The sequence below is a fragment of the Neolamprologus multifasciatus genome, chromosome 3 (assembly GCF_963576455.1).
Source record: "Neolamprologus multifasciatus chromosome 3, fNeoMul1.2, whole genome shotgun sequence".
NCBI classification, from domain to species: domain Eukaryota; kingdom Metazoa; phylum Chordata; class Actinopteri; order Cichliformes; family Cichlidae; genus Neolamprologus; species Neolamprologus multifasciatus.
Window position 1 is genome coordinate 33,598,673 of NC_140441.1, and position 121,896 is coordinate 33,720,568.

Below are 121,896 nucleotides of genomic sequence, written 5' to 3' on the forward strand. Positions count from 1 at the left end.
ATACTGACAGGTAAAACAGTGTCACCCTAGAAAATAACACTCTATAAGAAGGCCAGAGGATTTCCTCCAACAAATATATTCAAATTGCAAACATCAGTCATAACAGTGTTTGTGAGCACTGCAGAACACCCACAATAAGAAAGTGAAAGCACATACTGTGTTTGAATTACAAGACCTAGAAAGAACTTAGAACTACAACAATCAGACTTTATCAGATATTTCAAGAAATGGTTTCCCTTAAATACACATACAAACACATACCTATATGTGGCTAACTCCACCCTGTTATGAGGATATCTTCCATGTCCCTTTCATAAATGTGCATTTGAAAATATTAAATCTGACCTCAGTTTTTAAAAAAACAAAACAAAACAAAACTTTTAAAAAGTGTGTTTTATTTCCCAACAGTGTTATTTTTTTTGTAATGATCGATAAGATGACTTTAAATGTAAATTATAGTTTTATTTTTATAATTAATGCACATCACATGGCGTAAATGTTTGAAATACTTCAACATCCTCTCCTGTAACTCTCTTCCTTCGTGGCATGACTAACCACAGCAATTATTTATTAAAATATGATTTTAAAAAAGTTATTTTATTTAATCACCAATTACAATTCTTCATTTTATTTTATTTTTTTTTAACTCCACTGAGTAATCTCTAAAAATTAACATGAGTTCCGATTTTAGATTTTTGGTTGAATTCTCTATATTATTATCATCAATAAAATGTTATTTCATCCTCAAATATTGGTAAATGAAATTTTGAGACCGGTTTTAGAGGACACTCACCTTGCCAGCAGTCCAACCTTCTCTTGCTGTGTTTAAGACTGTAGTAAACTGATATCAGGCTGAAATATACATCACTTTTATAGATTAGTTCATGTGTTTGTGTAGCAGGTTTAAGGAGCGCTGTGGGAGTTTTTGCATGTTGCACAACAAGTGCATATGTTATGAATGTTTTTCTTCACAGTTAATTTCTATAGGAAAATTTCTTATTACTCTCATATTTTCCAGGGAAACTAAAGCTCAGAACCTTTAATTTGTTTGACTATTGATAATGGCACGGTTTTCTTTTCAGTCAGGCTGGCCCAGTTGTTTTGGGTTAGGAAACCTTAGTTTCACCGGAGTGCAGCATATGACAGATAAATGCTATGCTTAGCTATTAGTAGTCGCTCATGAACGGGGTTAAGTTTTAGGTCCATTATTATTTTCTTTTTATATGCTTCCTTTAGCTGGTATTATTCAATCTTTTAGCGACCTGTCTTATCATTTTTATGCTGATGACATTCAGCTGCATATGTCCTCATCAGCTGGATAGGCTGTCCACCCTAGTCCAGTGTTTAACTCAGGTGTCTGATTGGCTTTCAAGCAACTACTTCATTCTAAACACGAACAATACCAAGACCATGATCATAGCTCCTCCTGAGCTACATTCTAAATTTAGTTAAGTTCTTGCCTCTTTCTGTCCTTCTGTCAAGTCAAATATTCAAAATCTTGGAGTAATATTTGACTCTTCTCTGGGCCTTGACTGTCATGCAAAATCTTTGTCTCGTTCCTGTTTCTTTCACTTAAGAAACATCTCTAAACTGTGATATATGGTTTTCTCAGCTGAACTGGAAAAACTCATTCATGTATTTGTGTCATCACATTTAGATTACTGTAATTCCCTGTTTACTAGTTTGGATAAATCATCTCTCTCTCGCCTCCAGGCACTACAAAACGCAGCAGCCAGTATACTAACTCATTATAGCAAGCATGCTCACATTACTCCCATCTTAAATTCTTTACATTGGCTCCCAATAGAGTTTAGAATTCACTTTATAATTCTTGTTTTAACATACAGAGCACTAAATGGCCAAGTCCCAGATTATTTATCCAAGCTTCTTATAAAATACACTGCTGCTTGTCGTCTCCACTCACAGACTCAGAGTCTGTTGGTTGTTCTCCGTGCACGACTGAAGACAAAAGGGGACAGAGATTTTCAGTCTGTTGCACCAAGGCTGTGGACCAGTTTACCACCACAATTACATATGGTTGACTCTGTGGATTCTTTTAAAAAGCAGCTAAAAACTTTTCTGTTCAAACAAGCCTTTTTTTGATCTACGTATTTTATATTCTTCACATTATTTAACTTACATTTAACCTTTTACATTGTGTATAATGTCTATTAATTGTACTGTTTTCTTTTTCAATCTTTGTGTACAGCACTTTGTGACTGCCTGTCTGTGAAAAGCGCTTAATAATAATAATACTTACTTACTTCTCCTACACTACCTCATGGCTTATGCTAGCATCAGCAACTTTGTCTGACTGTGAGAGCTTGTTACTAGCTGTTGCTGGTTCTACTGCTGACAATGTAGCTGCTAACAGCGGCCCTTCAAACCAACTGATAGCTTGTATAATTATATCAAAAACAAAAAAATAAGTTCCAAAAATGTTATTCTGTTCATCTGGATGTAGCATTTTCAGCGAGAGAAAAAAACACACAATATTGACCCAGTGCATCAGTCCACCACGCAAATTCCCAGTATGGCAGACTACCAGTCCAGCCTGTTACATTTTATATTCCTTTGTAAAATCAGTCTGCCAGTACACTTGCCAAATGCACTTCTCTCATGTTAATGTGCTTGAAGCTAAATTGTGAAAACCTGTGTTGACTTATTGACTTGATAATTCTTATTGTGTGGTATTCTGTCCGGATACCTGATGTTAGGTAATCAGAACGTGCTTTGTAGCACATTGTCCTTGATGTCACCTGAAACTAACATAGTAGGAAAGTGCACAGCACAGGGTGAACAGCATCACATCAGGTACTGAGGGAGAACATTACAATCTAGAAAAGATACACTCGCTTCGAATGTTATCAGAAATCTTTGTCTTCTGGCACGGTCTGTTGGATACTTGTTGATAGTTGATAGTTTTATGTTTGTGTAGGTAAATTAAGTTAAGCTACATTTTATAGCTTATTATAATTATAAGATCGTCTGAATTTGCTTTTCTATTTATTTTCTTTCCTTTTTCTTTTCTTTTCTCAGGCCAGGGTCTTTCTGTGTGGAGTTTGCATGTTCTCCCCGTGTTTGCATGGGTTCTCTCTGAGTATTTCAGCTTCTTCCCACAGGCCAAAGACATGACCTGTCCAGGGTGTACCCTGCCTCTCTCCCTGAGACATCTGGGACAGGCTCCAGCGCCCCCCGCGACCCTGAAAAGGATACGCAGAAGCAAATGATGGATGGATTTTCTTATGTATATGCAGGCTCAGAATTAAAAGAATAGATTTAAAGTATTTCATGTTTTTATTAGTTTATTATTGTTTAATACATGAAACCTGTGCTTTACATAGCAACTGATAATAATTGAAGAAATAATTTAAATTATTATATATTAGAAGGGCATACAGTGATAGAGAAATATCATATTTTCACACAACTCCTAAAGGTAAATAACAGTAAAGAGAAAAAAATATTTCAAGAAACAATAGTAAGACTTCAGATTTGGTCTTCTTCCTTTCTTTCTTTACTTTTTTCTTTCTCGGTATAAGGTAAAAATTGGAGTTTTGTATTACCATAATTATTATAGAGACTCAATGGGCCAAAAATAAATACTCCTAACGCATTACAATATGTATTCATGCACACACATAAAATTGCTGCAGCAGCTTAGCAGATAGATTAAGACATTAAGTCCACATTGATATAAAAAGGCCCCTTCGTCCGAGCATAAATTCACTTCATATGTCACTCTTAATGCCAAGATCTAAGTTATGTCTTACTTTTAAAAATGTCCTGTTTTTGCATCTGTCTGGTGACATTCAGGAAATGAAGCATAAAAAAATCAAAACTTATATAAGTGGTACGTAAGACACTTGTGGCAAGTGACTCTGAAACACACACACAAGACTCATGATATATATATTTTTTTATTCAAATTTAGACCCATTTTTACTAATTCTTGCTTATACAGCTCACACATTTACCATTTCTGTGTAGAAATAGCAGTGGTAACACCAGACTGCTCGGCAGATTAAACCAGACTTGACTTCCAATTGTAACACAATTAACATTTTCTCTTGAAATGCACTGTACAGCCCAAACCAGACCCCAAGAAAACCTTAATACCAGCAGCCCCAGTATGACTACAATGGTGTAAAACACCTTCTGCTTTGACTGGTCAAAGCCTCCACCATGTTTTCTTGGGCCTGAATGAATCAAACCACAAAGAACAGAAAGGCTGCAGAATGAGACAACCATCAGCAATAGTATCAAATGGCAAAAATCCAAAAAGAGAAAAGCATTATTATTCGTCACCCAGCCTATACCTATAAAGCAAAACAGCCAAATACAGCCAATGCTTATGTTTCGGATTCTGATCCCTCTTTGGTTTTTCAGGCTCACATAAGTTAAGGGGTGAACAACAGCCAGATAGTGCTCCACGCAGGTCAGAGTTTGAAAGTAATTCTCTCCGTACTCTGTCAAAGTAAAAAGAGTGTCCCCTACTTTTAACATGTTCAAATTTTTCTTGTAGATACCACAGCAGCTGAAGATATTCCCTGAGATGCCGACCAGCTCCATGATGACCAGGTGGTAGGTGAAGCTGTCAGAGTGGCTTATCTTAGAGGGGGAGCACTTCTTACGCCATTCTTGGAAGCCATGGTAGAGGATGAAGATGCAGAGAGGGAGGAGGAGGAACAAATTTGTGATGCTGAATGTGGTGAAGATGAGAGAGCCTGGTTCTGACATGAGGCATTCAAGGTCAACTGGAATGTGGGTGTTAATGGAGGAAAGGTTTGGGTGAAGAGTGGAGTCACTGGAAGAGGAAGAGTTTACTGACATCTAGAAGATAATCAGATGAATAAAGTGTTAATATTACATCAGCTGTACGTGTATTTGTCCTGAAAAATGCATTTTTTCTTTTAGTAAAGTAGAAGCAAAAATGATTTACTGATGTTTTCAGTAGAGTATGTCTTCATATGTTGCTAACATAAACTTGAAGTTATCCTTGCAAATACCTGTTATTATAAAGAAAACGTGATTTTCTCAGTTGCTAAGTTAAGTATTCAGTTAGTTCAAAGAAAAGAATCTGTAGCAATTAAAACATCTTGTATTTGTCTTTCATTGATGGGATCCTGAATTTTGCAATTTGGACAAAAAATAAATATCTGACATTTGAGCAATACCTACATAAATACAAAGAGAAAGCAGTGTGACAGTGTTAAAGGACACCCACCTTTTCAGTAGTATTTATTTCCTATGTTCCTTCTATGGTGTTAGAGTGTGTGGTAAACTGATATGTGATTCATACGTACAGCACTTTAAAGCCTTATTGAGTGTTCATGTCACAGGTGAAAGGAGGGAGGAGGAAGGAGGTTTTGCATGTTTCAAAGCAAGCTGTGATGTTTTGAACACTTTTTAATGATTTTTTTTAAGGTAAATGTTTACATTGCTCACTCCTCTTACATGCAGTAAGTAAAGTATGACCCAAGAACCCAAGATATATTATTGAAATTATTACTTCTAATACTACTACAAGCTACTCCTCCCAGCAATGTCATTCTTGGTAGTTCAATTTTTATTTTGGAGAAACTTCCATCAGTGTGGTGGTGCTCACTAACCAGAGTCCTCCAACTTTGCTTCATTCTTTACAAAATCCAAATCAGCTCGTGGTGACATAGATGGGGTTTGTTTTCACAGGGTTCAGAGAATGTGATGACAAATGGCCTGTGTAGAGCCTAATTTCCCCTCTCTGTATATTTTTCTCATGGTTCATTTCTGTAGGAAAATGTTCTCATTGTGCTCTCCACTTCCAGGGTGACCAGAGCATCAGCATTTTTCTCCATTGGCTCAGACATTATTATAATTATAAGAGATTACAACACTGTTTTTGAAAGCACTGTTTTATTTATGTTTGATATGTTATTGCACAACTTTGATTTCACAACTGAAACAAATCATTTCATGAACGTAAATCAGCATTAAAATCAGCTTGTCTTATCTCACACCTTAACACAAACCATGAAAAGGCATCTCGTTGTATCTGTCATGTCTACAATATTTTGAATGACTTCAGTCTAAACAACTAATGTGTGAGTGACCTGATTTTCTTAATTAAAAAAATAGCCTGTTCTTTCTTTCTATCAGAGAAGAGTGGAGGTGTTCTTTCTAAACACAAACATATCAGCATAAATTTTCAAGGGATATAGTTCATCAGAGAGGTAAGAGAAGTTAATGCAGGGTGTTTAGTCATGGCTAAATACAATACCACATAACTTAAACATTTATCACAATTGTTGAGTGAAGCAGAACATTGATATCAAAAAGCATTTAGAAATTCACACTAAAGATAATTTTTAGCAGAAGAATCTTTCTCTGCTCATTGTTACTTTCCAGTCTAGAGCTACAGGAGCACAACATAAGGGTTTACAGGTTAAGGTAGTTTTGGTGCTACCAAAATCTGAAAGCTTTAACTCCGGGGTGAACAAAGGCCAAAATAACAAACCAAACAAGCTATTGTAGAAAGGGAGGTGCTACCTAAACTCTGTGTGAAACATGTCTGTGAAGGTTCTCAGTCCAGGTCATCATAGTCTAAGGAGCCTGGAAAGAAAAGTGTCTGGATTTCTTTAAGTTCCTGGAAGTCCAGAAAAGCATCTGGACTTAAAGAAGTCCAGACGCTTTTCTTTGCAAGCTCCTTAGACTGTGTGAAACAAAAACCAAACAAAAGACAAGTGCTACCCCTAACTCCCTAATTGAATAAATAAATTTTTCATAGATGGTTAGGAGGCCAAGGATGGGTCTGCTGCTGCTGTCAGTTGCTGCCAGGAGGCAATTGCTGGAGAGGGTTTTTAAAACAGGCACTTGATGATGGAACCAATCAGCAGCTGCCAGTTCTCCAGTCAGGAAGTAACTGCAGAGATACTTAAAGGCACAGGTCACACACATTGAACAATATCCAGCCACCGTGATCCAAAATATGGCAAAGGCTGTAACGCTCATGTCTTTAGTTTTGCCTCATGTGTACTGATTTTTTAATACAATATCCACTTATTACACCATGTTGTTTAACCACCTTTTAAAATTAGCTTGTGAAAAATCTGTTGCATTGAGTGACCTGGAAAATGTTGCTGGTAATCTGTAGATTCTACACATCTGTGCAGAATAATGTCTTATCTAAAACCATCCACTACTATTTAAATAACAAACAAATAATGGAATGATATTTTGTAATGATTGTGAAGGCACATGTTTGAAATGTTTGAAATAAAAATGAACTGAACTGAACGGAAATAACCAGGTTAAACCTATATTATTTAACTGAACAGATCAAACCATACTATTGTTTTAGAGGCGCAATAATGCTTAGTGTATCTGATACTGTTTCATTGATGATGATGAACAAATGTTCAAGTTTTAAACACCAAATATGGCTGTGTTCCAACATTTTTGAGCTGTGTAGCTGCCATCAGTTTCAAAATGAGCGACTACATTTCATGAAATAGTAACATTTGATATGTTTTCTACGTTCTGTTGTACACAGCAACCCGTATTTTCTGTAATTTGGGTTGTATTATGTTTAAATCAACCTTTTAGATACCAAAACACTATATGATTCACCCGAAGACAGTTGATGCCATCAGAGTGACTCCACCTGCAGCCCTCACTCTGATGGCTTCAACTCAATGTCCCACACACTTTCACCAGCAACTCATTGGGGCTGTGGAAGACAACACTTGAGTCCAGCTTCTAGCCAGTTGCACAATTCACTGCACAATATACCAAAGTGACACACTGTCCTGATAGCTGTTTGCCCCAAAATCAGATGCCAAATTAAACTGGGTAAGATTGGCCAAATAGTTGCCAAGAAAGAAAACGGTGGAGTTGCTAAAATGCAGGATAATGGACATATAGGACAACTTCAAGTACCTGGGTATCCCACAGCCCAACAGGAACCACAATGAAGATGCAAGAAAGCCAACCACAGTCAAATATCTCCAGAACACATACCATCCGTCAGTTAACAGTGAAAAAATTAGCTGTTACAAGAGTTCCTCAGGAAACTAAAGGTATTGATGAGGAATAGCAGGAGGAACTATCATTGAAGAGTGAACCTCTCCACTATTTTTATCATTCCCCGCTGTGAGTATCACTGTCCAATGTCCAAATATACTAATATATATTTTGCATGTTGGAAACCAAATTCCCCCTTTTTACATGGTTGGTATCTTTAGGCAATTTTTTTCAATGCTTTCTCTTTTTCCCAGAAGAACAGAGAACAAACTGGAGACCAGAGTTCAGACTCCTGCTCAACTCCCATATGAATATAGAACATAGAGCCTAAAAATAGAATAGCATAAACAACATTTGGATGGATGGATAAGCTTTATTTGTCGGTTGCAGTTGCCTGCAACTGAGATGACAGACCTAGTCGACCATACATACAATGCATACAATATGCAAACTTACATTGGAGAGACAGGTCAGGCTAAGCAGCAAAAAATGATAGACAGTTAGATATAATAATAATAATACATTTTATTTAAAAATATTGCCTTTCAGAACACTCAAGAACACTGTACAGCAAATAAAACTGATATATATTAAAAACAGTGTTGGGAAGGTTACTTTTAAAATGTATTCCATTACAGAATACAGAATACATGCCCTAAAACGTATTCCGTTACGTTATTCAATGAGAGTAACGTATTCTGAATACTTTGGATTACTTACTTACTGGACTGGACTTACTGGATTACTGAAGGTCCGCGGCTCCGAACCGTAGTAAAGGGACCTCTGGCTAATACGGGTTCCGTGTCGGGCTTGTAGCCGAAAAATAGCTTTACTTTGTTGTCTGGGTCAACTCTGCTTGCAAGAGACAGAGAGAGGAATTGAAAGGCTGCTCCAACGGAACTTATTGTTTCGGAGGAAAACACGAACAAAGCGTACAGTCGAGTTTTAATAGCTTACTTACAACTGGGCTCGTCAGGCACTCTTCTTGGCTGCAGTGGTTATTATTATATTTACATGCTTCCAGCTCCCGTTTTTGCTCGATGACAGCTCATACTTTTCGACTCTCCTTTTTCTCCCACCTCACGCTCACAGACACATAACGAGTATGGCAGTCCATTCTCCCTGCAGCACGGACTACACTGCCCATGATGCTACATTCTGCATTCTGCCTATTAGCTTAGCACAACAACAACAACAAGGCGCTCTCTCGCAGAGCGAGAGCGTCACCCTGTAACCATGGCAACCGCAATGCTGCCGCCTGGAACTACAGAACGTAGCTGTCAAACAAAACCAGTTCTGACCCACCACAATATAAAACAGGAAAGTACCGCCGTGTAATCCATTTATTTCAACAAAGTAACTGTATTCTAAATACCACCTTTTGTCTCCATCGGGTGGGAGGTAAGCATGGGAGGAGACGTTGGATCCGGGGAAGGAAGGGTGGGGGTGCGTCTCAGTATCACTGTACATGTGTGCATGTGTGCGTGTGTATCCCGTTTTCAGCTGAGAGAAAGCATCACCACGAGAGGTTAAGTGAAGGTCAACAGTTTCCAGTGGACTCAGATGGCCTTGAAGGAGGTACAAAGAGTTCTGACAACAATCCTGTTATCATGGGAGAATTTTTGTTGTTCCAGTCAGCTTCGACCTTGGCAGGCCTTCAGCTGGCACCAGTGAGATGAGTGAAGATGGTGAATGTTTGGCTTTAGTGCGAACAACTGCATCCAATTTTTACAGTTGGTTTAATGTCCATCACTGGTCAACAATTCTCTCAATTCCCGTTCTTCTTCTCCAAGATGTTATTCATATTGCGTTCAATAAACACAGTGTGAGTACTCTCAGCCCTGCCCATCGTCTATCATGTCGGCCACCCTTGTGGGATTTTGAACAGCTGTAGCCGCTTCTTGTTCTTCAATAAGCCAGATCCGAGCCAGCTCCAATCAGCCAGAACTCTGTTACCATGGTTCCGAATTGATACATGTTGTTCAATGTCATCCATCGAGAGTGACGCTAGACACACGATGCAACCGACCATCGAGTATCCGGCAACAAATGTCTCCGCTGGACAATTGAGCTCTCCCAAGCCCAGCAGGGTGTCAATTCCGTTACAGGACCAGTTGATCAAATCCATAATTCGTAGGTTTAGAGAACAAGACTGAGAGAGTCTTTGAGGGTTAGAGTTAGATGAGACTAAACATAGACATAGAAAGCAGCAAGCAGGGAATATAATGGTAAATGGTAAATGGACTGGTTCTTATATAGCGCTTTTCTACTCTTTCTGAGCACTCAAAGCGCTGTACACAACTTGTACATTCACCCATTCACACCCATTCGCACAAGCACATTTCTTTAAGTGCTTTCTAAGTAACATTCACACACATTCATACTCCGATGGATGCATCGGAGAGCAATTTGGGGTTAGTATCTTGCCCAAGGATATTTGGCATGCAGACTAGGGAAGCCAGGGATCGAACCACCAACCTTCCGATCAGTAGATGACCTGCTCTACCACCTGAGCTACAGCCACCCCAATGGAGGGATAGGGTGAAAGATGGATCCGCCTCCTCCAAGAGCCAGGAAGGGATGAAGATTTCATATGAGCCACTTTGGGGGTGGGTGCCCTCAGCCTCTCGCCCTGGGGCTCGGTCACTCTGGCACAGCTGGCTGCCGGCGGAGCTCACGGGCACGTCACTGCAACCCCCCCTGGCTTCTGCTCCGCGGCTGCTGAGTGACCCCTCATCTGGGTCTCTCCTCAGCTCTTTCTGGGATAGTGACACGGCTGCCCCTCTATTGTTCTTCCTTGGTCTCTTGTGCTCTGGGGGCCTCTGGATGTCTGGAGTCTTGATCTCCTCCATACCTGCTTCATGCCCTGGAGGACGGGGCTGTGGCTCCCCACACCCTCTAGCAGATCATTACATGAAGGAACCTTTTAATACAAGCGCGTTCATGCTCACAGGTGTACACACGGGTGCTCACACACACAAACTACACCCTTTTTGGCTCCTACCTCAAAGCACACTGTGCGCTGTCGATCTTACGTGCTGCACAATAATGTTTAATATTTACTGTTATATTCCCATAGATCATCGTGATGTTGTTTATTATGTTGCTCTTTTTTTTCTTCTGCTTGTTTTCTCTTTTTTCTTTCTCAACAGGTGATCCAGGTGATTGATATATGTATTTTTTGTCTGCTTATTTTGTTGTTTTTTGTTTTTTGCCCTTTATCCCCATCCCTCTTCCCTGCTGTTTTTCTTTCCCTCTTTCTTCCTCCTCTTTCTTTTCCCCAGTCAAATCTGTCCCGTATTTAGCAAGTGAAAATAAAATAAAATAAACAATAAAAGGTGAATCAAATAGACCATTACGGCAAGGCTGGGATGGTCCATTTGGTAAAGTAAATCCGTTGGGCATCTTTCTTCGTCTTTAGACAATATTTCTGATGGCAAAAGAGCCAAACGGGACAGGCAAAAAAAAAGAAAAAAGAAAAAAAAAAAAAAAAAGATTTAATATGAACCTAAAAAAAATTGTTTAAAATAGGGATGCACCAATACCGTAAAATGTGTGTGTACTCATACTTGTAAAAGTTAACTGATACTATGAACCGATACCAACTTATTTCATGAATCAGAGGGTGGCTTGTGCTTTCTATTGTAATTTTTTAGATAAACAAAATGTCAGCAATGTGGATTTATTTCATAATATCTGAAGACGACAGAAGCAAGGCCGAGTGCAAACGGTGTACTGGTAAGGTGTCCAGGGTACGGAAGGAGAGTACATCGTTCAATACAAGCAATTTAATAAAACACCTGAGGACACATCATGCTCTGGAGTACACCAAGTTTGCTAAGGCTAATGCAAAACCAGAAAAGTCAACTTTAACTCAGGTTTTGGAAAACTGACAAAAAATGTCAAGAGAAAATCCACGGGCAGTTATAATAACAGAGGCTCTGACTCATTTTATCACCCTGGATGACCAGCCACTGTTGGTCGAGGAAAACATAGGATTTCGCCGTCTTGTCAGCATACTCAAGCTGCGATATGACATTCCCAGCTGCCTATAGGGCTTTGGAGCGTGATGTCACGGGGGTGGGCGTGGAAAGGATTTTGGCCTGATGTGCCATTTTCCGGGTCCAAACAAAGCGCAAGCGACAAAGGAGCGAAAGCACACACAACAGCCATGGTTCGTACTTGCTGTGTGGTCGGCTGCAATGTTCGATCGTACAACCGGCACAGGAATAAGCTTAAAAAGGGCTTGTCTTTTTATTCTTTCCCAACCTGAAGCAACATGAGGGAGCTCATATGGCGGACCTTACCAAACAAAGGCATCTAGCCTGAATAGCAGCCGTGAGACGAGCTGATATCCAGTTCGCTTCCATCTCCAGATATCACTTAACTTACCGGACATTTTCATTCCGGTAAGTTCTATATATGTTCATATCACTCTCTATAGCTTAATAATATTATCGTTGGTGGTCTCGGAAGTTATAGAAATTACTAACAAACATCGAATGGAGTGACTTTGCAGACATACGTGCTATGTAACAATTCGCTAATTCTTTCGCACAACTGTAGGGAAGCCTGCCTATGAAATGTATGTAATATCATGCCCGATTATCAATGTGGTAGTTTACATCAACTTTACAATTATGGGCATATAATATGACAACGAGATTTTAGCAGTTCATTGATAAATGTATAGCATCAACTGTGGTAGGGGGTGAACCATGGCTATTACACTCGATGCACTCCAGCTGACTTACCTTGGTTTGAATGATGACATACTCACAGTTTGGCGGCTTGAAAGTAGCCAAATCTTGCACCCAGCCATTTGTAAACTGGATGTGCGCCTCCAATGACTTGTAATTACGAAACTGGTTCGCAGTGTAAGCGCTTACTCCACAAACAAGATATGTGACAATATCGGGGTAGGGCAGTGGCGGTAAGTCGTCGGGGTCTTTACTCCACTGCCGTATTTCATATGGGTCCACATTTGCGATGCACTCTATTTTTTTCAAGTACCGCTGCTTCGCCTCTGGACGCAATCGGTCTCTATACCATCCATTTTCTTTTGAGCTGCTTTTAAGCATGTTTCTTGTCGTCGTCGTTCCAACACAGTGTGTTTGTTTTGATTTATGGACCCGGAAAATGGCGCCGTGCTCCCACAATACATTGCGGCATGACATCATTTCCAAAGCCCTATACATCACGGACATAATGGTGCCAAAACGTTTTGAAGAGGTAGAAAAACACGTGCATAACCTCATGCAGGAAGTTTCAGCCTTAAGTTTCATTACAGACATTTACACCGTGTCCAAATTCATGGGCTGCATTCTCCTGAGGCCGCATTTGTAGACCGATTACGTCACAGCGATGCGCCGAAGGCTGTCCAAATTTGTAGACTCCTCCGAATGCTCCGACAAATGCGTCCTCCTTTTCCCCGAATTTGAAGGATGGGTCGGGTGTGTCCTTCCTGGCCCACCATATCCCAGAATTCATAGCGCGGCCCAGCCAAACTCCAGTTTCCAACAATGGCGGCCGCTACTAAGTTTTAAAATTACTCTTACTAATCTTTCTGGGTCACAAAATAAACTTTTAACATATTTTCAGGCGAGAAAGTAGCTGTGTAAACATCAAGTATCTGCTCGGTTTATTAAGATATCGCATATTTGCAAAAGTGCTTCGACGTTTTCGGAGCATCTGCTACCCACCAGCTCGATAGCAAGTCGGGAGCTCGAGGGTCATTGAAGCCGCCTAGAACGGCACAACTCCCGGCACATCATTTTCAGATCACCGCGGAGTTTCGCTACTCAGGTTAAACGTAACATATAAGTCACTTAGACAACCTAAAAATGTTATTGTTGGGCTTTTTTCAGTGTTTTATTTGTTCGTGAGTAAATCGGTTTGGCTGAGATTAAAGTTATTAGATTAGATTAGATAAAATAAAACTTTATTAATCCCCCGGGTGGGTTCCTCCGGGATTTTCACACAGCTGAATAAACATCAAACAGAAAACTGATTAAACAGAAGTGTGAGACGGTCGAGAATTTACGCCAGTGTCCTGTTATATTTTAGATAGCAAGGAGCAGACGAGCCGAGTTTATTAAACTCCACCGAGACAGCGGTGACGCTAATCAGAAGGCTAGAACGTCCAATTTCCCCAGCCGTTTACTTCCGGCCTACCCGACCTTCTGAAGACCCTGCCCACGTAGACCGCGAAGGCCGGGTCCTCAGGAGGATGCAGCCCATGAATTTGGACACGACCTTGGACAAGCAGTGTGTGCCCGATGTCACTCCTCAGTTTAAAGGCACAGTGGATTGATGAGGAGTTTGTTCGTTATCAAGTCACACTACATGCAAAGTCATTCAGGGGCTCGCACACCAGCCCAACCATCACAGCTGCTTTCAATAGCATGCTTCAGACCTGGGATATACCGAAACGAAGACGTCTGTCCACATTGTGCTCTGGGATAATGCAAGAAATATGATAATGGCCATCAGTGATGCTGAGCTGCCGAGCCTACCTTGTACTGCTCACACTCTCCAGCTGGTTGTTCATGAGGGCCTTCTGTCACAGAGCAGTGTTGGTGATGCGATGGCAGTTGGCTGCAAAATAAATGGACATTTTAAACATTCTGCTCTGGCCAGCTCCCGTCTTGCGGACATTCAATTACAGATCAACCAGCCTGCGAATAGGCTCCAGCAAGATGTTCAGACCCCCTGGAACAGCACCTTTCATATGATACAGACATTGATCGAGCAGAAACGGGCTCTGGGAATATTCGTGTCTGAATATGGACTTCCTGATAGGCTCATGGCTCACCAGTGGACACTGCTGGAGAAGATTCAGCTCTTCAGATGCCATGGCTGCAGATGTCATTCCAGCAGTCACTGTGCTCCACAGATTTCTAACAAGGGAGACTGATGAGGACCGTGGGATCAAAGCAATGACGGGAACCTTGGCTGCAGCTGTCAGGACGCGGTTCACTGACGTGGAAGAAAACCCACTCTCTAGCAAGGCCACGCTACTCGATCTCAGGTGAGTGTATGCCTGTATGTGTAACTTTGGCTGTTTGACTGTGTGTGAATATGACTGTGTATGTAACTGTGTGTCTCTGTGACTGTATGTGTGAATATGATTGTGTATGTAACTGTGTGTGACTGCAAAAAAGAAGGTAAGCAAACCTATTGTCAGCTAACTTTTTTCTTTCTCTGTTTTAGATACAAAAATAGTTTTTTTTTTCTTCAGCACCACAACTGCTGCAAATGTCAAAGAGATGCTGAAACTAGCAGGAGGATCATGACCTGAATGAACCACCTTCAAGAAAAGCATGCAGTGACCAGCCCACTACTAGTCTGGACAGCATGTTTGATGAAATTGCAGATGAGCAGGCATCAGGTTCCAGTGTAGAGTTAGAAACATATTTTGGAAAGGCCACAATTTTACAACAAGACAAACCACTAAAATACTGGTTGGTTAATAAAGTGCGGTTCCCAGACCTGGCTAAACTGGCGGGCAGATACCTTTCAGCACCATGCACAAGTGTTCATAGTAAAAGGCTGTTCAGCTCAGTGTCACACATTGTGAATGAAAGCAGAAATAGGCTCATATATGATCATGCAGAGATGATTCTTTTCATCAAAAAGAACCTGCCTCTCACTTCCCCCAAAACAGCTTAGTTCAGAGGTCACACCATTGCTTGCTGACTGAAGAGGTAGAAAAACACATGCATAACTTCATTAATGTTATGTGAATCTGAAAGCTGTAGACAGTGCCAAATAGTTTACTGATATTTTGTTTGGATACAATATAGACATTCTGCAATAATTTAACAAAAGTGTTTATTTTATTTTGAAACCTAATTTGTATTTAATTTATTCTGAATAGAAGTGTTTATTTTTCAATCTGAAAGCTGGAGAGAGTCACAAATAGTTCACTATTATTATTTTTTTTACAATGTGGATACTCTGCAATAGGTTCATTAACGTTATGTTTCTCTGAAAGCTGGAGACAGTGGAAAATACTTTAGTTATTTTGTTTGTCTGGTTACAATGTAGACACTCTGCGACAATTTAAGTGTTTATTTTTCACTCGAAATGTTATTTTTGTGGTCATTTTTATTAATATTTTATTTTTTATTGACAGAGAATAAAATAAAACCTGTCCTCCAATTTGTTGCATTTTTTGTGTGTATGGTAGAAGTATCGGTTTTTGTACTGTTACGGATTCAAATATTGGGAATGGATACAGGAGGAAAACCAAAATAACCACACTGGTCCGGCCGGGTCAAGTCAAACGATGATTTAATGAACACACGCGTGGGAGATGGACACCATACACAGACAGCATCAGATCTCAAAATGGTGGAGCCTTGATCAAACTCTTATAGCCTCTAGTGGCCCCCACCTAATCATAAAAGCCTAAACATTCACATTCTTTCTCTCACACAGCGCCTAAGCTACAACCTTGGCTCCCTGTTTATCTGCTCCTGCTGATGGGGCAGAATGCTCTGTTCTCTTCTAATCAGACAAATGAGACGATGACTTTCTGTGAACAATATTTTCTTATAACTCAGCAGTATAATGCATCACAAAACAATATCATTCATTCACAATAAATCAACAGTCTAATATAATGCAAATCAGTTTACCAAATGTAATAGTTATCACCTTCTTCTAATTCAGGAGCATAATGCAAACTAAAACTACATAATAATTCACAATCTTTAATTAGGGGTCTAACATGGCATAAAATAATATCATAATCCCACAATTCCCCCTGATGAGCTCTTTAGACATAAAGAGCTCACTTACACCCTGCAATCCAGTGTTGCCGGGTTCATTTCTCCTTACTCCTTAGGCCCTTTGTCCCCCTGTTGGGTGAACCATATGTGAGATGACCTCTGTGTTTGCGCAGTTCAGATGCAAGAAAAACTTTTATTACAACAACAACAGTAGGTACAGATGATACTCCCATCACTCCCCAGTTCTCCCACAGCTTTATTTCAGTGCTACCTTATACCCTCCAAACGTACTCAGACTAGAACCTCTGTCCGAGGAGCTTTTAACCTTTATTTTATTGCTGTAGGCACCAGTGTCTTCTAGTCGGGTGATCCTCGGCTCTTGTTTCCTTCAACATCAGGGGTTAGACAACCCTTCAGTCGTTGCACAGATCAGGGGATTATTCTGCCCCGATTTCAAACAATGATCTGTGTATTCTGGGGTCACAGCTGTGTTCCCCAGGAAAAGGAACAGAAAGGTGTTCTCCTTATGACCAACAGCCTCTCGAACGTCGTTGGTGTGGTGTTCCTGGATTTCCGTCAACCCCTTCATGGTTATTGCTGTGTTTATTTGATCCATCCTTTTTAGGTGACTAACTGGAGCCCAAAATGCCATGACACTTGAACCCAGTTGATGTTTCCGCAGTCACCGTATCTGTCTCTGCTGCCAAGGATCCTCGTATATCTGTGACCTCGTCTGGTGTCTGTTCCTTTCTCTGTAAGAGACAGAAAACCAAAACACCTCTCTTCCTAGCTCTAACAATCTAATGTTGCTGTCTACTGATCTTTTGGTGATTCAGAATTTGTTTAGAATATTCAGAATGTCCCAAGGACTTATCCTAATTTAGTGTATGTGTGTGTAAGCGTGTTTGCATTTAGCCTGCTGCACTCAAGGCATTTCCTACACTTTATCAGTCCGGACTATCGCCGAACGAAGCTTATGACCTTCAAAAGACCGAGTGCCAACTCATTATAAGCACATTTGCAAGATATGTATAAAAATGATTAAAACCACTCATTCTAATAAAAGACATAAACAAATTAGCCATTTCTAAATCTAACATGTGTCCATTCAATGAAGCTAGAAAATTAAAAGAAAAGGTTAGTGAGCTCATATCTTAGAAAGTATCAGACTTTCTCCTGTCCAGTGTCGTTGCTCCAGTCTTGTTATTCTGTGTTAGGGAATGAAATCAATTTAATTGTCATGTTAGATCTGTTCAACACCTGGCTCCGCCCAGAGCCTGCGTCTTCACAATTGTCTACAAACAAAACCTGTATTATTATGAACTTCACTTCAACATAAACTTGTTGACTACTTTTGACACCTGTAGATAGAAGATTAACATGGGGTTATAACAATCACTGTAATACAAATGTTAATATGTCAATAACTTCAATAAATGTTCAATGCAATGCTTGTTATATGATTCTGATGTAACAATAATGCTGATGCTAAAATAACAGTAAAACACACCCTTTTTATCCCTTACTGACCACAGCAGGGGCCTCTATGTTTTAATTCAGCCATGAAGCTCACCTGATTCATCACTGAGCCCCACCGGCACTGGCATTTGACAGGGTGGTGCTGCATATTCTTCCTTTAATGTCACTATTTTCAATCTGTTAATTAGAGTGCTTAAACATGAAGTAGACTACGTCCACTACAAGTCAATACAACTGTGAATGTGGCCAATTATCAATCTATTTACCAATCAATAACAAAAAATAGCTTTTATTTTATACATGCTTTTAGTCAACCACTCACCCACAGGATCTCCAATCCCAGAAAATTCCTTCTCCTCATTTAATGAGTCTGTCCTCCTTCCATGCCCTGGTAACTGGTCCATCCAGAGCTGTATCATTATGAAATATACATACAACAAGCCAAACCACACCTTGGTCACACCAACCCTTTTCCGCCCTGAAGATGTCCAACGCCATCTTAGTCTGGACTGTCAAAGGTGACTTTAACGCTGATTGTTCCGACAATCCATTTATAACATTTCCTGGTCAGATTAGCCAATCCCTGCACTGGAATAAACATAATCAACATGATCAACATTTTTCCTGCGTGTTTTTCACCATCTTATTAATTCCAATGGTCCATCCTTATGTGGTTTGCTGCATTATGTTTATCTAGAACTCCACTCTGTCTCTAAATGTTTGAAGAATTTTTCATGTTTGGGGTCAAGTTTTAAGAATTTGACCATACGTGAAATTAATAATGTTATCACCCCCATCGGGGCTTACCTTTCCCCCTTCTGATGATATTCCTCCCTATTCTTTGCAAGTACCCCTTTTGGTGGCGAGAAACTGTTGGTGTGGTCAAGTGGGTGCTGTAAAAACAAAAGCTCAGGACAGAACAGTTATCAGTCATGTACTTCATACAAAATTAGCATATATTGAATTTCATATTGATCCTCTGAGTGTAATGGTACATTTTAATTTTAATTTATCAAAACTAAACAATAATTTTTCTTTATTTTGCTCTTGTTCTTGTGCAGCACCACATGCCCCTGTCGGTTCTATCTTACTTTTCTAAATTATTGACTATTTCAATGGAGAACCTAAATGACGTGGACCAAGGTTTGTCATTACATATCTCTATTTTGAATGTGACCGTCTATCATTCCCCTGTTATTCATAGACATCCATAGAGTTTTTTCTTGCTTTTTCTATCAAAATTGATTGACTTTTTACAGTGGCCTGCTATGGTTAATAATAACATGTTCAGTCTTGAGTGAAATCAAAGCTTCTCTTCACTTTAGCATTTAACATTCCCAACAATATAATGTGCTGCATTAATCGAAACACAGCTAATAAAACCCAATTTTCTTAATGGAAACATCAGTAGCTCAAAATTAGCAACCAAAGGGTTAAGTCTGCAGTTCACACTCATGTGAAGCTACAGCCTCCCCCTTTAGTCTCAGTCCTCCTTCTACTCCTGCAAAAACAAAACAAAGCAAGACAAAACATCCACCCTTCTTTTACAAGCTGGGTGAATTGTTTGTAGACATGTACTAATCCTAAAGTCGGTACCGTTTTTGTCTCAGTATCAAGTCAGTTAAAACTTTTAGTCGTCAGTCCATCACAGTCCAGTCACATGCATACATTCACACACATTCATACCAGATATTGCTGATAATGGAGTCTCACGCGGAACCTATTCGAGGCTCCATCACCAGCAAGATGACGTCATCATTTTAAAGGAAAAACAGTTCCTTGTTTTTTGGACTGGATTGACTCGCTGCAATCCTTTTAGGCTCAGGACTTCTCATGTGATCAATGTCCCATATAAGTGAATTTCTCCCAAGCCCATTATAATCATGGAGAAAAATACTTTGCAACTGTTTTCAGTAAGAATATTTTATAGCGCTTTAAAGTTCAATCTCTCAGGCCTGGATTAAAGAGCTGATTTGTTAAATCAGGAACTCACAAAATACCAAAATATCACCACCGGTGGATCACTCCTCTAAGATGTTCTTATTTCAGTGCACTGTAACAAAAGCAAAAACAACGTAACCAATAAAATACTCATATAATAACAAATACTGGGGCCCGTTGGAAACATGTCCAAGCATAAAACCATCTTTCTCTCTCTTAGAGAAAGAAAACAATCCAAACCTCACTGATAAAATCAACCTAGTGTTAAGCAAAACCCAAAATCAACCAAAACTTCACCAGAAAGTTTTTCTCTGTCCCGGGACAATATTGCGTAAGCATACAGGTACCGTAACTTCTTTTGCACTGACAAAAACATGTTGGACTTATTTGATTCAATAGTGGACACTAGTTGCACACAAATGTTTTGCTTTGGTAAAAACTTAAACAACTGAGTTAAATCAACACAACCTTTTCATATTCAGTAAACCTGTGCATTTTGAGTTCAGATTACACGATTAAGACATGTTCAGATGGAGTAAGTTGAGCTCCTGGAATATTTTAATCCTTCACAATTCTGTCATTTTATTTCAACACTATTCAATAACTTTTATCCAAATTCTACTTGGTCCCTTAAATACTACATGTTGTCTTCATATTGCCTACGGTTCAACAAAGTCTAAATTCTGGTTACCATAAAAATTGAATGGGTCTACAACAACTACCATCCTCCTATCTTTATCCTAATTGCACGAGGGCTGGGAAATAACTCTAAAGTGATAGGTTACGAGGCAGGGTGCACCCCGAACCGGTCACCAGTCTATCACCTAGAAACAAACAACCATTTACACTTACATTCACGGATAATTTAGAATCATCAATTAACCTAACTCTAATAGCTGCATGACTTTTCACTGTGGCAGGAAACCAGAATACCCAGAGAGAAACCACTGCAAACTAGCCAGACTGTGGACTTGCACCCAGGACCTTCTTACTGTGGAGCAACAGCACTCACCAGCATGCCAACAATGTAGGAAATACAGGGAAGCTATGATTTCCTGTTGAATTTTATACAAATCTTTAAAGCCTGAGGCAATTGTGTTAAATACCTGTGGGATGTTTACATAAATCCAAGGGCTGGCCCCCTTTTCTTCTTTTTATTTTATATTTTATTATTGTTATTATTTTTATTTTATTTTTTTTTTTCAGTGTGTTCCTCCTTCAATTAAATCTCAATCACAAAAATGTGGCGCTCCGAAGTAAGGCCCACACCATTAATTCACCATTTTCACTCTGTACCACTGCTCCTTATCAGGCTGTGTGAAGCACAGTAAACAATTCAGTCGAGGCCTTGAGCCATAAACAGACATCACTCACAGACATTGTTTTCATAACCAAACTGCTCTAGACCCTGTCCCCTAAATCTACACAAATGCCCTCTGGGTGACATGAAATGCATTAAACCAATTAACAATCAATGGCTTCTTGTTGTTGTAACAAATTCTGTATTTGGACGTTTGTGTGCAGCATTTTGCGTATCAGCATAGCATTTGTTAGTAAAGCATTCTTCATTGCATCAGCGTGTGTGTATCACTCTTCATTGCACAAACATGTATATGTATGTGTGTATGTGTGTGTGTGTGGATCACTTCTCAGTGAATTGAATCAGCATTTCGATTTGTGTGCGTGTGTGTGTGTCATTTCTCAGTCAATCAACGAATGCATATGTGTTCATATGTGTGTTTCTCTTGCGTCTGAGTCAGTGTATGTAGATGTGTGTGTGTGTTTGTGTTCATCACTTTCCTGTTCTGGTGTTCTGGGTAAACCATGGCCTGAAGCGTGCCCTGGGGTCCTGCCCTCCCCCTTTTCAGTCCGTTTGGGTCCATTGGTGCTGCTGCCCAAAGTTCTCTCCATACTAGTTCTGGCCCCAATTGAGGCAGTCCTTTTCTCCAGTTTCCTGCATCTTCTCCTTGTCCAGCTCCTCCTTAACTTGACCCTTTTTGCTTCTGTAGCTCCTTCAGGGTTTGCTCCTGCTGTTGGAGCTTCTCGTCAGGTTTGGCAACCTCCTGCTCCAGCAAGCTCCGGCCTGATTTTAAGTCCTGTATCTGGGACTCCAAGCCTGACTGATAGGTTCGATTAGCAGCCAGCTCCTCCTGAGGCATGCTCAGTTTCTGCTCTGATGTCTTGAGCTCTCACTGAGGGCAGAAACCTCAGAGTCTTTTCCGTACACGTCAGATTGAAGTTTATTGATGTTTTCCTTGCTTTGCTCCACGGCCTTCTGCAGCTCTGCTGTCCAGATCTTCTCAGAGGTCAACTCCTGGCTGAGTCCCGACGCCTGTGCCTTCAGCTTATGTTCTTCTGCTGCTTTTGTCCAATCTGAGATGCCTTCTGACCTCAGTTACTCCTCGTGTCTCTGGCACGCCCTTTTTGCTGCCCGATCATCCGTGTTGGTCCATCACTGTCCTGCACAGTTTTAATGCAGAGTTGTTAAGGTCAGCATTCTTTTGCTCGGCCTCACCTTTCATCCGGGCTTAATAGGCGTCTCGTCACAGCTCTGTCAGCTGAAGCTGTCTGGAAATCTCCCCCGTGTAGTGAAACGGGCCTTGGATTTAACGTTCTCCGTCTCCGCTGCATGAGATCGCTTTCCTGCAGCACTGTTGACATTCTCAGGCTGTTGTTGTGGGTCCAGCTGCTGTAGCATTTGGTCAGGGTCACATCAAAGATGGTAGAGGGGAGAGCAGGAGTCCAGGTCAGCCTCGGCTTTCCGGGCCGACAAAGCAGCCTGTAATTAAGCATAAAGAGAAAAAACAAAAACAAAACAAAAACAGACGAACAGGAAAATGATGTTGTTTTGGCTGTGTTATTCAGAGAGGGGCCAGGCCCTGTGTCAGCCTTCTCCCCCCCTTTTTTTGTTTTTTCTCACTATATAATCAACTCCTAACCCACCAAGTTGACAGGACAACACAGGTACACGTTAAAATTCTTAAGATCATGTTTGATAATTCAAAAAAGGAATTTTTATTTCATTCAGTAATCACTTGTATTAATCAATCAGAGGAAAACATGTCACAATTTGACTCTTTTAACCACTAAATTTGTTGTTTCATCACTGGTTTGTAATTTACCAGTGTCTGTCTTTTTGAAGTCAAGTTGTTGTCCTGCAACCCAGAGAGTTTAATTGTTAGTAGTGGATAAACTTTATCATTTAACATCAGGTGTATGTTAAGTTTCGCTGCTTTAACCTTGCTTGAAAATTTTCACGTGTTCATGAGTGTAAGCTGTTTCTTCATTGCGTGTATGTGCGTTTGTGGGTGGGTTATTTTAACTTTTTTTTTTTTTTTTTTTTTCTCAAGCAAGGCATTTCTCCAATTGTATGTGTTTTTAATTTTGTTTCCCAAATTTTGATTTCCCACCTTAAATAACAGCATTCCATGTCTTCAGCCAGGAATTAGAGCTTGCTTGTGAGATTCAGGGACACATGGTGCCAAAAACAATTCAGTGAAAAACTTGCCTGAAAATTTCCAGTGATGGTAACCGATAACTGGAGGAGAAGATGTCCTTTAAGCTTCTTTTTCGGGTGGGGACAAAGTGACAGGTCAAACTGTAAAATTTTGAGCCAGAGCTTGGCCTGTGTGCCGTCCCAATTTTATTAATCTATCCTTTTGCCGCTGTACTCAGGTCTCCTGGTTGAGAGAAATCCACCTGTATTAAGAGACTAAAACATTCATTTACTATTTTTCTTACAACATCCATTTAATTCATCCACCTAGATTTTACTCTCTCTCTTGGTGCATAGTTCACACAGTCAGGCAGTTGCCTTTTATGGGCATGCAAGTTTCCGGTCACTTACCCCCAGCAGCTGCGAAGCTGTCTCTCCCATATCAAAACCCAGCCAAACATTAAACATTCACCGTAGTGATTTAAAACTTTATTTGTAATATTGTAATCAGCAAAATCAGCGTTTTAATTACAGGCATGTATCATTGTTTGCAAATCATACTTATATAAAACTCAATAACACGCTAAACAGGAAGTCCTCTGTGGGCTTCACAGCAGCCACCTCATTTGCATGTTCACACACTATCTAAAAAATAGCTCGCAGCGCACTGTCGTCACACACAGCCTCGTTTCACACTCAACTCTATATTATATTACAAAGACGTCTTATATTTACAATCACTCTCAGGCCTGAAAGTTTTAGCGCCTACACAATTTTGACAAATTTAAGATAACGGGTCCAACCGAAGAAAGTCCAACTTTTTTGTAATCAATTAACCAGTATCAGACTCTAACTGTATCTGGCCTCATCTCTAAAATCCCTAAGTCAATTTACAGTGCCCAAAAAAGCGCAGATACCGTTCAACACGGTAAGGAGACTCTAACTCCTAGTTATTCTGGAGTGCCCCAAGCTCCACAGTGACCAACTGACTATCCCTCAAAGAGGACAAGGCCTAGGCGTCCCTGGCCTTGGCAAGCGTTACCTCTGAGCACTGCGCCTCCTAGTGGACTCTAACCACCGTTCTAACAAAATTTATAATACTTTTAAACCGCCGTCAACCCTCTAAAACAAGAGTATGACTGACGCAGATGCAACGTTATGGACAATGGAGCCTCTAACTCTCAACATGGCCAACACAGATGCAATCCTTTAAACCAATGGAGACTCTAACTCACAAAATGACCAATTCCCTATCAAACTACCTGAGACTTTAACTCAGTATTATTTTCCTTTACCTTGGGACTCTAACCCAGTATTATTACTTTTAAGCTTATTTCAAGTTTCAACACTCATGAGATTTTTCATCAAAATCAAAACAGGCCTTCACCAGTAATTTCAGTGAGTAGACTTTTAATTTATACAGTCCAATTTGGCACAGTTTGGATTTACATTCAACAGGTTGTGCCTCACCTTTAGATATGCCGGCTTGCCCACTCACGTCAGACCACTGGCTCGTGCCTGCCCGTTCAACCACCTCGGACCGTCCAAACCTCCAAAACTTCCATCCCAATACCACAGGACGAGCCCCCAAAACTGTTACGGATTCAAATATTGGGAATGGATACAGGAGGAAAACCAAAATAACCACACTGGTCCGGCCGGGTCAAGTCAAACGATGATTTAATGAACACACGCGTGGGAGATGGACACCATACACAGACAGCATCAGATCTCAAAATGGTGGAGCCTTGATCAAACTCTTATAGCCTCTAGTGGCCCCCACCTAATCATAAAAGCCTAAACATTCACATTCTTTCTCTCACACAGCGCCTAAGCTACAACCTTGGCTCCCTGTTTATCTGCTCCTGCTGATGGGGCAGAATGCTCTGTTCTCTTCTAATCAGACAAATGAGACGATGACTTTCTGTGAACAATATTTTCTTATAACTCAGCAGTATAATGCATCACAAAACAATATCATTCATTCACAATAAATCAACAGTCTAATATAATGCAAATCAGTTTACCAAATGTAATAGTTATCACCTTCTTCTAATTCAGGAGCATAATGCAAACTAAAACTACATAATAATTCACAATCTTTAATTAGGGGTCTAACATGGCATAAAATAATATCATAATCCCACAGTACTCAGTATCGGCAAGTACTCAGATCCAAGTATCGATATCGTATCAGTTTGAAATAATTAGTATCATTACATCACTACTTGAAAATTCTGAAGTGCATCGTGCTGATTTAGCTCAGTCGGGTGAGCAGGCAACCATATGCTGCATGGCTGAGGGTGGCCAGCCCTGGTTTGAGTCCACTCTGAGGCCTTCTGCTACATGTCTTTCCCTCTGCTTTCCTGTCAGTTGTCTCTGTATCTGTCTAATAAAGCTGGAAAAAGGCCAAAAATATATATTGGAGAAAAAAAAAGAGTCTGAAATGCTAAACTTGTCCCTTATCTCAAACAAACGATTTGTGGTGGAGAGAAGATCTCCTCTTGTGCCATCCATGCGTGTATTATGTTTTGTTAACTTACTGTATCCTTATAATTAATTAGCATTTGTTGCTTTCAGGGTCATGAGCATGTCACCAGTCTGTTTTGAGAAATAAAGTGAAATAAAGTAATGATGCTGTGAAAATATGCATGCATAAAAAAGATGCAATACATCTAGTGAACTACTTTTGATATGAATTAAGGAATAAAATATTAACAGAAAACTATTAAAATAATGAATTAGCTTTTCTTTTCTTACTAAGTTGACCTCTGTGAGTTGATGAACTCTGCATCATGTGTGCAAAATCCTGTACCTTAAGTCCAACAACCTAATTTAGGACACTGATGAGAAAGGACTGACTGACTGACTGACTGTAATGTTTATATGCAATCATAAAACTTGTGATGGTTAATTATGCTAAAATATGTTTGATTGATGTGGATCATTTGGATTTGTGTGAACAATGCAGTCCAGCCTCTTTTGGGTTCTGTAGGATTTTACAATCAAATAAGTACTGTTTCTGGACAGAACACCATCACAGCTTTTATTTCAGCATGTGCAGGGAAATATTGTTGTATGTTCTGATGCTGTAGTTCAATCTATGCTGCAAAATCACCAGTGTTAAATTGACACTGAGTGTTAAATTTAAACCTTTGAAAGTTTATATTTTCTAACAATGACCTTGTGTTATTTTAACACTGTACCAAATTATAGAGTAACTGACTAACACTGAGCAGTGTCAACAATATTCTACACTAGTGTAAGTGTTAAAAAATAGCGCTGAGTAGTGTTGGTAGTATTTTACATAATTTATTACTATGATGATGATGATGATGATGGTGATGATTATTATTATTATTATTATTATTATTATTATTATTATTATTATTATTATTATTATTATTATTATCCTTTATTTATCCAGGTGAAAAGTTTCATTCCAAGAGAGACCTGGCTAATGGAGCGGCAAAAGTAAAAGATAAAAAAATAAATAAAAAATCAGCACCGGCATGTACAACATTTTAAAAACTTTACACATGTTACACTGTAACAATCCTTATTCTAGGATACAGGTATATATTTTACAGTAATAACAGTGGAAACACAAAGTCGACAAATCAAAAGCTGATGGTGTTGGACTATAAGGTTTGCATAATGTTTATATGAGCTATATATGATAAAGTGTAGGCAGGTTTACACTGTAATCGAATAATTTTATGTTACTAAACTGCCAGTAGATTTAGCGTGAAATTTTCTGCAAGCGAGATTGTATTTATTCTAAGTTAGTGGCAAATGTGATTTTTCCTCTGCCGTCAAAAGATTAATACAATGATGTCCACATTAATATAAACAGGCCCCTTTGTCTCAGCATAAATACACCTTCATACATCACTCTTTAATCACACGACCCAATTCATCTCTTACCCCAAAAACGTATTGTCTTCGAATCTGTTTGATGACATTAAGAAGAATTTTTACTGATTGTTGCTTATACAGCTCACAAATTTACCATTTCTGTGTAGAAATAGCAGTGGTAACACCAGGCTGCTTGGCAGATTAAACCAGGCTTCGCATCCCAATGTAACACAATTAACATTTTCTCTTGAAATGTATTGTATAGCCCAAACCAGGCCCCAGCAAAACCTTAATACCAGCAGCACAAGTACAGCCGTAATGGTGTAACATGCTCTCTGCTTTGACTGGTCAAAGCCTCCACCGTGTTTTCTTGGGCCTGAATGAATCAAACCACAAAGAACAGAAAGGCTGCAGAAGGAGACAACCATCAGCAATAGTATCAAATGGCAAAAATCCAAAAAGAGAAAGGCATTATTATTCGTCACCCAGCCTATACCTATAAAGCAAAACAGCCAAATACAGCCAATGCTTATGTTTCGGATTCTGATCCCTCTTTGGTTTTTCAGGCTCACATAAGTTATGGGGTGAACAACAGCCAGATAGTGCTCCACGCAGGTCAGGGTGTGAAAGTAATTCTCTCCGTGCCATGTCAAAGTAAAAAGAGTGTCCCCTACTTCTAACATGTTCAAATTTTTCTTGTAGATACCACAGCAGCTGAAGATATTCCCTGAGATGCCGACCAGCTCCATGATGATCAGGTGGTAGGTGAAGCTGTCAGAGTGGCTTATCGTAGAGGGGGAGCACTTCTTACGCCATTCTTGGAAGCCATGGTAGAGGATGAAGATGCAGAGAGGGAGGAGGAGGAACAAATTTGTGATGCTGAATGTGGTGAAGATGAGAGAGCCTGGTTCTGACATGAGGCATTCAAGGTGAACTGGAATGTGGGTGTTAATGGAGGAAAGGTTTGGGTGAAGAGTGGAGTCACTGGAACAGGAAGAGTTTACTGACATCTAGAAGACAATCAATAAAATGTTAATATTATAGCTGCATGTGTATTTGTCCTGAAAGAAAAGAAGCAAAAATGACATACTGATGTTTTCAGTAAAGTATGTTGCTAACACAAACTTCAAATACATTTTATGCTAACAAAACAACACTATTTTCTAAATTGCTCTTATATCTACACAGTTCAAGTCAATTTCAGTCAGTATAAAGAAAAAAATCTGCAGCAATTGCAGCTTTTTTTTATGTGTCTTTCATTGATGGGATTGCATTTTGTAATTTTGACAAAAAAGAAATATGTCAGATTAAACAGTACCCACATGAACACAAACAGAAAACATCCAAAAGCAAACAAATAGTTTAACAAGTGTTAAAGGACACCCACCTTTTCAGTAGTGCTTATTTCCAATCTTCCTTCTATGGTGTTAGAATGTGTGGTAAACTGATATCTGCACTTTATACAGCACTTTAAATCATTAGTGAGTGTTCATATCACATGTGGAAGGAGGGAGGAGGAAGGAGGTTTTGCATGTTGCAAAGCAAGCTGTGATGTTTTGAATGCTTTTAAATTTTTTGTATTTTTCATTAGGTGAATGTTAATAATGCTCGCTCCTCTTTCATGGACACCAGAGCATGACCCAGGGACCCAAGATCTATTATTAGACTTATTACTTCTATTACTTCTAATACTATAACTACTACGTACTGCTTCTCCCGGAAATGTAATTCTTGCCAGTTCAACTATGTTATTTTGCAGTCACTTCCTTAATGTGGTAGTGTACACTAACCAGATTCCTCCAACAGTTTTGTGTTCTTTACAGAATCCAAATCAACTTGTGATGTAATAGATGGTGCTTGTTTTCACGGCCTTAAGGGTTCAGAGAATGTTATGACGGATGCATTATGTAGAGCTTAATTTGGTCTTGTTTTTTTCATGGTTCATTTCTGTAGGAAAATTTTCTCATTGTTCTCTCCACTTCCAAGGTGACCAGAGCGTCAGAATTTTCCCCCCCGGCTCAGAGATTATTATAATCATAAGAGATTACAACACTGTTTTTAAATGCACTGTTTCATTTTTCTTTGATATGTTAACACACAACTTATACTTCACAAGTGAAACACAAATCATTTCATGAACGTAAATCTGTATTAAAATCAAATTTTCTTACCTCACACCTAAACACAAACCATGAAAACGTGATTCATCTTATCTGTCATGCCTACAATATTTCAGATGACTTCAATATAAACAACTAACGTATGAGTTACCTGATTTGCTTTTTTGTTTTAATTAAAAAAGAGGTTTTATTTTGTTTCTATTAGAGAATATAAGGTAGGAGGTTTGCTTTCTAAAGACTAACATATCAGCATGAATTTCCAAGTGATATAGTTCATCAAACACAAAGTGTAACAGATATTTCCACAGGGTGTTTAGTCATGGTTAAATACAATGCTGCATCACTGCATTAATTGTGATTATTCAGTGAAGAAGAAAATTGATATAAAAAAGCATACAGAAATTCCTAGAAAAAACTAAGATAATCAATTAGCTTTCTTTGCTCATATATTTAGTTTTCCAACATGCGTACTGGTTTTTTAATTCCCCAACTCTCTGTGGATGGTACTCATGGCCATTGATCAGTGGGCTTTGATTAGTGGGTTTTGATCAGTGGTTGTTGATCAATGGTCATGAGATTAAGGAGCTGACCTCCCAGCCCATTGTTCCTTCAGTGGGCTGGTTTCAGTCATTATGCAAATGTACTGTTAATAAGATTGTAGAAACCTGCAGTCAGCTGAGACTGAAGAAGTCACTTGGATTAGTGACGAAGCGTTTCTCCCACAAAAAGCTATGTCCAGATGAACAGAATCAACTTTTGGAGGTCCCCAAGGTTACTTACTGATCTGCTTTTTGGTCTCACCTCTGAGAAAACAGACCACCGGACCTGCACGGAGAAATGGACACGAGAAATCCAAGAGGAATGTGACATAGTGCGGGAGAATGCAAGGAAGTCAACAGACAGAAGTGAAAAAACATTATGATGGGAAAGTGAGAAGCTCTGTGTTATATCCTGGCGATCGTGTCCTCGTCTGAAATCTGACACCTAGAGGATGAACGGCAAAGATTCATAATCACTGGGAACAGGATATCCATGTTGCCATCCGTCAAGTTGCTGAAGGCCTTCCTATGTATGAAGTGAAACCCGAGCAAGGGAGAGGAAGGTCAAGAATCATGCACCGCAACCTGCTGCTGCCATATGATTACTCACCCCTGGAAACACAAACAGAAGTACCATCGAAGCAAAAGAAAAGAAGGGTGAGTGAAAAAGACACAGAACATGTAAACCAGGAAAGATGATGAGGAGGAATGGGTGTACTATTATGGGCCCGTAACACAGCCTCAAGTTCCCAGTACAGAGAGAGTCACAGAGCATGATGATGACCAGGGGAAACCAGATGTCAGTGGCAATAAACCACTGCGTGAAGAAAGGCATATGTCATACAGGAAGGAGCCTGAGATACAGTAGGAAAACATGCCACAGGAAGAAGACCATCGAATGGAAGATGGACAAGTAGTTGGAGAAGTAATGGATGAAACTCTAGCATCTCCACACCCAGGCTTTCCTGAAAGGGACAGAGAAGGGACCTATAGTTTGCCAAGGAGGGAGAGATGAGCCCCTTAAAGTTTTCCCCTATGATCAGCTGGGTACTCCAACAAGCTACAGTACAGTGTGTACAAACGAATTGCCCTACCAGTATCAGCCCATACAACACAGCGACATTAAACCAATAAGCATGTGACCTTAACCAGTGGTTCTCAAGCTTTTCACAATGAGTACCACCTCATAAAATATGTGGCTCTTGAAGTACCACCCTTATGACCGACATTAAAGTACAGTAGTATAGGCCTATTTAACACCACATACAGTTTACACAAGACAATTTTATTTCTTATAAAATTTTATTTCTTATATGAATGTTATTTATTTTAACTGTCATAAACAGGATGTGGCAAGTGATAATAATAACAACTGTACTGCATTAAAACATTCACAGCAGGTGGGATAGCCAATCTTTAAGTGACGACGTATGTACCGTGCTCCCAGGTCCAAACTATTCTGCATTTATTAAAGCTGTTGTGTTTTTAACATGTTTTGATGTTTTGTATTTTGTTCTATTTAAGCTGAACAAGCACCTTAAAAACTGTGGGCCTCTCTCGATTTCAATCACCACTATTCATTTTAAAGCTCAGGTTTTAAAACATTATGATGTAACTACAACCCAGCCGTGCAGCGGTATATTAATGACTACCTTATATTGCAGTTGTTCTCCTCATTAAAGTTTGGTCCGTTAACAGCATCCCGACATGTGATTTCATTTGTCCCTAACCTTCGGGAACCTTTACATTAACTTTAATGTAAATGTAAATAGTTGTTTTTTGTATTATATGATTTATTTATTATTTATTTTTATGTGGAGTGAATAAATAAAGTATATTTATGGTGGCCCTTAGAGACAAAGCACGTACAAACTCCAAAATGCATAAAAACTCCAAAACACGTAAAAACTCAGAAGCACGTACAAACTCAGAATCACGTACAAAAGACAACAGAAGTGCTCCAGGATGCTAGGCGCAGTGTTGAGCTTTTGTTACCTAGTGGCTACACAAGCCAGGAAGTATCAACAACCGGATTTGGTGTGTGGTAGTAACAGGTAAATGAACTTTTTTTTTAAATTATTTGAATAAATATGAGTGCTTGTCTATAAATACACAAACCATACACACATGCTTTCAATTGTGTAATTTAAGTGATCTGGGTAGCTCTGTTTTGGAAGTTCAGTAAACGCTAGAAATGTGTTTTGGAGTTTGTACGTGCTTTTTGGAGTTTGTATAAGCTTTAGAGTTTGTACGTGCTTTGTCTCTAGGGGCCATATATAAACATACATAAATAAAACCACTTTTTTACATTAGTAATTCCTTTTCTGCATAATTTTATATTATTGTTAATGATTAAATAATTAAAGCAACAAAACAACCTGAAGAGCCGGTTCGGAGCCGAAAGAGCCGGCTCTTTTTAGTGAGCCGAGCCGAAAGAGCCGGATCTCTAAAAAGAGCTGAAAATCCCATCACTACGACACATCACTAGTGGGTTATGTTGGGTTTTAAATCTGATGTGGAGAAAGGAAAAATAGAGAGAGGAATGTGTTGTGAGACCGGCATGCAGTTTGCACTGTAAAGGTGGGCGTGTTACCTGCTTGTCTATTTACCAGTGATGAAAATGATATTAAATAAATCTCTTAGTGTGTTAATACAGGTGGCTACGGAGCTGGATCAACCGTCCACCACGACCACAGCAGCCGGAGCAAAATGATAGATTAACATAATGGGAACCACATCCAGCAAGAATCAGCAGCTGTGAAACGGATAGCAGCAAGGAGGGAATTAGAGGAGAAATGAAGGGTTTTAAGAGCACATATAATTGGGTTGAAATTTGGGGCCAACTGACTTGTGGAAGTTTAGAAAGTCTCCATAACATCACAACAAAAGGTGAAACAAAAACACACACACAGGCAGAGAAATGTAAGAGAAAGGCACCTTTTAAGGAATCACCTTTTTTGGAAAAGAGGGGGAAAAAAGCTAAGGAAGAGAGGGGCTTTGCTGGATCTGCAGATCCACTGAACACACATACAATTAACCCACTTACAAACACACACACACACAATGAAAAGCAGCTTACACTCATGAACATGTGACGATTTTTCAACAAGGTTGAAGCAGGGAAACTTAACACACACTTGTTGTTTAATGCTAAGTTTATCCACTACTGACAAATAAACTCTACGGGTTGCAGGACAACAAGATGATGATACAAAATGATACAGCTCTGGATGGGCCAGTTAGCAGGACATGGAAGGATGACAGACTTTATTAAATGAAGAGAAGGAATTTTCTGGGATTGAAGATCCTCTGGGTGAGTGGTTGACTAAAGCATGCATAAAATAAAAACTATCATTTTGTTATTGATTGGTAATTGATTGATAATTAGCCACATTCACAGCTGTATTGACTTGTGGACCAGTCTATTTCATGTTTAAGGACTCTAATTAAAAGATTGAAAAAACAGTGACACTAAGGGAAGAATATGCAGTGCCACACTATCAGATGCCAGTGACGGTTGTAGTGATGGGTCGTTCGCGAACGAAATGGCTCTTAGAGCCGGTTCTTTGAAGTGAACGACGCGAGCCGGCTCCTTATTGGGAGCCGTGAGTTTTTTTTTTCTTTCTCTCACCCTCTCTCTCGCCCTTTTTTCCGCTAAACTCCGCATGCGTGGCCTGTACTTTGCGCTGGGCAGAGGGGGGAGGGGCGTTAGTTAGACTCACAGTAGCACAGGAGCAGAGCCAGAGAGAAAGAGAGTGAGGGACAACAACGTCACATTAGAAATATAGTAATATAGTAATCATCCACTATTTTCAGTTGCAGATGATAAAGGATTCAGAAATCATGCAGGCCCATATGACAGAGAATGTGCATCTTCTTTTTGTTTTAATATTTTAATTTATATTTAATTGTGTTGTGGTTTGCAGTGTGTTGTTTCACGTTAAATTTGTTTAAAAGGAAAAAGCTGAAAATTTAAATAGTTGTTTTTTGTATTATATGATTTATTTATTACATTTTATGTGGAGTGAATAAATAAAGTATATTTATGGTGGCCCTTAGAGACAAAGTACGTACAAACTCCAAAACACGTACAGTGGGGCAAAAAAGTATTTAGTCAGCCACCGATTGTGCAAGTTCCCCCACTTAAAATGATGACAGAGGTCAGTAATTTGCACCAGAGGTACACTTCAACTGTGAGAGACAGAATGTGAAAAAAAAATCCATGAATTCACATGGTAGGATTTGTAAAGAATTTATTCGTAAATCAGGGTGGAAAATAAGTATTTGGTCAATAACAAAAATACAACTCAATACTTTGTAACATAACCTTTGTTGGCAATAACAGAGGTCAAACGTTTACTATAGGTCTTTACCAGGTTTGCACACACAGTAGCTGGTATTTTGGCCCATTCCTCCATGCAGATCTTCTCAAGAGCAGTGATGTTTTGGGGCTGTCGCCGAGCAACACGGACTTTCAACTCCCGCCACAGATTTTCTATGGGGTTGAGGTCTGGAGACTGGCTAGGCCACTCCAGGACTTTCAAATGCTTCTTACGGAGCCACTCCTTTGTTGCCCGGGCGGTGTGTTTTGGATCATTGTCATGTTGGAAGACCCAGCCTCGTTTCATCTTCAAAGTTCTCACTGATGGAAGGAGGTTTTGGCTCAAAATCTCACGATACTTGGCCCCATTCATTCTGTCCTTAACACGGATCAGTCGTCCTGTCCCCTTGGCAGAAAAACAGCCCCATAGCATGATGTTTCCACCCCCATGCTTCACAGTAGGTATGGTGTTCTTGGGATGCAACTCAGTATTCTTCTTCCTCCAAACACGACGAGTTGAGTTTATACCAAAAAGTTCTACTTTGGTTTCATCTGACCACATGACATTCTCCCAATCCTCTGCTGTATCATCCATGTGCTCTCTGGCAAACTTCAGACGGGCCTGGACATGCACTGGCTTCAGCAGCGGAACACGTCTGGCACTGCGGGATTTGATTCCCTGCCGTTGTAGTGTGTTACTGATGGTGACCTTTGTTACTTTGGTCCCAGCTCTCTGCAGGTCATTCACCAGGTCCCCCCGTGTGGTTCTGGGATCTTAGCTCACCGTTCTCATGATCATTTTGACCCCACGGGATGAGATCTTGCGTGGAGCCCCAGATCGAGGGAGATTATCAGTGGTCTTGTATGTCTTCCATTTTCTGATGATTGCTCCCACAGTTGATTTTTTCACACCAAGCTGCTTGCCTATTGTAGATTCACTCTTCCCAGTCTGGTGCAGGTCTACAATTCTTTTCCTGGTGTCCTTCAAAAGCTCTTTGGTCTTGGCCATGGCGGAGTTTGGAATCTGACTGGTTGAGGCTGTGGACAGGTGTCTTTTATACAGATGATGAGGTCAAACAGGTGCCATTCATACAGGTAACGAGTGGGGGACAGAAAAGCTTCTTACAGAAGACGTTACAGGTCTGTGAGAGCCAGGGATTTTCCTTGTTTGAGGTGACCAAATACTTATTTTCCACCCTGATTTACGAATAAATTCTTTACAAATCCTACCATGTGAATTCATGGATTTTTTTTTCACATTCTGTCTCTCACAGTTGAAGTGTACCTCTGGTGCAAATTACTGACCTCTGTCATCATTTTAAGTGGGGGAACTTGCACAATCGGTGGCTGACTAAATACTTTTTTGCCCCACTGTACAAACTCCAACACGTAAAAACTCAGAAGCACGTACAAACTCCAAAACACGTAAAAACTCAGAAGCACGTACAAAAGACAACAGAATTGCTCCAGGATGCTAGGGCGCAGTGTTGAGCTTTTGTTACCTAGTGGCTACACAAGCCAGGAAGTATCAACAACCGGATTTGGTGTGTGGTAGTAACAGGTAAATGAACTTTTTTTTTTAATTATTTGAATAAATATGAGTGCTTGTCTATAAATACACAAACAATACACACATGCTTTCAATTGTGTAATTTAAGTAATCTGGGTAGCTGTTTTGGAAGTTCAGTAAACGCTAGAAATGTGTTTTGGAGTTTGTACGTGCTTTTTGGAGTTTGTATATGCTTTAGAGTTTGTATGTGCTTTGTCTCTAGGGGCCATATAAACATATATAAATAAAACCACTTTTTTTACATTAGTAATTCCTTTTCTGCATAATTTTATATTATTGTTAATGATTAAATAATTAAAGCAACAAAACAACCTGAAGAGCCGGTTCGGAGCCCAAAGAGCCGGCTCTTTTTAGTGAGCCGAGCCAAAAGAGCCGGGTCTCTAAAAAGAGCCGGAAATCCCATCACTAGACGGTTGGGTTCAGTGATGAATCAGGTGAGCTGGATTCATGGCTGAATCAGGACATAAATTCCCCTGCTGTGGTCAGTGAGGGAAGGACAGTGGGGAAAAACGGAGTTGCAAATGTGAAGTTCATGTTGACACACAGGTTTTGTTTCGAAGCAGTTCTGCACGCAGGCTCTGGGCGGAGCCAGGAGTAGGGCTGCCACGATTAGTCGACTAGTCACGATTACGTCGACTATTAATATCGTTGACAACTAATTTAATAGTCGACGCGTCGTTTGAAGCTTTGTAAGATTCCAAAAGACGCAGGAATTAGTAGTAGGATTTAAGAGTGTAATAACGGACTGAAACAGAAGATGGCAGCACTGCAAGTACAAGAATGCCAGCTGCCATTAAACCTCGAAGAAAAAGAAGCAGTGTCCGATATCGTAGCTGTGTCCAAATTCAGGAACCGCATCCTCCTGTGCCCGCATTTATACGTCGATTACGTTACAGCGACTCGACAAAGACTGTCCAAATTCGAAGACTCCGACAAATGCAGCACATGGCCTTTTGGCTGGAGGCTGTGTGCGAGTCAAAAGGGGGAGATAAATTATCTGTCTGCGCTGGATCATATTTACTACAGGGCAATGTTCAGGTGGAGAAAGGGATCAAGCATTCAGTTATTTTTATATATTATTCTTTTCAAGTAGACAATGTTCAGTGGGGGTTTTTTCTGTTATCAGCTGATTGAAAGAAAAGTAGCCACAATTTAGAAGACGTGGACATTACTATGAAACATAGAAGACAGACGTAGGTATATACAAGTGTTTACTCAACTCATTTTCAGTATTTTCAGTTGTATTTATAAAGCAATGATATTCAATGGTCTTTCGTATTTGGCACATTTAAGAAAGTGCAGTGTCTATTTTGAAGATGTTTGAATGAGCTGTACCCATAAGTTTGGCCAGTTTGCTATACTGTCTAGCAAACTACTGCACATCAGGCATTTAGGTAACATCATTAGATCATAGTACACACGTGTATTTTCAGTAGACGCTGTCAGTAGCAGGTGTTTGACATTTACATGTGTAAACTGTAGCTTTAGATAAATAAGTAGGGTTACACTCTCACCCTCTATGCAAACTACTCCCACAGCTTTCAGGTTTCCTTAACTCCTGGGAAACGATGCAGTGAAAATTAGGAACAACCAAACATCATTAGTGTGTGAATGCGAGAGTGAATGAATAGTGGCATTGTAAAGCACTTTGGATGCCTTGAAAAGCACTATATAAATCCAATCCATTATTATTATTATTATTATTAAAATGATGAAAGAACCAAATTTGTTTCCCAGGCCAGTATTAAACCAATAATAAAGAGAAAGTTTACTGATAACCTAAAATGTTCATATAATAAAAACATGAAGACTGTGTACAGAGGATTTGAGCCTCTCAGTCTCACAGAAGGAGTTGACTGTACCACTGACTAAACTTTTTGCTACAACTATTTGCATCTGTGAAGATTTAAATGTCGCATGGTTGATCCTTTAAGCGGCTGTATATCCAATAGGGCTGGTACGTTTAGTCGACTAGTCACGATTACGTCGACTATCAAAATCGTCGACGAATAATTTAATAGTCGACGCGTCGTTTGAAGCTTTGTAAGATCCCAAAAAGACGCAGGAATAAGTAGTAGGATTTAAGAGTGTAATAACAGACTGAAACAGAAGATGGCAGCACTGCATGTACAAGGATGCCAGTGACCGTTAAACCCCGAAGAAGAAGAATAAGCTGTGTCCCAGAATTCATAGCGCGGCCCTGCTCCGTTTCCAACAATGGCGGCAGCTAGTTAGTCTTAATATAACTCTTATTATTCTTTTTGGGCCACAAAGTAAACATTTAACATATTTTCAGGCGAGAATGTAGCTGTGTAAACCTCAAATATCTGCTCAGTTTATCAAGACACCACATGTTTTCAAAACCACTCCAACGTTTTTGGAGATGTCTGTTACCCACCAGCTCGATAGCTAGCCGGGGTTCAAAGCTCACTAGAGCCGTGAGAACATCGGACTCCCGGTAAATCATTTTCAAACCCACCGCCATCTTTCGCTACTCAGGTTAAACATGATATATAAGTCACTTAGATAACTTAAACATTTTTATTGTTTGGCTTTTTTCAGTATTTTATTTGTTCCTGAGTAAATCGGTTTGGCTGAGATTAAAGTTATAGTTTTTACACAGCAGAGAACTGATTATCAGAAGTGTGAGATGCTCGAGAACATACTCTGGTGTCCTGTTATATTTTAGATAGCAAGGAGCAGACGACTTGAGTTTATTAAACTCCAATGAAACAATCTGCAAATTTCATTAAAATTTAATAAACTATCATCTTGTCTTTATTTTTAGTTAGCACATACCTTAAACACTTAAAGCTGTAAAGATGTATGCTGGTGAAATAAGCTGTACGTTTTACATCCAATGGATGCATGATCTGATTAGTCGACTAATCGCAAAAATAATCGGTGACTAGTCGACTATCGAAATAATCGTTTGTGGCAGCCCTAGCCAGGAGTTCAACAGATCTAACATTTCTCACATAGGGTGGACCGTGAAACTCCTCTCGCTCTCGGGCCTGGGTGATGGTACTGCTCTCGAGCTCACAGAGAGCATGCTGTCCTTGCTAGGAATGGATAATGAATCACTCACGTCTTCCTCCGACAGTTGCCGGTCCACCGATTCTCCCGGGAGCCTCTGACTTGTGGTGGCTGGGTTCGTGGCACTGCGGAAAAGGGCAATGTTTTTACCATCAGTGTGACATCACCATGGCGCCTTTGCAGTTTCAAGCCCCAGGGAAATGAGCGCGCCAGCCCTCTGTAGTGGCCGGGACCTCTGGTGATAAGGAAAGGCTGCTCTTCATAGAGGACTCACGCTCGGGGAGACGTTTTCTGGTTTACTCAGGCTCCCAGAAGAGCCTCGGGAACTCTTGTGTCGTCTTTGCATATCTCCCCGCGGGGAGCTCTGGCCGGGATGTCTCATTCGCAATGAAGCTGCTGAAAGAGAAGCATCGTGTCTGAGCGTCGTCATTGATTTATACCCTTTTCAGGTGGTAATTGAGCATTTCTGTTTTTGACCTGGACAACTATGTATGTTGAGCTGTACTGAACGTGTTTCCAAATGTACCAAGAAGGAATATTTAAATAATTTATGTTCAGTGTGTTATTAGGATACTGTTAAGCAGCTAGCTAAGCTAAGCGGTTTGTTGGTGGCTAGCACGAAGCACTATCTTGCAAGATTGTGTATGAAACATACAGCATTGTGTGCATTTTGCATTTGATGTTGTTGAAGAACATGTTTATTTTGAGTGAAGGCGCAAATGCCTATTAATATTTTTATATGAATGCTTTGTTTATTTTCAGTACATTTAAGTTCAATGATCTGCGTTTGTTTATTGGTTTATAAGCTATTTTTGTAAATTCTTACATGTAATTTAATCCGCAGCTTAAAGGAAAGGAAAGAAAATGGTCTTGAAGTATATTGTCCTAGAACTAACAGACTGTACATCATTGTTAAGATGTTTAATACTTTTGTATGTATGTTTATATTTCTGAACCATTCGCAATGAAGCTGCTGAAAGAGAAGCATCGTGTCTGAGTGTCGTCATTGATTTATCCCCTTTTTGGTTGTAACATTTTTTTTGTAACATGTAATACAGATTTTAAAGTATACTCACAGGTCAGTCGTTTGATTGCCTTGTACTGTGAGAGACTGCTGTAAACTAATCCAAATATGAGGAATCTCATGGGAAACATTAATGTGGGTATTTGTGTAACAGGTGGAGGACTACCAATGAGTTTTGTGTCCAAGCAAATTCTCCTACTTAATCTTTTTACACACGCACCTTAAGACCCACTAATTTAGGACAGAGTCACTGAGGACACTGCTGAGGGAAAGAACAGATTGTCTGTAATTTTTAATTCCAATCAACCCTAATTGGGACAACTTGTGATGGTTAATTATGCTGCAATTGGCCTTTGATTGCTGTAGATGTGTGTGAACAATGCAGTCCAGCCCCTTTTTGGTTCTGTATGATTTTACAATCAAAAGAGTACTGTTTCTGGAGAGAACACCGTCACAGCTTTTATCTCAGCATATGCCAGGGAAAACAGAGGTCAAATACAGGAAAATAGTGCTGTATGTTTTGATGATCTACACTGCAAAATCACCAGTGTTAAATTTACACTGAGTGTTAAATTAAAACATTTGAAAGTTTTATATTTTTTAACAATGACCTAGTTTTATTTCAACACTGTACAAGTCAACAATATTCTACACTGGTGTTAGTGTTAAAAAATAGCGCTGAGTAGTGTTGGTATTATATTATATAGTATTTTACTCTATTATTATTATTATTATTATTATTATTATTATTATTATTATTATTATTATCCTTAATTTTTCCAGGTGAAAAGTCTCATTCCAAGAGAGACCTGGCCAGCAAAACCCCTAATGTTATAAATTCAACATATATATTTTCTAACTTTAAAAAATCAACACTGCCATTTTTGCTGTGTACACTTTACTTTTAAGTACAACATTTTACAAACATGACAAGTTTTACAATTTAAGGCTCATTAGCCTACACTACAGGTATACATTTTACAGTAATAATAGTAGAAACACAAAGTGAACAGCTCAACGGCTGATGGTGTTGGAGTTTACAAAGTTTACATTCTATACGTGAGCTATATATGACGAAGTGCAGTAATATACCTTTGCTGTAGATTTTAGACATGTTGATACTGTAATGTAATAATTTTATGTTCCTAAGATTTAGTGTGAGATTTTCTACAAGAGACATTAAATGTATTCTGAATTAGTATCAAGTCTCTTTTTTCCCTGCAGTCTGCATGTTTGCTAATGATACTGACAATACTTCAGTTTACACTTACAAATGTAGGAAAAATGTAAATAAAAACATAAACACAGACACAAAAATGTGAGTTGTTTCAATTCTAGTGAAACATGCTTTATGAACACAAAAAATATTCATATTTTTATGTATTTCTCTATTGTTAGCTAAGGAGGGTCAGGTCTGGTTAGTATTTGGATTGGTTAGCACTTTCTAACTTAATTTGAAATGAAGCATAAACAAAAAAATCTGTAACAAAATATTTTCTATATTTTTCTATAGTTTGAAAACAAGAGTTAAGATACACCTTTACTATGTATATGCTTTAAAGTGAAAATAATTTATCAAAAACCACGTTAATTGCAAAAAAAATGACTATATGTTTAATCATTATTTTTTGAAACGTGTTTTCTGTGCTGTGCTTTTTACATGAAACTTCTTTCATCAAAGATAAAATTTAAATATGTTGTGAAAATAAGAAACACATGTGAAATGGATACAACTTATGTTGGATATTTATTTATAAATATAATATACTAATTTGATTTATAACCACCTATCTACAGCTTCTTCTTTTTCTTCCTTCAGTTATTCTTCCTTTGTAATTTGTGCTCCGGACACAGACTACAAGAAAGCAAATGCTAATAGCGGCACTGATTTGCTACCTAAAAATCAGATTTTTACTTTATTTTTAATTACTTTGTGCATTGCTAACTAGTCTAAGCACAACATGCTTCAGTGATTTGTTTGTACCTTTGTTTGTATTGATCCTATCAACGCAAAACTAGCTGCTATTCTCAGTGGATGTTGTTTTTGCAAAATGCTGAGTTTCCCAGTCTTTTCAAAAGTAGTACATGTAACACTATACTAAAGAGAAAATTTATCCAGACAAAGCTTGTCATTATTACACAATTACTCCCTCCAAAACCATAGATTACAGTCCAAAGCACACTAGATGCAAACTTCAACAGCAGCATTCCCAGTATGTACAAAATGGTGTAAAATGCTCTCTGCTTTGATTGGTCAGTCTTATCCGTCCCCCTTTCTCCTGGGCCTGGACGAATCAAAACACAGAGAACAGAAAGACTACAGAAGGAGATGGGGATTATGGACAATATATTTAAGCAGAGGTGAACAATGATGAAAATGTTTTCTTTCATCACTGAACCTGCCCCAGCAACACAAAGCACCCAGACACAGCCAATAGTGGTATTCCTCATTCTGATCCCTCTTTTATTTTTCAGGTCTAAGTAGACGATGGGATAAACAACAGCTAGGTAGCGCTCCAAACATGCCAGGATGTGAAAGAAAGTCTGTCCATACCAGCGGAAATAATTAATAAATGTTCCTACTAGTAACATTATTAAATCTTGCTTGTAGATTCCAAAACAGCAGATGAGACACCCAATAATACCAATCAGCTCCATGGTCGCCATGTGGTAGATGAAGCTGTCTGAGGGACTCACTGTTGTTGCTGAGGAGGTGGAGCGCTTTTTCCACCATTGTTGGAGGCGATAGCAGAGAATGACAATGTAGAGAGGGATGAAGAGTACAATTTTGGTGATACTATATGAGATGAAAATATAAGAGCTTGGTCTGGAGAGGAGACACAATGTGCTTAAAGGAATAGAGGTGCTGAAAGAGGAATCATTCACTGACATGTCTGAAAAAGAAAAAGACAGACATGAAATGCCTTTGCTGCATGAGTTACATATCCATCTATTCAAGAAGAGTGGTTCTTCATCTATTAACCAAACTGTATTTTTTCCATAAATATATTCAATTTATTAAATTTGCTTATGATACACTGATGCACTTTACAAGGATTGAATGATAAATAATGATATTAAAATGTAGTCAGTGTGTTTCAACGTAAATTCATAATTTGTGAACTCAAGTGGACTTTTGTTTAGCCTGACAGTCAAATAGACTAATGATGGTATATGAGGGACAATAACAGCTTAAATATGTAATAGAGGTTTTAAAGTATACTCACCTGGTCAGTCGTTAGATCGCCTTGTACTGTGAGAGACTGCTGTAAGCTAATCCAAATATGAGGAATCTCATGGGAAACATTAATGCGGGTGTTTGCGTAACAGATGGAGGACTACCAAGGAGTTTTGCATGTTTCCAAGCAAATTCTCCTACTTAATCTTTTTACACAGTTAATGTCTGTAGGGAAATTTGCCATCACTTTCTCTGATGACCAAAGCATAGAACATTTCTCAAATACTAAATCTGAGTGGATATTTCCATTAACAAACGAAAAAAAAAGTTTCCATCAAGTGCCTTTATCTCACACTCAAAGACACCGCAGCAGTCAGAGATTCAAATAAGATGCCTTTGAGCCCATCTGCCTGAGAAACAAAGGAAAAAAAGAATCTTCTCATGAGCATTTTTGTGATTTCCTTCCTCTTTGGAATTAAAAGAGACCACCCAGACACATGAGATATCATTGGAAAGCCCAGTATGCCTGTTTAGTACATCAGGACTTAGTAACTTAGTAACTCAAATATGATATAGACCAAAAACCAAGGTCTATCACAGAGGACATAGCTGAATAAGCTAGTTTGCAGGGGGTGTTAACAATGCCAACATGTCTATTGTGAAAACTGTAGAATAGGTTGCTCCCCATGTATGGCTCGCACAGTATGCTTTAAAATTTATCAGAATTTATATTCTTTGGCTGTCCACCCAGAATAACAGCTTGCATTCCTGTATTGCACATGCATGAAATGTAAGACGATTCGACCTGCCTCATTCCCATGCTGTTTATTTACTTTCCAGCTTTTTGAAACGCCAAAATGTTGAGGAAAAGCACAGAGTTTTTCAAATGGATTGACAATGAGGTGGAGATGTTGCTTTGACTAACACAAGGGTACAAAGTTGCAAAAGCAAGCGAGAATATAGACTGGGAGACATACCAAAACAAATACGCTGAAATTAACATTCATTAATGTTAATTTCATTAACATGGTTTTTGGTCTATATCTTCTTTGAAGAAAAGCTATCTGGAGCATGTACAAACTGATATTAATCTTTAATAGGGCTGTGAAAAATGGGAAAAACCAAAACAACTGCTGTACAATTCCATCCGCCATCTTAGCTGAATTGGTCACAAGGTCACATGACTGCATCACATGACTAAAATGCGTCATTGTTTTCGAAAGCCTCTGTTTTCGCAGTCCACACTGCAATGCGAAAACAGCATTTTCAAATTTATCCACTTTGGAGAACATTTTCAAAAAGCTCCATTTTTCTTGAACAAAAACGCCATCTCAGTGTGGACAGAAGCCCAAAATGGAGAGAAAAAGACACGCTTTCAAACAAAGACATATTAGTGTGGACATGGCCTCAGTCTATCCGCCTTAGTGCAGCTGCCATACCATACTGTGATGTAGTATGTCAGCAGACTCTCAATGGACGAGCGGCAGAAAGTCAGCAACAGGTTAGAGTGAGAACCCTCAGAATGTTACTTTCTTTAACTGAGGAAAAAAATTTACTTTAAGATTTCACAATCGAAGAAGGTTATGTTAGATCATATATCCTATATCGGATTGCTTTATGATTCCCTTATTGATTTTGATTGGTTCTCATTGGCTCACCACCATCTCTAAGCAGCATATCAGAGTCCAAGAACCGATAAGCGGGATTGACAGGCAGGCGAACTAACGACATTCAGTTGAAGAAATAGAACAGTTTGTTGTACTGTCTGTATCAAACCGATATTATGAAAGCTATATAGCATACCAAATAATTACAGGCAAAATAAATAATACCTACCAGAAGGAAATAACTGAACAGCATAATTTGCAATAATTTAAATTAAGAATGCAAATATCAACACAAAAATAAATCTTACACAGCAAAACATTTATACCTTTCCACTTTCAGTGTCAAAATAAAATATATAACAAATGAGGCACCAATAGTTTAAGTTGACCCTCACCTTGTAATCTAATTGTAACATTGTAGCTTTAGCTTGAATGATTAAATAGCGTTTACCCTCACTGACTTCATGTTTTGTTGCTGTTTTGTTTGAACAAGATGTTAATTTTCCTGTTCTGTGTAGAAAAAGCAAACGTTACACCAGACTGCTGGCAAAATGTATCCTTAGAAAAAAACATTTCATAATCAGACAATAATTTCCCTCTGAATTATTGAGCACACCCCAAATCACAGTTCTGGCAAACCTCAATACCAGAACAACCAGCAGGACCACAGTAGTGTAGAATGCCCTCTGCTTTGACTGGTCAACCCTGTCCCTGTTCCTATCCTGTTCCCCTGGGCCAGGACGAATCAAAATACAGAGTTCACAAAGACTGCAGAAAGATATAGTTATTATGAATATTATATGGAGGCAGAAGTACACAATGAAAAAGATGACTTCTTTCATTGACAAACCTGTCCCAAACATAGAAAGCAGCCAAGCAGAGTCACTAGATATATTTCTCATTCTGATTCCTCTTTCATTTCTCAGTCCCAAGTACGTGATGGGATGACCAACAGCCAAGTAGCGCTCCACACAGGTCAAGATGTGAAGTCTCTCCAAACCAGTTGGAGAAATACATAAGGGCCCCCACTAACAGTATATTTAAATCTTGGTTGTAGTTAGCGAAACAGATGAGGATAAACTATAAATCCAAAACTATAAATTAGTTCCATAGTGACTATGTGGTATGTGAAACTGTCTGACTGACTTGCTGTTAATGCTGAGAAGACAGAGTGCCCTCTCCACCACTGTTGCAGACCATAGTAGAGGATAAGTGTGCATAGGAGGAGGAGGATATTGGTGATGCTGAAGGAGATGAAAATAAGGCACCTTGGTCTGTAGACGAGACACTGTATTTTCAAAGGAAGAGAATAGCTGATCAAGGAAAGAGAGTCATTGAAGGTGGATTAGATTACTGACATCTGGAAGAAAATATAAAATAACAATCACATATACAACATAAAATCATATCAAATGTCAAACTGAGAAAATGTACCACTGTAAAAACAAAATAAACTGATTTTGAATTTGATGGCAGGAACACATGGCCTTGCCCTAATTTTCCAATATAGATTTTTGACCTTGATCCATTAATTCAAAATTTCACAGTTTCTTTAATGATATTATGTACATCACACAAGATACTTAAAGTCTTTGCAATTTCACATTGACAAACAGTATTCTTAGATTGTTCAACAAATTGTATATGCAGTTTTTTCCAGATTGGTGAAAATATGCCTGTCTAAGATGGTCTCGTTATATTATTTTTACTACCATTTAACTTTTAATATTTTTCATGAAAATATATATTGTCTCACTTTAAACTTTTCTTATGGTTTCTGGCTCTTTTGTGGATAAAATGTGTTTGTTTTTTTACATTGTACTCAGCATCCAAAGTCTTTTTGAAATTGCGGTTTCATGACATCATTCAATTTTCATCTGTCCTACTTTGTTAACCAATCCCCTGCACTTGCAGCATGCAGTATGTCTTTTCCACCGCTTTATTTCAAGATATGAAAATGATATTCAAAGATAGAATAAAACTACATTGAAAACATACAGAACATTGTGATTTAAATGACCCCACGGGTTGTTTTTCTTCAAAATCTTTAAAATACAAAGTTGTAATATATTCATATTCCAAGGTATTCCTCATAAAATATGTTTGTAACATGAGACCATTTGCTTTTTTATTTTTATTTTTTTATTAATTAAAAAAAAAATGCAGTTTTTGTATCACTACCCCACTCTTCCACAAGTGGAGTCAAAAATGACCCCAAGCAGTTCCTGTGGAATCTTCTATGAAACTTTCATTCTTAACAACTCTGACTGACCCACTTACACTTCTGATGGATCAAGAATTAATTTTTACACAGTAACGTACATGATTTAAAGTCAGGGCTGCACATAAGTGGTCCGCAGGTGTGCATTCGCTGTCAAAATAAAAGGAAATTCCTGGAAATTCAGAGAATACGCGCTTCCTTTGCGGTGGAGGAACACCAAAGTAATTGCTTACTGAGCTTGCTCCTTCGACATCTTTAAGAGTTCTGAACAAATGTCTGTCCTCCTCCAGAACATCTAATGTACACAAGCGAGCGTTCCAACTTCTTATCTGGTACGCGTCTTTTATTTTGACAGCGAATGTGCACCTGCGGACCATTTATGTGCAGCCCTGTTTATAGTTTTCTGTGCATTTCAAACATTGTCCTTTCTGATGTTTTTTTTTAATATCTAAAGTAACATGGCTGCTATGAGGTGAGCTGTGGACCTTGCCCTACAAATGATCCAGGACGGATTGGATGAAGAGCCCATTGGAGGCACTGACTCAGAATCTGACATCTCAGATATGGAGGACCCAGACTACTGTCCCTCCCCCCCCCCCCCCCCCCCCCCCGCACTGAACAAGGCCAGTCAGATACAGAGGAATCCTCTGATGAGTCCTCTGAAGAGGAAATGGATATTAAGTCTAACAGAATGAGCCCCTCTTACTGCTCTAGCCACAATATTCTGAATTAGTCAGCCAGGGCTTGCACCTGGGTTTAGTACTTTCTCCCCAGTAAATGCATGGAAGATGTTCATGTCTTATAATATAATAGAAGAGGTGCTGACATGCACAAACATGGAGGCATGAAGAGTAGCCACAGACAGGGGAAAAGAGCGGAAAAATGTAATCAAACATAAGCTCCTTGCCTTCATTTGATTGACCAATCTTGCAGGAAGTGAGAAGAACTGGGATGTACCAGTCGGTGTGCTTTTTGGGAGTCCTCTGCATAACCCATTGTACAAGGCCACTATGTCAATTCAAAGATTTAAAGATATTCACCATTTCTTGCACTTTGAGGACAAGAGGACCAGAGCCTACCGACTGAAAACAAACCACATGGCAGCTTTCCGCTACATATGGGGCCTGTTCCTGGTGAACTGCAGGCATAAATTCATGCTCAGTGATTGTGTTACAGTGGATGAACAACTTGTGCCTTTCAGAGGGAAGGCCCAGCTTCTGCAGTATATGCAGAGCAAGAATACAAAAGTGATACAACTGATACAAAAACTGCAATTTCTTAAAATTAATGAAAAAATAAATATAAATGCAAAGGGCCTCATGTCACAAACATGTTTTATGAGGAATACCTCAAATGTGAAAATATTACAACTCTTCGTTTTAAAGATTTTGAAGAATAACAACCGAGTTTATAGCAAAATGCATTGTTTCTATTTGGGGTCATTTTTGACCCCACTCATGGAAGAGTGTAGGTATTGGTAGGTTGTGCATCCAAGGGTTAATTATGTCTTGAATGAAAACCTAACGATGTAAAAACAGACAAATATTCTATAATTTTTTAGTTGTGACAATATTGTTTATTTTATTTTATTTTTTATCTTTAAAGAACTTTTCCCTTGTAAGTAGTGTGAAGCGATGGGGGGTTGTTGTGATTGAGGAGGGTGCTCTGTGGTGACTAAAGTGATCAGCTAAAAGAAGAAAAAGAAGAAGAAAACTCACTTTGTCAGTAGTCTGATCTTCCTCCTATTGTCAGACACTCTTGTAAATGTCTGATTCGAATGTCCACCTCATTAAAAAAAATGAGTGTTTTTGTAATTGGTAAAAGGAGGAGTACAGGAGCGTTTTGCATGCTGCAATTCAAGTTCGTTCTTTGAATCTTTTTACACGGTTAAAATACGTTGGCCTTTATATTTTCTTTGTTTTCCCCTTTTCCCATAAGACCAGATAACAATTAGCATGACATTTGTTCAGTGTTGTCAGTTACACGAGCCAAGGTGCGTCCATGACGGCACTCTGGATTAAGAGATTAGAAAAGCTTCAATGTTATGAAAATACACGCATAATAGAAATTTAACTCAACCACAAAGATTTGCTTCCAGATGGCTGAAATGTGCTCTTAGAAGGACTTTGCGAATGATCACCACCAGCTAATCATGCAGCTAGAATGAAGCCATGCAAATGATATTCGTTTTTCATAACATTTTCATAATTCAAATAACTTTGAAACAAACAACGATCCATGTGTATACAAATCAAGGAATGCAGTTTAGGTCATCACAGCTGTTCTCGTGTTTTATTCAAATATGAGCTTTCTTGTTTTGATTCTCGCTGGGGTGTTTAACCATGAAAATGACACAAAGTAAATATGTCTATATCATGAAGAATCCAATCACTGGTTTCGACCACATGACCTATTATTATTTCTCACAGGTGTATTTTTAGTTAATAATATATTGATATGCAAAAAACTGTGACTCAGCCATAAGAGTCACATTGAAGTAATGCACCACGCTCCACCAGTCCACCCTCTACTTGCAGGTTTTTTTTGTTTTTTAAAGGTGCAACAATATTCATTTTATATGCATGGAAATGAAGCAGTACATATGAGATGAAAAATCATAGGAAATGTAATATTGCTGGGTGAGCGTTGGAGGATTTTTCATTTTCCATATCTGCAGAGTTGGTGCTGAACACTGGTTGGATGGTCCCCCTGTTTTTTGCCATACGGCGCCAATCAGTTCAAGTATGTTCAGTTAATAGTCCAAGAGACAGTCAGTGTCAGTTTGAGAGACCTTCTGTAACAAAAAAATCCTAAAATGGCTATGAAAAAGACAGATATCCACAGCTGTTTTTTGTCAACAGAAAAACAACAACAAGAATGCAACAGTGACTTTACTTGCAGTGCTGTATGACTAACACCAGATGGCAGTAAATAGCCATATGTCACTCTGTATCAAACACAAACTGATAACTAGCTAAGCAGATGGCCACATAATGTCAGTGTATTTTTACATTGCCTGACACAAACATTCTTGTTTCTCTCCCTGTACTATTTTTCATTCCTACAAGGTCTTTCCCCTCTTGTATTTAAGAAATGACAAAACAAACCCACTTTTGGCCGCTCCTTTATTCACAAGAGGTCCCCACAGCAGGTAAGACCACTTATTTTTGTCACAAATACATATACAGTTATGAACAAGTATTTGCCGCTTACTCTTTTTCTTGACATATTTTTCACACTTAAAGCGAAGTAAATTAGGAAATAAAAACTTTTTAAATCATTTAATTTACTTCATTTCAATCATGATTTAAAAAATGCTATCCGAAAATGTAAGTCTGGAAAAGGCTACAAAGCAGTTTTTACAGTTTTAGGACTCCACACCAAACTAAATGAGAGTCATTATCCACAAAAGAAGAAAACTTTGAAGAGTGGTGAACTTTCCCAGAAGCAGCTAGCCTACAAAAATTACTCCAAGACTGCACTGATGACTCACACAGGAGGTCACAAAAAACACAACATAAAAGAAAGTCTACAAACGGTGGAAGAATTTAAGAATAGTGTTCCTTAACATAAAATTATGAAGACTTAAATATTTAAAATAAAGTGATATAATAATGGATATAATCACTCGTGTAAAATTGCTCTGAGGTCAGAGAAGTTGAAATTTGAAATTACTTTTGGAAAACTTGGATGACCTCTGAACTAAAGAGAATAGGGGCCATCCAGCTGGTTACAAGTGCTAAGTTCAAAAGCCTGAAGCTCTTCTGGGGTGTGTTAATGCCTTTTGTTGTACCTTATAGTTCTAATAATGCATGATTTTCTTTGACAAAAGTACAGCAAGTTCTAATTCTGCCACCTAGTCACACAAAACAGAAGGACAACTCATACAACCTGAGTTTTTCCTAGGTGTTTGGGGGACAATTGCCAGTTTTAATGAAAAATGATACTATAAGAAAATAATACTATATTTAGTAAAGTAGTAATAACTTAAGGATTAACTTTCAGCTGCTCTACTGCACTATTAAGCTGTTGTAGTTTACACATTTGCTTGGCAAGTGAAAGGTCCCTGGTTCAGTTATAGTTGGAGACACAAATCCCATTTGGGGTTTTGTGCTAAAAAGGCATTTGAGGCAAAAGTCTGCCACATCAAACATGTAGTAATTCCCACCATGATGATCTCATGTAGGGAGTTCTACCTCTCACCCACTGTAATACATATTAATATGATTCATATTTATTTTGCAAGATTTTTTACTTTATTAATCCCCAAGGAAATTATGTGAGTAGGGTAGGATATTTTTCCCCATTAAAGAAGACATCATTTTACTGTAAGAAGGTTCCTCATTTCCTAAGAAAAAACTGACTCAGACATACCAAGTGTAAGATAAATAAGTTCTCAAATGCATGTGTAGACACAGATTGGTATATATAAACAAAACAAAATCTCCAGCCCAAAACAATTATCTGAGCCGTCTTGATGCATGCTCAATCATCCAGATAAGTAAATCTCCAAAAGTTGATTCTGTTCATCTGGACGTAGCGTTTTCATTATTATTTCATTTCATTAGAAAGTTATCTGTGCCATTTTTTAAAAAAAATATAAAGCTTCTGTTTGTTTTTGTTTTTTTTATGTCAGTCAAATTACTATTAACAAAAATAATACATGTACTTCAACTGCAATATAAAAAAGGAATAAATAAATGAGCAACAGTGAGCAAAAATATAATATTGACAATAAATCAATTTATGTGTAGGTTTTGATATGAAAAAAGTTCAATTATAAAAAAAAATTATTTAAGAATAAAAAAAAAATTAAGGTATAATTCAGGAAATAGTCAAGCCATGTAAACTGAACTATAGAAGAAGTTCATTAAGTTTAAGTTATTTAGGGATTCAATCTGATTTTTATGTTTAAGGCTTGAAGTGGAGAATTGGAATTAACATTTTACTGATAAATACATTTAATTTAGTATTAATTCATTATTGATGACACAATCTTACTTTTGACAATTTCACAAGAGAAGAAATTGAAGAAAGTGGACTTCATCTACTATTTAGACGGTTTGAGTCTTTCAGCACTGGAGGGTGCTGTAGCTTCCCTTTTACCAATATAATATATTTTAAAGAAGTCTTTAACTTCAAGTGTACTTGGAACTCTGGAAACTGATCAAGTTAGCGTTGAGCCTAAACCTTAAACAACTTGTGCTCTTTCACACAAGATACCTGGAGATACCAAGGTACATGGATTAAGATATAATCATCAATAGACCCCAAGGTTGTTCATAATGGCTGTTGAGCTGTTACTGAATGTGTGCATCTTTTTTAAGTAGAAATTTAAAAGAAACAAATAGATGCTGTTGGAGGAAAAACGTTTTTTTTTTTCTTGTTTTGTTGAACACGTTTTCTTTTGTTGATATCAAATGTCTCATCTGTCATAGTAGACCCATACTCATGCTTATTATATTTAGAAATCTAATTTATCCATCAGTTTATTCAACTTATGTCCATGCCATGTTCAATTTATATTAAAGTAGACATCTTCCTTTTCCCTCGCACGTTTTCCAAAAAAAAACTGCATCCATATCCACAGGGGGAGTTTCCTGTTACATAGAGCAGGAGGAGAATGGGAGGAGTGAGGAGGAGGAGGAGGGAAAAGTGGGTGGAGAGGAGAGCAGGAATGTCCGAGCTGAGGCATTGTGTTCAGTTATCGCACAACCACAAAAAGCGAGAGAGTGAGAGAAAGGAGGGAGGAGGGAGGGAAGAGTGACTGCTGGGAAGTTGAAGCTTTCTCAAAAGGAGGTGTGACTCAGGCGTCGACGGGTGAACAGAAGCTCTTCCATGTGTGGATAGAAACTGCTCAACTGATTTATTACAGCAGGATTTTTACTTAAAAACAGACTGGAAACCTTAACTTATTAAAAGTCTGATTGACAAAGTGGAAGCCTGACCTGCACATGTACAGATCAACTGACTGGATCTCAGACTGGTGTGAAGCTTGGATGCCTTGTTTACCGATTTAAAGCCAAAGCAGCTGATCTCAAATCTGGTTGGATTTGATCATTGTTAACAAAAAAGAAGACTTACTGAAAGGACTAATTAACCTATGTGACATTCGATTGGTTAAATGTACTTGACTGTTGGAAATTCATGGTGATCAACTGAATGGTTGCCTGCTTTGACACATTACTGGCATCCTGATCAACTGAGGTCCATCTGATTGGTTAATTGATAATTAAAGAAGCGCTGCTGGAGCCATATTTGTCGGCATCGGGATGAGCGGAGCAGGGGACGTGGTGTGTGAAGGGTGGCTGAGAAAGTCACCCCCAGAGAAAAAACTGAGGCGCTATGTGAGTATTTTATTTGAATTTGAAACATTTTGAAAAAATGAAACATACAAAAAACTGTGCATATGTTCTGTATATATATATATGACTCATCTTTGTGATGTCCAGTGTGAAGTATATGAAGTATCCTAAAGCTGTACAAAGATTTTTAATCAGGAGTACAACTGCAGAAGTATTACCAACTGTTCATGGAGGTTTGTCTCTGTAGCATTGAATTAAGTTTAAAGATTCGTCTCAGTTTCATCAGCGTTTACACAGTGAGTCATTTCCTACAGTCACACACTCTTGATTATAAAACAATAAAAAACATCCATCCTAACACAGCTGTCAACTAGACAGGAAGCAACACTGCAATGCTACTTGAGTTTGTAGTACCACATTATAAAATACAGAGAATATTATTTGTAATTCTACAAAACTGTCTAGGGTTTACACCATCCTTCACATTAAGACAGCTGAGATAGGCTCCATCACCACCATGACCGTGAACTGGATTTGCAGTTAAGAAAATAAATGAATGGATGAATTTTTATTTCTAAAAAATGAGAATGCACACATTATTTATTTGACCCCATTCAGAATACAGCTAATACACAAGCTAAATCTAGAGAAAAAGAAAAACAGCTTGATTGCATGCTATATTTTTAGCACAGCTACAATATTTTTACTACAGTTAGCATATTAGCGTGCAAGCTAGCTGTCAGTAAACATGAAGACTTTTAATTACAGCTAGCACAGCAGTCAATATCCTTAAAGTTAAATCTGTAGCTGTCTTGTATTTGTATTATATTGTAAGTCAATTCATTTTTCAGTCCTTTCTCTATGAATTTATGTAAAATGCATACATTGTTACATGAATAAACCCAATAATGTTCATCATTAATCCCATTATCTTTGAAAAAACAAAAACAAAGATGTGACACAGATAAATATCAGTCACTGGTATTAATAAAGCTTATTTAAAACAGATAAAACTCAGTCAACAAGGCTGGTCCGTAGCTGATATATTAGTCCTACAAACTGACTGTTATACAACTTGTCATTAGAAACATAACTAACTTAAAGATGAGCTACAAAATTGCTGCAATGTAACTTGTAATCTGATAAACATGTAAAATGAACAAAGTGTACAGTTCCAGCTGCTGTCAAAAGGAGCAACTGTTTCCAGTTACATGTAAGCCACAAAAATGTTATTTAGCATTTTTCAAATCCCAAACCTGACAACGTGGCACTGTGCCTGTAATGAATACCAGAGACTTGGACCAGTTTTGTTTTTTCCTGTATTCTCCTTCACTATGTGGAATAAGTGGAAGGATGGATTCATGAATTTATGCAAGTTGGTGTGTCCAGTTGCACCACTGGCTGCTTTATTCCAGTAAAGAAGCAGCTTAGGCAGTTAGGATCACATGTATGCACCACATATTTGGCATGCCTTACCAGTGAGTTGAGCTAATCTCATCTCTCCGTTCCATACTTTCCCTTGATGTTTTATTCTTTCCATTTCTAAAAAAAATGTTTGGTGTGCCTCTCTCTGTGTTTCTCTTTCATTCTTGTGCTCTCTCTTCCTCTCCTATTATCACATGCTTTCCTTTCCTCCTGCCCCCCCCCCTCTGTCTTTGTGTGTGTGCACGGAAAGTGAAGGACAAAAAAAATAGGTCAGAAGAAAAAGTGATAGGAAGTGAAGCTGCCTTCAATACCAGAATCTGCTCAGGGGAAGCTGAACAATTTCCAGATTTGAACCAGCAACTTTTTACGTGAGAACACGGGCCCTCTGAAGAAATAGCTGAAACAGAGCATCACTAAAAGGCCGGCGAAAAGCACAGAGAAACTGTGCCAGCACTAATTAGGCAGACTTCAATTTAATTCTTCTTAGCTGACATCGGTAGACCCATCGCAGCAGGGAGCGTTTTTTAGGAGGGAACAATCAGATTTCAAAGAAAGTGGAGTGCTGGAGTTGCACTTTCTTACTGCTTGTTTAAAATGAAGGAGACCGTGCAAATCCATTGGAATTAAAGAAGAAGAGCTGGAGGAAAAGGGAAAAGAAGACAAGAGACGAAGACGCAGAGAGGCGAGACGGCAAGAAAAAGAAAGTTGCTCCAAACAGACAGACCATTGTTGAGTCTGTGTATATATTCAGTCATGATGGTATATACAATGAAATGTGTGCATAGAAGCACTGCATGGCCAGCTGTGCCTCTAATATCAACACACTCACACTTAAGCACACAAGCACACACAGTCCCCTATAATGGCAGAAGCAGACAGTTTGTGTGTGTGTGTTCATGTATAGTGGGTAAAGTTCATGGAGTGTACTTCGTCACACACTCCCTGCTCTGTTGAAAGCTGTGTGTGTTATGTAATAAACCAATTACACTCAGCTATGCCTGGTTGGAAGATGAGGGCCTTCCTGAAGATTTAGAAGATTTGAAAACACACAAACACACACGAACACACACACACACACACACAAACAAACACACACTCTGGAAGCAAACCAGGGATAATGATGAGGTAAATTTTGAAACCTTGAGTACAATATCACATGTTTTACACATACACACACACAGAAGGTCAAACACAGTTGAAGAAAGAGTTGGCTCTGCAGAGGCCCTCTCTTGGATATATATCACAGTGTGGATACCTCCAAAAGTCCTGCTCTCCATCAGAGCAATGGTGCTCTACAGACAAGTTCAAAACCTAGCCTTGAAAAGGTTTGAATGAAGAGCTCTGATTTCATGCGTCCCAACACCACAGATGCTCAAACACCACTCAGCAGCACCCACAGAGTTGAACGTTACTTAGCCACAGCCTGTAAAGTATGTAGCATTTATGGCACTCGGTAGGATAATGGGATACAATGATCTATCTAAATTGCTGGTGTAAATGGCTCTTATATTTGACATTTATTCCACTCCATTATGCGGTTGCATCCGATTAATGCACAGCTGGATGCTACAAGATCAGTCAGCCATGGTGCACCTGAAATGTTACATTTCACCTCGAGAGCCCTAGAGTTATTCATGATTTCAGTTTTCCAAGTTGAAAAACTCTTAAACTTAAACTTAAATGAAATACAGCAAAGCCACATAAAAAAGCTAATTCTGTTTCACTCTAATCTGGGTTATACCTGTTCAGTGTATGAAACTTTAGGCTTTAAATGGGCAAAGGAGCAACTGTTTTATTTGGAAGCAGATCTGAATCACTGTGTTTACAGCTGTGAGATGGGGCGTTGACCTTAGCTGAGGACATGCTCTCCTGGGGATATTCTAATTTCTTTCTTTTCTCCTTGTTGGTTCTGCTAGTAATATTGAGATCTGGGAATGACATGGGCAGTGATGGGAATAACGGCCTTACAAGTAACGGTGTTACCAACGGCGTCACTTGTTTCAGTAACGAGTAATCTAACTAATTACTATTTCTATCGTTACAACGCCGTTGCCGTTACTGGCAAGAAAATGCAGTACGGTCTCGTTACTATTTGTCAACAAACAGACGGTTGAAGCTGTGATCTTATATATAAGATCTTATATCAGTTGCATGGAAGTAGCTGTAAGTAATCTGGACGCTACAGCTTTAAGCAGCTGCGCGCGCTCCCGCGGACGGCAATCACTTTCTGGCTGACGATTTCTTTTTGGCATAAGAAGTGTAGCTAGGGGGGCAAAACAATCGCATGACTTCTGCTGTTTGGCTGAGGAAGAATAAAGTAGTCGTGGTAAGCCAATCACATGACCACTTTAAGATGACAAAGCAACAAGGTGATATATACCAGTTTTTAAATTGTGTTGATAGTCACGATCAACAATATATACACAGTGTTTTTTCCTGAATAATTTTATCACATTTACTGTCTGAGGACAGCGCTAGTAAGCGCTCTCTGCTTATGACCAAAACAAAACAAAAAACAGCCCTTTTGTGTTGGTGGAAAAATACACCAGGTCGACCAATCAAAAATGATATAGCAACATTTGGTTGTTTAGGAAGAGGGGGAAGTTTTAGGAGTGATGGTGTGTGTGTGTGAGTGAGTGAGAGAGAGAGAGAGAGAGAGAAAGAGAGAGCAGAAAAAGAGAGAGAGCGAGTCTTGAGATGTGAGAGATTTGTGACATTTAGTATGTTTGGAGTGTGTAGTTAATGTGTTGTCTTGTGTAGTTAGTGTGTACTGTTGTAGATAGTTTTGTGTTGTGTGTCAGAACAATGAGGCGACTGCTGTCTCCACGTAGAGAACAGGAGAGTGGTACACCTGCTGCTGTCAGACCTGCAGGTATCAGACTCTGATGTGATCCTTTATAGTGGATAGAAATTACTTTTTTGGAGTTGCACAAATAATTTGTGGCATCTTATTAAATGCAGAACAGCTGACTGTTATGTAAATAGTGTGAAATGGTTATTTAAAAAAGGGTAAAAGGTAAATGGCTGCAAATAACTTTGCTGTTTGCAAAACTTGTGCATATGATTTTAAAATTGACAATTTATATTTGCATTTAAAGTTATGAAATATGATTAATTAAACATGTTTGTGGTTTTTACAGTAAAAAATATAACTTTTTCTGCTTGGATTGTATGTTTTTTGTCTGATTTTCGATCAATTGTGTTAATACAGTATGTCAAAATGAAAACATAACTGTAAATTCAGACACGTGAGGTTGTGCTGAAAACAATGATACCAAACAAGGCAAAGTAAATAGTTTTTAAAGGTAAAATGTGGAGGGAAAATCAAAAGTAGTTAAAAATGGCCAATTATACCTTGGACCCCAGAGGGTTAAACAATTTTTTTTAAAGTAACGTAACAGTTACTTTTCAAGTAATTAATTACTTTTAGAATCTTGTAACTCAGTTACTCATTTTAAGAATTAATTACACTCCAAAGACCATCTGAGGAAATTCTGAACAGCTAATAGAATGAAGTTGCTATTGGTCAAAGTCATTGATCCATGCTGGTACCTACTGTTTCACTTCCATAGCACAAAATAATCTTATTTCATCATATCTTGAAATGAACTGTTTACCCACAAACATCAAATTCAAATACTTTCAGAAACAATTTGTCTAAATCTGCCAGTCAAAAGAAACTTGAAGCTAACTAACATTGCATCATAGAAAGGGACAGTGCGTGGAAGCGGGGCCACCAGTGTTTACATCCTGTTACACGAATCATAAGCCAGGACCTCTATTAGTGGGTTGTAGATGTGCACTTCCTTCTGTACAGTCATACAGTTAAAAGGTGCAGTTCAGGAGAAAGAAAACAGTTCCTTCATGAAACTGTTCTCTAGAAGTTTTTTAAAATATATTTTTGAGGAACTGGGTCTGATTAGTGGTAAGAAGTGCTACTGCTGATGTTTTACATGTAATTTAGTTCTATTATATTTAACAGAAAGCAGACATCTCCAAAATTTGGCAAATGACACCAAGCTAGATAGATTTTAAAAAAGGACGCAAATTTGATTCCATTTAAAACCTCTAAAATCTATGAAGGAAACTGAGGAGCCTAGCTTCTTAGCCATATTAATTTACAGCCATGTTCAAAATATTATTCATCTAATTTTTGTTTACGTTGAAATAAAGCATTTCAGAATAATTTAGTCAGGTTTTTTTCAGTTTTTCATAAATGAAACTGTCTGCAAGTGACTGCAAACAAACTGAAAGTGTTTTAAAGTCACATGTTTGCAGTTATGAGAGCTCAGCACTAAAAGGAATGAGAAGATTAGGGATTACAGATGAGAAGATGAGGAACTGAACAGCAGGAATATTGTTATTCAGGTCTGGTGTTAATTTTGGCTTGGAGACAGGATGGAGGAAGTGTTATTTTAGATCCATTGTGCCCTTTTCCTGCTGAGGTCAAAGGTCAAAGAAAGAAACCAAATGAAAGGAGAGGAGGAAAGAAGCTGTTAAAGGAAAAGAGGTTATCTTTATTACTTTAGGTGGATATAAGGCCGCTGCATGGGAGCTGTGGGTGATAGAGAGGAAATGCACAGTGCACAGTGGACATAGGCAACAAACACAGATCAAAGGTAATGCTATAAATGTTTCAGAATAAATGTTGTCCATAGAGGTTACACTTGGGATCTTAACAATAGGAAAAAAAGTATAAACTGGCACAAAGAATATCAGTAATTGTTTGCTAGTGTGTCTGTTCTGACCACTGTCTTGGTGATGATAGCAAAGTAGAAGTACAGTTCCAAATAAATAAAATATGTGAGGAAATGTATAATCGGTTGCCATTGTGCTTAAAATTTGATCTTTTTCATCAGATCAGCAACTAAGAGGACGATGAATGGACTGTCCTAATTGTGAAATCAGCAAATGTGGAAAGTAATCTATGTGAGTGAAGAACAGATGTTTCAGACTGCTGTTGGTCTTAGACATGTTGGTCTTAGACATGTTACTTTCCTACTGTTGGCCTTAGTATAGTAGCATGCATACCTAATATGGTCATCTTAGCCACACAGCTGGGACTGTGAGCAAAAAGCCCCACCCACTGCCATTCAAGCTTTTTTTTTTCTTCTGATCAGCAGCCAATCTGAAGAAAGTTGGCTTAAAGAGGAAGGGATAAATAAGAATTGTTTTGAGCTTGGAACCATGCAAACCTACTCTAGAGTACAATAATAAAAAATAATAATTTAGAAATGAGCACGATAGATTTCCTTTTATTAAGAAGAAAAAAATCTCATATTTGTAAAACCTTACAAAGACATGGAGACAGTCTTATCTCGTGTACTGTGGAACAGAAGAAAGCAAAATGAATGATGCCCTAGACCTGTCACTGCATGGCAGGCATGATGTGGGGTAAATCAAAGTTCAGCTGACCCAATGGATGCAAGAAAAAAGAGGGTGTTTGTAGGCATACACAAGTACAAGGATATACTAGCGCAATAAGTAGAAATGCATGTTGATAAACAACCTGCTGACTTTTCCAACCTTCAAAAAAGGACCATTACTACGGGACATCAAATTGTCAGTGAGTCAAGGCAGTAATACCAAAGGAAAACTTTTATTCATTTCTGTGATGTCAGGAGACTGTGAATATAAAAACAAATTAAAAAAGAAAACAGTATTTCACAAACTGGAATAAGAATAGTATTTTTCATACTTTGGTATCTGATTATTTGGACTCACATCTTTAAAATAAAACAAAACACCAAACACACTTTTTGGCCACTGAAAAAAATTAATGAATATGAAGACAATAATGAAGTGAGTTTTTTCTTCTAATTAAGATATTGTTTTAAATAAAAAGCCTAAAGAAATAAAATAACTTGGTAGGGAAAATAAGTTATGAACTTGTATAACAAAACCATAGACTGTACATCAAAAATAAATGGGTTTTCTAACAAGACTTCAAAAGTGCTCAGGACCACCTGACAAAATTGAAGGCCAATGATGATCATAATTTACAAGCCTAACATCTTTTTTTTTATTTTTTCAGAATCACATGAAACTAATGACCAAGTGTTTATTAAGGGTCGTAAATCACAGTATTTCATTATAATTATATTATTAAATATATTAATTATTTTAAATTAAAACAAACAAACACTTTTGTACAATGTTGAACTAAATCGGGTTTGCATGTAAGGTTGTAAAAAAAAGTACTTATTGCATAATAACAAGATTAAAATTTGACTACCTTTTTATCCCTTTAAAACTAGTGTGTTGCTTAATCCGGTTGCTCCATCATGACTTATTCTAGTAATAGCCTGTGTTACCAGGCACTTAAAAAGGATTTTGCAGGCCATGCTGGTGAGTGATCCAGTCCGCTGCAGCTTGTTCCTGTTACTTTAATTAGAAAGAATCAAAAAGTATTTTCATACTAGTTCTGCCATGTTGCTGCTTTTATCTCCGCAGCACCCAGCAGATCATCAAACAGATTGAGGGAGACAGTCAATAAACACATGCTCATACTGCCATCTCCCACCGGCATTTCCTGTTCAGCTATTTCCTTTTCCTGTCTGGGTTTGAAGAAAAAAAGGGTGAAATGTGTTTTGCCATTCATTACTGTGCGCTTTGATCAAACAAGCACACAAACACATAAACTCGCCTGCTGAGGCTCAGGCCCAAGGAGTCCATTTTATTTTGTTGAGAAATAGTTCATGAGGATCAGAAAGGATGGATTTAGCTTGTCGGACCAATACAAAAACATACACACACACATACTGTATTCAGCCTTGTAAACAGAAGCATAAAACTTGTTCCTGTGTTTTAAATGGCATTTGTTCAACCTTCGTAAGAAAAATCTCAGGTTTCTTTAAACTGAAAACCTGAGCTCTGAATGTAAAAGTGTGCATGCACGTGTCCCTGTACTGTTATGAAATTTTAATCCTTATTTATGCTCTGCTTCACACCTTTAAAAAAATATCATGACTTCTCTTTCACACTCTGCCTACACACTAATGGCACAAACACACACGCACTGGTTGTGAGTCATGTCTGAAGTATGAGATGCCTTCCTGTGGATCATTTGTTGGAGATAGACCCTACCTGTAATGCCCAACACCTGATGCCAAACGACCGGAGACAAGTGTCAAACATTTAGCAGTTCAGTGGACGTAGGCGTGCGTTAACATTCAAATTCACTGAAGTGTAAAACTTAGGACATGGAGGAAGACAACAGTATTGCGTTTAATGAGTTTGTGTAACGGAAGAAGGACAGAAAAAAAAACTGCATATAATCAATAACTCACTCAGGAAGAAGACTGAAGTTCAAAGTCCAAAGTAAAAGTCTCAAAAAGATCTCAGCAGTTGGCACACAGGGGTTGAGTGCTTGCATCTTGTCCTGCGATTATTTTTACACATAAAAACTTTTTTTAGTAATAAATCCTTTACTCTCTCTAGGCCTGGAAGAGGCGCTGGTTTGTGCTGCGAAGCGGTCGACTGAGCGGAGAGCCGGACGTTCTGCAATACTACAAGAACCCGCATTCCCGTTGGCCAATCAGGAACATCAATCTGAATCTGTGCGAACAGGTAAGATGACAGATACGTTACTATCTCACCTAATGTTGGATTTACGTCTTTAAACATTTTTCTTTTTGTAAATATGATCTTATTTGCAAAATAAAGAGAGAGTGTGGCAACACAGATTTTGGTAATAAAATCAGTTCCTGAATTTTCTTCATGAGAAAAGAGAAAGTAACTCTTATTTCAACTTTGACTGATCTTCTTTTCAAGTTTCTTTCTTTGAGCAGTGCAAGACTTGTAGCACAGAACTACTAATTATTAGCACCGAATCACACACTGTGTCACAACACTAACATTGGTTTGGTAATAATAACAAAAAGATTGTGTTGGCATGGCCACACATGTCTTGTGTGCAGCATAAAATGCGATTTATTTAAGGTGGTTTCTGCTGAATGATCTTCCTTTGACACATCGGAACATTGCAGTAAAGTCGAACTTTGACAGTCTGTCCACAGGGGACGAATTCTTGGCGCACAACCTTGGGATTGTCAGAAAATAGATCATTGTTGTGTTCCTGACCTGGTGCAATCAATTCAGGACTGGACATTGGGGATACTTTGATTAAAAATTGCTGTTGGGCCAGTGATCATTAGCATAACGGTTGAATTACTTTGACACGGACTGTGATATTTTCTTTCTGGGAAAGTTTGAAATGACAAATCCGCATGCCTGAGTGTCTTCTAAGATGCAATCCAAACATGCATGTGTGTGGGGACTCGACGGCCCACAGGGGAAGGTTGATTAAATTTAAATTAAGATTTTTCACTTTTTGAGAGACACGGGGAACTTTATGATCACATCTCATAATTTATTATTTTTTCTTTCAGATTCTTTTTGCTTGTTAAATGCCAATTGAATGTGTGTATATTATGTACATAGATACTCAACTATGTAAACACTTACACTTAATAAATCCTAAGGGTTGCTTGATTGTTTGACAGTAACAAGTCTGCTCCATTTCTGCCTCTCAGGTGGATGCTGGGCTTTCTTTCACAAAAAAGGAGCTAGAGAGCAGCTTTGTTTTTGACCTCAGGACAGAAGAGAGGATCTGGTACTTGGTGGCTGAGTCTGAAGAGGACATGAACCGCTGGGTGACATCCATCTGCCTGCTCTGTGGCTTCAACCCTACTGATGATGGTATGCTAGATATCCAATTATTAGACAAGTGAAAAATGCTCCATGTACTTGTCTTGTTTTGCATTTGAAGTGGATGTTTGCCTGCGTGGGCTGTGGTTGAGTCAGTGTGAAAAGTAGGAGGAGGAGAGAACATGCATAAAGAAAAGTAGACAAGTATGCCTTCACAATTGTGGCTGCCATTGACTCAGACCTGTACAGCAATACATTTAAACAATATAAATATTATGATATTGTTATGTATAGCAGCTTTCCCTTGTACATTTGAACTTTGTGTTCACACGTGAAATGGATCCTTTGAGTTAAACAGTCTTATTTGTGTTTATAATAGATGGATGTTTTATCAGAGGTTTCATATTCTGAATTTGATATAACAAATATAAATGTGATTTTTTGATATAAATTTGATATGATACAATGCAACAAATCAGTTATTTTTTTCATATGTTGACTGTAAAATCAATGGTTTCTTTGTAATTAACATAGATCTCTTTAGGATTAAAGTTATAGAAAAAAACATGTAAAAGAGCTTCTGTAAATTCACACATAAAGTAAGTCACTGCTTTACTAAACATCTATTGTAATGCAATCAAACACAGTAATGCCAATATAGTTTTTGCATCATCAATACTGCACCACACTCCAGTTTATTAAGGTTTTCCAATGTTTTGTTCAGATAATCAACAAAATGTATGTTAATATATAACATATAAATAATGAATATATTGGTAACATTTCAATAAAATGCACTTCAGTACAACAGAAAGAATATCAAACTGCTGGTAAAATATGCATTAAAAGTATTGAAGTGGCGTGCCTAATAAACTGACATGACAAATACTGGCTGAGCTTTGGGACCTTTGAACAGATTGTCTATAGGGTTTTTAATTTCTGAATTAGCTGATTTATTTTCTTTCATTGTACAGTTCCAGAAAGACCTCTTGTCTCCTCCTCCACCTCTGCAACATCTATGACCCCAGTCAGTCACACCACCACCATCTCTACGATGACAGGGTTAGTCCCACCACCATATGACCCGGTGAGTGTGCGGCACATGGAGCCTGACCGGAATTCAGAGGAGGATTACCTGTGGTTATCACAATGCCAGAGTCACATCAGGTAAATAAATTAACACAAAGATACAATAACACAAAAAAAAAGCCTAGTCATTAATGTCGTAAAGCTCATTTTCCCAGCTTAGTCTTAGACCAAACATTTTTTCTATGAGGTTCAGGCTTAATCCATGCCTGGCAAACTCTACATCTCAATTAAGATAGATTAAGTTACAATAGGTTACGGCCAGATTTTTTTTTTACCTAAGTCTAAATGATTGCCAACTACTTAGTAAAGGTTATCTGGTGAATTTGTCTGTAAACAATTTAATTCTCTTTTAAGGATAGTTTTAAAATATCGTAGGAAGATATTTTTCTGAAGATTTAACTTTAATTAAATAAGCAAACATGTCATAGATGGAATATCTCCAACATGTAGTGGATGGAAAAACCGAGATACAGAACACTTGAAACAAACCTGATGGATATTGTATATATAGTATATTGTATGTATACAATTACAATATTGTTAGGGTTTTCTAATTAGACATCGCGAATGTATGAGGGGACATGATTGTGCAATTGAGGGCCATTGCTCACGAAATGACTTGTGAATAGCTGAGTAAAAAATTCCATCCTTTTCTACTTCAGTGCATTAGGACCATAATCTACAAGTTAATCTTCCATTCAGTATCACTTGAAACTCACGATCGAGACACTAAACTCATTAGGAAACTGAAGGTCATAGATTAAGGGATCTTATGGCCATTTCCCCAAAGATTTCTATGCACCCAGATGTCTTTTTGCATTAATTAAGTTATTTAACTTTGAAGGTATACTCAGACTTCCTAATGTGTTAATAAATCCTGTTGTTAGCAATATCATTTAAGGTAACAGAGCAGCAAATTAACTTTAGACGTCTTCTGAAGCCTTTAGAGTTTCGCTAAAATTTTAACCTCATAGAAAGATTTGCGGTTTCTGTAAAAACTGAGTTAAAATGCCAAAATGAGTCCAGAATCTATACTTAAACTCTAACAAAACTAATAAAAACACAATGATAGAAAACAGAATTATAAACGACAGCCTGTCAGATCTGCAAGCTTTGTTTACTAGATCTAGTTATTTATGTTTTAGTCATATTATTGCTCAAAACAAAATCCTAAAAATGCAAAAAACCTTTCCACTCTGACTCCAGTTCAGACTAAAGAGAACCAGCTGAAGATAAATCAGCTAAACTACCAGAGTTACAGGTTCAGACGTGTTGACTCTAAGAAAGGGGATTTGAGATTTATCTTGGATCACACCCACGGAAAAGGTTGACTTCATGAAACTTCATGGGAGAGATCCTCAGAACAGCACAATAAAATCTATTTTCCTCCTCAGTTGGAAAATGTTTGCTCTTTTCAGACACGTTTAGTTGTTGAGGTTTGAACCCAAAGCCTTGAGTCGACTATGATGGGAAAATTCAACAATAATTTTAATGCAAAGAAGACCTTTCTATTTTATTTGTCTTTATTTTTGACCAAAATAAACAGATAAACTATACAACTTCATAAGGAAAAAAAAAAAAGAAAAAACAAACTCTTTTTATTTAAGTTGTTTTGTTGATATCTCTCTCTTTCTTTTTGTAGGGCTCCTTTAGGGTCATCCACATCTCTTGAAACTGACTACAATGACAACCTCTACCCGCCTCCCTCTGCAACCTCCTCCTCTTCTTCTTCTTCTTCCTCTCCTTCCCTCCTCCCCAGCAGCCTTCCAAATCCATCCTACTCCTCTTCCTCCTCTTCTTCTGGCTTTAGAGTGGTCCCTTGGACAGTCACTGCAATGTCGAGCCCTCTCAGCCAGTCTTTAGATGCCAGCACAACCCCTGACTCCCAGAATCGAGCTGGCAGATCCCGCTGTCACCCCTCTCCGCATCCCAGAAAGCACTCCCTGGATTTTCACCTTCGTCCAGTAGCAATACCCCTCAGTGATAATGTGCACTCCAATGTGCATCCAAGCACACACTCATCCACCACTAGTGGTTACCAGATCCCACGTCCAGTATGCACTTCACAACCGCCGCCCCCTCGCCGCCCATCTTCTACCCCTAGTGTGGACTCCCTAACCCAAGCAGAGCTTCATGCCTTCACCCCAACTCCTCCTCCGCGCCCACCAAAACCTCCTGGCATTGCAGCCCAAGGAGAAAGCTCAAAGCTTGCCACACTCCCCCGAACTGCCTCAGAGCCAGAGAGGAGGGATGAGAGTGTGGATGGCGGAGGACATCTGCCAAGGAGCAACACCGTCACTACACCAGGATGCATGCATACAAGTAAGGAGACAGTACTGTCCTGACATTGATAATTTAAACAAATAATCCTTCAGATTTCAATGCCAAAACCAACATTTCATTCATTTGATTTTTTTTTATTTTTCACACATTCAACAAATCAGATTTAGGAAGTTCTTTAAGATGCCAGCATTTGAGATGCCAGTTGATGCATTTTATTTCCTCGTGATTAACATCAATACACACAACACCTGAATATGAATAAGCATAATGTGCAAATAACAGACAAGAAGATGTTTCTGTCTGTCTGCAATCTGAGTCCCACTGAGCTGTCAGTTTGAGCTGGCATTGATTACACATGGGTACACACACACATGGGTACCTAGTCTTTGTAGAGAGCCAAAGACAGACAAAATGAACCTGGTAGTTTTCATGTGAACATTTCTTTTCTTCAGTCTTATACAGGATCAAGACTTCTGCTTCTACCAGCAGAAGTCTTGATCTAGTTATCTCTTATCTGGTATCCACATGTTCGGCCTATAACAATAGCTCTAAAAATGTGATTGTTGTCAAAACTAGTCGACCTTCTGGCTGGTGTCTTCCATGCTGCATTTGGATTCAACCAGGCTTGCTGTTTTCGACATTTTATAGTCCTTGTGCTAAGCCAATCTATAAGTTCTAGCTGTAGAACTTCAGCTAAATCAGTGCCAGTGTAAGGCATTAATTTAGCTGCCAAAATGCTTTACCATGTGTACCATGTTTAGTGGATATTAATCAGTTGTATGTAACTTAGGCTGCAATTTAAAGCAGGGTAGGTTTTACACAGCAGGTTCATTAAGGTTTTATTGCTGCTGCAGGAAACTTGTGACGTAAAAGAGACTTTATGAATCTGGAGACTGACAGCGTTGGATGGTAATTCTCAGTTGGTTATTCAGATCTTTTTGTTTTAATTGCCATTATGCAAACTTGTAATGATCCAGGTTTCATTATGTTTTATTGTAGCTGACTTTTAAAACTAAACAGTTTTAAAATGTGTTGCTCTAAACAAAGTTACTGTGATGTCACTTCTGGATTTGCTGGCTCTTACTTTGAAGACTTTTGGTGTTTTGAAACCTGATATGAGGAGTGAGATGTAGATATGACTGAAACCCTATGGAAGACTGCACGTTTGTGATCTCATGCTTTTTTTTTTCATCAGTTGAACATAAATGTAATGCTGTATTCAGAGAGATAGAGATGGACCTCCCTTAATTCAACAAACAAGTCAGGCTGTTTTACCACTAATTGCCCTGCTAGTTATTAAAAATAATGCACGTCACTGGATTCATTTTTCAAACCAGAAGACAATGTTCTTGTTCTTCATGAATTTTATTTAGTTAGTTTGTCATTAATTTAATCACCAAAGTGTCAGATTCAGAGTAATAATCCCACAAAAGGTGCAAACTAATGCAAACTGGTTCACATGATAACACCTTCTGGTATCAGCTGTGCCTACTTAGTAATATTCAGAGACGAGTTCATGCACATTAATGTTGTACTCAGTTCAATGCTAAATCTTTTTAGGAGGCTGCAATCACTGTTTGCCATCAGATTTTTAAACCTTGTACCTGAGGGAGATTATGCAGAGCTAAGAAGCTTTGTTGTGCAGAGCTAGCAGTTCTGAGGGATTATATTGTTACAGCTGAAACTGTTTGTGCATGATTGCTCCATAATTTGATTCATTAATCAAACGTGAACTTTGCCCAACAACAGCACAAGGAGATTTCTTTTCTTTTGTTTTTTTTGCCACATTTCTCTTTCCAGTTCTATGAAGTTTCCAACATAAAGAAACAGCTGCTTTCAAGTATATCTAAGATAGATTCATGCAAGCTCAGACTTGTTATTTCATACATGTGGTTGTCCCACCTTCTTAGATTACCCGCCATGCGTATTCAGTTTCACATTTGGTCAAACCCACTGTACAAATACTGTTTGTGTAAATGCGTGTCAGCAGAAGTCTACGATCTGCAAAGGTATACAAGTAGTTGGCAGTTTACTGGAAGAGCTTTGCCATTGGAAAGAAAATCACTTTCACTTTCACATCTGTAGACAAAAAAACAAAAAAACAAAAAAAACAGCAAGAAACAAATAAATAGAAACAAGTTTGTCTGTTATCATTGAACAGAGGATTGAGCTACTCATGGATTTTGTCTCAATACTTTCTGTTTCAGGTAGCGACTCTTTTTACATCCCCCGGTCTTTGTCTGACAGAGCAAGCATGTTTGATTTCAGTGAGAGCTTCAACAGCTATTTTGTAAGTTGAAACCTCCAAAATAAAACAAATGTTAACTTTGAACTCTTTCTGTTTTATCACGGATTTATAATTTTACAATGAAAATCACTTGCATTCTTGATCCGTTCTTTCTCAGTTTAACAAAGGCATGGTCCCTCTGGGTAGTGTCTGCTCTGAAGATGATGATGTGGATGAAAATTACGTTCCCATGAGCGCTGCCACCTCTGAGCCACCGGTTGCACCCAGGTCTGTAAGAATTACGACACGTAAAATAAAGATTTCTTTCTTAAAACCAGCCTCTCAAATTGTCATCTGCACGATGAAGCTGTTTTTGCTCTTGTCTCTTTAAGATCCCACGTCGTGAAATCCCACTTTCTTCTAATAGGCTGCCCCTTACTTTGTAGTACTCAAGTGGATGAATTGGCCAAATCTGGCACATTTACATAGTTCATGAGCCTTTCGTAGACTATCAATCAAAGACGCACAGACACACAAACAACTTAATGTGAAAAAAAATACTGGTATGACAATATTTCAAAAACATCTTTGTATTGTGTTGAAGAGCTGTCAAATGAAGATGAACACAGTTCAAGGTGCAAGGAGTTGATGTAACCTTCATTTAACAAAGCAAGTCATGAAGACCGCTTTGTTAAATAGCAGTCTTTATTAACAAATAAAAGCCTCCCAAGCAAACACACACCTGAAAAAAAAAACACACACCTGCTGATAAAACACTAACCCCTGGTGGTGGCTTGACATCAGTCAAAATTTTCAGAGAGTTGTTACAAAAGGCACCTTTAATCTTTGGACTAAAACACAAGCTAACATTACCTCACATGTAAGGAACTACTTATAACTATTAGTAACTACTTCCCTCACATGTGCTGTACCAATGTACTAGTAATGTGACGTGACAATAAATTTGATTGATTTGATAAACCTAATGACAGCCAATGCTGTGAGGAAAAGAACATCTGGGACATTTAAAATCCTCTGAAGGAAATTTAAAATTCAGTAACGTTAATTTCTGATTAATTTTATTCTTCTTCCAGAGTGCCTCCACCCTCAGACCCCTCTGCCCAGCTCCAAGAAGGCAACTATGTCCCTATGACCCCTCTGACATCTTCATTTCCTACACACCCCACCACTGTCATGACTGACATGGCATCTCTCGGGAGGCAGGTGCCTCCCCCTGCGCACATGGGTTTCCGTAACTCCGCCCTGACTCCCCTTGCTCCTCTCACTCCGCCGCTCAGGAGAAATACCATGAACACTTCTGCTGGAGGCGAACAAGAAGCCGTGCCCCCTCCAATCCACCGCAACCTGAAACCACAACGGAGAGGTTAGCGGAAACTAAGTATCATTCTACTGTGAGAGCTGGAAGCTGTAACTTGATGTAAAAGAAAAAGAAAATTCCTTACGTTGAATTAAATAATGTTCCCTTTAAAATATTTTGTATTTTCAAGCATTTTAGTGATTTATAAAATTCACCTAAATAACCACAAGCATATTTCTAAGGAACTGAATTAGAGTTTAAAAACCAGATTCAGTCTGTTCATAGTAAGCATTAATGTAGCATTAGCTGAGTTGCTGTTGCATCACTCTCTGGTAAATGCCATCTGTTTTGCGGTGTTGCGTGTCTCTGCAGGGGTTTGTGCCAATCAGCCGGTGGACAGAAATGAGAGCCAAAGTCCTGAGGAGCTGACAAATAAAACAAGAGGTACAAACTATAACACACATTTACATCAACACTTAGTTTTCTCTTGATATTTAAGACAATATTAAAATGATATGGCTGAATAATAATGAAAACAAATAGAAAAATCAAAATTTTGCCAAATATTTAAAATTCTAGATATAAAATATTTGTTAATCATCAAAAAGTAAACATTTCGCATGATCAGCGAATAGTCCAGCAGAGGTGGAAGACGTAAAAGAAGCTTTAAAAAATGATTCAAAGTGTACAAGTGTAATCACACCAGCAGAAGCTGATGCATCCACTGAAGCAAGTAAATGCAGTAAAACATCTGAACCTTAGAAGCCATGAAAAACAGTGGTGAAAGGGGCTTTCCATCAGAGCTTCTTGTAACTACTTCCCACTTCATGATTCCTCTTTTTGCTTTTATTCAGCTTGTCTTGTTCTGTAAAATCACATTTTGTTGTTTGTGCAGACAACTGAGTTTTTTCTTTTAAATTGTGGCTTGAAGACAATACACCCACTTATGAAATGAAACAGTTTTCAATTTTCGACCCTAAACTTTCTGTTCCTGAAACACTTGGCTGTTTCTCCTCTGTGGTGACTCTCCCCCCCCCCCATATCTGTCATTTCATTTTGTTTTAATTATTCACCTGCTCCCACTTTGCTCAACAAGCCTGCACTACAAGAGCACGACAGCCACACACACAGCGACACGAACCAGCTGCTGCTTATAGAAACGTTCACATTAAATTTTAAAATCTTCACAGTCAGGAAACTGTTTCTGGACACGCAAGGAAACATCCCCCACCTGATTTTACTTCCTATAAAAACTTTATTCTGTTTTTAATTACAATAATAAATATTAAAAGCCATTATTAAAAGTATTACAAGGATGCTTTGGCACCATTTACAGTTTTTAGTCATTATCAAAGAGTGGTTTGTCCAGATAAAAGCAAAATTTCTGTCAACTTCATATATGTGACTGCTGGCTGGGTCACACATTAGATGGCAATCTGTCTTTGTTTTTTTTCTCAGCCTGCAGGTCTGCGTCAGCCTGCTTTCAGTCCGTCAATACAGCAATAAAACAATGAAGTACACGTTTTCACTCAAATCACCCAAATTCAACAGCTGAACTGAAAAAAAGAGGTTTGAAATGACTCTGCAACTGAGGAAGACTATGAATATATTTAGAGCAAACAATGCAACGCTCTTTTTTTTCTTTTTTTTACTGCTGACTAAACAGCTCTAATCACAGATATAAAGGAAGGACAAATGGAAATCCAGTTTTCTTGTTCTCATATCCTGAAAACAAGCAGCCCCTGTTTGAACTAAACCTTACATTATTTCAAACTGTAATAAGTAAAGCCGCCCTTTTTTCCCCATCTTTTGTCACCCAGTAAAACCAGCTCCTCTGGACATCTCTTCAGTGCAGCAGGACTGGCAGGAAGTCCCCCCTCCAGTGCGCTCGCCTGTAACACGGACCTTCACCCGTGGGTATGTTTGTTTGCGTGACATGATCACTTTCACTGCAAGGTCAACAGAAAACTACAGAACACAAATTTACTGCCTGGAACGCTTTCAGAGTAAGAGAGAGGAAGGATGTGTTAATAGCTGAGCAGCAATCTACTGCCACCCTGTGGTGCATAAGGGTTACTACAAGGACTTTTAGATCATCTTACAACAGCAAGATGTCGTAATTTAAGTTAATAAAAGAAGAATGGAGTAGAATCAGTAGATATGAATACTAATTAATAGTAAGTAGTTACTCTTTAGTAAAAACTACAAAGTAAAAGTTTTCTTTACTCAGCCATCAATAGAATAAATATTGATTGATTTGTCTGACCAACAATCTATAAGTCAGCAAAATTGAGATGAAGTTTTGCTTTAAAAGCAAAAATGACCTAATCTTAAATCATCATGTAAGATTCATTTTATATTTATGTGTTTGTGTGACAGACCCTCCAGTCGTCGGACGGTCACGCCGAGCTCTGCTCACAGCTCTTCACCGTCCTCTGATTCCGATGACCCAGATGACAACTACGTTGCAATGATGACCTCTAGCCTCAGTTTCAGTGCCGGCGAGCAGGTAAAACACACACCTCCCCTGTTTTGTTCCATTTTTTCACTATTCTTGCTTTCTTTTTCCCCATTTATTTTTCATCTTTTATTCTTATTATATTGAAAACATTTGGCTCATGTTTTGTTATTTGGGGCTTTGTTTCCCTTCTTTCTTTGAAATATATTCTAATACCTGATTGTGAGTACCTTCCATCTCTCTATCATGTCTTAACATTTTTTTCTTTCTTCTAGATTTCATAACTCCTTTACTAAACTCTCTACGTTACCGTTTACAGTCTCTGAGACTTATGATGCACCGGGCTTCAGAGGGCGGAGTCAGCAGCCCTGTGTTACGACGAGCCAGAGATGACAAGCAGGTGGAGTACCTGGACCTTGACCTCCACACTGGGCAATCAACACCAAGCAGACAGGTAAACCATATCTCGCTGTTTCACTCTGTCATTCCACACGAGTCATAACATTCAATTAAATGTGCTTTTATTTCTTTTACTGTTATACTATATAGCATATGCATTATTTAATTAATAATTTGTCATCAGATATAAATAATACATTTTGACTTTGATCATTTTGTCTGACCACCAGAGGGCACCAATGGATTACTTTCTTTTTTCCCAGTAAATAATTTAAAAAAAAACCCAAAAAACCCAAACTCCCAAAAATCATATAAATCTTTCTCGATGTGTGTCTGTGCAACCAGAAACGCTGCACTGGAGAAGGTTTAACCGGGGGCAGTGAGCACGCTGGAGATGGCGAGGATCAAGCGCGAGGCCAGCGTACACGTGTGGACTATGCAGTGGTGGACCCCAAAAGGACCAAGGCCCTGAGGAGCACGCGAGAAGCACGGCATGCCGGGAGAATGTCTACGGAGAAGAATAAATTATGAAAAACGCACAAGCACACACTAAAACATTGTCACAGTTCAAAACATGCTTGTTATCCAGGAAAATAATAAACATAACTGCAATCCATAGGTGGACAAAGTGACTGATGGACTGTTATAATCTTAGAATCATTACGTTAATATCAAGTATCTACTTAGGAAAGTATTTACATCCTCAGACTTTTTGGCAGATCTGTTAAAATGTGCTTGGGGCATGCAGGAACCATCTACAGCCCAGTATATCAGCTGATATACATCCCACTGGTAAATATCGTATAGGGCTTATATTTAAGTTTCAGCACAGCTAGAAGCCACTTTGTAAACACAGCTCCTCCTTTTCATGCTCTGTCATAGATAATTAATATATCATCTGTGGTGACAGATACCCATTCTGATTTCTACTGTGGGTCACTGCTGATAGAAGTGATTTAAATTAAATTAAAGTGGCCCTTTCAGTGGGGATAAATAGTAAACTATGGGTTAATGCATTTTAATACATATTTATGGCATCAGGATGATGTACATCATGTTGAACTTTCAAAATGTTACCACAATCTGGCTTTCTAAAGTGTTTTTAATACATTTGGACAATACAAGAAGCAGATTATATCTGAGAGGATTAAGAGTGGGGGGGAAGCTTTCTGAGTAAAGGTGCGTCTTAGGTAAAATGTTTGCCCACGCATAGCGTACATTTCTTCTTCAGGGCCATAAAGAATATATTAAAGACATTTTGACTAAAGGAGGGCATTAAATTAGACACATTTTGCTCTTTTTTTCTCTTTGATATGTTTTTCTTTTTGTAGCATCAGATGCACACTACCCATCAGGCTTTAAATACACAACAGATTACTCTGTTTGTTTTTTTTTTTTAACAAAGGTATGTTATTGATGTGAATGATTGGCAGGTCTTGCAGTTAGTCATACAAAGCTGTTGTCATTAAAACATGAATATCAGATAGTTTAACTAAGTTATTATATAAAATGTACAGTAGTTTATAGTAACAGTTCCTTTTCTATTTCCTCTCCACACTACAAAACCACACCACACTACCATATTTTATTATTTAGTTATTTTATATAAAATGAAAATCTTTCCTTGGTTATTAAAACCTTCAAATACCCAGAAATCAAAGTCACATTTGCAGAAATAAAGGACATGACCCTGTTCTCTAAGATGACTTTCAGTGACAGCGTAGAAACCCTTAGAAAAGGCAAATATTCTTTGAATTTTAGAGTTTAAATCACCAGCAGGCATTTGAAGATAAAAAAAATCTAAAAATAGAAATGTATGTTAAGCAACACAATGTCATATTAATGTTCGCACATATGTGCGGATGATCTGTCAAAGGATGGTAATGATTCGACACAAAACTGCCCCTTTCAAAACCACAGGTTGACTTGTCAGAGTTTTTGGAAAGCCCGTTTTTACTGAATGGAAAACACCACACTTTGAATAGAAGGCAGGGCAATGAGGAAATGCAGTCTTACTCAGATCCTACATAAGCAAAAAAGAATATAACAGCTGCTTCTCTAGAGCACTGTAACTTCGTCATCTACGTCTATTCAAAACAGGTGACAACATTTCTTATTTCTCCAGGGTAGTTTTTGCTGCACCGTAATATAAGTAAGGTTTTAGTTTTGATTTAAATCTACTGAAAAAAACTGTTTGACTTGTTTTGTGCTGTGATATTTTTTTAAGCCAAAAATCTCTGGTGACTTAATTTTGTATGTCTATGTTAAGTTTCCCTAACAACATGATTAGTTAGATTTGCTCCTCTGAGGGAGTGATAAACGTGGCGGGAAGTTTGTGTTTTCCTTGTGACTAACACACAGTTATTGTCCAGTGTATTCATCATCGCGATGTGAAGCCTTCTGTCAGATCCTGTCTGTCCAGATGATGGATATAATCTGTTAATGCTGAATTATGTGATCGTAGTAAGAATGGAATAAACACTATACATCACTAGCAGGGCCAGGGCCTGGTGTATTTTTCATTCATTTCCAAAGAACACAAAATTGTTCAAAAACCAAAACAGTGTTTTGACAATCAGGAGAAAATAACCACTCACTTTATCAAGTCCAAGTCTCAGTGAGATGCCATGTATTTGTATAATTCAAAGACAAGACACAGACAAAACCAGCGGGTGCACATTTTGCTGTAACCACTGCAGCTCCATATTCTGAAACTTCAAGATTAGCATACATGCTGCCATGATGGTGGCTTATTTTTGGAGTCAGAAGTAATCTTATTTGGATTAGAGGATGGATTAGCAAGCTACCAGCTAACATTAGCAATGCTGGGTTAGCATGCTGCACCCATAAACTCCATGAGTTCATCAGGCACAAGTAACAGACTTAGCCCATAGTAGATCATACTACAGTTTCACTCAAAAAAGATGAAATTGTTTGTGACAGTTTTACAGTGGCTTAATTTTTGCTCACTTTCTAATCACCCAGAGTATCCTCTTTTTCACTCCCACTGTCACACTGTCAGTCATTAGGCTTGATCTACAGATGTTTTAGCCTTGAAGGGGTGGATTGTACAAAATCAAAAAGGAGATAAAATCCACATTCCCGGAGGTGAGCTACTAGACATTTTAGTTATGTTTGCTTAATATGCTTCAGTTAAAAAAAGAAAAAGAAAAGACAACAGGTGTGTGACGAATACAGAGCTCAGTAAACATACAGCACAAATGGGAAACTTTGCATCTTATAAAGAATGACCTTTTTTGGCCATGTTTCTTTCACTCTTAGTCTGGGCTCTTGTTGTGAGCCCAGACTAAGTTGTGACCAACTTCCTGTTTTCCTGCACATTTTGATCTGCGGAAATGCTGATGTGTGAAAGAAGTGGACTTACACAAAACTGCTACACTTACATTTGAATTAGGTGGCTTTATAGCTATGTGTTATTAGCTGTAGTATACAGTAGAAAATACATTTACATTTACATTTTCCCTGATAACAACTAATGTTAATTCTGATATATGTTATTTGCATAACAAAATATTCAATGTATGATGACAACAACAACCCAACAAACCTCATAGCTCAGAATATGCAAAATAATTATTCCAGATTTGAGAGCTCTGTAGTCTGTAGTAATATGGCCAATATAATGCTATTTTGATGATTCATATTATATCAGATCTTACTGAAACACTTTGAATGGAAACCTCAAAGATAAGCAGTCTCAGATGAGTCATTGTCTGAGTAATGTGCTAGCCTTTCTTAGAACTCTGAAAAATATTGTTTGAACTTACAAAGGAAAACCACTGTATGTAATTTTGCTTAGGAAATGTTCACTGTTAAACTGGTTTCTCTTTTTGGTGTTTGAGAGGGAGTGTCAAACTAAATGTGGCCGGCTGATGTCAGATAAGGAAAACAGTTTGCAGAAAAAGAAAGGAGCCGTGGAAGACACACTTGCTGCTGTAACAAGCATGTAAGCAAAGCAAGAGTTTATGGTGGAACTTATTAGCTGGCTGAAGGTTTCAGAGGGACTTGAGAAATTCTATTGAACAGAAGAACATTTGGTAAGGGCTATGATATGATATGTATATATGGTTATGATCTGTCATGTGTAATATGTAAGTGAAGCTGCGACTATCTGTGGGTGTCTGTGGAAAGTCACAAAATTAAAAAGCAGTGACTGTGTATTTACAATTAGACAACAGAATTTGAACTTTCTTTGTGGATTGTTAACAGTATTTTCAGTGTAATTATTCAGTGATTTATAGTCCTGTCATTATTATTCTGTGTACTACCATCATGTGTGTTCATTCACAGGGAGAAGACCATGTTTTTTTGGGGGGAGAAGACCATGTGTAGGAGCTTTCTCCTCATAATTCTGACTTCATGTGTCTGCGGTTAGTTGAACCTCCATGAGGATGCTGATTTAGTACCGTTGTGAATTTATATTTTACATAAAGATTTAGCAATGGTTAGAACAGTTGTTTTTAATAGTTTAGCCATCATCATTCCCAGAGGAAAAATTGTGATAAATTTAGATGAACTCGAACTTTTTTGTCTGTCATCTTGCTAATGCCATACAGTGGCTAAAAAATTAAGCTAGCATAGAATAGCCCAGATTTGAATTTCCTACTTTGTGTCAAAAATAAGCTACATAGTACAAAAAAACAAACTTAGTCTTACTAGCAAACTGGGATAGTGTCCACTTGATCAACAGCTGCATGTCAACAGAACAAGCTATAGCTATTAGCTGGTTGCTAGGCTTCTCTCTAGTCTGAGTGGAGGAACTGGATTGCTCATGCAAGTGGGGTTGTTCCCTTTTTGAGTCTGTCCTGGCTCCTTCTCTTCCTCTCAGAAATGTCCGCTAATCATAACAAGGATCTGTTCTATCAGGCTGAAGAAAATAGTGACATCACAGTAGAATGGACGTTTACAACCAAAGTTAGCATCACCATTTCATCGCTTAAGATCCACTGCCTGCAGTTACCTGAGCTGAAGGTTTTCTTCAATATGGACAGTAATTCTGATGAGCCTCAGCATGAGCAGTTTGCTGGACGTGTTCAGTGTGACAAAGACGCTCTGACGACAGGACGAGTCAGACTTCAGCTGTCCAGAGTTAGGAGTAATGACTCAGGCCGCTACCTTTGCAGGATGGCCACTCAGTTTGGAAAGAAGGTCAAAGAGTTCAGGCTCAACATCACTGGTAAGCTTTGTGTGTGTGTGTGTGTGTGTGTTTGTGTGTGTGTGTGTGTGTGTGTGTGTGTGTGTGTGTGTGTGTGTGTGTGTACAACTACTATTCCTATTTCTGCTACTGGAGTAATGAAATTTATTTACATATCACCTTTACAAAGCTAAAAAAGGGCCGGAAACACAAATTCATATTGAAAACACAAAACTTTAGAATACACAAATACATATTTACAGTTAAAATATTCTAAATATAATAACCAGGCTTCAGGGTGAGAGAGGACTTTTTGTGTTAATGGAAAAAAATCAGGAAAGCAGGATTCCTTGATGGATCCTACATCTTCTCAAAGTTATAATCCACAGGGAGCACCTTGGAAGTCTGCAGAATCTACAGTCCACTTGGAAAACGATGGAAGTCCAAATCCTTCTCAGAGTTATAATCTAACATGGCATTGATAATGATGATCATGATGATGATGATGAGGGAAATAGAGACAAATCCAAACCCTAATCCCCTTTAATCCAGATACTTTTCTCTTTAAAACTGTGTGTCAATTACAATAATCTCAATACAATCCCCTTTTTCACTAAACATACACTTTGAAAGTCAGGCATTCAGAGATCAGAGTGTACTCTATGTGGTCATTCACTCTCACATTCACTCTCATATCTTTCAAGGCTGTTTCTACACAGGCTGTCTTCTAGACCTGAGTTACGCCTGTATCTAAAATAATTATTTTCTTTTTATACTTTTATTCTTAGTCATCCTTTAAGCCAAACTCAAACATCTTTATATTTACTAATTGTGTTCTGATCAGTATTGAGCATAATTAACTTTCACCATTTAACACTGTTTTTCTTGATCAAAAGTATAAGGATAGTTTGGCAACACAGATCTTATCTTTTCAAACTAAGACATGAATAAAAAGTCTGAACACACAAAATCGGAACATTAGAATAGACATTATCACTGCTCAGACTAAATCTGTCTGCTAACATGAAGATACATTTTAAATTGCGTCTTAAAACTTATTATTTTATTGTGGCTTTTGATTCAAACTAGGATGTTATTTTTTTGGTTTGTTTAAAACAATTATCATATTGTTTCCTGCCCTCCTTTTAACTGTTTCTTTTTATTCTGTCTTATGCTATTGCTCTGACCGACTGTGAAGCATTTTGATGTCATACTGCTTTTATGTTTTATGTAACTGCTCTCAAGTTGAGTTTGCCTCTCCAGCAATGGACATCTTTGGTCAAATCTACTTGTTTTTAGGTGTTAAAAATGAACTGAATTTGAAAATACATTTATTTGGTATATTCTTTCAGTAATCCTAATCAGTTGTATAATCAATACTTGTTCTTCACAGCAGCCACAGTGAAACCCAAGCCAGTGACAGCAACACGAGAACCAAACCGAAAACCTGAGAGAGAAGAAAGAAGCCTCTTTTCCAACTTGGCACTGGGTGCAGGATTGGCAGGATGTCTGGCAGCCTTTGTCATACCAATCATTTACCTCTTTACTCTCTACAGACAGGTGACAACTTAAAGTATAAAACATAGTACACTCAGTCATACAATAGCTTCTGTAGACCTTGGTAGTAACTCTGCAGGGCTCTGAAACTTGGCTAGAGATCGTCTGATCACTCTAAGTCAGCGAGCTTATTGGATATGGGTCATTGTCCTCCTGGGAGAGGCCAATCTCATCAGGATGAAGATGATTACTTAGAAAAACTGCAGTAACACTTCACTCTCAAGGATTAAGTGGAAACAAAGAATGGAAGCAAAGTGCCTGCTCAAGAAAGTGGAATGAGGAACATACATGTTCTTCTGCTGCCCCTGCTGCTCTGAAGAGAAATGCAGGAGCTCAGTGACAAGCGCTGAGCAGGTCCTTCTGAGCTTTTGAAAAAGGTTGGACATAAATCACAATCACAAGTCTCTGAATTCTCACCGTTTTCTACCTTATTAGTGTTACAGCTGAAATGTGAATTTAAAAAAGAGTAACATCTATATTTAGTAAAATAAGAGAATACGAGTTTTTAATGACCTTTTATGTATTGTTAATAGTGACTCTGTTGTACTTTTATTACTGGATCTTAGTCCTGCATTTGACACAGTGGAAAATAAGTTTAATTTTCCATGATTAACAATAAAATGGAGAAATCATGTAGGAGAGTTATGCCAGCAATTAAAACCGCTTCCTGTATCTCGGTAACCACAAACAAATGTAATCATGTGACCACACAAACACAAATGAGGAATACCTTACAATAATCATCAATCTTTCTTAGACTCAAACACATGGAAAGAGTGATCAGCAATCATTTTTGTCATTTCAAGTCACAATACTTACATTTTTATTTTATTGTTGTTAAGGAAAGAAAGTTTACCTCATTTTTTCATGTTAATTTCAGTCAGGTTACGCTATAAAATTAGATCACAGTCTTAAGATAATTGTGGACCTGGGTCATTGTCTGAAAACAGTTTTTTTTTTTTAAAATGAGGCTTGGGGGGAAAATGTGACAGTGATATTGAAGCAAGTTCAGTCAGTGGCTGAAATATAACCCCAAAGAGTTTATGTAGACTATGTGCCTACAAATGTCTGCGTTTAAGTGTTCATTTCCAGTATTCCACAGAAAAGCTAAAGATGGCCAGACAGTGCAAAAGACAAATAAAGGCTTTGCATTCTTAGATGATCTAAGCAGAGCAGCAATGCAGCAAGTGTCAGACTAGAGGTCCAGTTGGTCTGTAGCACAGTGCGATAAAACAGGAGAAATCCCAAGAACAAGTTATGCCAGACTAGCAAATGCTCATCACATTTTTGATGGCAATGAACCTGAGCTCCATACATATATTAGTCTTCCCAAGGGAGGAAATATATAGTTGGTTCTGTTTGTTTGTCTGATTGTTAGCAGTCTAGCTCCACAGTTGTCAGTATTATATTATATCACATTATTTTGTGATGGTAGATACCAATAAGTTTGAGTGGTTTTAATTTTGGTGAAAATGAGGTCAACATAAAGATCACACCAAATGTGAAAATCAGTAAAAAGTTTATGTTACCCACAATGTTTTATGAATTGTCTTCAAACTTCACAATATAATATGCTTCTGGGGACATGAGTACCTAGGACGCCTGAACATTTGACCTGGACCGTTGTTAGCAGTCTACCATGAAAAAAAAAAAACTTTAAAGAAACCACAATGTCATTAGATATAGTATGAAATGTCATACGAAAGAACATGGAGAGAGCTGCACAACACTTGTTATTTTACACTACCCATTGCCTTTTGGGGGGAGTTGTGTTCTGAGTCCTCTTTTAGCTAACACACTAAAATCACAATTTAATATTTTCTGAAAATGTTTCCATAGTATGAACAGGAAACAAATGTATTTTTACCTTTATTGAACTGAAGGCTCAATAAAGGTAAAAATTATCTCAAGCCTTAATGTGCAATTTTATTTACCCTTGTAGGGCCCATTTTACCCCAACATTGGGGGAAGTTGAGCCATGTACCTAATGTTTTGATAGGTCATTGTTCTAAAAGCAAGGTGTTTGATAAATGGACTGGTTCTTATATAGTGATTTTCTCACTACTCAAAGAGTTTTATCCAACTTGCCTCATTCACAAAATCACTTTTTTCCCCCCTAAGCGCAGTTTAACATTCACACTAATGCATCAGAGAGCAACTTGGGGTTACATCTCTTGCACACTAAAGCCAGGGATTGAACCACCAACCTTCCCATTGTTAGAGGCTCTACCCATGCTTTACAGAGTTCCTGTTTCACACAGCTCATGGCTGAGTTCCCATTTTTGTTTACATGGTCTGAAAAGGCATCACTGTATCACCAGCCCTGCAACTTTAGAAACACACATTACAGACAGGTTTCACTCTATCCCACCTTTACCAGGTTTTGACAGAAACCTGGTAAAACACACATATTTGTGGTGAGACTCTGCGAGAGCCATTTATTTTGCGTTTGTATTTTGACACTTGTCCACTTGTGCTGAATTTTTGTAATACACTTCTGTATTTACAAACACTATTAAAACAGTTTATTTAAAATCCACAGATTGAAAGTATACATTCAGGAAAGCTGTGCATTTAAAAGGCCATAAGTATTGTCCAAAGAATCCAGTTGATGGATAAAACATTGTTTATGTTGTGAGGCATAACAAACAACCCCCCAAAAAAACAAAAAAACAAACAAACAAAACCTCCGTCCCCATTGACACTTTAAAGTGAAAGGTGGGGCATTCGTAAGATTAGTGGCTGTTGCACCAAGCTTGGAAGGTCATACGTGTCCAGCTGATAGAAATCACGTCCTCTATCATTACGCGAAGGTTCTTGCTCTGTGCAGCTCTGGAATAGCTTATTTCTCCATTCCCTCTTAAATAAAGGTGCATAAAACAAAGCACAAATGGCCAGTAAGATGGTTACAACTATTATTGCACCATAAGGGCTCTTAGCATCCCGACTGTCCATCTGTGAACTCTCAGCTGGCTTTCCAGGTTGATCGGTCGCTTCTGGAAGAACAAATATGTTGACACTATTAGGACAAAATTACAAATCTAGCTCAACAACTGGCCATGCAACTATGGTGGCAATCTAAAATAAATAAATGATAAAAGGAAGCTTCTACTCAACTTACCAGTGTTGTTTAATTGACATCTTACATAGCTGTAATCTGTTGAAGAGACAGAAATTCGATCCCACTGAGCATTCCCCACATTACTGCAATTGTTCAAGCATACCATTACAGCATAGCTAGAGTTATTTATGAGTTAGATGGATATTTCACAGATACTGCAAGATAAAAAATGCCAAATCAATCACAATATTGCAGTCTATAATTTGGCTTTTGATTCAAACTAGTATGTTATTTTGTGGCTATTTTTTTTTTGTTTGTTTCAAACAATAGTCATATTGTTTCCTGCTCTCCTTTTAACTGTTTCTTTTTATTCTGTCTTATGCTATTGCTCTGACCGACTGTGAAGCATTTTGATGTCATACTGCTTTTATGTTTTATGTAACTGCTCTCAAGTTGAGTTTGCCTCTCCAGCAATGGACATCTTTGGTCAAATCTACTTGTTTTTAAGTGTTAAAAATGAACTGAATTTGAAAATACATTTATTTGGTATATTCTTTCAGTAATCCTAATCAGTTGTATAATCAATACTTGTTCTTCACAGCAGCCACAGTGAAACCCAAGCCAGTGACAGCAACACGAGAACCAAACCGAAAACCTGAGAGAGAAGAAAGAAGCCTTTTTTTCTTGGCACTGGGTGCAGGATTGGCAGCATGTCTGGCAGCCTTTGTCATACCAATCATTTACCTCTTTACTCTCTACAGACAGGTGACAACTTAAAGTATAAAACATAGTACACTCAGTCATACAATAGCTTCTGTAGACCTTGGTAGTGACTCTGCAGGGCTCTGGAACTTGGCTAGAGATCGTCTGATCACTGTGAAGGTCAAACTATTTTCTAACTCAGCGAGCTTATTGGATATGGGTCATTGTCCTCCTGGGAGAGACCAATCTCATCAGGATGAAGACGATTACTTAGAAAAACTGCAGTAACACTTCACTCTCAAGGATTAAGTGGAAACAAAGAATGGAAGCAAAGTGCCTGCTCAAGAAAGTGGAATGAGGAACATACATGTTCTTCTGCTGCCCCTGCTGCTCTGAAGAGAAATGCAGGAGCTCAGTGACAAGCGCTGAGCAGGTCCTGAGCTTTTGAAAAAGGTTGGACATAAATCACAGAAGTCTCTGAATTCCCACCGTTTTCTACCTTATTAGTGTTACAGCTGAAATGTGAATTTAAAAAAAGAGTAACATCTATATTTAGTAAAATAAGAGAATATAATTTATTTTTAATGACAATCCTGTAATGTTCAGTGTGTTTTAATTTCAAATGAAGGCATCAACCAACCACAGGCTAAAAAAGCCAGAAAGAAGAGAAGCACAGGAAGGCAGCTCATCTTCTGCCTGTGAAATGACAGAGGTGAAGAGTCATGAACACAAAGATCAGCTAGTACAGCAACAGAATGAAATCATCCTTATACAACTACCTATAGCCACTTCAGTGCAAGCGGTGAAAATAAACCCCTTCAGGTTGTCTTTTTACACATGCAGTATTACTACTATAGTTTATAAATTGGGCAATCAGGTATCTAATAGCAAAGCAGTCTACGTTTTACTAGCACTGTTCAAAGTGTTTCACAGAATGTCAACCAAAAATAAAATTAAACACAACAATTATACACAATACACAGCCCTCCACAACAGTCCCAGTTTCTACTGCACCTCACTGGAAAATTTAATTAGCCACACCTGATTTAGGCTAAACAATCCCCCCAGCTGAACAACAGGAACTGCTGTCTTAAAATTCAATGTTGACGAAAAGACCTTCATTTTCCACTGCATTCGATGTGCACAGGAAAAAAGAAAAATCATGCCCACCTGTTGCATTCAATTGCTAGCAATTAGTTAATCAGTACAAACAGTCAGAATAGAGTGGGCATAAATGTATCAAGGGGGTTAATTAGAGAAAAACTGCTAAAAACAATATATCTGCAAATAGTAATCAATAACATGCTCACTTTAATTTATGGACATTTTTGACAGTACTTACTCACAGGCTCGGCCAACAGCAGACACAACAAACTAAGCACTTGAAAGAGTTGAAGACAAAAATAATGCAACCCTTCCTTTAGAAATGTAAGGTTAAAAAACAGCTTTTTCGTAGACTGCAGAAAAGACGTAAGCTAAGTACAAAAAAAGGGGAGGGGCCTTTACCTGGGTGTTTATATTGGTGCTGTTCAAAGCCTGCTGGGATCAGTCACATGCCTTTGTTAAGAAATGATGTTAAAGGATAGGTAGATGAGTCTCCATTTCATTGACTGACTCATTGATTTGATCAGGGCCCTATACTAGTTAGTTCAGCCTACTCAGGATATCTTCCCCTAGATTCACTTACCCTGACAGTGGTGATCAGATTAAATGGTCACACAAAGCTAGTTATCAACTCAGTTGTTAACAACAATTAAGTTTACCCAAGGTTTACCCTGAAGTTATTTGGATAAGCTAAAATCTGGCATCACAATATATGTCTCCAGCCCTTGTCTGCTCTGATTGTCTCTCAGAAACACACCAACTTGGACTATTCTCATGTCACATTTGACTGTATGAAATAGTTTCATTATTATATAATTTTTTGCACACACTGGTGTCAGTTAAAAAGCTGCAAATTGTGTTGAGGTATTTGAAGGAACTAGCAAAAATAATAATAATTATTATTAATAATAATAATTACTAATTATTGTCTGGTGTCTGGTCTAGAAAATTTGAAACTGATGTCTGTCAGCATTTTTTCCTGCTTTGCCTCTTCTTGTTTCTGTTTGTAGCAAATGAGTTACATTCTAAATATAAAGCAGGTGGGGAGAGGATGAAATACAGCTCACTGTGCTCAGGTTTAAAATATAAAAACAACACTACCAGAACTCACCTGTAACCTGACACGCCTATCTCTGTTAAACCAGTCAGACTGGTTAAATGAGGGAGCTCACTTCTTTCTTTGCTTTGGTGTTTATGCAAAGAAGGAAGTGAGGTGCAGAGTGCAGGACACAGTGGGGAACATCAGGTAACTATAAATTATTTTCACTAAAGTAATTGTTTACATGTGTGTTCAAGAATCTTTGAACGATGCAACTATATTCAGGGGGGTAGGTGGCTTTAGCTAAATATATGTCATTTTAAATGTACCTGACATTAGTGGTGAAAAACTACCTTTAACCTGTGGTTTGTGTAACATTAATATAGAGTCACAAACAAATTATATTAGAGTGCTGCACTATGTAAGAGCACAAGAAAGAACATGGACACTAAGTCATAGGGAAGAATCAGATTTAGGCTAGGGGAATCCCCACTGTAAGTCCTGCATTTTATATATTGTACATTACTACCGGACCCATATATTCCTTTCTTTATGCACAATGCAAATTGAATAGAAAAATAAAATTGGTTATAGATGTTGTTGTTCTTCTCGCTCTGATGTAGAATAGTCATGGTAAATTTCTTGCATAAATCCAAAGTGTTTTTAAGCTGTACAACATATCACTAATAACTAGTAGATGGTAAGAGAGTCTCTTCAGATACACATCTATACGTCACTCAAATTTGTGATCACTGAGTACCAACATTTTCAACAGCATTTATGGAAAGATGTTGAGTAAGTAGACCTTTGACTTGATTTGAACTTTAATGAAAGCCTCTAATATTTCATCTTCATCATAAATAAATTCATTGTCTCCTCGTATGTTGATTTGTCAAGAAAAGACCCATCATTCCCTCTGTGATTTATCACATCTATTTTTTGATAATACATTGAAACATTACAGATTACATACTGCAGCTGTAATATTAAAAATAATTTTTGCCCTCTCTCTTTGACCAGGTAGCGACTGTTTTTACCAACATGAAAAGGCATCACGCTCAGCTGACATTACAGTTCTTATTGAATACTAATTGTCAGTCTTATTCCTACAATATGCAGTTCACCATTGCCAGGTACCAGGTAAGAGGGCATGAGGAGTATGCCCCTGCCCACACATTGTTAGCTGTAGAAAAGTAGCAGTGAAGGTGAACAACATCCAAATATGGACTGCCACTTCAAGGCCAGTAAGGAAAGCAGAGTGTACCATAGCAACACAAAAATATGACCACTTTATTTGATTATATTTAAAGAAATGTTAATAGAGTGTTATGGGTTTGAAACTTAAGTTTTTCCTATACATTAACATCATATTAGTAGTGTATAGTATTAACAGAAAAGGAAAAGTGTCATTTATAAGATTGCTATTTTCCTTTATGTAATTAGTTTGTCCTGCCATTTTTGTAGGGGAAGGCTATGAGATTTGTTTCCATTTCTGGTGTCTTCCTCTCTGTTTCCAACAGAATCCATCACAAACCAGGTGGCCCTGAACCTACATCTGGACCTCACCTAGAAGGTGAACCCAGCTGTGTGTCCGTGAAAAGTGATTGGTCTATGGATGAGCCCATTAACTTTAAAATACCAATGCCCTCTGCTGTTAGAAAGTAAGATACAGATTAATTTTAAGTGTATAGTTATGTGCAAAACAATAGCAGTGTGTTTAAAACAACAGAGGAAAAGTTCCATGTTCCTAATATCATTTATTGCCATACATACAAAGAGAGATGTGCACATTCAATCCCAAATGAAAACATGAACAATTTTGTCTTTTATTTTCTCTCTTTTTTTGGGCATTTCTTCCTCAGCATAAGGCAATATGACCTCTTTCAGTATTTGTAGGTAAACTGGTCCATGGTGCCTGTTTTATGACTCCAAACCAATATACTTGCACCTCCATGTTTTACGGTCTTCACGGTGTACTGTGGCTTGTATTTAGTGTTTGAAGTTTGTCTCACAAACTGTCTACAGCCTTTAGATCCAATGAGAACAATCTTGCTCTCATCTGGCCATACAATATTGTGCCACTTCTCTTTAGGCCAGTCAATGTGTTCTTTGCCAAACTGTAACCTTTTCAACACATGTTTTTTTTGTTAGTTTTTTTCAACTGTGGTACTTTATAAGGGTTTCTTGCAAATAGTTTGGCTTCACATTCTGATTGTTGAAGTAGGGGAGACCGGGGATAGTAGTAACATTTTTGACATTTCTGTCTGTAAATTGGAGCTCTTTTAAGGTAGTGGATTCAAAATGTAATGCAAAGTATTTACATGTCTCAGCTATTAAATAGTGCAGCTATTTTCTCTGCAGCACAATTACCCATTGCATGGTATGGTCTCAAACACAAAGAGTGAAATGTTACAATTAACCCCATAGTCTGGGTTAGTTGTAACATATCCTGGGGTGAAATGTAACACAATGAAATAAGGGTACTGACAAAACATTAACATGTAATCTTTGTTTATTCAACACATGAATGCACTTAGAGCCATTTATGTAGCTGTGTGTGTGTGACAGAATGCAGAAATCTAGCTTTTGAACATATGCCAACCCCCCAAAAAAGACAAATTATGGAATTTTCTGCAACTGAATATTTCATTAATTTTGGTTGGTCTTCCTTGAGTTTGGCCTCATTGGCTCAGTGGGCATTATAACCTACAACTCTTGCACCAATTTTGAACATAACAATGAAGCTGAAAAAATGTAGTTGTTCACCACCATTGCAATTCCATTACTTTTTATCATGGCTTTCCTTGGTGTGGTTTGCAAATTGCTTCAGAAAGATGAGGAAATCTGTTTCTTGCACCCATCTTGATTTATTTCCACTACCAATGCTTCCTACTGGTCCATCTCTGACACAGTGGTCTGCATAATGTATGTGTGGGAACACAAACAGTGGAGGAATTGTGTTGCCAATGGCATTAACCGCATATACAAAAGCGACCAGTGAACCTCTCTCTGCTGATGTCTTTGCCCCAACTTGTTTAATATAAGTTAAAGTAATAGTGTGGTAAGTTGTAACATCTGCATTATTGTTACAACTAACCCAGACTGTTGCTGTTACAACTGACCCAGACTCCTATAGCCATGAACTAGCTAACATTACAGCCATCGGCTAAAACATTAGCACTAAAGACCTACACAGAATATATCCCCATAGACATACAAATAACATAATTTAAGTTTGATGAGTTTAACTGCAAAGCAGATAATGCTATTAGAAACTGAAATAAAGTAGAAAAACGTACTTTTTGGCATACAAATTACTTTTTTTCGTGTTAAATTGTCTGTGTTTGACAAAATGTGCTGATTTTTCACATGTGATAGCAGAACTGAATTGGGCATGCACAGGATGAGTCACATCATTTGAAACTTAGCCCTGATTGGAGAAATTGGAAGTGTTACAACTGACCCACGTTACAACTATCCCCGGTCTCCCCTACTCACAGGTAAATGGAGATCTTCTCTGATCTCTCTCATCATTGGATGCTTCTTTGCCATTCTTGTTATTCTATGATCTAGGTGGATGATAGTGCTCCTTTTTCTACACATGTTTTGGGTTTTCTTTCCCATTTCAAAGCATTTGAGATCTTTTTAGCTGAGCAGCCAATTATTTTATGTACTTATTTGTATGTTTTCCCCTCTCCAATCAACTTTTTGATCAAAGTTCTTTCTGGAATGACTCATTTTACTCACTGAGCAAGGACTAAAACCAGCAGGCACAGCATCTGCTGCCTTCCTTTCTTAAATAATGGGCCATAATTGACACCAATTTCTTCACAGATTGAATGACCTACCTAACTGAACACCACACACCCCTTTCACTGAATTAGTCAATTACCCCCAATGAGGAGCGTGCATGTCATGTCTTTTAAGTCTGTTGTTTGGCCATTACCCTGCTACACCTAGTCATGAATTTGTTCCCATGTTGTATCATCATTTCTGCCAAAATCAGTAGTTAAAAACATTAGTAATGTGAGACTGCTATTATTTTGCATGTTCACATTAACTCTAAAACCACATCATAACCCGTTTACTGGCTTTAGAAGAAAAACACAGCAAAACTGCACAGGAAACAAAGACACTTAACAAAAATGAAGAACAAAACACATAATAAAACTAAATAATGTCTTCCCTTGCTATGATGCAGTTCACCTTTCGCAGATTTTTTGGGGTGCAATTTTGCATGTTTTTTTTTGTTAGTTTTTTTTTTTAACAGTGCATTGTTTTCCATGGTCAATTGAGATGAGATGAGATAGCCTTTATTTCTCAGTTGCAGTTGCCCACAACTGAGATGAAAATGAAAATGAAACAGGAACAGCTGGCTGCTTGTCTGCTGAGCAGTAAGATAATTTATTTTCAAAAACTATTATTTTTAGTTATTATTATTATTTTATTGAAATTCTAATGCTCTGGTTTATTGTGCTTTCCTTAAGAATACCCTGGTCCTGATTGTGAACTAAAATATAAATGTAGCCTGAAAAATAAGTTCCAGTGTGTGTTTGAGGGGATTGCTAAACCAGGAAACAAACAGTTAGGCTTGAGGATTCAAACCAAGAGCTAAGGACGTCTGTGTCCAGATCGGAAGGGACAGACAGCTGACTAAAGGCTGAGGAGAACCGGGCGGCAGCGGAGGGGTTGATGATCTGACAGCGGCGAGCACTGTTTTGAACTGTAGTCCGCGGAAACACAGTATCAAATAACACAGCCTTATGGTCGGAAAAGACGGTGTCAAATAACAGCAAAGAGCACTGCGTTAGAGCAAATGACTTCAAAACATGTCAGCTCAAAGCTGAAAGATAAAGGCTGTAAAAACCATTGTTTACATAGCCCATTAGTCCAATAACAGAACACTAGTTTGAGAAAAATGTCCATCCCAATCAAACCAGATAACTATTACACTTACTTTGGGAATCTTCACCTTGGAGAAATGACATTCGATTTCCCTGCAACCAGTTTTGCAAACCAGTAATGGAGCAGCCATAACTTAAACGTTGACTGCCACCCCCTCAAAAAAACTGCTGTTTGTCACAGTTCTAGGTCTTTGTGACCCAGCATTTTGAGTTCTTGTATTTTATATTATGGTGTATGTTCTAAGTCCTTTGTTTTACGGTTTTGATAATTGTCATTTCCCTAGGTTTCAGTTAGGGTTTTCAAGGGTTTAGTTCTTAGGTTTTATGTGATGGCTATGTTCTGTGTTGCGTCTGCTGTGCCTTTTTGTCCCATGTTTCAGGTCCCAATGTTCTGTCTCCCCACTCTGTTAAGTTTACATGTCTTGAGTTCAGTCAGTGTGTTTCCTGTTTTACTTTGAAGGTCTGTGTCCCATGTCAGTTTTTTCTAGTTTGCTTCCCTTGTCTCCCTGCTCTCCTTCTGTGTCTCATTTCCCTCGTTATCCCTCAGTTTATTTATTTATTACCAAATTTCCCCTTCTGGGACAATTAAAGGATTATTCTATTCAAGCCTTGTGTTTCTCTGTGTTAGTGTCGCGTTCTCCCTCATAGATGTGTGTGATTTTCCCTGTTTCTCCTTGTGCCTCAGTTTTCCCAGTTTAGTTGTTATTTGTGTCCCACCATGTCAGCAATAAAGCTGTGTTTTTTTTTTTAGTTTGCTTTTGTCTCTGCGAGTTTGCATTTGGGTCCTTCTCTTGCCTGCCCACAACCGTTGTGTGACACTGTTGACACATGGCCATAGCTCCATATGGCCTCATTATCTGGAACTTCAGGTTCCAGTGGATCCTTTATGAAACCACAATTCTATAGAGTGGAAGTTCTTAAGTAGTACAGTTTTCATGAACACCCTAAGGGGAATAACAGCAAAGGTCAGATGTGAAATTAAAGTGTATTGTTGGATGTGAACTTGACTTCAAAGATTGCTAATGGTGATATTCATCATCAAGTATAAGACAAACAACATGATCTCATGACCAACCATCCTGTGAGGGTGTAAGTAATTTTCGCAGTAGACCCTGAGATGTGAAGATTTCAGGCTTGTAGTTAAACAATCACTGCATGCTGCAGTTCGGTACTGTAGATGTCTTTTCTTGGTCTCTATTCAGGATAGCATTCATTTAACTCCAAAATATCTTCAGACTATATAGCACAGTAACTCTTGTAGTCTGAAAGATCAGAGTTCTACAAACTGATTGCATATCTTCTCCCCATATTCTTTCCATTAGATTTCTGTGAACTAAATCTGGATCTAAACACAATACACAGAAAACTCAAACTGTCTGACAACAACAGGAAGGTGGTGCATGTAGAAGAGGACCAGCAGTATGTTGATAATTATGAAAGATTTGATCATTGGCCTCAGCTGCTGTGTACCAACACTCTGACGGGTCGCTGTTACTGGGAGGTTGAGTGGAGTGGAGAGGTTTGTATTGCAGTGGCTTACAAAGGAATAAAACGGAAAGGAAACAGGGATGACAGCAGGTTTGGCAAAACTGATCATTCCTGGTGTTTGTACTGTGATGAGGGCGAATACTCACAATTACAAATCAAGAGCAATCCCTGTCTCCTCCTTTGCCTGTTACAAAGTAGCAGTGTATGTGGACTGTCCTATGGGCACTGTGTCCTTCTATAACATAATCTCTGGCACACTGGTCCACCTCCACACCTTCAACACCACATTCACTGAACCTGTATACTGTATATGGGTTTAGAGTTGGGGTTACGTGACTCTCATATCTACATCTGTGCTGACTCAGAAAACTGAACCTGAGCTCATAAAGTAGCAATATAGCAAAGTTACTGAGCTACAGTAACAAAAGTGTCATCCATATATATTTAAAAATACATAACATTATAAATTTGAATGTGATAAATGTTTCAAATGTGTTTGAAATTACACCGAAAGATCTCGTGCCACCTTCTTAACTTCTAGATCATGCAGTAGTAGTGGAAATAGAGTATATATAGTATATGTATAGAAGTGTGATCTATGATATTTAAAATAAAACTGATGAAAGAATAAAAAAAATAAACAGGCAAAATGTTCGATCCAGTGAACTGATGGTTGTAATATGTGTGTAATTTATTGGCATGGTTCAGAGGCTTTTGGATAGTAATCCTGTAGCACCACCATCTGGCCAAAATGGAGGTATTTAGTTGTTATTGAAAAAATAAAAAGTAAAAGAGAGGGAGACAAAGTTTTAGTAAGTCAGGGGTGTCCAACTCCAGGCCTCAAGGGCCGGTGTCCTGCAGATTTTAGATATCACAGGTCAACACATTTAAATCAAATGATTAGTTCAAGACATGTTGAGGAGGTAATGTAGCCATTGAAATCAGCTGTGATGGATCAAGGACACATCTAAAACCTGCAGGATACTGGCCCTCGAGGCCTGGATTTGGACACCTCTGTGGTAAGTCATGTCTCATCGTATGTTCCAGGTCCCAGGTCATGCTTGTGTAGTCATGTCATATAGTTCAAAGTTCAGACTGGATTAAGAACATGACAAAAAGTGAAGCTTCAGGAACAAACATGAGATTCTTCAAGATTACGGGCTCTGGTATAGAAATTCACACTTTGGATCAGACTCTACTGGACCTGTGAAGAATGAGATCAGAAGAGCATAAGTGAACACTGATACAAGTTCATTGTGTTGATGTGTGATGGTTTGACTCAAATGAGCAGCAGTAAGGAAATACGAACACATACTCTGTTATCAGCTCTAGTTTGTGTTTTAAGCTGCTATCAAAACATTAGATTTTCTCTCTGCACAATAGTTTTTGCAAATTTTGTAAAGCACCTGTATTTAAATTTACATATTGTATATTTTATTTTTGGCACGTGTTGTATATATTTCATTGTGTATAATGTATTGATTCATTGGGATTTCCTTGCCATTCTTTAAATCGAGCATCCCTCTCGTTCTATGAGGTTTTTCATTTAAAATAAATAAATTAACATTTTCATTACTCTGCTGGTTTTAGTCATAATAGTAACAGAACTTGATACATTTGAAGATTTCAAGTGCTTTGAATTAGTGCAAAAAAAGATCATGGCTCAGAGTAGTGAAGTGGGTGGGATATGTGTCTGTGTGTGTGTGTGTGTGTGTGTGGGGGGGGGGGGAAATCAGCCTTCTGCTTCTCAGTTGTGGCCCCATGTGTGCCAAACACCCAGCTGAGAGGTGGTAGAAGGCACTTTCTGGTCCAGGTTATTCTTCCTCTGGACTTTTTTTTTCTTTTTTTCTTTTTTTCTTTTTTATTTATTTAACCTTTATTTAACCAGGATGATCCCATTGAGATTAAAAACCTCTTTTTCAAGGGAGACTTGGCCAAGATAGGCAGCAGCAAGTGTCTCACAGTTACAGAAATTACTCAATTAAATACAGGCAGCAACAACACACATGCAAAAATAAATAAAAAATGAAATTCAATTAAATTCAAATACATTTTTAAAAAACTTTAGTTAAAATGACAATCAATCCAATTTAAACACTTGCATGTTATGGACTTCTATGGCCTTATGGCCTCAAGGATTCTTAGTTTACTTTTAAAAGCACTTAATGAAAGGAATTCAGTCATTTTCCAGTCGTTCTGCAGTTTCTTCCAAGCCAAGGGTGCTGAATGGACAAAAGCTCTTTTACCAAATTCAGTTTGTGCAAATGGAACAGAAAGCAACAAGTAACCATGTGGATGAAAAGAATATTGACCAGCATGCTTCACTGCAAGCAGGGAACATATATAAGAAGGCAGCAACCCAAGTATTGCCTTATATATAAAACTGTATAAATGAGAGTTCCTCTGACTTTCCAAAGCAGGCCATCCTACCTGAGAGTATTGCTCACAGTGGTGAGTCTGAGATTTATAGCTAGTGATGAACCTCAGAGAAGCATGATACACAGTATCAACCACTCGAAGACATTGAGCAGAAGCAGAAGAAGAAATTAGGACAATATCTGTATCTGTTGATTGAACCTAAATCTTGATCATATCCATCTTGGGTAACAAACTGCGCACATTAAGATGAACTATCTTCAACCCAGGTGAGCATTTAAATTGAGATGGTGTCTGACTACACTGGAGCTCAGGGCTTGGGTTAGGTTGCACATTACCAGATAAGAGCAGTAGTAAGACAATCAGAAGCCTCTGCTTTGTAACATTACTTATTGAGTTTGGCTTGTGAAATGTTGAAACAAAGCAGCATTTTTGATAACTTGATAACTTTGTAATCGTACAAAGCAAGACAGTTTTGAAGGTGAAGTAAATCTTTGTGTAGATCAAATGATAAATTCATATTCTGTTCCAAATACAGTGTACAGGCTCAGGGTGATATCTAAAACCTGCAGGACACCAGCCATTGAGGCCTGGAGTTGGACACCCCTGCCTTAGGCAGTATCGTCAGAAGGCATAGCATGCATTTTCACAATTATGCAGATGACACCTAACTTTATCTATCCATCAAGCCAGACAACACACACCAATTAGTTAAATTGCAGGAATGTCTTACGAACATAAAGACGTAGTTCATGCACCATGTTGGCCAACAGCACTAGAGGCAGTCGTAGTTAACCTGAGCCCTGACTACTTTGGTACAGAGCCATTCTTTATGGTCTGCATGTTTGAATTGACCATCATTTTATACTGGATGCCCGTCTTAATTCAACTCTATCCATTTATCTTAGCTTGGGGCCAGCAGCCCTACCTTCACTGACTGGTAGGGGACTCAATGTTACTGCACCACTGGATGCCAAAATCAAGAGACACACTTTTGAATATGGAGTGAAATGTAATTAGATCCCCTAAACTCCCCAGACTCCAATGAGCTAAGCTGAGGGATACAAACACCCAAATAAAATTGAAATTATTGTTATCTACAAAATTTTACATGACAGACTAAGGGAAATAATGTTAATCTCAGTAAACACTGAGATTGCCAACTTAAATAAGCATTTAACAAAGAAAATGTATTTACCTGAAATTCTAGTTCAGACCAGACCATATATGATTAAGGTTAAACCTCCATTAACAGAAATCCAGCTACACATGAGCTAGATGGCAATACTGTTAACCATTTTAAACGTATGAGCCAGTATTATGACTTATAACTCTACTCAGTATCATGAGAATCCATCTTTTCACAGATCAGTGAACACTCAAACAGTACAAACAGGAAACTGCTAACTGTGGGTTACATAACCTTTAACCTACAGTTAGCTCTGTACAGCAGCTGTGGTCCACTCAAATGACCTGATGTAACATTTAAATCTGGTAAAATAAAAATAAATCACAGTATTACACATTAAACACAGCAAATACCTTAATGTGTCCAAGCCTTTTACAATTTCCAGTTCATACATTTTATTTGATAATAAAAGTGATTAAATGCATATCTACACACTAAAAAATGGTTGGTTAAAAATAATCCAATTTGTAACCCAGCACTGGGTGTGTTTCAGCCCAGCACAATGGGTTGGGACAATTATCCACAAATTGGGTTAAATTTACCAATGTTTAAAGTTGAGGTTACCAAAAATTGGGTTGAAACTCATATAACCCATCACAGGTTTCAACCATTAACATGTAGGTTCTATTTAAGTTCAGCTCAGTTGGATGAGCGGGGGCCAATATGCCGCATGGCTGAGTGGTCAGCCCAGGTTCGAGTCTGACCTGTGGCCCTTTGCCCTCTCACTTTCCTTTCAGTCTTCACTGTATCTGTCTAATAAGGTCAAAAAAGGGATTCCTACATACTATAAAATTCAGCATATAAAAACTACATTCAAAACAGATTGTCTGAAAACTGCTTTTATTGCCATATGATACATAGAATAAAGAAAGCAAAATTCACACAAAATATATAAATAAAAGTAAAATGCAAGCAAAAAAAAAAGTATAAAATTCATTGTATTATATCCATTACTTCAAATCAGCCTTTGGTTACAGTACATGTACATGTTAATACAAATGAAAACATGTTATGTAAAGCCGGCTCTGTTTTAGAAGAAATTGCATGTAAAAACTCTTAACATAAAAAATATAATAATATTCAACACACATCAAAACTTTGGAAAAGTGTCAAGAGGGAATCTCCCTCTCAGACCAATTCATGCACCTTTATGAGCAACATTTTACGCTTCCATCATAGCTAAATGAGCCCTTGTTAATGTGCTCATCAAGCCTTTTCCTGACATTGCATAGACATTCCTTCAGAAATCCAGCTGCTGACCTATGTGTTCTACCAGGGCTGAACCATCTTGAAATTTTTAAACAAAATAAAAGAAAAGGGTCAGTAAAGTAAAATTTCACAAATGTTTTGCACTTGTTTGATTGATGTCAAGTTGTCTGTAATCCTGGAGCGGTGAGCTTGAACACTGTGCTTGACATTTGTTCAGAGAGGACAAAACAACAATGAAGCAGACCAGTGGTTGTGAATGTTTGCAATTAATTGTTAGGAGATGGACTATGTCAAGATCAAGTATCATGTTTCACACACTTTATACTGTCACAAGGTTGTACAAACCTTTTTGCCAACTTCTCCATAGATTTACAACAAATGTTATTATTTATGCATCTATAATGTGTATATGACTGAAGAAGTCACTTGGATGAGTGACAAAACGTTTCTCCCACTGAAAACGCTACATCCAGATGAACAGAAACAACCTTTTGGGATTTACTTACCTGGATGATTGAGCATGCATCGAGACATATAATGTGCATTCATTTTTTTAAAGATGTATGTTGCCTATGTTGCTGTCGCCATCACAATCTAGCAAAGCAAAGGGATGCGCGTGCCCTTTGCGTGGTCTAGTGAATGAGGGGAAAAAAGGGGTCAAAGTATTAGTGCAATCTATCTTTTTTTTTTAAATCTAAATTGGACGAATAATTTTTGCCTTTAATGTTTAAAATGAAAATATGCTGTTATTACCATAGATAGTTTAGGGTAAATTAAATAATTAAATGCCATAGTTTAGATAGACTGTGTTCCTTTTTCTTTTCTTTTGACCTTTTTTCAACAAATGCCACACCGAGTCTCATGCTTTCTTTGTTCTAGATACAGTGATCTCTAAATTGTTTGTAAAACAGAGCAACTTCAACCTCCTTTCAAATAATATATTTAAAAGATGATATCAAGCATTTTTAAGTAGAAATAACTATAGCTTTCTCCATCACAAGCTAGCTGGTGTTATCTGTAAAAAGGCCTCCAATGAGTAGGTAAAGTTCTAGAATAAATCAGTAAATTGTAATTATTAAAAAAAAACTATGATTTTCAGACTGTTAGAATTCACTTTTTACTTACTGTTTTTTATTTCATAGTAGTGGCCCAGTGATGTCTGATCTGGTCACAGTCTAGTTGAAAATGCCAGTTTGTGAAAAATGATGTGGCTTCTTCTGAGGCTTATCTTCAACCCAAGCAATTGGGTAATATTTTGACCCAATATCTCATCAAAGCTACCCAACCTAATTATTCAAGCCGGGGAGGCCATTAAAGAACCCAGCACATTGCCAACCCAACTCCTAAATCACAATTTTTGAACCCATTTTTGGTCAAACTAACCCAACTTATTAACCTAAGGCTTTTACCCAGAAGTTGAGTTATGAAATTAACCCAGCATTTTTTAGTGTGTATGGGTATAGAATTCAGCAAACTTTAAATAACACATTGCTAAGTGTTAAAAGTAAGTCATGAGGAGCTGGACTCTAAACTAACACATTTTCTGTTCAACCAACGGAGTATAAACGATGAAGGCGTGTCGGCACCCGCAGGCAAAACATAAAAATCCACAGAGGTTGCGCAGTATCGCACAGAAGAAAGTGAGCTGCAGACTGAAGCACGGTGGTGATGAACATTTGGTAAGTTTCAAACAATTTCATTGAAGAGAAATTGTTTCATGAAATATCTACAGAATTACATAATTTATTTTGTTAGGATATTATTTTAATTAAAGTTTTAATTGTAGCTATTAGCTAAGTTTCAGCAAGGCAATCTTAACATTTCATCTTTGGAAAGTTAAAGATGATAAAAAAAAAACAGGAATAGTTTAAGTACAAAATAAATGTTATTTTAGGAATGATAAAAAAAAGTGGTGGAATTTTCATTCATTTCATTAGATTTCATTATTTTAAGGCCATGATGTGTGTAAAGAATAAAATAAACAACAGTGAGGGAAAAATCAAAAGAAATAATGTTGATGATAAACATGATGTATAGCTAATTTGCTTTGTATTAAAACATTATGACATTGATTTTAAATGCAAGGGTCAAACTGAACATATCTGAAAAACACTTGGATTGTCAGTACCCTTACAAAAAAAACAGATTTACTTATTTATGTATACATATGTACCCAGATGATGATGTGAGGATCTATAAACATAATTATGTTGAGAGAGATCATGGTCAGATTGGAAAACTGGCCTGACAGGAATGAACGAGAAAAAAAAAAGTTAACTTAACAACATGACAGCTGGGTAGATTTACTGTTTCTCCTTCCTCAGTTCTCCTTCAGTTCTTTTTCACATATCTGCTTTATATGTTTATATAAGCAGCTGTTCACTAAGACTTTTTTCTGTGTGGCTTTTACACAGTATATTGGGTAAGAAATTATTCTGCCTCCACCTTAGACCTTTATCATATTAGTCCCTGTAAAATTACAGAGTAATATTAAAGATGAAGATAAATCTGATGTAATCATCAGATTACACATGCTTGCACACAACCACAGAGCGACATAGCTCTTTTAAAACTTTACAGTAGCCTTTGCATCAACCTTGAAGGAGCCTTTTTTAGTTTGCTTTTTAAGTGCATTTTGCTGCGGGTAAATATATCCTGCTATGGAGGGTGGAGGCTCATGTCGTGTTAAGAGCTTGATTAGCAACCACCAGCATGTTTTTAGCTAAAACTAAGCACAGGGAGAGCAAGTATTTTCATTAATGGAGGCTGACTTGTGTTTAATTCCCAAAACAAACTGTTTTATTTTGGCAAAACAAAGCAGCTCCCAGCTGTCAGTGCATTTAGCCTTAAATAGTCACTGAGCCTTGTGGAGTGTTTCACGAAAGCTCCAGTGATAATAAAAGGTGTATGCCCCTATATACGCCCTCATCCACTAACCAACAACAAGTTTTAGTTGTGTTTGAAGACCTGTCACCACTTGTCCTATGCTGCTGTAAACATTGAAAGTACCTCATCTATCACTTTGGACACGTCCACACTTAATGCTATTCTTGAAAATATCCAGTACATGGTGAGCTGAAGTTTTTTATCCTTACATTTGTTCATTTGTGTGTATGTTTGGTGGTAATGTTATAGGTTTGAAGGTTGTGTGTGTGTGTGTGTGGGGGGGGGGAGTCTTTGTGTCTTTGTTCTTGTGGTGACCTCTTCTGGTTAATATGCATTGAAAACCTAGTAAGATCACAGGTGTGCTCATTAATGGGTTTCCTTTTAGCAAAATTGCCACTGAGAGAGAGTTGTGATGGACAAAATCTGCTGATCATTTTTGATGTGACTCGCCCACCTGATGCGATGTTTTTATCCTCTGAGTCATTTTCACACCAAACCACCTACATAGGAAAGAGTGACATTTTGTAATATTAACTGCCAATAAGCCTTCACCTTTAATTAAAATACAGCTGGAAAACTATTCATTTCTAAGCAACAGAAAATGTTTTTTTTCTTCATTTTTCAGTCTAAATATTACATCTCCAGCAAATCTATTATGTTCAACAATACAACTTATCTGCAGAAACTCATCCAGAAAGAATGAAGGATTTGAGTCATCTTCCATTGGTGTTAAAAAAAAGAACAGATATACTTCCGGGAAGGACAATGTGTTTACTGTCTGTGTATTATATTTCCAAAGTATGCTCAGTATTAAAGCCCTTAACAACTTACCTTGTGCACTGCAGTCAGGTGTTCAGCAAAAGAGAATATTATAAAATGTTCATTCTAAAAAAATAATGCTCATTGTTTTAAGTAAACTTTCCATTGTTATTAAATGTGTAGCTGTCAATAGTTTGAATGATTGTTTCAAAGTGAAAATAAAGAGTGACTAATGGCGATTTATTGAAATAAAACAGAAAAGAAATAAAACACACATCAAGGTCACATCCTAATGGTTTTTCTTTCTTTTTTTTCAAATAAAATTTGATGCTGTTGTGTTGACAAAATATTAAACTCCATTCACAGGAGCTTATCCAAAACAGAGTGACTTAGTGACTCATATGTTTTTCAATCTGTCACCCTGAAAATTTCACATGTGACTGGATGAATGAAGGCGGGGGTGTTAGTCAGCAGCATTAGTGGGGGTCCAGGCAACTGTGCTTCCTCAGCTAAACACCTATCTTAGCCTTCTATAGCTATATATGAAATTAAGTCTGGTTTAGCAATAAAAAAGTTTAACACCAACATTGCTGATTTGTTACTCCAACTAAAATCCAAATCAGTTATTTGGTTAACATAAGTGTAGTGCTTCTGGATCAGTCATATAACCCTGGCTAAGGAGGACACTGACTTTGGACCGGATGAGTCTATATAGGGCGGGTTTTGGAAGTAATCATCATATCTCTTTAACACTGAAAGACGGCACTCAAAAGTTTTTCAACCCTTAAGTCACACGTATATGAAATCAAGCATCTAGCCATAGAGTCTGCCTTTAAAAACATTTGTGAAACAATGGTTTGTTCTAAAGAGCTTCTGTAATAAGATCCCATCGTTGCAACAATTCAGTTGGTGAAATTTCTTATCTCCTACAAATTCCACTCAAACTGTTCTCCATGGCATATGTTTCCATTGCATAGCAGCTCTTGCTGGTGTAGTATTTGGTAGGCTCAGTATGTTTCTTGATTGTAGTTTAAAAGCATGATGTAATTCTAAAAAAATTAAATAAATAGAAATGTGATAAACTTCAGTGAGTTTTCTTTTCTTAGAGGATACTATCATGGTTTTTTTTTCCAATCAGGATCATGAACCAGATCAGATATTGTCATGAGTGATGTCTTGAGTCAGACTGTAGATTTTCTTTCTTGCTCTGTCTCCTCTCACAGGGAGAAGATGATCTGCAGGATCCTGCTACTCATCATCCTCACCTCATGTGTCTCTGGTTAGTTTACAGCTTCACTTTATGAACTCCAAATAAAACAACAGATTTGTTCCAGTTCTCAATGTGTCTGCTCCTCTCTGTCTCCTTAACAGGATCATTTGTAGTCAATGTGACACAGAGCTGCTATCAGGCAGAGGAGAACCACAACATCACACTGGAGTGGACGTTCACCACCAAACCTGACAGATCCCCCAAAACTCTCAACATCCTCTGTGAACTGATAACTGAGCATACAGATTCAGTCCTGTATCGTGTTCAAGAAGGTGTTGAGGTGTCAGAGTCTCAGGATGAAAAGTTTTCAGGACGAGTTGAGAGTGACAAAGACGCCCTCGGAGAAGGACGAATCAGACTTCAACTGTTTAGACTCAGGACTGATGACTCGGGTCTGTACTTGTGTGAACTGAAGACAGATTATGGCTTTGGCTCAGCCAGATGTAGACTCAGTATCAGTGGTAAGTTTTTTAGTGGAATGAGTATCAAATTTGGCCTGAACCTTGGGATAATTTACTTTGGTTGGTATGTAGACTAACTATTCACATTAAAGAAATGCATCTTGTGTCCTTTTTGTTAGCTTCGGATGACCCCAAACGTCCAAGTCCAACAGTGAACACACAACCAGAGAGTCGAGGATGGCTCAACCTGTATCCTTTACTTATACTGCCAGCAGCAGCTTTATTGATCAAACTCTGTTATAAAATCATAAAACGAAAACATAACCTAAATCTAAACAGTCACCGCCTAGGCAGCGAATGCAGTGAAGCAGTAGTCAACTTGAATAATTCAGATGCCACTCACCTTGCTGCTTCATTAGAAGCCACGTCCATCATCTTCTGAGTGTGGACATGACTTCCCTGAACTCCAAAGATTGTCATGTTAACAGCTGGGTCTGCAGTGGAAGATTTGCGGGAGCATCAACCTCAGTGAGAGCTGAGAAACACTGTCTGCAGTCTGCAGCCATCATCAAAAACACTGATGGAAACATTCAAAGCTCTTGTCACGTATATCATTAATAATATTTCCTTCCTCTTTTGGTTCTAACATTTGTTTTTGTCAGATATGGTATGAGGAATCTTTAACTTTTGTCCATTAAGCATGCAGAGTGATTGAAATCACTTGTTGTTCTCCCATCAGCTGATATAAATTATTACTGGTTAAAATGTGCCTGAACTCAAGTTGTTAAAATATTTCCAAGTGTTACAGTGAACTCCTAATAATTTGACTACGGATCACCATAGGTAGAATTTACTTTTTCTAAAGTTAATGTTTATGTGTATATATTGTAAACAAGTCCTTATTTATATGAAAGAAGTTATGATTCTTCTGTGTATGTGTGTGTCCAAATCATTTTATCAAAGGGTCAGAAGATCTTAAAGAGGTCTATAATACCAAGTGTAATCTAACATGTTTGGTACTATTACTTTACAAGGTGTATTACAAGAAGGACAGGAGTTTGATAATTATTTAAAATATATAAAACACTGAATGTGTACATATAAAGCAACAAAGTTGTTTACGCCAACTCTTAATCGTAACATTATTCTAGTTAAAGAATATTTAGTTGGTGTTGAAATAACTTTTTCTCTCTCAGCACTGAAAATCTAACACTTGATTCTGCTGAGTTTTTCTGCTATCAGCTTCTGTCTCTGCTTTCATAAAATAAAATGATCGATCTTTTTGATCAACAATACAAACAATGGTGGTGACACTTTCTGTCGAAAAACACTGCGGCATGATGGGAACAGCTGCAGTTGTTTAGATAAATCAGGGGTGTCAAACTCCAGGTTTTGAGGGCCGGTGTCCTGCAGGTTTTAGATCTCACCCTGGTCAACACACCTGAATCACATGATTAGTTCATTACCAGGCCTCTGGAGAACCACTTTAACTGGTTTTGAACTGGTTCTAACTGGCTATAGTTGTTGTCAACCAGCCAGTTGTGGCAGATGGCTGCCCCTCCCTGAGCCTGGTTCTGCAGAAGGTTTCTCCCAGTTTAAAGGGAGTTTTATGTTTCCATTGTTACAAAGTACATGCTCAAAGAGGGTTTAGTTGAGTGTGAGCTCACTTTGTATTATTTTATTATAATATACAGCACATTGAAGCAACTGCTGTTGTGATTTGGCGCTGTATAAATACAACTGAACTGAACTGAACTTTGCAACACCTCATAACAAACTCCTGACGTTGTACTGAAATGATCAAATTTATGAAAATTTTTAAAGATTACAACACAGAAGGTAAAACAGATTTGTCTTTAGTTGTCAGTTTTGTTAACTTTACATTTAGACCAAAAAAATTGTCATACTTTTTTTTAATACAAAAGATCCATCACCAAACCAGTCTTGGAATTGTCGGCCAGAATGGCGGTAAACTTAGCAAGCTGCCTCACATGGTAAGTCACAAGCACAATGATGACAACTAAAATGGTATTTATTATTAACTTTTACAGACAACTTTAAAATGACTAGTCATAGAAGCTTGTAAAACTGAGTACATTCAGGACAATAAAAATTTCTGTGAAGAGCAGTTAGAGTACTTAGCTTCCACCAAGCTGCAAATTTCAAGGAAATAAAAAGGATGCAAGAGTTCTGTTTGTGAAAAGTGGTTTGTGGGGACACACAACAGAGTGAATAACACAAACAGGTCTCCTCCCGGTGGGACATACCCAGAATACCTCACCCACCCCGGGAGGCATCCTTGTCAGATGCCCGAACCATCTCAACTGGTTCCTTTCTATTCGGAAGAGCAGCGGCTCTACTCTGAGCCCCTCCCAGATGGCCGAACTTCTCACCCTATCTCTAAGGGAGAGGCCAGCCACCCTTCGCAATCTCGTTCTTTCGGTCACTGTCCACAGCTCGTGACCATAGGTGAGGGTAGGGGCGTAGATTGACTGGTAAATTGAGAGTTTCTCTTTAACACTTAGCTTAAGGGACCAGTGCCGCGTTAGCATCACTACCTCTCTTTGAGGCAGTCCAAAAGTCTTTTTCATGGCCTCTCCAAACTCCTCCCACACACTCCCACGTGCAGTTATGGCCAAACTTATGTTTGAACATGGTGTCCGTCATGGCCAAACTGTGGTTTGCACAGAAGTCCAACAACAACACACAACTTGGTTCAGATCCGCGAGGCCGTTCCTCCCAATCACACTCCTCCAGGTCTCACTGCTGTTGCCCACATGAGCATTGAAGTCTCCCAGTAGGACAACACAGTCCCCAGGTGGAGCACCCTCCAGCACCCCACCGGGAACTCCAAGAAGACTGGGTACTTTGAACCTCTACTTGGCGCATAACCACAGACCCATTCCCCAACCTGAAGGCAAGGAAACAAAGCCTCTCATCCACTAGGAGAAACCCCAACATACAGGCAGCAAGCCTAGGATACCCGCCCCAGCCCACCGCCTCTCACTCCAGTACCTGGAGTCTGTCTCAGTCTCGCAACTCCAGACTGAGACAGAGTCCAGCCCCTCTCCAGGATACTGGTTCCAGAGCCCAAATTGTGGATTGAGGTGAGCCTGACTATATCAAGCCGGTACCTCGCAACCTCAAAATGCAATAACTTCTCCACCAGAGAGGTGACATTACTTGTCCCAATTGCTAGTATTGGTCGTCCGGCACACAATGCACCCCAGCCCTACAGGGCCTCCTGTGTGTGAAGTGAACAAATCCAAAATGCACACAAAACTGATAAAATACGAAGCCCATTTGCTCTTTTATACATACTTATCCTAAATGTTTACGTTAAGACCAGAGTGGTGGCATATTATGAAAGGAGCCTACTTGTGACCTATATTGCTGAGCTGTATAGGTTTGAGTGAATTCAATGTACTTCATTAGGCTAAATAATTAAATTTTAAACAAAACATTGCTTTATAATTGTCTCTATATATTATATCTATACTTTTACAAGACATTTTAGCTATTTGGAAACACCCATCCAGCAAACAAACACAATACCACAGTTCTTTGCCCCCCAGCCATCCTCTGAACATCCTATTGGGCTAAAAATGCCTGATAGTTGCTATGCTATAGGATGCACTAATCAGTTTTTATTCCAGAAGAGCGTTGATTGTCTGCACATGTGAGCAGACCTCTCCTAACCCTACCTTACAGGTCAATATCACACCAATCGTTGCTTCTCCAGCAATGCCAGCTTTCGGTGCCGTCTCATTTTAACTGTAGAAATTATTTATCTGGCAACAGAAAAATAGTCAGTTAACTTTACTGTTATAATAAAAACAATAATGTGACAAATTATTAGTATCAGAACTTTTCTGGCCCTAGACCTTAAACGTACAGGTCAACAAAATGGAAGATTTATGTGTGGTAAAACGTTTAAGCTAGCTTTGTAGTGCTTACCTTTGCTTTCTTGTTCTCGTCTCCTAATCAGCGGCATTATTTACCTATCCAGATCAAAAATACATGTAGCTGTCTGTACTCTGAAAGCTTTCATCTTGCAGCAGTGTAATGTGAAGGATTCTCTACAAGATGCCACTAAACTGAACCTTTGGAAGAGATGTCACCCCTTTCCGAAGTATACATAAACGTGCCATGGCAAAACATGGGTAAGAAGTCCTCAAATTCATTCCTCCTATCTTAATTCTTCCTCCATAGATAGATGATCTTGGCTCGAGATGGGTAAAAAAAATACCATTTTTGTCCTGCAATACTACCAACTGTCCGCTGTTTGTGGACACAGTGGAGCACTGTTTTATCTGCAAGGGCAGAGAGTGGGATTTAAAAACTATGGACTGGCACCAAGATCTATTTAGTATAAAATGGTGATTGTATTTGTTTTATCCACAATTCTGGCAAAGTTAGTTGTAGGTACTGTAAATCTATTTTAAGACACTAATTAACTACAATTATTCTAAATATGCTATGATAAATGATTAAGGCTGAAAAAAAGTGCTTTATAACCAACCTACTGGAAATCTCAGAGAAGTTACTCCACCTACTTCGGATGCTATTAATCCATTCAATGCCCGTTATTAGCAGTTATCACTCCAGGAAGTATGGCTCAGGTTGGCCCTCCTGCACCTGCTAGCCCGCTTAGTAGGTCATTACCACCAATTCGTAAGCTGGATCGCTGTGTCTAGGATGAATACAAATCCAGTTCAGACACCAGTTCTGTCATGGTCCTGGGTCATTTGACCAGCATTTTGAGTTTTCTTGTGTTTTTGTCAGTTTGCATTATGATTTATGTTTAAGTCCACTTTGTTAGTCTTGAATTAATTCTATAATGCCTAGGTAGTTCTGTTTAGCGTTTGTTTATTAGATTGACCCCTTGATTCTTTGCCCTCTGTGTCTCCCTCTGTGTGTCTGTGTTGATGTGCTTGTATGAGTTCTTGTGCCTTGTTTTCCCTCCTTGTGTTTCATTCCATCATGTTTATCTGTGTTTCCCCAGCCTGTAGTTTGCTCTCTCTCCCTTGTGTTCCCTCACTCCCTCTTGTCTGCCTCTCCTCCACTCTTGCATCATGTTCCTCCATTTCCTGTTTTATTGTGAAAGTCCCATGTTTCCATGTTTGGTGGGTCTAGTTGTGTTTCCCCTGTGACTTTATGTTAATTCGTGTCAGCTGTGTTCCCCGTGTATTCTCACTTCCCTCATTATCCTCCTGTGTATTTACACCAGCTTCTCCCTTTGTCCTGTGTCACATTCTCCCTCATAGTTGTGTGCGTTCCCCCATGTTCTTCCTGGTGTGTTTCGTTGATATATGTTCCCACTATAGTTCATGTTACTTTCCATTCTCATCAAATACAGATGCATTGAGTTGACATTCTGCCTATGAGTCTGCGTTTGGGTCTTTTTCTTTACTGCCTGTCTTGCGCACATAGTAGGCTACTACTGAAATATGTATATGTAATCTGTTTTATTTATAATTTTGCCTTTAACAGAAACAGAGTTCATGGTGAAAAGGCTTTCGAACATTACTTTTTGGCCACTAGCAAATATTGGCCTTATTTTAAAAGGCCAAATAGGACCAGATTGATTATAATGCAGGTACAATAACAGGTACAATAGCAGGTACAATAAAACAGATGATGAACACAGGGTGAGGATACTGCTTTTGAGCCATGAGGCCTGGGTCGCATCAGCACCAAATGTCAGGAGAGGAACTGGCACCGGGAGTCTCCCCACAGCCAGGAAGCTAGCCTCCGGTACCTTCTCAGTTTCACCTGGACTACAGCTCTCGTTCCCCTTTTCAGTCTCTTGGGGGTTCTCCATTGAACCTTTAATGTTTATCAGTGTATCCCAAGCATAAATAAAAGCAGCAGAAGCAAAGTCAGAACACAAAAGAATCATTCTCAACTTTTATAGTTTCATGTATGTTTAGCATTTATGGATAGCTGTTTTATCCCATACATTGTTAAAGGTATCCAGTCTTGAGACACTGGGCGTGGAAACAGCTGTTATGTCGCTTGACTGTCAAAAAGACAACTTAGAAGGACATGAAGTGAGCATGGAAGGAGCTGCTGCTTTTTTGGATTCAACAGACATGCTCAACAGTTTTGGTTTGCATTTTGAAGGCTGACAGAGATAGATAAACCTGCATCAGATTAACCTGAATTTGTTATATGCCACAGTTAACTCACTGTTCAGTGGTTTTCCACTGCATTTTCAGGACGTTTCTTAACTGTTTCTGCTGCCAAAGAATCAGTTTGTAACACAATAAGGAGAATTTTTGAATAGATTATATGAACGAACCAATAGGTTCAACTAAATTCAAATAGAATAAAATAAAAACACATTAAACTGCTAATATAGAGACTTGGCCGAGTGTTAGTTCTCAGTTCTCGATTCTGGGTGCACCCTGGTAACCTGACTCTTAAGCCGTTATAGAAAACAAGTTACTTAAATTCAATTTTAATTCAAATGAAGATCTCACACATATGGAGAATATTCTACACAGCAGTCTATAATGTATGGCGTTATTTTTATGCAACTATTCTGAGCGCACGTAAAAACAAAATGGTGCAGAGCCATTTTAGAGCTCTCAGTGCAGAGATGTGACTAAAAACCTGAAACACAGTTCAGTTGTGCTTGATTTTAATAAAACACTGGTAATAATACTTGGATCAGAAATGGGATAAGCTCTTAAAAAGCTGGTAGTGGACTGAGTGAAGGGTTAGAGGACAGTTTTACTACTGTGTCACAGCGATCGAGTGATCCACCCATCACCTCTTCCTACTCTGACAACATTTCCTCCTCTTATTCCAAGGAAAGGAGAGTTTAAGTTTCACACAATCTTACAATGAGAACAGCACACGTTAAATTGGGCATTAACTGGTGCATTTCAAACATAAGTAAAGAACTGAGTCATTCAAACTGTCATGACGAACATTTGTGAGATTAAAGGCATATTCCTACAAAAGCATTGGCAACCAGATCACTAACCCAAATACCTATTGTGTCCACGCCTTTCAGTTGCAAAGTTGACACTAAGTCTGTTCATTAAATCCAAACTGTAGCTTTTTAACACAAAAAACAGGGTCTTGCTGTGGTCCAGGGCACTGAAAAATCTGGATGGAGCATGGACAAAGTTATAGATGACTCCATTAAGAATGTCTTTGTAGGAGTTTAATTTGACAGCCTGCAGGGGAGTCGGAATCAAGATACATGGAATAAAGATATTTCTTTGTAAAAGTGAATGAAATTAGATCATAGAAACTGGTCCATAGTTAAAACAAGTGCACACTGTTCCAAAAATGTAATGTCAAAGTATCTGACTGTATATTTTACAGTTTTGTACTGTCTTTCTTGAATATCATTAAATGTACATAAGTAGACTGTGATTTTACATGTCAAAGGTAAAATAACATAACATCACTGTAAATATAGTAAAACACAATTTACTTGTTTTTTAAATATATTTTTTTGTACATATGCATATTTAGATTGTTAAAATACATTCACAAATGTATCATGATTGAAAGATTGAACTGTTGAATTCAAATGTAATGCTATGGAAAAGTATATAACATGATTCCTATAAGCCTGTGTTACATCACATAAGTATTATTATCATTGCTATTTAGGGTGATCGTGGCTCAAGAGTTGGCAGTTCGCCTTGTGATCAGAAGGTTGCCGGTTCAAGCCCCGGCTCGGGCACCCTCGGTATTGTGTCTGTGGTCAAGACTCTTCGCCTACTGGCGAGGGGCCGATGGTGCGATATGGCAGCCTCCCCTCTGTCCCAGGGCGTGCAATCCATTATTATTTAAAACAACTGTTAACTGTATATTTCTGTACATTTGCGTATTATGATTCATTTTGCCACATTCATTGACCTTGTTTATAGGTAATTTCATTGTTTGATCACGTTAAAATGTTCCTAATTTGATGTCTAAAAGCACTTGAAAAAGGAAGAATCCCATGTAAAATTAGCGCAACAAACTCTAGTTTCATTACTGAAAATAACTGTATTTTCATGAGAAAGTTATTTTCTGTTATTTTACGGTAGTATTTTGGCGCCCCAGCTGCCGGAATATTACCGTTTTTTAAAGATGTTTTTTTTAACAGTGCAGTCACTCAGCTCTACAACATACAAATCACTTCATTAAGTTTTTCTCTTCACAGTGATCTTTGATACACAACATCTAAATAGCTGTCAAAATGCTTCAATTAATGGGAATCTAAAAGATTGGAAGTGTCTTTAATTAATGCCTGAATCTTAAAATACATATAATACTGACTTTGATAAATAGCATTGCATGGCATGCAGGACAAAAACAAAACAAAACAGAAAAGATGTTGCATACATTCACGCGCACGGCCAAGTTACAGTTACTGTGCAGCCTGCAGACAGCGTTTCTCAGCTCACACACTCCCAACAATGTTTTTAAAGAAGGAAGCTGCTCATTGTTAAGTTATGCTGAAGTTTAAATCATTAAATAGGGCAGTTACATCATTTAAACTTACAATAATATGAACATAAAACATGAATGTCATATTACAAAGTCGTTTCCTGACACTTGAAACATTCACACTGTTGGGTGGTTTCTCTTCAGGTTTTCTCACTTGAGTTTTCGACTAATGCTCTGACAATTAAGGCTGATAGAAATGGCTCCAAGAGAGTCCTCTTAGTCTCAGTACTTAGAGACAGTAGGAGTAGAGAAAACCGGTCTGGCTGGTTGTGCAGAGAAAAGTATGCACATCATTGAAGACCTACACAAAACTTTTATGCCTTCTGAGTCGATTATGGCGTCTGCAGGCAGAGAAGAGCACAACCAGTACAGGTACCAGTCCCAGAAAAGGGTAGAGGGTGGCTCTTTCCCATCTGTCTGATTGGGTACTCCAAATTGATCTCTTGTGTTGGGAATGAACAGCTGCTGGTGCAAAGGACAGAAAAATGTAGGTTATTAGTCTGTCAAAGAGAATAATTTTATCATTAATAGTAGTTGCCATCAGATCTTGTCTTAAAAGATATAAAGAAACTATTTCTGCTGGGCTTTGAATTTTGTGCAGACAGATTCAAATTATATCATATTATTGAATATATTATATATATTAAAAATATCACAGAAAATCATTGAAATACAGTTTATGAACAGTTTGCTTTACAGACACTTTAAATTTTTCCAAACAGTGTCAGAACTAAATTAGTTTTGTTTTTGTATATTCTGTGTGGTACAGTGATATTCTCACTTCACTGTTTGGTTTGAACCTTGAGGAAATTTCTTCGGTCTAAACGTTTGACTGAGTGTGGTGAACTTTTCCCCCAGTTAGATGTTTTAAAAATAATTATTTGCTTCACTGCCTAAATATATATACAAGACTACTGACAGGATCTACTGATACACATACATATTATTAGTTGGTTTCTAAAAATCAAATGAGATTAATTCACACTGTTTTTATTGCTTTGCAATGTTTTTTTTTTTAATATGCATTTTTGGACTCTTTTGGATTGAATTCACCTTTTGTTGACTTACCAGTGACATTGAGTTGACAGCTCTCAACGTGAAAGTGATAACCTGTGCTCACCTCACACAGGTACAGACCCGAGTCATCAGTCCTGAGTCTGGATAGTTGAAGTCTGATTCGTCCTTCTCTGAAGGCGTCTTTGTCACTCTGGACTCGTCCTGAAAACCTTTTATTCTGAGACTCTGACACCTCAACACCTTGACGAAAATGATATAAGACTGAGGCTTTATCATCATCTTCCTTTTCACAGATGATGGAAAGAAAATTGGAGGGGGTATTAGTTGCAGTTATGAACGTCCACTCCAGAGTGACAGTCCCACTCTCCACTGCATGATAGGAGGTCTGTGTCACGTTCAATGATTCTGTTGAGGAGATAGAGAGGAGCAGACACACTGAGAACTGGAACAAATCTGTTGTTGAGCTTTATTTGGAGTTCATAAAGTGAAGCTGTAAACTAACCAGAGACACATGAGGGGAGGATGACGAGCAGCAGGATCCTGCAGATCATCTTCTCCCTGTGAGAGGAGACAGAGTGATTTTATTCATTCCTTGCAACTGTTGATCCTGTTCATTATCCTGTTAGGAAACCCAAGCACTAGAAAACGATTTACTGTTACTGAAGATATAAACAAAACAAAACAACATGTAATGAACCAACTACGTTACTCACAGCATGTTTGGAAAAGTAAGAAAAGATCTTTTTTTTGTTGAGCTAAACACATTAAAAACAGTCCAATAAATCACAGCTTTATTCCTATCCGCTGTGCAGAGATATAAACAGAACAAAAGGTGACTCCATAATTTCTCTTTTATAGGGTATTTTAGGGCATCACCCAGGATGTATAGTCTCCTGAAAGGGCTGTTAAGAGACATGTTGAAATAGTAAATTGTTATCTCCTGTCTCCCTTTCTTAACCACTTTTACTAGAGCCAGATGGAAAATCTTGCACGTTCCAGGACTGGTTATTAGGAGAATTTGTAAGGACTTGAACAGAGAACAGACATCTGTTATTGTTTCTCTGTTCAGAACAGTGAACAGAGAACTGTAGTGCAGATGTAATACAAATGTGTAATAACATAAACAATAGCATAGAAGAAACAGACTGAAATGGAACAGATACATTCAAGTAACAGCAATATTAGATACAGCGCAACATAGTAGGTGAATTCAAAAACAATTAAAACACCAGTTACCCGAATTTAGGACAAATAGGCATAGACTGTACAAACATGGGAGGTCTGAGTCCTCTTTTAGACTGGGGTCATCGGTGGCCTTAAGACCATAAATCCATACTCACATATTTACAGATTTAGGTTTAAGTTGAAAGCCAATGATATGAAGTACAAAGAGAAAGGTTTTAGTGAACTAGAAGTAGAAAGTAGCATAAGATAAAATAAGATAGAAGTACAAAAATGTAGTTGAAAAACAACAAATGTCAGGATGGATCTCAATTAGTGGTCTACACAAATCACAAAGCCAATTTAGACCCAAGGCAGCAGCCTTCACTGCAGAAGCTGAAGGTGCAAATAGACACTGCAAGAAAAAAACAACACAGAAAATATCACTGTTTAACTTACAATTGCTTTGGAAACCGGATTTTGAGAATCAACCCTGGACTTAGAGCCGCACAGATATCAAGGCGCTGCTGATGCTTCAGCTCCGGTACAGTAAAGAGATCCTGAGGACAGATCTATATCCTGAGAAGTATGAAGAAGGAGTTAAAGGAGCATAGTAAATAAACTGCGTACTCCTGTTGTTTCCTCTTATTTCAGGTAGTTGTCAGGTCTTCAGTAATCCTGAGGCACTGAAGCCCCGCCTTCTGTTTAAGTTGGCAACAAGTCAACTATTCAATGACGTACCAGATTCCACAAAGGTCAAAATTTTAATTTCTCCCTCGTCAATTCTTAATAATTTCCCAGGTCTTGAAATATCAGAAATTCATTTTTCCCAAACTACTTCCCCTAAGTCTCTGTGAGTTTGTTTACTAAGACTTTGGATCTTATTTTTATAAGGTTGGCCTCTTGTTAATATGCTGAGTAATACTGAATATAATTTAACACATTTAAGACCAGAATGAGCTGTAACGCAAACAGGATTTAAGGGTTGGGTTAAGAATATTATTAATAGAAGCTGTCAGGAGGAGCTAAAGTTTACCTTTGTTATATTTCATTTGCATATGACTGGAATGCAGTTTGTGAAGTTATGTTACATTCAAGTGTTCTAATAGCGTACCTTCCCACCCAGTATTACGCCCGCAAGATGAGTCACTGCGTCATTGTGACCGTCATCAAAAGCAAGCCTTCGACTTGTTTTCTTGGTGCCTGGGTTTGAGGTGCTCATAAATCACCATGTGCTAAAATCCATTTGTCCTTTAAACATTTAAAGAATCCTCCAGCATGTAAGAGCTCAGGCTGATTAGTCTAGACTGATTCAGTTTTGGTCATTAAAGAAAGATGTTGTGTGAAGTTAACTTGGCTTTAAGAATCCAAGCTTCGTGTCAGGTTCTCTTGATTTTTGTTGTAAGTCTTCATATTGTGGCCTTTGAAATTTTTGATTCATATGTGTTGAGGTTTGAGTTTTTATTTTATTTTATACTCTTGTATTCCATGTCTTTAGTCTCTATTGCATTTCATTTCTTGAGTTATTATTTTTGCAGAATTTCAATTTGTTGTTTGTCTTTTTTAGGTTAGTTTGTTGTTTTGTTCTCATCTCTGATTGTTTTGCAGTCTTGGACTTTGATGTTACTGGATTTGCTGTTAGCAATAATGGAGACAAGACTGACTGAATGCAGGGAGGAGACACAGAGACAGGCCAAGAAAAGAAATGAAAGGGAACTGATTAAACTAAACAAGGAATTAAAAACTAAACACCTAGATCACTGGACTAGGCACTTGGGAAAAATACTAAACATCAGAGGACTAAGGAAAAGAAAAAGTATCACATACAACTCCAGAAACAAATTACAAATCCACAATATTCAAAGTACAAGGCAGAAACCCTGAGATCCTAACAGTTACTAGTAAGACTGGATATAGTGTGGCTCTTTGTAGTGGGTAGCTTCCTGCATTGTCTCTGAGAAGATACAGCAGTTGATCAGATGGAGTCCAGTCATTTATTTAGTTTGTACAGGTATTCCCACAGCACAGGAATGAACACTTTGTATGCTTTGTGTAGAAATAATACACAACAATAAGCAACATGCATATTAATATTACAGTTTATTTGGGTTTATACAACAGTCTGCTAAAATCAGGAGAAACCTGGTGTTAAACCAACTAATACCTACTGCTGTTACTACATGATTGAATGCAATCCAACATTTCCATCTGCTGGTTATAATGGTTAACAGCAGAGTAAATTTGCAGCTGCGGCTTTATGTTTTGTAAAGCTTCTTTATAATAGTTGTTCTTGGACTGTAGGTTCCTGTCAGTACTGATGGTTTTTTACTATAAGAAGCTCAGCATCTGTACTTCTGCTATAGGATTTTGTATCCTCTCTTTATTTCTGAAAACAACTAAAAGTATTGCAAACAGTGCCAGCAGAGCTGCCAACATTCCCATGAAAATGTAGAAACCGGTCATTCCTCCAATTTTTGTTGTTGGTTTTGTTGATGGTCTGTGAGGTTGGAGCTGATCAGCAGCTGCTGTAAGAACATGGAAACACTAACGTTAATGATCAGAATCAAAATGATAACAGTTCAGCTCACAGTGTTTGAGTTATGGATCACAATAAAATAATAATGATATCCAAAAAATAATAACTTTAATGTGTAGAATAAAACATAAACTGAAGGGGATAATCCTCCTTCCATAATTTATAAAATGAAGCTCCTGTTTTATTCAGTTTGAGTTCAGCGGCAGATCTAGCCTTCAATGTTTAGACGAATACATAAAAGATTTTTGTGTTTAACTGGTCTGTCAAAGTTTGAATAATAATCTGCAGGTTTTCATACATCATTCCAGACATAAACATGATAAACCAATCAACTGTAAACCAATTATTTAAAAAAAAAAATGCAATATTTTAACTAAATAAAGATACCAGTGACGTTGAGTCGACATCTTCCAACACTGAAGCCATAATCAGTGTTCACCTCACACAGGTACAGACCCGAGTCATCAGTCTTGAGTCTGGACAGTTGAAGTCTGATTCGTCCTTCTCTGAGGGCGTCTTTGTCACTCTGGACTCGTCCTGAAAACTTTGCATCCTGAGACTCTGACACCTCAACACCTTCATGAACGTGATACAGGACTGAGAGTTTATCACTGATGAAGAGTTCACAGAGGATGTTGAGAGTTTTGTAGGATCTGTCTGGTTTGGTGGTGAACGTCCACTCCAGTGTGATGTTGTGGTTCTCCTCTGCCTGATAGCAGCTCTGTGTCACATTGACTACAAATGATCCTGTTGAGGAGACAGAGAGGGAAAGAGAGGAGCAGACACACTGAGAACTGGAACAAATCTGTTGTTGAGCTTTATTTGGAGTTCATAAAGTGAAGCTGTAAACTAACCAGAGACACATGAGGTGAGGATGATGAGCAGCAGGATCCTGCAGATCATCTTCTCCCTGTGAGTGACACAGCAAAAATGAAAATTTACTTCATTCACTGATGACAATATCTAATCCTGTTCATGATCCTTATTACACAGACTCACCAAAACTACAAGAACTACAACCACAGCAACAGAAGCATCTAGAAGAAAAACCTGCAGTGTTCAGAGCTGAAAAAAATGCTTTTTTCTGATACAAGGTAGTGATGTGGTTCATTTTCTAAATAGATGGAAAAAATTTAATCTGTTTCTCTGAACATCTCCTCACAAACAAATGCGATGCTACTACAGAAAGAAATGAATGAATTTATTATTTTTTTTTAAAAAAAGGTAAAATACAACCTCTGCAGTGTCCTCTTCTTTCAGATGGTTTCCTTTTTACACCAGAGTCAGCTCTGCTGCATCTCCATAACAATTTGGAAATCTGTACAGTTTCACTTTCACACTTAGGTGAGATTTTTCCAGTTTAATCTTACCCTACTTCTTATCATGATAGTACAATATTCATAGATGCCACATGATGGAGCTAAGTGCTCATCTCATCCAACGGAAGTGTGGTTTCTTTTTATTTGATTTTTTTTTTTTTATTACAGTTTTTCTCCATTGGTTTGGCTCATTTCTTGAAACAGAAATTACATTCTCAAAACGCTAAGACCATTTGGCAAAACACTCTTACAGTTTAGCACAACACTATAGCTCACCTGCAAAAGCTCATATCTCTTCCAAAACTGTTCACTCAGGCTTCAATCTAAATCCCTTTCTCATTTAAACAGTCAGTGTCTCCAAAATGTCAAAGATCCTTCTCAATAGCTTTGGCTCATTTCTCAACACAGATCGGACATTCTCATCATTCTTGGTGCTTTTGTCAAAATAAACCCAGATGGTTGATCACAACAACATGGTCCACCTGCAAAAGCTCATATCTCCCCTAAAACACTTCACTCATGTGTCAAAATTACATTTCTTTCTAATCTGAATAGTCAGTGCCCCCATAATGCATCGTCCCTTTGGCATTATGGGAGTACTGCCATACAAAATGTTTAGATGTTTTGTCACTATGGCAGAGGACCAACAATATGCAACAGAAAAGAGTAGCCTCCAAGGTTTGACATCAGATTGCACTCACACTACCAAGGAAATGATAACCATTTTTTCTTTTTTTATTATTTTTTTTATTGACACGCAAAGAAAGTTTCATACATATGTAAAAAGAAAATGTACATTACAGTAGTAAATTGTATGAACACAAAATCAAAAAACAAGGACTTATTCAGTGGTCGCTGTACTCATTCTCCCGCTCTTCTTCACCGTCTTCACCCTCCTGATTATTTACACGCTGTTGTCTGTCTGGCCACAGATTCTCGTCCACATCACAGCAGATACTTTCTCTTGCGATGCAACAAGGGAAGAAACGGCGTGCACGCCGCAACCATCCCCTGCATTGATCTCCTGTAATGTCGTCACACGCTGACAGCAGGGACGGCTGATCCTGAGCATGATGCTCATACACTCTCCACCTCCAAGCAGAGAAAAACTCCTCTATCGGATTGAGGAAAGGAGAGTAAGGTGGTAGGAACCCCATGACCATCCTTGGATGCGTTGCAAACCAGCCCCTAATGAGTGGGCTATGGTGGAAATTGACATTGTCCCACACAATGACATAAATGGGTAGGTGAGGCCCTGTGAGACCTCTCTCATTTTCAGGGATAAAATCGGTATAAAGGCGATCCAACAAGATGAGGAGCTTGTGCGTGTTGTATGGGCCAAGACTGGGGATGTGAGTGGCCACACCATTTTCAGAAATGGCAGCACACATAGTTATATTGCCCCCTCGTTGACCTGGGACATCCACTGTGGCCCGGTGGCCAATAATATTACGGCCACGTCTTCGGCCTGAGGCCAGCTTCATCCACGAACACCAGGATGTGAGGGGTCTCATGTCCTTCCAATGCCATTATTCTCTAAAATAGAGTAAAGAACATACAATCAGTCATACAGAAGAGTCATATACTACAGTTAGACAATTACATGTTCTCCCCCACAGGCTCAATATACTACAGGCCACTACTCCAGTGGTTCTAAACTAGTGATAGGCCTATGAGGAAGTACTGCAGGGGTTTTTGATAGAAAGGGGAGTGGGAAATACTGATGACTTACTGAGATGTTACAGTAAAACCTACAGTATTAGATAGATTTGATTGGGAGACCACAAAATAAGGATTATAATGAGAATTGTATCATACAGTAAACTGAAGTTTTCTGTTGAAATTGTTGGAGTCAGATGAAGCAAATACTGATTCTGAAATCAGCTAAAGGAGGTATTGAAACCAAATAAGTGAACTACTGCTTACTGTGATTACAGGTAAGGTTATAATGAGAGACAACCAGTAACTGACTTACATTTACATACTGGTAGCGCAGCTCCTTCAATCTGTCAGAGCTCCTCTCAAATGGTACCCTGTAGATGTGTTTCATTGTCATCTGATGCTTCTTCAAAACCTGGTCTATTGTGGAGATGTTTATTGTGTTTATATTCTGGAATATATGATTGTCCTGAAGGATGGCATCACGGATCTGTCTCAATGTGATGGCATTATTTGCCATCACCATGTTACAAATCTCTCTTTCCTGTTGTTCATTGAGCAGTTTTCCTCTGCCACCCACGCGAGGTTGTCGTCCAACCCTACACAAAGAACAGAATACAGTAAGTTACCAGTGTAATTGTATTATTGTTTTACTCACAGTAACTTCACCACAATCCTAATGCAACATTGCACAGTGACTGGAATACTACTCTAAACTGTATAAATTATGTAATTCCATAGTTTACAGTAATTTGTTCAATATATTTCTTGTCATATTTAGTATCAAAACATTCCACTAGTCCTCTCCACCTGCTAGTATAGACCTACTACTGTAGGCAGATGCACACAAAATCCCTACAGTAAGTTATACATTTTTTTGCCTCACGCACAGTGCCCTGTCCTATACAACATATAATTCCATCATAGATTACATAGAGTACATACCTGTTTTCCCTGCGAAAGGTGTGGATGATGGAGGAGACTGTAGAGCAAGGCACATTAGGCTGCACTCGACGACCTGCCTCTGACATTGTGAGGCCATGGTTTATGACATGGTCTATAATTGTGGCCCAAATTTCATTCGGGACAGCACAGTGTCTTCGCGCACCTCGGCCTCTTTCCCCTATTCCTCCACCACGCATTCTCAGTCCTCTTCTTCTTCTTCTTCTTCTTCTTCTTCTTCTTCTTCTTCTTCTTCCTCCTCTTCCTTGAGGAAGAACTTCCCCTTGTCCGTTTGCTTGGCCTTGTCTATCCATGTTCAGAGATCGGACTGGCTCTGGCCAAGCTCTATATATCTGTGTTTGGCAGCACACAATCATACTTATACAATGAAATCATGCTGACATGTTTTGGAGGGAATGATCATTAGACTGAGAATCAACTAATCAGTTTAGATCTACAAGATCTATTCATTTGGAAAATGTGCTACATGTGGGCTAACTGTATAACTGTAGGCTACTTGTACTTAATCATTTGCAAAGATGCACTGAGACAATTGAGACATGTACTAAGGCATTTGCCATTTGATAAAATGAATGAGAAATGCCATTCTGTTGTGAACATTTGCCAAGAGGTTTGGAGGTTTGTCCATGTTATTTTGAGAATGTAATTTCTGTTTCAAGAAATGAGCCAAACCAATGGAAAAAAAACTGTAAATCAAGAATTGAATTCAAAATCCTGCTCCTCCCATACAAGGTCTTAAATAATCAGCCCCCATCTTATCTTAATGACCTTGTAGTACCATATCACCCTATTAGAGCACTTCGCTCTTGCTCTGCAGGCCTACTTGTTGTTCCTAGAGTATTTAAAAGTAGAATGGGAGGGAGAGCCATCAGTTTTCAGGCCCCTCTTCTGTGGAACCAGCTTCCAGTTTGGATTCGGGAGACAGACACTATCTCTACTTTCAAGATTAGGCTTAAAACTTTCCTTTTTGCTAAAGCATATAGTTAGGGCTGGACCAGGTGACCCTGAATCCTCCCTTAGTTATGCTGCAATAGACGTAGGCTGCCTGTGGATTCCCATGATGCATTGAGTTTTTCCTTTCCAGTCACTTTTCTCACTCACTATGTATTAATAGACCTCTCTGCATTGAATCATATCTGTTATTAACCTCTGTCTCTCTTCCACAGCATGTCTTTGTTTTCCTTTTCTCACCTGAACCGGTCGCACCAGATGGCCCCTCCCCTCCCTGAGCCTGGTTCTGCCGAAGGTTTCTTCCTGTTAAAAGGGAGTTTTTCCTTCCCACTGTGAGGCGCCTCCTCACAGTTCATATTTCAACATCAGTGAAAGGAGAGACATTTGAGAGAGAGACACTGAGACATTTAAACAGTTGTAAGCAGCAAAGTTCAATTTAAAGCTATGTTAGAATTTTGGTTTGTGCTTGCTGTGCTCATTCAGTCTTAACTGAAACAATAGTCTTTAACTTTAAGTGTTTTGTCTTTTCTTTTGGCAAATTAATCAATTAGACCTCCTCACATAATCCACATAATGCTATATCACAGTAATACAATTACTTCAATTGTCTGTATTTCAGTTTTATTTTCACAGTATTTTAGTGTACTTAAATGGTGTATTCATTTGGATCTGTATGTGTGTGTGTGTGTGTGTGTGTACCTCCACACAGTCCTTTTTATAAAGTGAACTTTATAGTTAATAGGTGGGTTTTCTTGTTTCAGTGTAGCTAGCCACACAACAAGGAACCACTTACTGTTAAAGAGACCGAGTGAGAGTGGACAGTACACCCTCAGCTTTACCATAAAACTTATTGTTGCAACCAGTAAGTTTTATGTTAAAACCGAGGATGTCAGGTTTATATAGTGGATTGTCATTTATGCTTAGAGTTTTAGAATCAATGTCATGTTGGTAGAGGTTTGATCCTTAGTAGTCTGTGGAGACTCTGTGTGCCTCCCAGAGCACTCTGGCATGCACACACAACTTGCAGGAGAGAGGTTATATCTGCTCTTACTGATTTATGGTATAGGAGGACACCTGCTCTGTATCTGGTTAAGTATAAGAGCCTTTTGTTTAGATGGACCGCTAGACTCCCTGTCTTCGGCGGTTCACATCTTGACCACACACACACACACACACACCTACACAACATACAGACTGTAGCTTTGTTCATGTGTATGCCTGTGTATGATGCCATGAACCTATGTATATTCATGTAACCTCAATAAAAGAGCAGTGTTACGAGGGAGCGGAGGAGAGCAACTGGGGTCAAGCGAAGGAACGGCGTTTGTCCAGTTGGTCTCCCTCGTATACGAGAATCATAAAGAGCTCTGCTTGGTGTCTGATGCTTTTTGCTGTGTAACTGAATTGTCTTGAACGTTCCAGCGAATAGGTTTATGCTACAAACCTATCAGAGGATATACCATTAAACTGATTTTTACCAACCAATCCAGTTACATCACGCTCTGTACTGA

At 38.3% G+C, this 121,896-nt stretch overlaps 8 protein-coding genes, 1 long non-coding RNA gene and 1 pseudogene across 11 annotated transcripts; 3 read left to right on the forward strand and 7 right to left on the reverse strand.

Annotated features, from left to right (window-relative positions):
* The window catches only part of LOC146522656 (uncharacterized), a 3,204-nt pseudogene extending 1,451 nt beyond the window's left edge, over positions 1–1,753 (reverse strand).
* Positions 1,754–3,944: 2,191 nt separating this feature from the next.
* LOC146522657 (uncharacterized) lies at positions 3,945–4,892 on the reverse strand. The gene has a single exon (XM_085136704.1). It carries the CDS (start codon positions 4,831–4,833, stop codon positions 3,946–3,948), a length of 888 nt encoding a protein of 295 aa, XP_084992830.1. The 5' UTR covers positions 4,834–4,892; the 3' UTR covers position 3,945.
* Positions 4,893–27,563: 22,671 nt separating this feature from the next.
* Positions 27,564–28,618, reverse strand: LOC146522658 (uncharacterized). The gene has a single exon (XM_085153927.1). It carries the CDS (start codon positions 28,458–28,460, stop codon positions 27,570–27,572), a length of 891 nt encoding a protein of 296 aa, XP_085010053.1. The 5' UTR covers positions 28,461–28,618; the 3' UTR covers positions 27,564–27,569.
* A 13,050-nt stretch (positions 28,619–41,668) lies between these two features.
* On the reverse strand, positions 41,669–43,114 carry LOC146522659 (uncharacterized). Its single transcript, XM_085136678.1, has one exon. The coding sequence runs from the start codon at positions 42,950–42,952 to the stop codon at positions 42,089–42,091; it is 864 nt and encodes a 287-aa protein (XP_084992804.1). The 5' UTR covers positions 42,953–43,114; the 3' UTR covers positions 41,669–42,088.
* Positions 43,115–52,681: 9,567 nt separating this feature from the next.
* Positions 52,682–75,713, forward strand: LOC146522660 (GRB2-associated-binding protein 1-like). The gene is made up of 13 exons (XM_085153761.1): positions 52,682–53,413; positions 62,237–62,365; positions 63,331–63,496; positions 64,420–64,612; positions 66,177–66,856; positions 69,025–69,107; positions 69,223–69,332; positions 70,139–70,428; positions 70,735–70,806; positions 72,183–72,279; positions 72,742–72,871; positions 73,140–73,274; positions 73,565–75,713. Exons 1-13 carry the CDS (start codon positions 53,339–53,341, stop codon positions 73,748–73,750), a joined length of 2,346 nt encoding a protein of 781 aa, XP_085009887.1. The 5' UTR covers positions 52,682–53,338; the 3' UTR covers positions 73,751–75,713.
* Positions 75,714–77,380: 1,667 nt separating this feature from the next.
* On the forward strand, positions 77,381–82,125 carry LOC146522661 (uncharacterized). Its single transcript, XM_085153762.1, has 2 exons — positions 77,381–78,416; positions 79,768–82,125. The coding sequence occupies exons 1-2, from the start codon at positions 78,071–78,073 to the stop codon at positions 79,944–79,946; spliced, it is 525 nt and encodes a 174-aa protein (XP_085009888.1). The 5' UTR covers positions 77,381–78,070; the 3' UTR covers positions 79,947–82,125.
* Positions 82,126–82,332: 207 nt separating this feature from the next.
* LOC146522662 (uncharacterized) lies at positions 82,333–85,199 on the reverse strand. Its single transcript, XR_014873064.1, has 4 exons — positions 85,037–85,199; positions 84,335–84,390; positions 83,053–83,088; positions 82,333–82,927 (listed from the first exon to the last, which is right to left on the reverse strand). It is a non-coding gene; the product is annotated as an uncharacterized LOC146522662 (long non-coding RNA).
* Positions 85,200–98,605: 13,406 nt separating this feature from the next.
* On the forward strand, positions 98,606–105,124 carry LOC146522663 (uncharacterized). Of its 3 annotated transcripts, XM_085153589.1 has the most exons (5): positions 98,727–100,073; positions 101,872–101,927; positions 102,020–102,379; positions 102,499–102,568; positions 102,659–105,124. In XM_085153589.1, exons 1-5 carry the CDS (start codon positions 100,045–100,047, stop codon positions 102,759–102,761), a joined length of 618 nt encoding a protein of 205 aa, XP_085009715.1. In that variant the 5' UTR covers positions 98,727–100,044; the 3' UTR covers positions 102,762–105,124. The 3 variants fall into 3 exon arrangements, with proteins under 3 accessions (XP_085009713.1, XP_085009715.1, XP_085009712.1); XM_085153587.1 differs by lacking the exon at positions 98,727–100,073 and adding an exon at positions 98,606–98,682 and having other exon boundaries at positions 102,499–105,113; XM_085153586.1 differs by having other exon boundaries at positions 98,734–100,073; positions 102,499–105,113.
* A 3,541-nt stretch (positions 105,125–108,665) lies between these two features.
* Positions 108,666–113,596, reverse strand: LOC146522664 (uncharacterized). The gene is made up of 4 exons (XM_085153609.1): positions 113,417–113,596; positions 112,299–112,354; positions 111,848–112,201; positions 108,666–111,244 (listed from the first exon to the last, which is right to left on the reverse strand). The coding sequence occupies exons 2-4, from the start codon at positions 112,345–112,347 to the stop codon at positions 111,081–111,083; spliced, it is 567 nt and encodes a 188-aa protein (XP_085009735.1). The 5' UTR covers positions 112,348–112,354; positions 113,417–113,596; the 3' UTR covers positions 108,666–111,080.
* A 403-nt stretch (positions 113,597–113,999) lies between these two features.
* Positions 114,000–117,228, reverse strand: LOC146522665 (programmed cell death 1 ligand 1-like). Its single transcript, XM_085153600.1, has 3 exons — positions 116,348–117,228; positions 115,881–116,240; positions 114,000–115,482 (listed from the first exon to the last, which is right to left on the reverse strand). Exons 1-3 carry the CDS (start codon positions 116,394–116,396, stop codon positions 115,286–115,288), a joined length of 606 nt encoding a protein of 201 aa, XP_085009726.1. The 5' UTR covers positions 116,397–117,228; the 3' UTR covers positions 114,000–115,285.
* Between the last annotated feature and the right edge of the window lie 4,668 nt (positions 117,229–121,896).

Coding starts and splice junctions, on each gene's coding strand:
- LOC146522657 (XM_085136704.1), bottom strand. CDS start 4,833: ATGTCAGTAAACTCTTCCTCTTCCAGTGACTCCACTCTTCACCCAAAC.
- LOC146522658 (XM_085153927.1), bottom strand. CDS start 28,460: ATGTCAGTAAACTCTTCCTGTTCCAGTGACTCCACTCTTCACCCAAAC.
- LOC146522659 (XM_085136678.1), bottom strand. CDS start 42,952: ATGTCAGTGAATGATTCCTCTTTCAGCACCTCTATTCCTTTAAGCACA.
- LOC146522660 (XM_085153761.1), top strand. CDS start 53,339: ATGAGCGGAGCAGGGGACGTGGTGTGTGAAGGGTGGCTGAGAAAGTCA. Junction 53,414..62,236: donor AGAAAAAACTGAGGCGCTAT/GTGAGTATTTTA, acceptor TACTCTCTCTAG/GCCTGGAAGAGGCGCTGGTT. Junction 72,872..73,139: donor GTTTCAGTGCCGGCGAGCAG/GTAAAACACACA, acceptor TACCGTTTACAG/TCTCTGAGACTTATGATGCA.
- LOC146522661 (XM_085153762.1), top strand. CDS start 78,071: ATGTCCGCTAATCATAACAAGGATCTGTTCTATCAGGCTGAAGAAAAT. Junction 78,417..79,767: donor GTTCAGGCTCAACATCACTG/GTAAGCTTTGTG, acceptor TGTTCTTCACAG/CAGCCACAGTGAAACCCAAG.
- LOC146522663 (XM_085153586.1), top strand. CDS start 100,045: ATGCTATTCTTGAAAATATCCAGTACATG. Junction 101,928..102,019: donor CCTCACCTCATGTGTCTCTG/GTTAGTTTACAG, acceptor TCTCCTTAACAG/GATCATTTGTAGTCAATGTG. Junction 102,380..102,498: donor ATGTAGACTCAGTATCAGTG/GTAAGTTTTTTA, acceptor CCTTTTTGTTAG/CTTCGGATGACCCCAAACGT.
- LOC146522664 (XM_085153609.1), bottom strand. CDS start 112,347: ATGATCTGCAGGATCCTGCTGCTCGTCATCCTCCCCTCATGTGTCTCT. Junction 112,202..112,298: donor CCTCCCCTCATGTGTCTCTG/GTTAGTTTACAG, acceptor TCTCCTCAACAG/AATCATTGAACGTGACACAG. Junction 111,245..111,847: donor CTGTCAACTCAATGTCACTG/GTAAGTCAACAA, acceptor CCTTTGCACCAG/CAGCTGTTCATTCCCAACAC.
- LOC146522665 (XM_085153600.1), bottom strand. CDS start 116,396: ATGATCTGCAGGATCCTGCTGCTCATCATCCTCACCTCATGTGTCTCT. Junction 116,241..116,347: donor CCTCACCTCATGTGTCTCTG/GTTAGTTTACAG, acceptor TCTCCTCAACAG/GATCATTTGTAGTCAATGTG. Junction 115,483..115,880: donor ATGTCGACTCAACGTCACTG/GTATCTTTATTT, acceptor ATGTTCTTACAG/CAGCTGCTGATCAGCTCCAA.